This window comes from Oncorhynchus nerka, linkage group LG14 (assembly GCF_034236695.1).
Source record: "Oncorhynchus nerka isolate Pitt River linkage group LG14, Oner_Uvic_2.0, whole genome shotgun sequence".
NCBI lineage: Eukaryota > Metazoa > Chordata > Actinopteri > Salmoniformes > Salmonidae > Oncorhynchus > Oncorhynchus nerka.
In genome coordinates, this window is record NC_088409.1 from 20,103,585 (window position 1) to 20,238,254 (window position 134,670).

Sequence of the window (134,670 nt, forward strand, 5' to 3'; positions counted from 1 at the left end):
TTTTGGGGTCATGCTCAGGTTAAACATCAGAGTAGGCTAATAAATCCTTAGTTTTGGGGTCATGCTCAGGTTAAACAACAGAATAGGCTAATAAGTCCTTAGTTTTGAGGTCATGCTCAGGTTAAACAACAGAGTAGGCTAATAAATCCTTAGTTTTGGGGTCATGCTCAGGTTAAACAGAATAGGCTAATAAGTCCTTAGTTTTGGGGTCATGCTCAGGTTAAACAACAGAGTAGGCTAATAAGTCCTTAGTTTTGGGGTCATGCTCAGGTTAAACAACAGAATAGGCTAATAAGTCCTTAGTTTTGGGGTCATGCTCAGGTTAAACAACAGAGTAGGCTAATACGTCCTTAGTTTTGGGGTCATGCTCAGGTTTAACAACAGAGTAGGCTAATAAGTCCTTAGTTTTGGGGTCATGCTCAGGTTAAACAACAGAGTAGGCTAATACGTCCTTAGTTTTGGGGTCATGCTCAGGTTAAACAACAGAGTAGGCTAATAAGTCCTTAGTTTTGGGGTCATGCTCAGGTTAAACATCAGAGTAGGCTAATAAATCCTTAGTTTTGGGGTCATGCTCAGGTTAAACAACAGAATAGGCTAATAAGTCCTTAGTTTTGAGGTCATGCTCAGGTTAAACAACAGAGTAGGCTAATAAATCCTTAGTTTTGGGGTCATGCTCAGGTTAAACAGAATAGGCTAATAAGTCCTTAGTTTTGGGGTCATGCTCAGGTTAAACAACAGAGTAGGCTAATAAGTCCTTAGTTTTGGGGTCATGCTCAGGTTAAACAACAGAATAGGCTAATAAGTCCTTAGTTTTGGGGTCATGCTCAGGTTAAACAACAGAGTAGTATCTATATTGCTATATCCTATTCTTGAAGATCAAGAGAATGACATGAATTGGAATGACCGGAAATCTGCCCGACTTTGGGTTTTAATGTAAAGATACAGCCTAATCGACTTTGGGTTTTAATGTAAAGATACAGCCTAATCGACTTTGGGTTTTAATGTAAAGATACAGCCTAATCGACTTTGGGTTTTTTTAATCGACTTTGGGTTTTAATGTAAAGATACAGCCTAATCGACTTTGGGTTTTAATGTAAAGATACAGCCTAATCGACTTTGGGTTTTAATGTAAAGATACAGCCTAATCGACTTTGGGTTTTAATGTAAAGATACAGCCTAATCGACTTTGGGTTTTAATGTAAAGATACAGCCTAATCGACTTTGGGTTTTAATGTAAAGATACAGCCTAATCGACTTTGGGTTTTAATGTAAAGATACAGCCTAATCGACTTTGGGTTTTAATGTAAAGATTAATCGACTTTGGGTTTTAATGTAAAGATACAGCCTAATCGACTTTGGGTTTTAATGTAAAGATACAGCCTAATCGACTTTGGGTTTTAATGTAAAGATACAGCCTAATCGACTTTGGGTTTTAATGTAAAGATACAGCCTAATCGACTTTGGGTTTTAATGTAAAGATACAGCCTAATCGACTTTGGGTTTTAATGTAAAGATACAGCCTAATCGACTTTGGGTTTTAATGTAAAGATACAGCCTAATCGACTTTGGGTTTTAATGTAAAGATACAGCCTAATCGACTTTGGGTTTTAATGTAAAGATACAGCCTAATCGACTTTGGGTTTTAATGTAAAGATACAGCCTAATCGACTTTGGGTTTTAATGTAATCGACTTTGGGTTTTAATGTAAAGATACAGCCTAATCGACTTTGGGTTTTAATGTAAAGATACAGCCTAATCGACTTTGGGTTTTAATGTAAAGATACAGCCTAATCGACTTTGGGTTTTAATGTAAAGATACAGCCTAATCGACTTTGGGTTTTAATGTAAAGATACAGCGACTTTGGGTTTTAATGTAAAGATACAGCCTAATCGACTTTGGGTTTTAATGTAAAGATACAGCCTAATCGACTTTGGGTTTTAATGTAAAGATACAGCCTAATCGACTTTGGGTTTTAATGTAAAGATACAGCCTTCGACTTTGGGTTTTAATGTAAAGATACAGCCTAATCGACTTTGGGTTTTAATGTAAAGATACAGCCTAATCGACTTTGGGTTTTAATGTAAAGATACAGCCTAATCGACTTTGGGTTTTAATGTAAAGATACAGCCTAATCGACTTTGGGTTTTAATGTAAAGATACAGCCTAATCGACTTTGGGTTTTAATGTAAAGATACAGCCTAATCGTATGATTACCTGTATTAAAGTAGAAAGCAATGGTTTAGAAGAAGCCTACATAACCCATAAAGTAAAATGCAACATCCATTTTTTAATCTCCTTCTAATGCCTCTTAAGGGGAAAGTAACGTAAAATGAACTAAAAGTAATCAGATTACTTTACAGAGTTTGGGCAAACCAAAAGTTACGTTACGGATTAAAACCCTGTGTGTGTCACTCACAGTGCTGATCACAGTCGACGCGCGCAAACACCACCTGAGTGACATCAGGAAACTCCTCCCTCGCGATGTTCGATGCCTCCTCAAAGATAGGCTGGAGCATCTGGCTGAATCTACACCTGGGAGGAGAATGTGGGTATAATTTGCTTATCAAATGAGATTTTATATTGTTACCCTTTGGAGGAACTGTCATAGTGTAATTGCTTTGGCCACATTGCATTACTCTCCAGCCATGATGCCACTAAAGCATGTTGGAATTCTAATTCATCACACACACACACTCACGCACGCACTCACGCACTCACATATACAAACACGCAGTCACACAACTGATGTGGACACAAAGAAAATGTATGCAAACAGACAATTGAGTAGGAGAGGACAAATGTTCACAGGAGAACTAACACACTTACCAGTCTGCATAGAAATTAACCATCGCCACTCCAGCATTGTCTGTGAGGAAAAAAAACCCTGTTACACCCACTGTTTTACAACAACATCAAACACACAGGAATTAAAGTACATTTACACATACTCATAGGCAAGGGAGGTTCGTGGGTGAATCATTAGTGTTATTCATACAGTCAAACAGCCACCAAGCGTTGAGGAAGGAGACAACACAAGATAAGAGCATTACAGGGAGAGATGAGAGAGAGGCGAGAGGGAGGAAATGACACAGAGATGGAGAGAGAAAGAGGGATAGATGAGAACCACAGAGATGTCTCTATACCCTGTCACAGACAATGTCTTACTGAGGATGTCTTCAATGTTTCCTGTGTCTAGACTGGTAATTTCAGCCTGGCCTGGAGTGGAGAGACCAGTAACCTAGAGCCGGAGAAGAAAGGGTTAATGAGGGCGATGATATGGCTAGAACCTGTCCTCACACAGATGTGACATGAGCCCAGTCCAAAAACAACCAGTCAGTGTTTGCAGTGTTAACGGAAGAAGTTCTAAAGCTGCTGTCCTATTGTTTCCATGAATTATCTTGTTGTAGTTTCCAGACCAGGCAAACAGGTGAGAAACCATCTTTCTCTCTCTTTGGCTCCCTCTCTTCTTCTTATTTATTTATTCATCTCAGTTCTCTGATGGACGTTGACGCCACAGGTGATGTGGAACAGAGGACTCTGTTCTCAGGGTGAAAGTCAAACTTCCCCATGGACTAGAGCGACCAGGACAGTGTCATACACTGGACACGGAGGCAGAGAAAGAAGTAGAAGTGAGACATGACATTGCATAATATTTTCAGGTTCATATACAGTCCATGAACTAAGCAGACCAGACCCAGCTGCTATCGCATTTGTGTCTATGGGATAGCCACCCTTTAAGCAGACTGGAACTTGGAAAATGTTTTCCAATGGTAAACGGCCTCAGTAAGACATCTTCATTAATCCACCATCTTTGACGGAGAGTGGTGTTACTGGAGATGCTCTACTACGCCGAGTCTCACATTCCCTGGAAGATAAAACGTATTTCTCTGTATCTCAGCAAGCATTTCCGAGTCCTATGACAGCCAATTTTCTGCTACCACCATAACAATAACTTCACACAAAAACAGCAACAAGAGCCAGTCACTAGACTGATAGTTGAGCTTAGGACAGAAGACAGGGCTGTGGCTAGGATATAGACTGGGGCTAAGTTAAGCATGGCCTGGACATTCCCATGTATTAATACTAAGGGAACCCCTCTAAACCAGTGTCTCAGTAGCATCCTGTCAATGAGGACATTCAGATAACTAAGCTTTATCTAACATCAGTCGTTTGACTCATCTAAATCAGCAGGGTGTGTGTGGTGGAAGACACACCCTCTAAAAGGTGTGTATTCTAAGACGAGAGACACAGACACTGTCACAGTGCCCTATGTAGTTATTGGGACAGTGCTTGTAAGTAAGCAATTCACGGTAAGGTCTACACTGGTTGTATTCGGCACATGTCCCTACATTCAGTAATGGTCAGTCATTTTTGTAAGTAGTTGTGGTCAGTACTTGTGTGGTTTTTATCAATAGTTTAGGTAAGTAGTAGGGAGGTTCATTAGTTGTGGTGATTCTTTTTTTGGTCGTGGTCAGTAGTTAGTCAGCAGTTGTGGTCAATAGTGATCAGTAGTTTTGGTCAGTTGTTTTGATAAGTAGATGTGTGGTTCAGTAGTTTTGGTCAGTCGTTTTGTGGTTTTGGTCAGTTTAGTTGGTGCGGTTAGTAGTTGTGATCAGTAGTGGTCAATAGTTTTGGTCAGTAGTTGTGATCTGTAGTTGTGTCGTCAGTAGTTGCGGTCAGCAGTTGTTTGGTTGTGGTCAGTAGTTTTGGTCAGTATCTTTTGTGGTATCAGTTTTGGTCAGAAGTGTTCAGTAGTTGTGTGGTTGTAATCAGTAGTTACATTTACATTTACATTTAAGTCATTTAGCAGACGCTCTTATCCAGAGCGACTTACAAATTGGTGCATTCACCTTATGACATCCAGTGGAACAGTAGTGCATCTAAATCTTTTAAGGGGGAGGGGGGGTGAGAGGGATTACTTTATCCTATCCTAGGTATTCCTTAAAGAGGTGGGGTTTCAGGTGTCTCCGGAAGGTGGTGATTGACTCCGCTGTCCTGGCGTTGTGAGGGAGTTTGTTCCACCATTGGGGGGCCAGAGCAGCGAACAGTTTTGACTGGGCTGAGCAGGAACTGTACTTCCTCAGTGGTAGGGAGGCGAGCAGGCCAGAGGTGGATGAACGCAGTGCCCTTGTTTGGGTGTAGGGCCTGATCAGAGCCTGGAGGTACTGAGGTGCCGTTCCCCTCACAGCTCCGTAGGCAAGCACCATGGTCTTGTAGCGGATGCGAGCTTCAACTGGAAGCCAGTGGAGGGAGCGGAGGAGCGGGGTGACATGAGAGGCCAACTAGGGGTCAACTAGTTGTGTGGTTGTAATCAGTAGTCGTGTGGTCCATAGCTTTGTGGTGAGTAATGGTGTGGTTTTGGTCAGTAGTTGTGTTGTTGTGGGGTTCAGTAGTTGTAGTCGGTAGTTTTGGTCAGTAGTTGTTAGTAGTTTTGGTAAGTAGTTGTATGATTGTGGCCTGTAGTTGTGGTCAGTAGTAGTGATCAGTAGTTGTGTGGTTAAGTGCTTGTAAGTAAGAATTTCATGGTAAGGTCTACGGCGGTTGTATTCGGCGCATGTCACTACGTTATATCAGCATCGAACATGTCACCCTCCCTAGGAGAGGGGGTGACCTCGACTATTTATTGTTAAAACGAGAGGTTGCCTGGATCTTTAATTTAAAGACCCTTGCTCCTCTCGGTTTCAACGTAGACTTTGACCTGAAGCCATTCTTGTGATTTTGCTATTGTAAATGTTTTGTAGGCCTAGGTAGGTAAATTGTATCTATAATGGAATGCTATCCATTCATGTTTTTGGTATGTTATTTTTATATATGAGAATTAACCAATGATATCAGGCCACACCCAGCCATGATTACAGACACCTGTGTGTGTCCTTTGACACTAAATAAACCAGTCACCCCACAGTGTTTGTGATTATACCCTGATGAAGACAGTTTGTCTGTCAAAACGTTGAATATTAGGTTATTAAATGATTGCATCTGAGCTCCTAGAGTATGCAGCTCTAATGACATTTTTTAAGTATTCGCCGCATGTGACAAATAACATTTTATTTGACCTTTGGTCCCCTAAAATGGGGGGACCATGAATAGAAAGTGCTGTAATTTCTCAACGGTTCACCCAATATGAATGAAAATACCCTCAAATATAATACCCTCATATCAAACTTTTGGAGTGTAAAGCCAAAAGAAGAAGAAATGTTTCACTTTCCCAATAATTACAGAGGGCACTGTATATGTATGTACAGAATGCATTTAAGGTGACAGTCAGTGTTAACAGGAGAAGCTGTCTTTACTGTGGTTTGTAATATAGCACTTTAGAGAGAAGGCTGAGTGGTGGCAGATGTGGTTGTATGTACAAAATGTACACACACTATTTCTGGGGTCAACTAATACAGGACTAGTGGTATTACGTATAGTGAGGTCATCTCACAGCAGCCTGGCTGTGTCACTTGTCTGTGTGTCTGCTGAGCGACAACAGCTTCAGTTTAACAATAGATATTTCAGTAATTAAATGTTGCCACTGTCTCTGGTTTAACTATGTGACGGTGACGAGACAGGCCTATTCCCTAAATAATGTATGAATACAGACATATTTGTACATACTTTCTAGCCATCTTCCAGTTTCTGGATTAGAAGCCATTATAAAAGCCACGAATCGTGCTGATTAACAAGTATATGACTTAGTTCAAATCCCTTACTGACAGTAAAGAAAGTTTACACTGTAATAGGCCGATATCTTGAGCAGCAGAACAGAGCTTGATCAGTTCCGGGTTGTCAGCCAATAGGAATGAGCCACAACAGAGGAATTCACCAACCGGCTCCATCATTCCGCAACACGATTGTGGCTAAATTCACTAACTTGTGGTACCGTCCCACGACCTGGTTAGCTAGCTACATATGTTAGCAAGCAAGACAACTACAACATTAGCTGTTGGCTAGTTAGCTAGGTAAGTTAAACAAACAGCAAATATAGCCAAGTCTGATAGTTAACGTTAGCTCACACAATACGTGGATTTAAGATTCACCATGCATCTAGAATAAGATACTGATTTGGACTTGCACAGTCGTTAGCTATCTAGCTAACATAACAGGGCAGAGTAAGGCGAGTGATCACAGAAAAGGAGGGTCATGACTCATGTCTCTACATGGCTAACTAACAGTTAGCTAAGCTTAGCTAGCCAGCTATCTGATCTCAATTAACCTGGTTTGCCGACTAGCTATTTTAGCCAGCTAACGTTAGCTAGGTACAGTAATGTAAAGACTATATTCATGTTCAATACATTTTATTTTGTGATTGACAAAAGTAGCTATCACTTTGAAAAACGAATGCCCATAATTCTAATATTGGCTAACTGTTTGTGAAGCCAGACTGGCCGCACTTCAAATACGAGGACGTGTAAGTTAGCTGTCGAAGTTCCTTACCAGCAGTATCGTGAAGAAGCCGACATCGAGAGAGGATACTATTGGTGGTAGTTTCATTGTAGAGTTGGTTGAGGTTATGGTGTTGTTCGGTCTTCCCTGTCTCCCGATACAACTCTGCTGCTGAGGCAGGAAACGGATGGGTGACCACGGTAACGTGAGCGATCTTTCCGGGTTTAAACGTTGTGGTTTATGGGAGTGGTAGTTTTATAATTTTCTTTAGCAATGATTCCCAATAAGGCTTAAAACTACAAGTATGGCGTATTTCTTTGGAGGTTAGAAGAATTGGAAATGGGAGTTGTATTTTTCAAAATATTTTGCGACCCAGATGTTTGTGGTCTGACGGAACACTTTCTGGGACAAAACTTCTAGCGTTAAAAAGTGAGAGATTCAGGAAGATACTGATCAGAGGAGCAAATAACTATTAAAAATATATACATTCATTGTCCTAATGTTGACAGTTGCTAAATGCATTTTTTCTCTCAATTATTCCATGATTTCTAACATAGTAAGTAAGGTAAGTTGCATCATCGTTAACGTTAGTTATGCAGGCTACCCTGCTAGCTAACTATCAAACTCAATGCACCGATAGTCATTTCTTATTGACCTGTTAATGACATGCTGATTTTGCCCTGTGCATGTGACCAATAAACTCATCTAATCCAAATCTAATATTTTCGCCTGCATAAAGCCATGGCAGCTACACAGATTCAGGCAGGATATCAACTGCATTGTCGTCTGTTATTGACTCCAGCTGTTTCAGTTGTTTTGTGTTTTTTTACCAAATCTTTACCGAGGCTAAAACATGAATATTTTTTTTTCTAACAACTGCTAAATTACTGAAATAATACAGTATGTTGTGTTACTTATTACCCAGTTATTACTTAACACTTCACAAGTTACTACAGTAGTAGAAAAAATATTACAGTCAGATAGTTTTGGGACAGAACAACGGTAGACTGTGTATCCAGTAGACAGACTCCCGATGTTCTGTCCTAAAACTAACAGTCAGAGTGCAGCGTCCAACATACCACAGTCGCCTGTAGTTACTGCTCTTTAACTGCAATTTCAAAACTGACAATTTTTTTTGTAAGGGGTGTAACAGCATACAGGTAGCAGCTTGATACAAAAATGTAAATCTCAGAGTAGCGTGTTTGGATGGGAAGTGGACATACAAGAGACTTGTGGGATAGAAAGACAGGGACTGTCTCTGAGCAGTTGTGATGTAGCAGAGAGTGTCTATCTATCTATATATCTATCTTCTCTCTATCACCTTGTCTCTCTTTGTCTCTGTCCATTTCTCCCTCTGCTCTTCCTGCTCTAACCAAGTCTATCATAGAGCACAGTAGTTGGCATAGAGCGGGCAGGGTGTCTGTGTATGTTGGCAGCGTTGCTGTGAGCAGGTGGGCAGGTCTCAGTGTGAGAGATCCTCTCTCTCTCTCTCTGTAGGATCCAGGATCAGGGCAGGCAGGGGACCTGGACGTGCAGCCAAGCCCACCAAGGATGCACTGAGCTGGGGAACATCTGTTGAGGCCTCCCCCTAGCACTGCCATGGTAAGAGTCCAAAACACACACCCATACACTCACACTCACAAACCAGCGCATACACATCTTTCTCTCAATGATTCATTCTTATGTGACCATAGTGTTATCCTTCTCACTACTGTCTAAGGGGTCATGTATAACCATGTTTTTCATTGCCTGTGTGTGTGTGTGTGTGACACTGACTGTGTGCGGTGTGTGTGTTTATTTCATAATTGTTAAGTAGATTAAATGTTGAATTGAATCCCAGCATTAATATTTGATGTGGTAAAGCTGTCCATAGGGGGTTCCCACTTCCCATTGTGTCAGCAGCTCATAGATGGAGACAGGTGTGTGTGTGTGTGTGTGTGTGTGTGTGTGTGTGTGTGTGTGTGTGTGTGTGTGTGTGTGTGTGCTTACTGTAATAGCTGAACTATTAATCATGTTTTATAAGCAGATATTCTCATGTCTATACTGGGGTTTAATAGCAGGAACCGGGTTACGGAGATTTCCCACCCATACCCACTCCCATTTCCCGGGATAAAAAACTGTGGGAAACCGGTAAATTCTAATACATTATTTCTATGAACAGCATTATGTGAAATGGAACTGTTAAATTATATGTAGTATCTAAATCTGGCTTATCTACGGCCTTCTGTGCTCTCCTATCTGCATGATCAATAATTAACGCAGCCCTGTGTGGAGCACAGTTCACAATGAAGGCATGTATCATCTCATCAGCTGTAACTTATTTTCTTGAGAGAGGGAAATTTGCTTCAACATAGCCTATGGTACAGTAATATTAGACCTAATACATCTGAATGATAGATTAATATGAATGTGTTGCTAATTTACACATCTCCATCTGGCTTTCGGGGTCACCTTATTGTATAGATAAACATATTTTTTTTGCAGCTGCAGAATTTTAAAACAGCTTATCACTCGAATATCTTTGCTTTAAATCAGTGCGGAAGCGAGCACTCTTTGTTAAAGTCTTTATCTCTTTCAATCAATTCCATTCAAATTGCATCCAAAATAGATCGTCCTCAAGATTCTTGTCCTCTGGCCTCTCTCCTTCTTAACTTTTGTGGAGTCCCAGGAAAAGCTAGAATAGCTTGTTGGCCATTTTTTCCAGCATTACTTATACTAAGAGACTATTTTAAGAGGGATGCAAGCTTGCTCTTGTTTGCTGAATGTTAAATAGAAGGAAGAGAATGCACGATGGTGATAGGCTAAAGCAGTTATTTATTCAGACCCATTACCATTCAATCCAAGTGAAAGCCGCCTGCCTCCTCCTCTACTATATTATTCAAACATGTCATTACAATGATGAAGATAAGGACAACAAAACCTATTTCATTTAACTGTTGACAAAATGTGGGGAAATATTATGAAAAGTTAATGCATCAGCCTACTAATTATACAAATCTAAAATAGGCCCTATTATTACTCAAAATGTAAATCAATTCTCTAGCCTATACATTTGTAGGCTGCATGTCCTGCACTAGCATTGCGTGTTCTTCATGGTTTGAAAGAGGTGTGTAATTTCAGTCCATTATACAATACAGTACATAAATACAGTCCACACTCAAAAATATTACTGGAGCTTGTTTCCTTTATTTCCCCAAGAGAGCATACATCTATGGGCTTTTCTGTTTTTCTGTAGAGTGTAATGTGCGGTATAGCCTATCATATGTATTGGATAAATGATGATCATTTGGGCTTTTTTGGACTTGGGTTCATAAAATGTTTTTAGTGTAGTGTAACATTTCTTTAATGTATGATCTTGTTCAGGTAGCATCTAGCTTGAATATTCATGTGGATCCAAGCTAATCCAGATACGGTATATTTAAGATGTCCTGCCCCCAGGCCCTGCTCCTTTTTACCCTGTGTGCTATAAGGAGCACATCGGACTCATTTTAATTGTTGGGCCATGGGGTGGGGGCTTTTTGATGAGTTGGTCCTGGAGGTGTTGGAAACTAATCTGATTGTTGTCAGACATGGCTGTATATAATTTGAGAATAGAATAGCACATCATTCTGTCCGATGGTTTTCTATGCTTTAGAATGACACTTCTGGTTTTGGCGGGAAATACCGGGTTGCCCAGGAGAAAGGTGATTTATTCTCGGGATGGAACATTTGTAAAATACTGGGATAATATTCAACCTTAGTCTATACCAACTCTCTGTATGCTCAGAGTCATCCCTGTCACATGCTGTTCTCTTCATTCCATCTCTCCATCTTTCTCAATCTATTTTTTCTCTCATTGATTTTTTGTTTGTTTTTCCAGCTGATTATGTCCCTGTGCTCTGATTCGCCAGCGGGCATGGCTCTCTGCGCTCTAATTGGACATTTAATTAGATCACAGTTTTAGCCAATTAGACTCTGAGGGTGGAGGAGGAGAGTAGAGAGGCCAGAGGGGAAAGGGAGATCGAGCTCTCTCTCTCTTTCGCTCTTTCTGTCTCTCTCGCTCGCTCTCTCTCTCTCTCTCTCTCTCTCTCTCTCTGTCTCTTCCCTCTCTCTCTCTCTCTGTCTCTCTCTCTTCTCTCTCTTTCTTTCTCTCGCTTCTCTCTCTCTCCAGGGGCTGTCTCATTAGTGATATAATGGGTGATTTTCACAGCAACCCTCCCCCTGTGTTACTGCCTGAGTGGTACCACCCACAGACCCAGTGCCAGGGCTTAGACCTCACTATTATTTAGAGTTTTAATGTCACATACACAAGTATAGTCAAAATGCCTTTCTCGCAAGTTCTAACCCCAACAATGCAGTATTCAATAACAATGTAATACAAAACTACCATATTTCACACACAGTCTGCTAATTCAGGCTTCACGTCTTGCTCTTGTTAAAAGTAGTGCACTACATGTGGAATAACCAGGGTGTGATATGAGACACAGCCGGGGTGTTATTGCTGTCGATGGCTCTGATTAATCTTCAATACAGCTGACAGCCTGCCAGTCAGTGAGACATCGACCTGCTCACAGACATGTAGATTAGTCACACAGACACACACCCCAAACACATAATCACACATAAACACACACAGAGTGTGAGGTTAGTGTCTTGTGGTGCAGAATGGTATTGACTCAGTGGAATGTTCTGGTATAATATCACTAGCTAATGAGGCAGAGATAAGCCTTTAGAAACACAAACAACAGATCAGATATCAGCAGAGGCTCCATAACATGCCAGTCAAAATCACACCTATTTATTTTTTGTACCATTATATATATATTTTTTAACAATAAAAAACATCCACATACAAATGACAGCATACAGATACACACAAACATCAAGGACATCACACCTGTCCAGACACACCTACTCACACCCCCATCTCCAGCGCCCGCATCGCTCGACTCCACATGGCCTGAAACTGCACCAATCACACCTATTTCTGCAAACTAAGTCTGTGTGATGATGATGGTGGAGGTGATGATGGTGGTGGTGTTTGATGAGTTCCTCAGAGGAGAGCAATGTGTTTTTATATAGTGTGATGTGAGCCAGTGTATCACCCCCCTCCAAACCTCTACACCCCCTCCTCCCCTCCCTCCAAACCTCTACACCCCCCCAAACCTCTACACCCCCCAAACCTCTATACCCCCTCCTTTTCCTCCCCCTCCAAACCTCTACACCCCCTCCCTCTCTGAGCTCTCAGGCTAGAAGCACAAACAACACCGACCCCCAATGGATACCAGCACTCAGAACACACACACACACACACACACACACACACACACATACATGTACATTCACTCTCAGGTGTAAGCCCTTAGAGACAACACAGTCAATATCAATGTCCCTAGACGGTCTCACACATACCACTCACCTATCTCCCTCCCACTTCTCCACCTCCTCACCCCTCAGGAGAGATAGAGTGAAACGACCCCCCCACACACACACACACACACACACACACTTTTTTTATGCACAGTCTCTCTGCCTCAGGATGTTTAATGTTGAGAATCCCCTTGAGAAGGCTCTCGAATCTGTGTGTGTGCGTGCACGCACCCGCGAGCATGCGCATCTGTGTAACCCCGTGCTGTGGTGTGTTAGCCACAGGCGCAACTCTCTGACCCCAGTAGTGGTCTGATTGACAGCTGTAGTCCCACCTAATTGCATTACCCTCCCTTGTGATTGGCTCCCGGCCCTGGGGGCTCATTTGTCAGGGTGCACCATGGGTACTATGTGTCACTCAGCTCTCTCTCCCTGCTGATTGGCTGTGTTGCGCCCCAAGGTCCGACCCCCAGCCAAGTGAGAGCAGCTTATTGGTCTCTGGGGAACCAGGAAGTGCCCCAGAGACTGTGCGAGGAGACAGGGAGTCCCTATTGGCTGATATTATCGCTCCTCCCGCCTCTTTACCTGTCTATCAAAACTACATAGAAGTCTCTCAGGCCTACCCTGCTACCAGATCTCACACACACACACACACACACACACACACACACACACACACACACACACACACACACACACACACACACACACACACACACAGGTGGGTGGGTGGGTGGGTCGGTCGGTCTTTAATATGGAGCTATTGAAACTGTATTTGAATTCAATATTTGTATTAAGACATTGAATTTCAATTAAATATCTTTGAATTTATAATGCTCAAATTGAATCATTGAATTAATAAATTGAACTTCATGATTTGAAACTGAATTGAATGAAGATTGCATTCAGTTTAAAACTGTAGGGTGGTTTTATTACAGTTTAATCCTCAGAATCTAATGTGCGCCAATGTGTGTGTGTGTGTGTCGCCAAAGTGTGTGTGTGTCGCCAAAAAGGAAAAACATCAAGAAAGGCTTTAGGCTCCGCCCCCCCATTGCTTACCCAGCATGCCTCAGCTCTGTCCTCCATCAAACCAGGCGCCAACACACACATGTACACACACACACACACACACACACACACACACACACACACACACACACACACACACATACTTTGATTCCGTGTCTCTGTTTGTATGTCTCAGCGGTTGCTATTCACTCTGTCCCAGCAGAGACCTGGTGTGTGTTCCCTGTCTCTCCTGAAGATGTGTGTGTTTTCTGTATGTGTGTTTTTGGAGGAGTGTGTGTGTGTGTGTACTCTGTCTAATGCTCCCGCAGTGTCTCTGAAAGGTTGTGCGGGGGTTTCTGTTGCATTGAAATCCTCCAATATAACACTGAATAAAGACTGGGCCTAAATAATGACGGTGTGAGTGAACCTGGTCGATGCATTCCACCGTGTGTTGTCTGCATGCTAATCTACAGGTTGACTCTTCAGTACCACTGATGAATGGCTGAATTAATAACTTCCACAATTCTGTACAGAACACCATGTTTTTCCTGTCATGCTTTGTTGGAACTCAACTTTTTCAGAAGTGTGTGTGTGTGTGTGTGTGTGTGTGTGTGTGGGCAGGGGGTGGAGGGGGGTAGTTAGCAGCAGTCACAGAAGGATATTACTCCTGTTAATAGAATGTTTTGTTTGAAGGTGCAGCCAGATGGCATCTGTACGACCACAGCATGTGTTACATATTAGCATTCATTAAGTATTTGTGTTGTGTTCGTATGCATTGTGCCAGTCTACTTTGTGTCTGTGTGTGTGTGTGTGTGTGTGTGTGTGTGTGTGTGTGTGTGTGTGTGTGTGTGTGTTTGATCCTTGGAAATTAGGAAATGATGGGAGTTTGTGGTGGATCCCAGTGAAGCCCCCATAAAAACTCTCTGTCACGGAAAATCACTTCCCACGATATGGCTCACACACACACACACACACACACACACACACACACACACACACACACACACACACACACACACACACACACACACACACACAGTACCTGCAGATACACATCATATCTCTCACACACACCCTCCACAGTAAGTAACCTCTATTACCCCCTGTGTCGGAGCAAGGCTACTTGGCAAAGCGTGAGAAAGCACTGTACATGATGGGTAATTGCCGTGCAGCACGCAGTGTCTGCATTTTACGAGGAGGGTGCAATGACGGGGTGAAGGGGGCATAGTACCCCCCCAACCTCTTCCTCTCACTAGCTTCCCAGGACCAGGGTTGGCAGGATGGAGCAAAAAGGTGTCCGGACAACTTCCTCAATGTTCACTTTGTAATGTAACAGATCTTTGACTGCATAGCTGCACTGTTACATTTCAAGCCAGCATTAATGATCCCCGCCTTGAATGGGCCTTCTCATGGTTAATGAATTGAGTTGGTTAGGGGCAGTAATAGATTTTGTACTTTGGGCCCCCTGGGCTAACAACACACACACACACACACACACACACATATATACACATACACACACAGGCGTTCTGCAGTATAGATGAGTTATGAAAAGACATGAGCAGAGAACCCCTCACTCCCTGTCGGGGATCCCCCCCCAGCTGCTTCCTGTCTGGTTAAGTGAGGGCAGGAAGAGATTTAACTCCCACTGCAGGGGCTCACACACACACACACACACACGCACACCCTACTATCAGCCTGTATAAACACATGCACAGCAAGTGTGTTTACCTGTATGGCCAGGTGTGTGTCTGGCTCTGACTGAACTATATGTGTTGTAGGCAGCTGACCCTTCACCTCCAAACACCGTCCCTCTGGGCTCCCAGGTACACGCAGCCGCCGTCAACGGAGACCGGAGTGTACTCCTCAGACTCATCACAGGTACTATACACACATACACACACACTTTCCCCTGATCCCTGACCTTTAACCCCTGACCCACTGTGTGTAGTGGATCCCTCCCTGCGTGACCGTGAGGACCAGTTTGGGCGTACCCCACTGATGTACTGTGTCCTGGCTGACCGTCTGGACTGTGCTGAGACACTGCTGAAGGCGGGAGCCTCTGTTAACAAGACTGACCATAGCCAACGTACTGCCCTGCACCTGGCAGCACAGAAGGTACACTACAACACTGAGTCAACCTGGAACCACTAAAGGAAACACTAGAACAGTAGTGGAACCATCAGAACATTGAGTTAACCTGTAGAACACTAAAGGAAACACTAGAACAGTAGTGGAAACATCAGAACACTGAGTCAACCTGGAACCACTAAAGGAAACACTAGAACAGCAGTGGAACCATCAGAACATTGAGTTAACCTGTAGAACACTAAAGGAAACACTAGAACAGCAGTGGAACCATCAGAACACTGAGTCAACCTGTAGAACACTAAAGGAAACACTAGAATAGTAGTGGAACCATCAGAACATTGAGTTAACCGGTAAAACACGAAAGGAAACACTAGCACAGTAGTGGAACCATCAGAACACTGAGTTAACCTGTAGAACACTAAAGGAAACACTAGAACAGCAGTGGAACCATCAGAACACTGAGTTAACCTGTAGAACATTCAAATAAACACTAGAACAGTAGTGCAACCATCAGAACATTGAGTTAACCTGGAACCACTAAAGGAAACACTAGAACAGTAGTGGAACCATCAGAACATTGAGTTAACCTGTAGAACACTAAAGGAAACACTAGAACAGTAGTGGAACCATCAGAACACCGAGTCAACCTGGAACCACTAAAGGGAACACTAGAACAGTAGTGGAACCATCAGAACATTGAGTCAACCTGGAACCACTAAAGGAAACACGAGAACAGTAGTGGAACCATCAGAACATTGAGTTAACCGGTAGAACACAAAAGGAAACACTAGAACAGCAGTGGAACAATCAGAACACTGAGTTAACCTGTAGAACATTCAAATGAACACTAGAACAGTAGTGGAACCATCAGAACATTGAGTTAACCTGGAAACACTAAAGGAAACACTAGAACAGTAGTGGAACTATCAGAACACTGAGTTAACCTGGAACCACTAAAGGAACCACTAGAACAATATTGGAACCATCAGAACATTGAGTTAACCTGTAGAACACTAAAGGAAACACTAGAACAGTAGTGGAACCATCAGAACACTGAGTTAACATGTAGAACACTAAAGGAAACACTAGAACAGTAGTCGAACCATCAGAACACTGATTTAACCTGTAGAACACTAAAGGAAACACTAGAACAGTAGTGGAACCATCAGAACACTGAGTTAACCTGTAGAACACTAAAGGAAACACTAGAACAGTAGTGGAACCATCAGAACACTGAGTTAACCTGTAGAACACTAATTGATCCTTTAGAATCCTGATTGCAGGGTATTCTAGAGCCTCTCTACACTGACTATACAAAACATTAAGAACACCTGCTCTTTCCATGACATAGACTGACCAGGTGAATCCAGGTGAAAGCTATGATCCCTTATTGATGTCACTTGTTAAATCCACTTCTGTCCGTGTAGATGAAGAGGAGTAGACAGGTTAAAGAAGGATTTTTAAGCATTGAGACAATTGAGACATAGATTGGGGCAACTCAATTTTAGGAAGGTGTTTGTAATGTTTGGTATACTCAGTGTATATCACATACTGGAGGCTTAGGTGAGAAGGTAGTGCCACCCAGTGGTGACAGACAGACACCCTCAGGGCGGCTGTTAAGACCTAGACAAGGGGATCGGCAACTTTGATGAGGGTGGGGGCCACAAAAAATCTGAGCGAAATGCTGTACTTTGTGAGCTAAACATTATAAACACCCCCGTCTTGACAGTGAAAACTTCAGAGTTCATTTCCTGCAATTCTACACATTTTGCCATGGCTTGGAGAAAATATTTTGCAGTTCTACAACTAATTCCATGCAATTCGACAAATTTTGCCCTGGGGCAGAGAGAAACATTTTCTGTTTTAAAGCTAATTTCCCCCGGTCAGTAATTCCACCATGATATCAGGTTTAGATAGCTGACCACAAGACTAACTTACCATATAAAATGTTTTAGCTGACTTGGCTAATTGAGTGACTATCAGTGACTGATAATAACAAGATAATAACTGCTGATGCACAACCAAGTTTCAAAATGTCACCTTGTGTATTCTACTATTCTAACTCTCAACATTATGTTGAGACCCCGACTGAGTTTCTAAAACAATATATCTAAATCTAGAAAATGAAATAAAAGACTGGGCTGTTTGAGCAGTAATATCTCTATAGAAAGTGTTTATTAACCTTGTGGGGGGGGGTTGCTGTCAGGGCAGGTGAGGAGTGGTGGCTGGAGGGGTGGAGGAGGGTGCTCACACACACTCTAACACACACACACTCCAATTCTAATGTGTGTGGGGTGATGGGAGGCCTTCTCTCTCTCTGACACCTGATCAATATCTAGCTGAGACAGGGAGAGACTTCTGGGATTACTGATCTAATTGGACTGAGAATAGGGAGGATAGACCATATGTACACACACGCGCACACACACACTCACACACACACCCATACACACACAGGCCTATATGGACACACATTTGCATGTGCACACACATATATACATACACACACACACTTTCTCAAAACTCACACATACTCTCACATGCATGCTCAGTCAGCAGATAGATCTGTCAAACGATGAGGCTGGAAGGATTAGATAGGAGAGAGTCTGAGAACCAACAGGAAAGAACAGAGAGAGAAGAGAGGAGAGAGTCTGAGAACCAATAGGAAAGAACAGAGAGGAGAAGAGAGAGGAGAGAGTCTGAGAACCAACAGGAAAGAACAGAGAGGAGAGAGTCTGAGAACCAACAGGAAATAACAGAGAGGAGAAGAGAGAGGAGAGAGTCTGAGAACCAACAGGAAAGAAGAGAGAGGAGAGAGTCTGAGAACCAATAGGAAAGAACAGAGAGGAGTAGAGAGAGTCTGAGAACCAACAGGAAAGAACAGAGAGGAGAAGAGACAGGAGAGAGTCTGAGAACCAACAGGAAAGAACAGAGAGAAGAGAGAGGAGAGAGTCTGAGAACCAATAGGAAAGAACAGAGAGGAGAAGAGAGAGGAGAGTGTCTGAGAACCAACAGGAAAGAACAAAGAGGAGAGAGTCTGAGAACCAACAGGAAATAACAGAGAGGAGAAGAGAGAGGAGAGAGTCTGAGAACCAACAGGAAAGAAGAGAGAGGAGAGAGTCTGAGAACCAATAGGAAAGAACAGAGAGGAGAGAGTCTGAGAACCAACAGGAAAGAACAGAGAGGAGAGAGTCTGAGAACCAACAGGAAAGAACAGAGAGGAGAAGAAGAGAGGAGAGAGTCTGAGAACCAAAGGAAAGAAGTGAGAGGAGAGAGTTTGAGAGTCTGAGAACCAAGGAGAAAGAAAGAGGAGGAGAACCAAGGAAAGAACAGAGAAGAGAGAGAGTCTGAGAACCAACAGGAAAGAAATGAACAGAGAGGAGAGAGTCTGAGAACCAATAGGAAAGAAAGGAGAAGAGAGAGAGGAGAGAGTCTGAGAACCAACAGGAAAGAACAGAGAGGAGAAGAACCAATAGGAAAGAAAGAGAAAGAGAGGAGGAGAGTCTGAGAACCAATAGGAGAACAGAAAGAACAGAGAGAGAGAAGAGAGTCTGAGAACCAACAGGAAAGAACAAAGAGGAGAGAGTCTGAGAACCCAACAAGAAAGAACAGAGGAAAGGGAGAGGAGAGAGTCTGAGAACCAATAGGAAAGAACAGAGAGGAGAGAGTCTGAGAACCAATAGGAAAGAACAGGAAGAAAAGAGAGGAGAGAGTCTGAGAACCAACAGGAAAGAACAGAGAGAGAGTCTGAGGAGGAGAGAGGAGAGAGTCTGAGAACCAATAGGAAAGAACAGAGGAGAAGAGAGAGGAGTCTGAGAACCAACAGGAAAGAACAGAGAGTGGAGAGAGTCTGAGAACCAACAGGAAAGAACCAAAGGAAAGAGTGAGAGGAGAGAGTTTGAGAACCAACAGGAAAGAACAGAGAGGAGAAGAGAAGAAAGAGGAGAGAGTCTGAGAACCAATAGGAAAGAACAGAGAAGAGTAGAGAGAGTCTGAGAACCAACAGGAAAGAACAGAGATGAGAAGAGAGAGGAGAGAGTCTGAGAACCAATAGGAAAGAAGAGAGAGGAGAGAGTCTGAGAACCAACAGGAAAGAAGTGAGAGGAGAGAGTCTGAGAACCAACAGGAAAGAACAGAGGAGGAGAGAGTCTGAGAACCAATAGGAAAGAACAGAGAAGAGAGAGGAGTCTGAGAACCAACAGGAAAGAACAGAGAGGAGTAGAGAGAGTCTGAGAACCAACAGGAAAGAACAGAGATGAGAAGAGAGAGGAGAGAGTCTGAGAACCAATAGGAAAGAACAGAGAGGAGAGAGTCTGAGAACCAACAGGAAAGAAGTGAGAGGAGAGAGTCTGAGAACCAATAGGAAAGAACAGAGAGGAGAAGAGAAGACAGAGGAGAGTCTGAGAACCAATGGGAAAGAACAGAGAGGAGAAGAGAGTGGAGAGAGTCTGAGAACCAACAGGAAAGAACAGAGAGGAGAAGAGAGAGTCTGAGAACAAATAGGAAAGAACAGAGAAGAGAGAGGAGAGAGTCTGAGAACCAACAGGAAAGAACAGAGATGAGAAGAGAGAGGAGAGAGTAAGAACCAATAGGAAAGAACAGAGAAGAGTAGAGAGAGTCTGAGAACCAACAGGAAAGAACAGAGATGAGAAGAGAGAGGAGAGAGTCTGAGAACCAATAGGAAAGAACAGAGAGGAGAAGAGAGAGGAGAGAGTCTGAGAACCAACAGGAAAGAAGTGAGAGGAGAGAGTCTGAGAACCAACAGGAAAGAACAGAGGAGGAGAGAGAGGAGAGAGTCTGAGAACCAATAGGAAAGAACAGAGAAGAGAGAGGAGTCTGAGAACCAACAGGAAAGAACAGAGAGGAGAGAGTCTGAGAACCAACAGGAAAGAAGTGAGAGGAGAGAGTTTGAGAACCAACAGGAAAGAACAGAGAGGAGAAGAGAAGAAAGAGGAGAGAGTCTGAGAACCAATAGGAAAGAACAGAGAAGAGTAGAGAGAGTCTGAGAACCAACAGGAAAGAACAGAGATGAGAAGAGAGAGGAGAGAGTCTGAGAACCAATAGGAAAGAAGAGAGAGGAGAGAGTCTGAGAACCAACAGGAAAGAAGTGAGAGGAGAGAGTCTGAGAACCAACAGGAAAGAACAGAGGAGGAGAGAGTCTGAGAACCAATAGGAAAGAACAGAAGAGAGAGGAGTCTGAGAACCAACAGGAAAGAACAGAGAGGGAGAGAGTCTGAGAACCAACAGGAAAGAACAGAGATGAGAAAGAGAGGAGAGAGTCTGAGAACCAATAGGAAAGAACAGAGAGGAGAGAGTCTGAGAACCAACAGGAAAGAAGTGAGAGGAGAGAGTCTGAGAACCAATAGGAAAGAACAGAGAGGAGAAGAGAAGACAGAGGAGAGTCTGAGAACCAATGGGAAAGAACAGAGAGGAGAAGAGAGTGGAGAGAGTCTGAGAACCAACAGGAAAGAACAGAGAGGAGAAGAGAGAGTCTGAGAACAAATAGGAAAGAACAGAGAAGAGAGAGGAGAGAGTCTGAGAACCAACAGGAAAGAACAGAGATGAGAAGAGAGAGGAGAGAGTAAGAACCAATAGGAAAGAACAGAGAGGAGAGAGTCTGAGAACCAACAGGAAAGAACAGAGAGGAGAGAGTCTGAGATCCAACAGGAAAGAACAGAGAGGAGAAGAGAGAGGAGAGAGCCTGAGAACCAACAGGAAAGAACAGAGAGGAGAGAGTCTGAGAACCAATAGGAAAGAACAGAGAGGAGAGAGTCTGAGAACCCAGGAAAGAACAGAAAGAAGTCTGAGAACCAACAGGAAAGAACAGAGAGGAGTAGAGAGAGTCTGAGAACCAACAGGAAAGAACAGAGGAGAGAATGAGAACCAATAGGAAAGAACAGAGAGGAGAAGAGAGGAGAGAGTCTGAGAACCAACAGGAAAGAACAGAGAGGAGAGAGTCGGAGATCCAACAGGAAAGAACAGAGAGGAGAAGAGAGAGGAGAGAGTCTGAGAACCAACAGGAAAGAACAGAGAGGAGCAGAGAGAGGAGAGAGCCTGAGAACCAACAGGAAAGAACAGAGAGGAGAAGAGAGAGGAGAGAGTCTGAGAACCAATAGGAAAGAACAGAGAGGAGGAGAGAGTCTGAGAACCAACAGGAAATAACAGAGAGGAGAGAGTCTGAGAACCAATAGGAAAGAACAGAGAGGAGAAAAGAGATGAGAGAGTCTGAGAATCAATAGGAAAGAACAGAGAGGAGAAGAGAGAGGAGAGAGTCTGAGAACCAACAGGAAAGAACAGAGAGGAGAGAGTCTGAGAACCAACAGGAAAGAACAGAGAGGAGAAGAGAGAGGAGAGAGCCTGAGAACCAACAGGAAAGAACAGAGAGGAGAGAGTCTGAGAACCAACAGGAAAGAACAGAGAGGAGAAGAGAGAGGAGAGAGTCTGAGAACCAATAGGAAAGAACAGAGATGAGAAGAGAGAGGAGAGAGTCTGAGAACCAACAGGAAAGAACAGAGAGGAGAGAGTCTGAGAACCAATAGGAAAGAACAGAGAGGAGAGAGTCTGAGAACCAACAGGAAAGAACAGAGAGGAGAGAGTCTGAGAACCAATAGGAAAGAACAGAGAGGAGAAGAGAGAGGAGAGAGTCTGAGAACCAATAGGAAAGAACAGAGAGGAGAGAGTCTGAGAACCAACAGGAAAGAACAGAGAGGAGAGAGTCTGAGAACCAACAGGAAAGAACAGAGAGGAGAAGAGAGAGGAGAGAGCCTGAGAACCAACAGGAAAGAACAGAGAGGAGAGAGTCTGAGAACCAACAGGAAAGAACAGAGAGGAGGAGAGAGAGGAGAGAGTCTGAGAACCAATAGGAAAGAACAGAGATGAGAAGAGAGAGGAGAGAGTCTGAGAACCAACAGGAAAGAACAGAGAGGAGAGAGTCTGAGAACCAATAGGAAAGAACAGAGAGGAGAGAGTCTGAGAACCAACAGGAAAGAACAGAGAGGAGAGAGTCTGAGAACCAATAGGAAAGAACAGAGAGGAGAAGAGAGAGGAGAGAGTCTGAGAACCAATAGGAAAGAACAGAGAGGAGAGAGTCTGAGAACCAACAGGAAATAACAGAGAGGAGAGAGTCTGAGAACCAATAGGAAAGAACAGAGAGGAGAGAGTCTGAGAACCAACAGACAGGAAAGAACAGAGAGGAGAGAGTCTGAGAACCAACAGGAAAGAACAGAGAAGAGAGAGGAGAGAGTCTGAGAACCAATAGGAAAGGACAGAGAAGAGAGAGGAGAGAGTCTGAGAACCAACAGGAAAGAACAGAGAGGAGAAGAGAGAGGAGAGAGTCTGAGAACCAATAGGAAAGAACAGAGATGAGAAGAGAGAGGAGAGAGTCTGAGAACCAACAGGAAAGAACAGAGAGGAGAGCCTGAGAACCAATAGGAAAGAACAGAGAGGAGAGAGTCTGAGAACCAACAGGAAAGAACAGAGAGGAGAGAGTCTGAGAACCAATAGGAAAGAACAGAGAGGAGAGAGTCTGAGAACCAATAGGAAAGAACAGAGAGGAGAGAGTCTGAGAACCAACAGGAAAGAACAGAGAGGAGAGAGTCTGAGAACCAATAGGAAAGAACAGAGAGGAGAGAGTCTGAGAACCAACAGGAAAGAACAGAGAGGAGAGAGTCTGAGAACCAATAGGAAAGAACAGAGAGGAGAGAGTCTGAGAACCAACAGACAGGAAAGAACAGAGAGGAGAGAGTCTGAGAACCAACAGGAAAGAACAGAGAGGAGGAGAGAGAGGAGAGAGTCTGAGAACCAATAGGAAAGAACAGAGAAGAGAGAGGAGAGAGTCTGAGAACCAATAGGAAAGGACAGAGAAGAGAGAGGAGATAGTCTGAGAACCAATAGGAAAGAACAGAGAGGAGAAGAGAAAGGAGAGAGTCTGAGAACCAACATTAAAGAACAGAGAGGAGGAGAGAGTCTGAGAACCAATAGGAAAGGACAGAGATGGATGATGATGGAATTGGATAAGACCCCATAGAGAGAGTGTGTGTGTGTGTGTGCTCCAGGGGAACGTGCGGTTTCTGAAGCTGCTCCTGTCGCGTCGTGCTGATTGGCTGCAGAAGGATCTAGAGGAGGTAACACCCCTCCACCTGGCGACCCGTCACCCCTCCCCCAAACCCCTGGCCTTGCTGCTCAAACACATAGGACCTGGAGAGGTGGATACACAGGACAAGAACAAGGTACCACACACACTGTTCACAAAGTTGGGTAATAGTTCTATCAAACATACTTGTTATGGAACTGTCCCGGCTCTTTGATTTGATTGACTGAATTAGAGTTCACGTTGGGTTCTGAGCAATCCAGAGACACACACACACATGACAATTGGCTGCTTTGTCCTGACTCATCAAGGCAGACAGTTGTGCCAAATACATTTTACACGCACGCACACACACACAGGCCCCCTCTGTCTGTAGCGATGATGTCTATCTGTCTGTTAGTTCTGTAATAATCCAATATGCATCATCAGCATGTCAGATGACACTGGTTTCAGTATGTCCCAGAATAGATCTCTAACAACAGCCATAGAGGAGGTGATATCTCTGTTATAGCATACTGTCACTGTTACTGTCACTGTCACTTACAGTCATTGTCACTGTTACAGTCATTATTACTGTCACTGTTACAGTCATTGTTACTGTCACTGTCACTATTACAGTCATTGGTACTGTTACTGTCACTTTTACATTCATTGTTCCTGTCACTGTCACTGTTACAGTCATTGTTACTGTCACTGTTAGTCACTGTTACTGTTACTGTTACTGTCACTTACAGTCATTATTACTGTCACTGTCACTGTTACAGTCATTAATACTGTCACTGTTACTGTCATTGTTACTATCACTGTTACTGTCACTGTCACTACTGTTACTTACAATCATTATTACTGTCACTGTCACTGTTACAGTCATTATTACTGTCACTGTTACTGTCATTGTTACTGTCACTGTCACTGTTAGTCATTATTACTGTCACTATTACAGTCATTGTTTACTGTCACTGTTACAGTCATTGTTACTGTCACTGTTACAGTCATTGTTACTGTCATTGTTACTGTTATTGTCACTGTTACTGTCATGTTAAATCCTAAGGCTTTGTGTGTTTCTGTAGAATATGTTCTAGGGCTTTTTGATTTAGTTCACAGTTATTTCTAGAGCAAATAACCTGGAGGTTAGAGCCTGGAGGTTAGAGCCTGGAGGTTAGAGCCTGGAGGTTAGAGCCTGGAGGTTAGAGCCTGGAGGTTAGAGCCTGGAGGTTAGAGCGTTGGGCCAGTAACCGAAAGGTTACTTAACCCCAATTGCTCCACGGGTGAGAGACAATGGTGAACCTGGCTGTGACCCCAGGGGGAGTTTGGATATGCAAGAAACACATTTCCATTACACATTAACAGGTCAAATATAAGCACCCGCAAATTATGATTACAATAGTGTCTGTCACCCCCCTACCCCCACCCCCACCCCCCTACCCCCACCCCTACCCCCACCCCCTACCCCCACCCCCTCTCCCCTGCAGCAGACTGCGCTCCACTGGTCAGCGTTCTATAACAGGCCAGAGCACGTCAGACTGCTCATCAAACACGACTCCAACATCGGCATCCCAGACAGTGAGGGCAAGATCCCCCTACACTGGGCTGCACACAGCCAGGAGCACACCGCTATACACACCGTCCGCTGCATACTGGTACACACACACACACACACAGTATCTATCCAGTGAGAATGTCATCCTTACACACACCATCCTCTGCTAACTGATGTAAATGAGGTGTGTGTGTGTGCGTAGGAGGCGGCTCCTACCGAGTCTCTGTTGAACTGGCAGGACTATGAGGGGCGCACGCCTTTGCACTTTGCGGTTGCCGACGGCAACGAGGCAGTGGTGGAGGTGCTGACATCGTATGAAGGCTGCAGCGTCACGGCGTACGACAACCTGTTCAGAACCCCGCTGCACTGGGCTGCACTGCTGGGTAAGAGACTGTGTTTACAATGTGGATCCTGTCATCAGAATGTGGTTCCATCACTGGTCCAGATACTGTACCGGAGGGGGGGGGGGGAAACCCGAGCTGAACCTGGATATGTTGATGTGTGTTTCAGGACATGCCAAGATAGTGCACTTGTTGTTGGAGAGGAACACGTCAGGCACCATCCCCTCAGACAGCCATGGGGCCACACCTCTACACTATGGAGCTCAGAGCAACTACGCTGTACGTAGACACACACACATGCAAACACGCGCACGTTTTCACCTTATATCAGGGACTCATGTGTGTGCGTGTGTGTGCGTACGTGCACGTGTGTGTGTGCGTGCGTAGGAGACGGTGGGTGTGTTTCTGTCCCACCCCTCTGTGAAAGACGAGCCAGATCTGGAGGGCCGAACAGCGTTCATGTGGGCTGCTGGCAAAGGAAGCGATGATGTCATACGCACCATGCTGACACTCATGCCTCACATTGACATCAACATAGCCGACAAGTACGGAGGCACTGGTGAGGAACTCTGGGATGTGTTTAATACGCAGGGATTGTTTCAGTCAGCAGTAGACCAAGAGCTGCTGTGACTGGTCAGGCTGGTAGAGGACACCTCCCCCTTCATCCCCTACCCCCCTCACCGCCTTCACCACAGTTTCCCAGATCTTAATGTCCTGGTACTGTCACCATCAGAGCTACTCAGAGAGATAAACAGACGCGCAGGATGACACACACACACACTCACACTCACACACTGATGCTAGCCTCTGTCATCCTGCGCGTGTAGGAATGTTGAGGCACTGGAGGTGACGCAGGTGGCAGGACAGCGGCTGTCTGATGTCACAGGGGATTCCCCAGAGTGGCATAGATGTCAGGGGATTCCCCGAAAGCAGTGGAGCGGGAGAGACAAGTGGGGAGAGAGACATGTCAACACAACGCACGCGCACACACATACACACACCATCCCCAAGCTGTAGACATGCTATCCTTTGTCCCCTGCTCTGCCCTGTGGGCTGATTGGAGCACTAATCACCATGGTGATGTCCCTGCTTCCTGCCCTGCAGGGACAATTTATGTGGGCATATGCTAATGAGTTGGTAAAATATGCAAATGATCTGGTGTACTATGCTAATGAGGTTGAGTGTGATGGGGAGCAGAGTGGGTTGATCAGAGTCACTGGAGTAGATAGATGGGCCAGGGTGTAAATATTAACTGACATGAAATAACAACACAGTACAGGGTCAAAGTGCAACAAAGGACTTTTCATTTGACAAACTGGTTCTGAAAACTCGAGTAGGTGAGGCTGCTGAAGTGTGTGGAGACTGAAAATCTCAACTAAATGTGTGTGTGTTGCAGCGCTGCACGCGGCCTCTCTGTCAGGTCATGTGAGTACAGTGAGGTTGCTGTTGGAGAGAGGAGTCATAGTGGACAGTCTAGACGTGATGAAACACACGCCTCTGTTCAGAGCCTGTGAGATGGGACACCGCCACATCATCCTCACACTTATCAAAGGTACACAGCAAAGATGGTGGATAAATGAAGATTTTGCTTTACTCAGGTCGTTGACCTTTGGAAAAAAGGAGCGAGTGAGATGTCTCACTTCCTCTTCCATCTCTGGTACGCAGTAAACTAGTTTGTGTGGTGGTGATTATTGTAGACTTGGTATCCTAGTCCTTCAATACATTATGGTCTGATAGCAGTGAAGAGTTTGTGTTCATACACGCATCCTTAAAAACATCCCCAAATATACACATTCCCCTCACATCCCCAAATATACACATTCCCCTCACATCCCCAAATATACACATCCCCCCTCACATCCCCAAATATACACATTTCCCCTCACATCCCCAAATATACACATTCCCCTCACATCCCCAAATATACACATTCCCCTCACATCCCCAAATATACACATTCCCCCTCACATCCCCAAATATACACATTTCCCCTCACATCCCCAAATATATACACATTCCCCTCACATCCCCAAATATACACATTCCCCCTCACATTCCCAAATATACACATTCCCCTCACATCCCCAAATATACACATTTCCCTCACATCCCCAAATATACACATTCCCCTCACATCCCCAAATATACACATTCCCCTCACATTCCCAAATATACACATTCCCCTCACATTCCCAAATATACACATTCCCCTCACATCCCCAAATATATACACATTCCCCCCATTCCCCTCACATTCCCAAAATACACATTCCCCAAAAATATACACATTCCCCTCACATCCCCAAATATACACATTCCCCCTCACATTCCCAAATATACACATTCCCCCTCACATCCCCAAATATACACATTTCCCCTCACATCCCCAAATATACACATTCCCCTCACATCCCCAAATATACACATTCATCCCCAAATATCACATTCCCCAAATATACACATTTCACATCCCCTCACATCCCCAAATATACACATTCCCCCTCACATCCCCAAATATACACATTCCCCTCACATCACATCCCAAATATACACATTCCCCCTCACATCCCCAAATATACACATTCCCCTCACATTCCCAAATATACACATCACATCCCCAAATATACACATCACATCCCCAAATATACACATTCCCCTCACATCCCCAAATATACACATTCCCCTCACATCCCCAAATATACACATTATCCCCAAATATACACATTCCCCCTCCATCCCCAAATATACACATTCCCCTCACATCCCCAAATATCACACATTACCCCCTCACATTCCCAAATATACACATTCCCCTCACATCCCCAAATATACACATTCCCCTCACATCCCCAAATATACACATTCCCCTCACATCCCCAAATATACACATTCCCCTCACATCCCCAAATATACACATTCCCCCTCACATTCCCAAATATACACATTCCCCCTCACATCCCCAAATATACACATTCCCCTCCATCCCCAAATATACACATTCCCAAATATACACATTCCCCTCACATCCCCAAATATACACATTCCCCTCACATCCCCAAATATACACATTCCCCTCACATCCCCAAATATACACATTACCCCTCACATCCCCAAATATACACATTCCCCTCACATCCCCAAATATACACATTCCCCTCACATCCCCAAATATACACATTACCCCTCACATCCCCAAATATACACATTACCCCTCACATCCCCAAATATACACATTACCCTCACATCCCCAAATATACACATTCCCCTCACATCCCCAAATATACACATTCCCCCTCACATCCCCAAATATACACATTACCCCTCACATCCCCAAATATACACATTACCCCTCACATCCCCAAATATACACATTCCCCCTCACATGAACATTATGCGCATGAAGCATGGTGTGTGTCATTTCACTTTTGTGTATAGTCAATCATAATTGAGCACAGAGGTACGTAACGATTATATACATACAAATTGGGCCAAGTTAAAACCTAGGCAACAGTCATCTTTTTTTGATGTCTATAATCGTTTATGACCGTATGTACCTCTGTGATTAATTATGATTAACTATGTGCAGAGTGAATAGAATTTGTTCCACACCTACCATGCGTCATGTGCATGTGAGGTGAAATGTGTATATTTGGGGATGTGAACACTCAGTTTGTTTGACCTGACGAAGATCCGGTTCGGATCAAAACGTTGTCAATAAAGCTGTGAATTGGGAGGTTGATTCAATAATATCTGCCATTTAGCAGACGCTTTTATCCAAAGCAACTTATAGCCATTTTGTATGTGGTGCTATGCTCTATCTACTGAGTCATACAGGACTACACTAGTGTACCATGCTCTACCTACTGAGTCATACAGGACTACACTAGTGTACCATGCTCTACCTACTGAGTCATACAGGACTACACTAGTGTACCATGCTCTATCTACTGAGTCATACAGGACTACACTAGTGTACCATGCTCTATCTACTGAGTCATACAGGACTACACTAGTGTACCATGCTCTATCTACTGAGTCATACAGGACTACACTAGTGTACCATGCTCTATCTACTGAGTCATACAGGACTACACTAGTGTACCATGCTCTATCTACTGAGTCATACAGGACTACACTAGTGTACCATGCTCTACCTACTGAGTCATACAGGACTACACTAGTGTACCATGCTCTACCTACTGAGTCATACAGGACTACACTAGTGTACCATGCTCTACCTACTGAGTCATACAGGACTACACTAGTGTACCATGCTCTACCTACTGAGTCATACAGGACTACAGTAGTGTACCATGCTCTATCTACTGAGTCATACAGGACTACACTAGTGTACCATGCTCTATCTACTGAGTCATACAGGACTACACTAGTGTACCATGCTCTATCTACTGAGTCATACAGGACTACACTAGTGTACCATGCTCTATCTACTGAGTCATACAGGACTACACTAGTGTACCATGCTCTACCTACTGAGTCATACAGGACTACACTAGTGTAGTTATACTGAGGACTACACTAGTGTACCATGCTCTACCTACTGAGTCATACAGGACTACACTAGTGTACCATGCTCTATCTACTGAGTCATAGTGTACCAGGACTACAGGACACTAGTGTACCATGCTCTATCTACTGAGTCATACAGGACTACACTAGTGTACCATGCTCTACCTACTGAGTCACCAGGATACACTCCATCTACTGAGTCATACAGGACTACACTAGTGTACCATGCTCTATCTACTAAGTCATACAGGACTACACTAGTGTACCATGCTCTACCTACTGAGTCATACAGGACTACACTAGTGTACCATGCTCTATCTACTGAGTCATACCGGACTACACTAGTGTACCATGCTCTATCTACTGAGTCATACAGGACTACACTAGTGTACCATGCTCTATCTACTGAGTCATACAGGACTACACTAGTGTACCATGCTCTATCTACTGAGTCATACAGGACTACACTAGTGTACCATGCTCTATCTACTGAGTCATACAGGACTACACTAGTGTACCATGCTCTATCTACTGAGTCATACAGGACTACACTAGTGTACCATGCTCTATCTACTGAGTCATACAGGACTACACTAGTGTGCCATGCTCTATCTACTGAGTCATACAGGACTACACTAGTGTACCATGCTCTATCTACTGAGTCATACAGGACTACACTAGTGTACCATGCTCTATCTACTGAGTCAGGACTACACAGGACTATCTACTGAGTCATACAGGACTACACCAGTGTACCATGCTCTATCTACTGAGTCATACAGGACTACACTAGTGTACCATGCTCTATCTACTGAGTCATACAGGACTACACTAGTGTACCATGCTCTATCTACTGAGTCATACAGGACTACACTAGTGTACCATGCTCTATCTACTGAGTCATACAGGACTACACTAGTGTACCATGCTCTATCTACTGAGTCATACAGGACTACATTAGTGTACCATGCTCTACCTACTGAGTCATACAGGACTACACTAGTGTACCATGCTCTATATACTGAGTCATACAGGACTACACTAGTGTACCATGCTCTATCTACTGAGTCATACAGGACTACATTAGTGTACCATACTCTACCTACTGAGTCATACAGGACTACACTAGTGTACCATGCTCTATATACTGAGTCATACAGGACTACACTAGTGTACCATGCTCTATCTACTGAGTCATACAGGACTACACTAGTGTACCATGCTCTACCTACTGAGTCATACAGGACTACACTAGTGTTGGTACACTGCTCTTGTAATGCAGGATTTGGGTGGGCTTACTATGGTGAAGAATGCCTCATGGATTTTCATTGTGTAGGCTCTGCTCGTGTCCACCTGGTGGATCTAGATGGACACACTGCTCTGCACTGGGCGGCTCTGGGGGGGAACGCTGAAGTCTGCCAGGTCTGTCTTTTCACCTTTATACACTTTTATTATCGCTGAACACTTCCTTCATTTGTCTTCATTTCCTTTCCTTATAGACTGTGTTAAGGATGTGTTGTTCAGGTCATTGAGCCGGTTGGCTGGTACTGTAACCTCAGTGTGATGGTCATGGTAGTTGCTGATGGAGAATGGGATCAGTCCTAACGTCCAGGACCAGGCAGGCAGGACTCCTCTCCAGTGTGCTGCTTATGGAGGGTACATCACCTGTATGGCTGTACTACTCATGGAGAACAACTACGCACACACACACCGACCCTAATATACAGGACAAATACACACACAGACATACAGGTACACACACACACACACACTCACCGACATACAGTACATACACACACACACACACACACACACACACACACACACACTCACCAACATACAGTACGCACACACACACACAATCAAACACAGACATCCACAGTAGCTCTCCATACTGTGTGTCTGCAGGGCAGAAACACACAGACTGGTCCTGTCCACAGGGCAGGACAGCTCTCCACTGGTGCTGTGTCTGCAGGGCAGGACAGCTCCACTGGTCCTGTCCTACTGTGTGCTCTCCACTGGTCCTGCAGTGTCTGCAGGGCAGGACAGCTCTCCACTGGTCCTGTGCAGGGCAGGACAGCCTCCACTGGTCCTGTCCTACTGTGTGTCTGACAGCTCTCCACTGGTCCTGCAGGTCTGCAGGGCAGGACAGCTCTCCACTGGTCCTGTCCTATTGTGTGTGTCTGCAGGGCAGGACAGCTCTCCACTGGTCCTGTCCTATTGTGTGTGTCTGCAGGGCAGGACAGCTCTCCACTGGTCCTGTCCTACCGTGTGTGTCTGCAGGGCAGGACAGCTCTCCACTGGTCCTGTCCTACTGTGTGTTTCTGCAGGGCAGGACAGCTCTCCACTGGTCCTGTCCTACCGTGTGTGTCTGCAGGGCAGGACAGCTCTCCACTGGTCCTGTCCTATTGTGTGTGTCTGCAGGGCAGGACAGCTCTCCACTGGTCCTGTCCTACCGTGTGTGTCTGCAGGGCAGGACAGCTCTCCACTGGTCCTGTCCTACCGTGTGTGTCTGCAGGGCAGGACAGCTCTCCACTGGTCCTGTCCTACCGTGTGTGTCTGCAGGGCAGGACAGCTCTCCACTGGTCCTGTCCTAGCTCTTGTGTGTGTCTGCAGGGCAGGACAGCTCTCCACTGGTCCTGTCCTACTGTGTGTGTCTGCAGGGCAGGACAGCTCTCCACTGGTCCTGTCCTCCACTGGTCCTGTCCATGTGTGTCTGCAGGGCAGGACAGCTCTCCACTGGTCCTGTCCTATTGTGTGTGTCTGCAGGGCAGGACAGCTCTCCACTGGTCCTGTCCACTGGTCACTGGTCCCCTACCGTGTGTGTCTGCAGGGCAGGACAGCTCTCCACTGGTCCTGTCCTGTGTGTGTCTGCAGGGCAGGACAGCTCTCCACTGGTCCTGTCCTACTGTGTGTGTCTGCAGGGCAGGACAGCTCTCCACTGGTCCTGTCCTACTGTGTGTGCAGGGCAGGACAGCTCTCCACTGGTCCTGTCTGCAGGGCAGGACAGCTCTCCACTGGTCCTGTCCTACTGCTCTCCACTGGTCCTGTCTGCAGGGCAGGACAGCTCTCCACTGGTCCTGTCCTACTGTGTGTGTCTGCAGGGCAGGACAGCTCTCCACTGGTCCTGTCCTACTGTGTGTGTCTGCAGGGCAGGACAGCTCTCCACTGGTCCTGTCCTACTGTGTGTGTCTGCAGGGCAGGACAGCTCTCCACTGGTCCTGTCCTACTGTGTGTGTCTGCAGGGCAGGACAGCTCTCCACTGGTCCTGTCCTACTGTGTGTCTGCAGGGCAGGACAGCTCCTCCCACTGGTCCACTGGTCCTCCTACTGTGTGTGTCTGCAGGGCAGGACAGCTCTCCACTGGTCCTGTAACAATGGGTATCTGGATGCTGTGAAGCTGCTGCTGAACTCTAATGCCTTCCCCAACCACATGGAACACAACGAGGAGAGGTGAGGAGGAGGTGGATGAGGAGGAAGTGCCTCGTCTATAGTTTGGAAGGACATCAGCTCCTAAAACAGCAGCAAGTATCGATTGAGATTCAAAAAGTAGCTGTTGGTATTGTCTTACTAAGGCAATTTAGTTTTTGTGCTGTCTCTCTACCTAGTGGCCTACTAAATTATATTTTTACTTGTATTTTCCTACTGGCACTGACCGATAACTACAGGTAACTAGCAAGATAAAGGAAACCCCAACATATCACGTCTTAATAGGGCACTGGGCACGAGCCAGAACAGCTTCAATGCACCTTGGCATAGATTCTAAGTGTCTGGAACTCTTGTAGGGATGCGACATCATTCTTCCACCAGAAATTCCATCATTTTATGTATTGTTGATGGTGGTGGAAAACGCTGTCTCATTCACTGTTCCAGAATCAACTGGGTTGAGATCTGGTGACTGAGACGGACATGACATGTGGTTGACATCTTTTCATACTCCTCAAACCATTCAGTAACCAATCGTGCCCTGTGGATGGGGGCATTGTCATCCTATGGAGGCATAGACATGGTAGCCAAAATAATGTCCTGCACAGCATTTTTATACATGACCCTAAACATGATGGGATGTTAATTGCCTAATTAACTCAGGAACCACACCTGTGTGGAAGCACCTGTTTTCAATATACTTTGTATCCCTCATTTCCTCAAGTGTTTCCTTTATTTTGGCAGTTACCTGTTACCTGCTATGTTAAGATGAATGCACTAATGTAAGTCGCTCTGCATAAGAGCGTCTGCTAAATTACTAAAATATCAATGTAAAATTACATGTTGTAATTTTCCGAATGAATTTTGTGAATCTATTCTCTCTGTGTGTTGTTTTTCACAAAGCAAGTTCATTAGGTTAAAGATACACTATGCAGAAATCACTCCGCCATTTCCTGGTTACTAAAATTCTAATTCTAATATCAGTTTATGTGACAAAACAAGCAAATATAGCGTAGAGAATCATTGTACCATCTAAACCACTGTGAAATATATCTTCTATAACCAATAATGTTGTATTTTCAGCTGTTTGAAGCTGGTGTACAGAAACAAAAAACGTGTGTGTGTGTGTGTGTGTGTGTGTGTGTAGGTACACCCCCCTGGACTACACCCTCCTAGGGGAACACAGTGAGGTGACTCAGTACATGTTGGAGCATGGAGCTCTGTCTATAGCGGCCATCCAGGACATCGCTGCTGCTTCCATCCAGGCCCTGTATAAAGGATACACCGTCCGCAAGGCCTTCACCGAGAGGAAACAACTACTGATGAGACACGAACAGCTACGCAAGGACGCAGCCAAGTACCATACACACACACACACACACACACATGCACACACATAGAAACAAGCATTGTGATCCATCCCCTGTCTGCTCAGTACTCTCTGTCAACAACTCTATCATAGTCAACCAGATCATGCCATACACACACACACACACATTCTCTCTCTCTCCCCCTCTCTCTCTCTCTCTCTCTCCTCTCTTTCTCTCCATCTCTCCCTGTCGTATTCCCCCAACCCATATAGAAACAGTCACACTCTCTCCATATCCATCTTTCCACCTGTCATCCCTGCACACATATACATCTTCTCCCTGTCTCTCTCTCTCTCTCTCTCTCTATCTCTCTCTCTCTCTCTCTCTCTCTCTCGCTCACACATCCCTCTCTTATAATTCTACACTGTTTGTAATAAACAGCCTGTAAATGGTCTCTGTGTGCTTGGAACTCCTATTAGGCTTGGATTACTGAAAGGATTCTCCTGTTGTTCTTTGTAACGTCAGGACTAGTTTGTGATGTTGGTCAGGGCTGGTCCAGCGGTAGGGTTTAGATAAGGCTTTGAGATAAGGTCGTAACTAGGGTTAGGGTGTATGTGTGTGAGACGTGTGTAATATGTGTCATGATGTCACTCAGGAAACGCGAGGAGGAGCAGCGGAGGCGGGAGGCCAGAACAGAGAAACAGAGGATGTTATTGGCCCGCGCTGAGCAGGAGCAGCTGTCATTGGCTGAGACTATGAAGGAACTGTCAGTGTATGAGAGAGAGGCAGGGGGCGGGGCTAATACAGCCTCCAAAGCAGAACAGACCAATAGCAAAGAGGAGACATGGAAACATAGAGGTACACACACACAGGAGGCTGCGGGGAGGATGACGAGAGTTAATGGAATGTTATCAAACATGTGTTTGATGAATTTGATTCCATTCCATTCATTCTGTTCCAGATATTACTATGAGCCCCAATTAAGGTGACGCCAAACTAGTTTTCATTGGGAAGGCAGATAAAGCCTTTTTGATCAAAATCATTCACTTTTGCATGTGAATCCTACTCATTACTGTTCCGTTGAGAAGGGCGCTCCTGCCTCACTGATTCTGCTCGTTCTCGTCACGGGTCATAGACCGGTGCCCTGCGGCTCGGCTTAATCAGATCTGCTCAATGAAAAACAGGTGAAATTATGAATCTTCATTATCTCCTACCATATTTCACAAGTTGACTGCAGATATTTACTTAAAAAGCAGCTAGAAATATTAAAATGTATTAAAAAAAGAAGTAGTTTAAACAGTATTGAAAAACTATCCCGTGGCTACGGTATATATACCTAACACACATATACACACACACATATTCACCCACTCTCTCAGTCTCTTACTTCCCTCTCTTTCTCAGCACATAGAAGCAGACCCTCCAGGAGAGGGAAGGAGGCGCAGCCAGCCAAAGGCCCTGACCCCGTGGTGACCCCTCACCCCTCAGTGACCTCTGACCCCATGCCCCCTGCCCAAGGGTCTAGGGTCAGGGAGCGTCTCTCTCCTGCAGGCTGCAGCCGACCCCCCAGCCCAAAACACAGACCCCCCACCACACCCAGGACCAAGAGACTAACCTCTGCAAACACACACACTCCCTCCAACACACACACTCCTTCCAAAACACACACTACCTCCAACACACACACTCCTTCCAACACACACACTCCTTCCAAGACACACACTCCCTCCAACACACACACTCCTTCCAACACACACACTCCCTCTAACACACATACTCCTTCCAAAACACACACTACCTCCAACACACACACTCCTTCCAACACACACACTCCTTCCCACACACACACTCCATCCAACACAGACACGTCTACTCGCCCCACCATGGATCAAGAAGCCCCCAGCACCAGGGAACGCACCCCTAGAAGCAAGAGAGACACACACACCAACACACACAACCCCAGACACAGAACACGCCCTGCCACAGACCATACCACCTACTCCTACAAGAACCACGCTAAAGCCTCCACACAGTCACACCGCCCCAGCAGCAAGCCCAGGGAGGGGGACAGAGACCAGGCTGCCTGCACTATCCAACGAGCCTGGAGGAGGTAAGGTTGAAGCCCGACCAGGGATGGTCTGCTTTTCATTCTTCCCATTCCCTCTCCAAGCTGAGCCAGTACTGGGAGTACTGCAATGGAATAGAGCCTGTGGCCCCTTTACCAAAGCAGAGGTGCTCAGGTAGTTTCTCTCTGGCCCAATACCAAGGTTGGCTCTGAGATGGCTTCCCAAACAGCCTGGAGGAAGTGTGTGTATGGTTGAAAGGGGGAGGGGTATACTGTGCTCCACAGTAGCGTTCTCTCTTACCAAGAGAGTGTGGCAGTGCCATGTGGTGCCCACATGTGTCTTCCCTCCACACACACACACACCAACTAACACACAGTGTCTCCCCCTCACGCTCTCTGTGGTCTGGCTGCCTGCCCTCCTACCATCAACACCTCCATGACGGGGGAGAGTGGGGGGAGGTGGGGGAGACAGGGGGTATAATCTGGAGCCCTCTCAGTGTTTTAACGAGAGGCTAAAAGTTCAGGCGTGCCATTCTAATAGCTACCAGCAGCCTCTCATTCAGGATCTACTACCCCACATCGGAAAGCCCTCTGTTCCCAGCCGCCAGTAGATGTGTGTGCGTGCGGATGCGTGTACTGATTTAATTGTAGTATACAAGTAATAGGCTTTTTCTACTAAGCTCTTGAAGTATGCCATGGCCGGGTTCAGTTCCCCTAGAGGAAGTGTTATGTATTGATGCTGAAGAGTAGTGGACCCAGAATTGAGCCTTGTGGAACCCCTGAGGTTGGACACTGAATTATTATTTCTCACCCCTCTTAAACCAGCTTTTCCAGGGATGCCTGTAACATTTTTCAGTGAACTGAATAATGTCCAAATGTCATGTGCTGTGTAATATACGAACCGAATAGGTTGGACAAATGAAGGCCTCTATAATGTACCGTGTCCTGGGTGTGTTTGTGTGTAGGTTCCATGTGCGAGGCAGATTGAGGGAGGCTTTTGGTGCTGGGAAAAGAGTGGAGCCACCTGAGGTCGCCTCCCTCCTGATCCAGCTGCTCTGGGATAGGCCGGCTTTCCCTGGTCACACCCCTATTAGGACCAAGCCTGAGGCCACAGTTCCACCCACCAAGACAGCAGCCAAGAGCTCAGTGCTGCAAAGCATCTATGGTAAAGCCCGGCGTTCTGTCCAGAATGTTTGATTCTGTCTTTAATTTGTTTCAACTCTGAACTGTTAACATTTAGAAATAAACCAATTCTTAACAGCGCCTAGTCGCCTACTGTGAATGGGTGCATTACTGCCGAGCTACAACTTCAAACTCCAACATATCTGTATGGAAATAGTATAGGGAGGTGTATAGTCCACTGAATATATTAATATCTGAATAGAATTAGTATAGGGAGGTGTCTAGTCCACTGAATATATTAATATCTGAATAGAATTAGTATAGGGAGGTGTCTAGTCCACTGAATATATTAATATCTGTATAGAATTAGTATAGGGAGGTGTCTAGTCCACTGAATATATTAATATCTGTATAGAATTAGTATAGGGAGGTGTATAGTCCACTGAATATATTAATATCTGTATAGAATTAGTATAGGGAGGTGTATAGTCCACTGAATATATTAATATCTGTATAGAAATAGTATAGGGAGGTGTATAGTCCACTGAATATATTAATATCTGAATAGAATTAGTATAGGGAGGTGTATAGTCTGAATATATTAATATCTGTATAGAATTAGTATAGGGAGGTGTATAGTCCACTGAATATATTAATATCTGTCTATCCACTGAATATATTAATATCTGTATAGGAGAGGTGTATAGTCCACTGAATATATTAATATCTGAATACTGAATATATTAATATCTGTATAGAATTAGTATAGGAGGTGTATAGTCCACTGAATATATTAATATCTGAATAGAATTAGTATAGGGAGGTGTATAGTCCACTGAATATATTAATATCTGTATAGAATTCCACTGAATATATTAATATCTGAATAGAATTAGAGGGAGGTGTATAGTCCACTGAATATATTAATATAGGTGTCTAGTCCACTGAATATATTAATATCTGAATAGAATTAGTATAGGGAGGTGTCTAGTCCACTGAATATATTAATATCTGAATAGAATTAGTATAGGGAGGTGTATAGTCCACTGAATATATTAATATCTGAATAGAATTAGTATAGGGAGGTGTATAGTCCACTGAATATATTAATATCTGAATAGAATATATTAATAATTAGTATAGGGAGGTGTATAGTCCACTGAATATATTTAAGAATATATTAGTATAGGGAGGTGTCTAGTCCACTGAATATATTAATATCTGTATCTGAATAGAATTAGTATATAGAATATATTAATAACTGGAATTAGGTGTCTAGTCCACTGAATATATTAATATCTGAATAGAATTAGTATAGGGAGGTGTATAGTCCACTGAATATATTAATATCTGAATAGAATTAGTATATTAGTCCACTGAATATATTAATATCTGAATAGAATTAGAATATATAATAGTATAGGAGGTGTCTAGTCCACTGAATATATTAATATCTGAATAGAATTAGTATAGGGAGGTGTCTAGTCCACTGAATATATTAATATCTGAATAGAATTAGTATAGGGAGGTGTATAGTCCACTGAATATATTAGCAGGCTTCCATCTGAATAGAATTAGTATAGGGAGGTGTATAGACTGAATATATTACAGCTTTTCTCGATGAAGGAAAATATTTGTTTCCTGAGGTGATGGTATGATGCTGTTTGGTTTGGAATGTGATGTTATGTTCAAACAGAATTAGAGTAGCATCAATGCAGAGAGTTAGCAATAACTATTTACCTTATAATGTTAATATACACGTGCAATCACACATAGTTGTATAATCATATAGAGATGTGTGTGCGTTGTGTGTTGTAATAACTTCTGGTATGAGTTCAGCCCGTAGACACACCTGACCTTCAGCACACATGACCAGGTGATGATGGGAGACTGGGCAGAAACCTACTAGTGCCAACACACAGACATACACATCGTCACACACACACAAACATACACACCGATACAGCCAGATAGACTCCCTACCTTTTCTGGCCTGACGTGGTAGCCCGCCCCCTTTCACACATACACACACTGACAGTCCTGTCGGCTGCTGCTGTGAAAAGTTCAGAGCTGTCAGGGGGAATGTCAGACGACTGCGTAGAGCTGTCTGCTGAACACACACACACACTCACGAAACCCATTGTCTCTCTGTCAGACATACAAACCCGTCAACCACATTCACCTGTGTGTGTGTACAGAGGTATCGCAGAACGTTGGTGTTTTTCCTATTTCTTTTGTTCAGTTTCACTCTTCTTACAGGTTGACATTTCCAAGTCGTTACTTCATTCCTTTCACCCTGCATTGTTTGGTGGTACAGGTGTAGTGTTGACAAAAATTGTCATCACTTGAAGGCCCCAGCGGGATTTGAACTCGCGACCCCTGGTTTACGAGACCAGTGCTCTAACCACTGAGCTATGGAGCCTTGCTTTTTACAGTTCAACCAGGAGGAGAAAAGGATTTAAATGATACTCCCTTTCGAGAACAAAGATAGCCACACACCCAACCTGACAGGCAGGTTACCAGTCAGACTCCTAAAACAAAGGACTCTCCCTGATCTCACTTATACAGCTTACCTCAGTTTAGCAGTTACAGTTAGATGCATGAATGAAACCCAAATGAGACGGATTGCAAATGCCCTATTTTACCTTGGTCTTTCCAGAAGGATTGTGTGTGTAGCGATTCACCATTCAAGCTAGCAGTCTTGGCCAATTTGTATATTTCAGATTTACAATGTTGCTATTTTCTTGTCTTACAGTAGGCTCTCCAGATGTTTCTGTGTATAATGACTGTGTGTGTGTGTGTGTGTGTGTGTATGTATATATGTATGGAGATGATGTGTGTTTATTGTCTTGTAGGAGGTTCTGTGGCCCGAAGGGGGCGCTCTCTCGGGGGTTCTCAGTCTCAGATACTACTGGACCTGTCACTACGCACACACAGCCAATGTGAGTACTATCTCAGACACACATACACACACACACGGGTGTATTACACACACAGATCACTGGATCACTAGTCACTTTAATAATGCCACTTTAATAATGTTTACATATCTTGCATTACTCATCTTATATGTACACTACTGTTCAAAAGTTTGGGGTCACTTAGAAATGTCCTTGTTTTTGAAAGAAAAGCTCAGCTTCATTGAATAGTACCCACAAAACATCAGTCTCAACATCAACAGTAAAGAGGCGACTCCAGGATGGTGGCCTTCTGGGCAGAGTTGCAAAGAAAAAGACGTATCTCAGACTGGCCAATAAAAAGAAAAGATTAAGATGGTCAAAAGAACACAGACAATGAACTCTGCCTAGAAGGCCTCCTGAAGTCGCCTCTTCACTGTTGACGTTGAGACTGGTGTTTTGCAGGTACTATTTAATGAAGCTGCCAGTTGAGGACTTGTGAGGCATCTGTTTCTCAAACTAGACACTCTAATGTACTTGTCCTCTTGCTCAGTTGTGCATCGGGGCCTCCCACTCGTTCTATTCTGGTTAGAGCCAGTTTGCGCTGTTCTGTGAAGGGAGTAGTAGACAGCGATGTACCAGATCTTCAGTTTATTGGCAATTTCTCACATGGAATAGCCTTCATTTCTCAGAACAAGAATAGAATGACGAGTTTCAGAAGAAAGTTATTTGTTTCTGGCCATTTTGAGCCTGTAATCAAACCCACAAATGCTGATGCTCCAGATACTCAACTAATCTAAAGAAGGCCAGTTTTATTGCTTCTTTAATCAGAACAACAGTTTTCAGCTGTGCTAACATTATTGCAAAATGGTTTTCTAATGATCAATTAGCCTTTTAAAATGATAAACTTGGATTAGCTAACACAGCATGCCATTAGAACACAGGAGTTATGGTTGCTGATAATGGGCCTCTGTACGCCTATGTAGATATTCCATAACAAATCAGCCTTTTCCAGCTACAATAGTCATTTACAACATTAACAATGTCTACACAGTATTTCTGATAAATTTGATGTTATTTTAATGGACAAAAAAAATGTTTTTCTTTCAAAAACAAGGACATTTCTAAGTGACCCCAAACTTTTGAATGGTAGTGTATATATTGTGTTTTATACCATCTATTGCATCTTGCCTATGCCGCTCTGTCATTGCTCATCCATATATTTATATGTACAGTGGGGAGAACAAGTATTTGATACACTCCCGATTTTGCAGGTTTTCCTACTTACAAAGCATGTAGAGGTCTGTCATTTTTATCATAGGTACACTTCAACTGTGAGAGACGGAATCTAAAACAAAAATCCAGAATATCATATTGTATGGTTTTTAAGTAATTAATTAGCATTTTATTGCATGACATAAGTATTTGATCACCTACTAACCAGTAAGAATTCCGGCTCTCACAGACCTGTTCGTTTTTTCTTTAAGAAGCCCTCCTGTTCTCCACTCATTACCTGTATTAACTGCACCTGTTTGAACTCGTTACCTGTATAAAAGACACCTGTCCACACACTCAATCAAACAGACTCCAACCTCTCCATAATGGCAAAGACCAGAGAGCTGTGTAAGGACAGCAGGGATACAATTGTAGACCTGCACAAGGCTGGGATGGGCTACAGGACAATAGGCAAGCAGCTTGGTGAGAAGGCAACAACTGTTGGCTCAATTATTAGAAAATGGAAGAAGTTCAAGATGACGGTCAATCACCCTCGGTCTGGGGCTCCATGCAGGATCTCACCTTGTGGGGCATCAATGATCATGAGGAAGGTGAGGGATCAGCCCAGAACTACACGGCAGGACCTGGTCAATGACCTGAAGAGAGCTGGGACCACAGTCTCAAAGAAAACCATTAGTAACACACTACGCCGTCATGGATTAAAATCCTGCAGCGCACGCAAGGTCCCCCTGCCAGCGCATGTCCAGGTCCGTCTGAAGTATGCCAATGACTGGGAGGACTGGGAGAAAGTCATGTGGTCTAATGCAACAAAAATATAGTTTTTTGGTCTAAACTCCACTCGCCGTGTTTGGAGGAAGAAGAAGGATGAGTACAACCCCAAGAACACCATCCCAACCGTGAAGCATGGAGGTGGAAACATCATTCTTTGGGGATGCTTTTCTGCAAAGGGGACAGGACGACTGCACCGTATTGAGGGGAGGATGGATGGGGCCATGTATCGCGAGATCTTGGCCAATAACCTCCTTCCCTCAGTAAGAGCATTGAAGATGTGTAAGGTCCTGGGTGTCGTGAGGGTGAAATCAGGCACAGGAAAGCAGAGTTCAATAAAGTGCTTCTTTAATGCACACACGGAGAACTATGGTCCCCCCACTTACGGGTGCTCAAACCAAATGCCCCAGACACAGGGAAACGAGAACAGTCTAGCACTAAATACACAAACATGTACATCTAATGTAAACACCAGGGTTACAATAATCAATCCCGCACAAAGAACCAGGCGGGCCGGCTGACTAATAAAGCCTCACTAATCAGTGGCACAGAATCAGTGGCAGCTAGTAGGCCGGCGACGACGACCGCCGAGCGCCACCCGAACGGGAAGGGGAGCCACCTTCGGTCGGAGTTGTGACAAGATGGATCGTGGCTGGGTCTTCCAGCATGACAACGACCCGAAACACACAGCAAGGTCAACTAAGGAGTGGCTCCGTAAAAAGCATCTCAAGGTCCTGGAGTGGCATAGCCAGTCTCCAGACCTGAACCCAATAGAAAATCTTTGTAGGGAGCTGAAAGTCCGTATTGCCCAGCAACAGCCCCGAAAGCTGAAGGATCTGGAGAAGGTCTGTATGGAGGAGTGGGCCAAAATCCCTGCTGCAGTGTGTGCAAACCTGGTCAAGAACTACAGGAAATGTATGATCTCTGTAATTGCAAACAAAGGTTTCTGTACCAAATATTAAGTTCTGCTTTTCTGATGTATCAAATACTTATGTCATGCAATAAAATGCAAATTAATTACTTAAAAATCATACAATGTGATTTTCTGTATTCCTTCTCTCACAGTAGTGTACCTACGATACAAATTATAGAACTCTACATACTTTGTAAGTAGAAAAACCTGCAAAATCGGCAGTGTATCAAATACTTGTTCTCCCCACTGTATATATTCTTATTCCATCCCTTTACTTAGATTTGTGTGTATTAGGTAGTTGTTGTGGAATTGTTAGATTACATGTTAGTTATTGCTGCACTGTTGGAACTAGAAACACAAGCATTTCGCTACACTCACATTAACATCTGCTAACCATGTGTATGTGACCAATACAATTTGATTTGATTAATTTGATTATGGGAATAGAGTGATGGGGATGAACTGTACAAAATGTGTTTCCTCTGTTAGCATGTGTTTCCTCCTGTGTGTGTGTGTGTGATGCAGTGAGCAGTGTGGAGTGTGTGCACCTGTGTGATGCAGTGGGGCAGGCCAGGCAGTACTCCTACCACCTCAGACCCCACAGCGCTGGACAGGGCCGGGGGAAACACTGACGACTACACACACACACCCTGCATGTGTACTTCGTGGCTCAGTTGGTAGAGCTTGGTGCTTCTAATGCTAGAGTACTGGGTTCGATTCCCAGGACCAGCCATATGTAAAATGTGTGACTGAGTTGCTTTGGATATAAGCATCTGCTAAATGGCATAGTTGTCTTGAAATGATTTACCCAACTGCCTTATCATGGTGGAGTTATTGGCCAGATTGTAAACAGAGCATCTATATACTGACAAGAGGGGGGGGGGCAATGGTGTAACTATATGAATATGTTTCTGCAGAGGTGGGAACTCTTGAGGGCAGGTTTGCATGTGAACAATGCTGATATAACGGACTTCTCAGAGATGCCGCATGTGTTCACTTATCAGTACAGTTGTAATAACCTAAATATTACAAAATGTATATTAAGTCAAATAATCAGGCCAAGAACTCCTCCATGGTTAATACTGGGCACAGAGAGTACAATCTGAGAGGAAGAGGCTATGCAAGAAAATACAGCATGACGCTCATTGACCACCATATAAAACATCCCCAATTGGTCTGTCTTGCATAGCCTCTTCCTCTCAGATTGTACTCTCTGTGCCCAGTATTAACCATGGAGGAGTTATTGGCCTGATTGTTTATACTACTGGACACAGGAAGAGAGGACAAAGTTATGAGACCTCACAGTCATGACCTCACAGGGCGGAGTTAAGTCAACCGACATGGTATGTGTGCAAAATCATTTCAACCATACAGAAAATGAACACACACACACACAGAGATAACCTTTCCTCCCATGTGGAGAATGAGGCAGTCTGTCAACAGCCGGTCATACAGCCAGCCCACCTGCAGACGCTGACACACACGCCTGCTTGCAGACACACACGCTTCCCGTCAGCCATAACACTTGTACTAGGTTGTAGTCAACTCTACCTCAGTATCTACCTGAGCAGGTTCCCACAGGCATGCATGCCCCTCCCACTTTCCCCCCTCAGCCATAATAGTAGGTACACAGATGTACACAAGGTCATTTAGGTCCAGAGGGTACACGTGTACCTGTGCTTTCTCTGTAGGACTCTGTGGAGGGGGGTATATTTATGCATTTTATACACACTCCGTTACTCTTTAATTGTGTATTATACATCACTTCCTGCCTTAAAGAGATAGTTGACTTAAAGTTAGCCAGATGTTTGTGGCACCTCATCAAGATGAACTGTCACTTAAGATAGAAACTGTGTTTTAGTGTTGATGCTGTTCACTCTGATGCACTACTGTTGAGACACTATCAGATGCCAAGGCTTTACATTTATGAATGAATACCAACCTCAATGTTAATGTCCATGTTGTTTTTCTACTCTTTTAGAAAATTTCTCAAATAAATACATTGACAAGTTTGAGTGACTCTAGCTTTATTTTCTCTTTTTGTAATAAAAACAGTAATCAGTTGAGAAATCCTTTAATTCGGTCTTGGAGATGCAGTGTGTGCAGGTGTTAGTTCCAACCCAGCACTGATTCAGGTGATTAGTTAAAGAAGTATGTTAGTGCTGCACTGTAACTAAAGCCTGTACATCCTTTTATCTCTCCAGGACTAGTGGTGGCCACAATATTTAGCAATATGAAGAAGACAGTTGGTTTTGGGCCAGGAATAAGAGCTGAATGAGGAGGACAGAGAGACCGATGGGGAAGACAGGATGTCGGGTTAGACCAGGGGTGTCAAACTCATTCCACGGACGACCGAGTTCTGCAGGTTTTCCTTTTTCCTTTCAATTAAGACAATCAGGTGAGGGAGTTCCTTACTCATTAGTGACCTTAAGTCATCCATCAAGTACAAGGGTGGAGCGAAAGCCCTCAGACACTATGACCTCCGTGGAATAAGTTTGACATGTGGGTTAGACAGTGGACAGAGAACAGTAAGACGGGCCTGTGGTTGGTTTGGGGCCTAGGTCAGTAGATGTCTCGGAGCCCCAGGTTTCCCGATGAGTCGCCATGGTTACGCTGTAGCAGTACAGCAGGTCAGTCATCCACTGCTCCTTGGCCTCACCTCGACGGTACCTCTAATGTGTTGTAGTAGAGTTGCATTAGCCAGCATGTGGTTGAGTAGTTGACTGTGTGTGTTTACCGTGAGGTCCTGTATAATGTGTTGTAGTAGAGTTGCATTAGCCAGCATGTGGTTGAGTAGTTGACTGTGTGTGTTTACCGTGAGGTCCTGTATAATGTGTTGTAGTAGAGTTGCATTAGCCAGCATGTGGTTGAGTAGTTGACTGTGTGTGTTTACCTGTATAATGTGTTGTAGTGAGGTCCTGTATAATGTGTTGTAAGTAGAGTTGCATTAGCCAGCATGTGGTTGAGTAGTTGACTGTGTGTGTTTACCGTGAGGTCCTGTATAATGTGTTGTAGTAGAGTTGCATTAGCCAGCATGTGGTTGAGTAGTTGACTGTGTGTGTTTACCGTGAGGTCCTGTATAATGTGTTGTAGTAGAGTTGCATTAGCCAGCATGTGGTTGAGTAGTTGACTGTGTGTGTTTACCGTGAGGTCCAGTATAATGTGTAGTAGAGTTGAATTAGCCAGCATGTGGTTGAGTAGTTGACTGTGTGTGTTTACCGTGAGGTGTATAATGTTGTAGTAGAGTTGCATTAGCCAGCAGCATGTTGGTTTGTGAGGTCCTGTATAATGTGTTGTAGTAGACATTAGCCAGCATGTGGTTGTAGTTGACCGTGAGGTCCTGTATAATGTGTTGTAGTAGAGTTGCATTAGCCAGCATGTGGTTGAGTAGTTGACTGTGTGTGTTTACCGTGAGGTCCAGTATAATGTGTAGTAGAGTTGAATTAGCCAGCATGTGGTTGAGTAGTTGACTGTGTGTGTTTACCGTGAGGTCCTGTATAATGTGTTGTAGTAGAGTTGCATTAGCCAGCATGTGGTTGAGTAGTTGACTGTGTGTGTTTACCGTGAGGTCCTGTATAATGTGTTGTAGTAGAGTTGCATTAGCCAGCATGTGGTTGTAGTTGACTGTGTGTGTTTGTGAGGTGTATAAGTAGTAGAGTTGCATTAGCCAGCATGTGGTTGAGTAGTTGACTGTGTGTGTTTACCTGTATAATGTGTTGTAGTGAGGTCCTGTATAATGTGTTGTAGTAGAGTTGCATTAGCCAGCATGTGGTTGAGTATGACTGTGTGTGTTTTGAGGTCCTGTATAATGTGTTGTAGTAGAGTTGCATTAGCCAGCATGTGGTTGAGTAGTTGACTGTGTGTGTTTACCGTGAGGTCCTGTATAATGTGTTGTAGTAGAGTTGCATTAGCCAGCATGTGGTTGAGTAGTTGACTGTGTGTGTTTACCGTGAGGTCCTGTATAATGTGTTGTAGTAGAGTTGCATTAGCCAGCATGTGGTTGAGTAGTTGACTGTGTGTGTTTACCGTGAGGTCCTGTATAATGTGTTGTAGTAGAGTTGCATTAGCCAGCATGTGGTTGAGTAGTTGACTGTGTGTGTTTACCGTGAGGTCCTGTATAATGTGTTGTAGTAGAGTTGCATTAGCCAGCATGTGGTTGAGTTGCATTAGCCAGCATGTGGTTGAGTTGTGTGTGTTTACCGTGAGGTCCTGTATAATGTGTTGTAGTAGAGTTGCATTAGCCAGCATGTGGTTGAGTAGTTGACTGTGTGTGTTTACCGTGAGGTCCTGTATAATGTGTTGTAGTAGAGTTGCATTAGCCAGCATGTGGTTGAGTAGTTGACTGTGTGTGTTTACCGTGAGGTCATGTGGTTGAGTAGTTGACTGTGTGTGTTTACCGTGAGGTCATTGTATAATGTGTTGTAGTAGAGTTGCATTAGCCAGCATGTGGTTGAGTAGTTGACTGTGTGTGTTTTACCGTTGTAGTGAGGTCCTGTATAATGTGTTGTAGTAGAGTTGCATTAGCCAGCATGTGGTTGAGTAGTTGACTGTGTGTGTTTACCGTGAGGTCCTGTATAATGTGTTGTAGTAGAGTTGCATTAGCCAGCATGTGGTTGAGTAGTTGACTGTGTGTGTTTACCGTGAGGTCCTGTATAATGTGTTGTAGTAGAGTTGTAGAGTTGCATTAGCCAGCATGTGGTTGACCGTGAGTCCTGTATAATGTGTTGTAGTAGAGTGCATTAGCCAGCATGTGGTTGAGTAGTTGAGGTCCTGTATAATGTGTTGTAGTAGAGTTGCATTAGCCAGCATGTGGTTGAGTAGTTGACTGTGTGTGTTTACCGTGAGGTCCTGTATAATGTGTTGTAGTAGAGTTGCATTAGCCAGCATGTGGTTGAGTAGTTGACTGTGTGTGTTTACCGTGAGGTCCTGTATAATGTGTTGTAGTAGGTCCTGTATAAGAGCATTAGCCAGCATGTGGTTGAGTAGTTGACTGTGTGTGCCTGTATAATGTGTTGTAGTAGAGTTGCATTAGCCAGCATGTGGTTGAGTAGTTGACTGTGTGTGTTTACCGTGAGGTCCTGTATAATGTGTTGTAGTAGAGTTGCATTAGCCAGCATGTGGTTGAGTAGTTGACTGTGTGTGTTTACCGTGAGGTCCTGTATAATGTGTTGTAGTAGAGTTGCATTAGCCAGCATGTGGTTGAGTAGTTGACTGTGTGTGTTTAGGTCCTGTATAATGTGTTGTAGTAGAGGTAGCCAGCATGTGGTTGAGTAGTTGACTGTAGGTAATGTGTTGTAGTAGAGTTGCATTAGCCAGCATGTGGTACACACAACATGACTGCACAGAGAGGTCACACACAGGCTACCTCTTGTGGTTGTTCTCTGAGGCGGTGTCCTGCTGTAGGGTCAGTAGCAGAGACAGTAGGCTGAGGCAGCAGCGGGACAGGAACCTCAGCAGAGGTTCACTGGGGAGGAAGGACAGGTCCAACAGTCTGGCCACCGCTCTCAACAACCCTGCTGCCATACTGTCTGGTACCACAGACAGACCAGTCTGGGAGGGAGAGACACAGTTACACACACACACACACACACACACGCACAGAGATGAGTTCACACAAGTACACCATCTCACCAGGTTCTTGCAGATGCCGTTCTGCAGCACGTCAAAGCACTGTGAACGAGACCCCAGTGTCTCCAAGCAGTGGCACACTTCCTGTGGGTGGGACATAGACAGTGGTTAAGATCACTTCCTGCTGTTTTAAAGGTCATATTTCACAACATTAATATCATTCATATTGGAGTGTCTCCTGAGTGGCGCAGCAGTCTAAGGCACTGCATCTCAGTAGGCTGGACACATGACATTTTTAACAATGTTTTTTTCTAATAAAAACTAGTTCAATGCATCCGCGGTGGAGCCCAGTTTCATAATATTACCATATATCCCAGCTGCCTGCCGTAGTTTTGAAGTGTTCACGAAAAAAATCAGACCTTATTTTAGGGCATTTTTCACCCTGCCAGCTCCTATTAATTCTATTGAACACTGTGGCACAAACTCGCCTTCCGAACGTTCTAATCCCAGTTTATTGTACTATGTCACAATGCCTGCTTTACTATTGTTGGCAATGGAGACCTGCACAAGTTGTTAATAGTTCAAATGTAAACAACTAAAAATGACTCGTGGAACTCTGAGGTCGTCCCATTGTTTCCTATAGGGAAATATAGGTATGCCTGTCTATTTTGCCAAATATCTCGCAATGTGTATATTTAGATTTTTTAAAATTGGACACCATTTTAAATCATGAGAATCTCTTCTTTGTAATTATGTAAGGCTGGGCAGTGTATCTCGTAGTCATTAAACGCTATCCCCGAAATACTTTTTGCCCTTGGAACGCCAAGCTCCCCCCATTGTTTTTTTTTTGTTTGTTTTTTTGTTGTTGAATTTTTACCCCTTTTTCTCCCCAATTTCGTGGTGTCCAATTGTTGTAGTAGCTGCTATCTTGTCTCCTCGCTACAACTCCCGTACGGGCTCGGGAGAGACGAAGGTTGAAAGTCATGCGTCCTCCGATACACAACCCAACCAAGCCGCACTGCTTCTTAACACAGCGCGGAGGAAACACCGTGCACCTGGCAACCTTGGTTAGCGTGCACTGCGCCCGGCCCGCCACAGGAGTTGCTGGTGCACGATGAGACAAGGACAACCCTACCGACCAAGCCCTCCCTAACCCGGACGACGCTAGGCCAATTGTGCGTCGCCCCATGGACCTCCCGGTCGCGGCCGGTTACGACAGAGCCTGGGCGCGAACCCAGAGTCTCTGATGGCCAGCTGGCGCTGCAGTACAGCGCCCTTAACCTGCGCCACCCGGGAGGCCCCCATTGTTTTCCTATGGAGAAGCATGCTGGTATATTTCGCCAAATATCTTGTGTATATTTAGATTTTCTTCCAATTCGGACACCATTTTAATCATGAGAATCATCTCTCTCGAATCAGTTGTCCGAAGAACAGATTTTAGTGGTAAAATAAATAAAACATTTTTTAGTGCCATTTAGTCGAAATGGAATTCTAAGCATCACTTTAGTCCAAACAGCCTCTGTGAACGTTCCATTCTATTCATTTGCTATGGGCTCGCGCAAGTGTTCCAGCTTAGCCATTCATTTGCTATGGGCTCGCGCAAGTGTTCCAGCTTAGCCATTCATTTGCTATGGGCTCGCGCAAGTGTTCCAGCTTAGCCAACGTTCTTTGACCATTTTCAGCCTTGGGCGAATTTTGACTCGTTCTATTGTCCAGCCTAATCTCAGTACAAGAGGCGTCACTACAGTCCCTGGTTCGAATCCAGGCTGTATCACATCCGGCCGTGATTTGGAGTCCCATAGGGCGGCGAACAATTGGCCCAGCGTCGTCCGGGTTTGACCCTCCTTTGTAAATAAGAATTTGTTCTTAACATTTCCACTCCTCCACATCCACCAGATACCTCACATCTCCTCCACATCCACCAGATATCTCTCCTCTCCTTCACATCCACATCCACCAGTTACCTCTCCTCTCCTTCACATCCACATCCACCAGATACCTCCCCCTCCTCCACATCCACCAGATACCTCTCCTCTCCTCCACATCCACCAGTTACCTCTCCTCTCCTCCACATCCACCAGATACCTCTCCCTCCTCCACATCCACCAGATACCTCTCCTCTCCTCCACATCCACCAGTTACCTCTCCCTCCTTCACATCCACATCCACCAGATACCTCTCCCTCCTCCACATCCACCAGTTACCTCTCCTCTCCTCCACATCCACCAGATACCTCTCCTCTCCTCCACATCCACCAGATACCTCTCCTCTCCTCCACATCCACCAGATACCTCTCCTCTCCTCCACATCCACCAGATACCTCTCCTCTCCTCCACATCCACCAGTTACCTCTCCTCTCCTCCACATCCACCAGATACCTCTCCTCTCCTCCACATCCACCAGATACCCCTCCCCTCCTTCACATCCACCAGATACCTCTCCTCTCCTCCACATCCACCAGATACCTCTCCTCTCCTCCACATCCACCAGATACCCCTCCTCTCCTTCACATCCACCAGATACCTCTCCTCTCCTCCACATCCACCAGATACCTCTCCTCTCCTCCACATCCACCAGATACCTCCTCTCCTTCACATCCACCAGATACCTCTCCTCTCCTCCACATCCACCAGTTACCTCTCCTCTCCTCCACATCCACCAGATACCTCTCCTCTCCTCCACATCCACCAGATACCTCTCCTCTCCTCCACATCCACCAGTTACCTCTCCTCTCCTCCACATCCACCAGTTACCTCTCCTCTCCTCCACATCCACCAGATACCTCTCCTCTCCTCCACATCCACCAGATACCTCTCCTCTCCTCCACATCCACCAGATACCTCTCCTCTCCTCCAAATCCACCAGATACCTCTCCTCTCCTCCAAATCCACCAGATACCTCTCCTCTCCTCCACATCCACCAGATACCTCTCCTCTCCTTCACATCCACCAGATACCTCTCCTCTCCTCCACATCCACCAGATACCTCTCCTCTCCTCCAAATCCACCAGATACCTCACCTCTCCTCCAAATCCACCAGATACCTCACCTCCTCCACATCCACCAGTTACCTCTCCTCTCCTCCACATCCACCAGATACCTCTCCTCTCCTCCACATCCACCAGATACCTCTCCTCTCCTCCACATCCACCAGATACCTCTCCTCTCCTCCACATCCACCAGATACCCCTCATCCACATCCACCAGATACCCTCTCCACATCCACCAGATACCCCTCCTCCTTCACATCCACCAGATACCTCTCCTCTCCTCCACATCCACCAGATACCTCTCCTCTCCTCCACATCCACCAGATACCCCTCCTCCTTCACATCCACCAGATACCTCTCCTCTCCTCCACATCCACCAGATACCTCTCCTCTCCTCCACATCCACCAGATACCCCTCCCTCCTTCACATCCACCAGATACCTCTCCTCTCCTCCACATCCACCAGTTACCTCTCCTCTCCTCCACATCCACCAGATACCTCTCCTCTCCTCCACATCCACCAGATACCTCTCCTCTCCTCCACATCCACCAGATACCTCTCCTCTCCTCCACATCCACCAGATACCTCTCTCTCCTCCACATCCACCAGTTACCTCTCCTCTCCTCCACATCCACCAGATACCTCTCCTCTCCTCCACATCCACCAGATACCTCTCCTCTCCTCTCCTCCACATCCACCAGTTACCTCTCCTCTCCTCCACATCCACCAGATACCTCTCCTCTCCTCCACATCCACCAGTTACCTCTCCTCTCCTCCACATCCACCAGATACCTCTCCTCTCCTCCACATCCACCAGATACCTCTCCTCTCCTCCACATCCACCAGATACCTCTCCTCTCCTCCAAATCCACCAGATACCTCTCCTCTCCTCCAAATCCACCAGATACCTCTCCTCTCCTCCACATCCACCAGATACCTCTCCTCTCCTTCACATCCACCAGATACCTCTCCTCTCCTCCACATCCACCAGATACCTCTCCTCTCCTCCAAATCCACCAGATACCTCACCTCTCCTCCACATCCACCAGTTACCTCTCCTCTCCTCCACATCCACCAGATACCTCTCCTCTCCTCCACATCCACCAGATACCTCTCCTCTCCTCCACATCCACCAGATACCTCTCCTCTCCTCCACATCCACCAGATACCCCTCATCCACATCCACCAGATACCCCTCATCCACATCCACCAGATACCCCTCCCTCCTCCACATCCACCAGATACCCCTCCCCTCCTCCACATCCACCAGTTACCTCTCTCTCCTTCACATCCACATCCACCAGATACCTCTCCTCTCCTTCACATCCACCAGATACCCCTCCCCTCCTCCACATCCACCAGATACCCCTCCTCCTCCACATCCACCAGTTACCTCTCCTTCACATCCACATCCACCAGATACCTCTCCTCTCCTTCACATCCACCAGATACCTCTCCTCTCCTCCACATCCACCAGATACCTCTCCTCTCCTCCACATCCACCAGATACCTCTCCTCCACATCCACCAGATACCTCTCCTCTCCTCCACATCCACCAGATACCTCTCCTCTCCTCCACATCCACCAGTTACCTCTCCTCTCCTCCACATCCACCAGATACCTCTCCTCTCCTCCACATCCACCAGATACCTCTCCTCTCCTCTCCTCCACATCCACCAGATACCTCTCCTCTCCTCCACATCCACCAGTTACCTCTCCTCTCCTCCACATCCACCAGATACCTCTCCTCTCCTCCACATCCACCAGTTACCTCTCTCCTCTCCTCCACATCCACCAGATACCTCTCCTCTCCTCCACATCCACCAGTTACCTCTCCTCTCCTCCACATCCACCAGATACCTCTCATCTCCTCCACATCCACCAGTTACCTCTCCTCTCCTCCAAATCCACCAGATACCTCTCCTCTCCTCCACATCCACCAGATACCTCTCCTCTCCTTCACATCCACCAGATACCTCTCCTCTCCTCCACATCCACCAGATACCTCTCCTCTCCTCCAAATCCACCAGATACCTCACCTCTCCTCCACATCCACCAGTTACCTCTCCTCTCCTCCACATCCACCAGATACCTCTCCTCTCCTCCACATCCACCAGATACCTCTCCTCTCCTCCACATCCACCAGATACCTCTCCTCTCCTCCACATCCACCAGATACCCCTCATCCACATCCACCAGATACCCCTCATCCACATCCACCAGATACCCCTCCCCTCCTCCACATCCACCAGATACCCCTCCCCTCCTCCACATCCACCAGTTACCTCTCCTCTCCTTCACATCCACATCCACCAGATACCTCTCCTCTCCTTCACATCCACCAGATACCCCTCCCCTCCTCCACATCCACCAGATACCCCTCCCTCCTCCACATCCACCAGTTACCTCTCCTTCACATCCACCAGATACCTCTCCTCTCCTTCACATCCACCAGATACCTCTCCTCTCCTCCACATCCACCAGATACCTCTCCTCTCCTCCACATCCACCAGATACCTCTCCTCTCCTCCACATCCACCAGATACCTCTCCTCTCCTCCACATCCACCAGATACCTCTCCTCTCCTTCACATCCACCAGATACCCCTCCCCTCCTCCACATCCACCAGATATCTCTCCTCTCCTTCACATCCACATCCACCAGTTACCTCTCTCTCTCCTTCACATCCACATCCACCAGATACCTCCTCCTCTCCTCCACATCCACCAGATACCTCTCCTCTCCTCCACATCCACCAGATACCTCTCCTCTCCTCCACATCCACCAGATACCTCTCCTCTCCTCCACATCCACCAGTTACCTCTCCTCTCCTCCACATCCACCAGATACCTCTCCTCTCCTCCACATCCACCAGTTACCTCTCCTCTCCTCCACATCCACCAGATACCTCTCATCTCCTCCACATCCACCAGTTACCTCTCCTCTCCTCCAAATCCACCAGATACCTCTCCTCTCCTCCACATCCACCAGATACCTCTCCTCTCCTTCACATCCACCAGATACCTCTCCTCTCCTCCACATCCACCAGATACCTCTCCTCTCCTCCAAATCCACCAGATACCTCACCTCTCCTCCACATCCACCAGTTACCTCTCCTCTCCTCCACATCCACCAGATACCTCTCCTCTCCTCCACATCCACCAGATACCTCCTCTCCTCCACATCCACCAGATACCCTCCTCTCCTCCACATCCACCAGATACCCCTCATCCACATCCACCAGATACCCCTCATCCACATCCACCAGATACCCCTCCCCTCCTCCACATCCACCAGATACCCTCCCCTCCTCCACATCCACCAGTTCTCCTCCTCCTCTCCTTCACATCCACATCCACCAGATACCTCTCCTCTCCTTCACATCCACCAGATACCCCTCCCTCCTCCACATCCACCAGATACCCCTCCTCCTCCACATCCACCAGTTACCTCTCCTTCACATCCACCAGATACCTCTCCTCTCCTTCACATCCACCAGATACCTCTCCTCTCCTCCACATCCACCAGATACTCTCCTCTCCTCCACATCCACCAGATACCTCTCCCTCTCCTCCACATCCACCAGATACCTCTCCTCTCCTCCACATCCACCAGATACCTCTCCTCTCCTTCACATCCACCAGATACCCCTCCCCTCCTCCACATCCACCAGATATCTCTCCTCTCCTTCACATCCACATCCACCAGTTACCTCTCCTCTCCTTCACATCCACATCCACCAGATACCTCCCCTCTCCTCCACATCCACCAGATACCTCTCCTCTCCTCCACATCCACCAGATACCTCTCCTCTCCTCCACATCCACCAGATACCTCTCCTCTCCTCTACATCCACATCCACCAGATACCTCCCCTCTCCTCCACATCCACCAGATACCTCTCCTCTCCTCCACATCCACCAGATACCTCTCCTCTCCTCTACATCCACCAGATACCTCTCCTCTCCTCTACATCCACCAGTTACCTCTCCTCTCCTCCACATCCACCAGATACCTCTCCTCTCCTCCACATCCACCAGTTACCTCTCCTCTCCTCCACATCCACATCCACCAGATACCTCTCCTCTCACTCCACATCCACCAGATACCTCTCCTCCACATCCACCAGATACCCTCATCCACATCCACCAGATACCCCTCATCCACATCCACCAGATACCCCTCCCCTCCTCCACATCCACCAGATACCCCTCCCTCCTCCACATCCACCAGTTACCTCTCCTCTCCTTCACATCCACATCCACCAGATACCTCTCCTCTCCTTCACATCCACATCCACCAGATACCTCTCCTCTCCTCCACATCCACCAGATACTCTCCTCTCCTCCACATCCACCAGATACCTCTCCTCTCCACATCCACCAGATACCTCTCCTCTCCTCCACATCCACCAGATACCCCTCCCCTCCTCCACATCCACCAGATACCTCTCCTCTCCTCCACATCCACCAGATACCTCTCCTCTCCTCCACATCCACCAGATACCCCTCCTCTCCTCCACCAGATACCTCTCCTCCACATCCACCAGATACCTCACCTCTCCTTCACATCCACCAGTTACCTCTCCTCTCCTCCACATCCACCAGATACCTCCTCTCCTCCACATCCACCAGATACCTCTCCTCTCCTCCACATCCACCAGATACCTCTCCTCTCCTCCACATCCACCAGATACCTCTCCTCTCCTCCACATCCACCAGATACCTCTCCTCTCCTTCACATCCACCAGATACCTCTCCTCCACATCCACCAGATACCTCTCCTCTCCTCCACATCCACCAGATACCTCTCCTCTCCTCCAAATCCACCAGTTACCTCACCTCTCCTCCACATCCACCAGTTACTCTCCCTCCTCCAAATCCACCAGATACCTCTCCTCTCCTCCACATCCACCAGATACCTCTCCCTCTCCTCCACATCCACCAGATACCTCTCCTCTCCTCCAAATCCACCAGATACCTCACCTCTCCTCCACATCCACCAGTTACCTCTCCTCTCCTCCACATCCACCAGATACCTCTCCTCTCCTCCACATCCACCAGATACCTCTCCTCTCCTCCACATCCACCAGATACCTCTCCTCTCCTCCACATCCACCAGATACCTCTCCTCTACATCCACCAGATACCTCTCCTCTCCTCCACATCCACCAGATACCCCTCCTCTCCTCCACCAGATACCTCTCCTCCACATCCACCAGATACCTCACCTCTCCTTCACATCCACCAGTTACCTCTCCTCTCCTCCACATCCACCAGATACCTCTCCTCTCCTCCACATCCACCAGATACCTCTCCTCTCCTCCACATCCACCAGATACCTCTCCTCTCCTCCACATCCACCAGATACCTCTCCTCTCCTCCACATCCACCAGATACCTCTCCTCTCCTCCACATCCACCAGATACCTCACCTCTCCTCTCCTCCACATCCACCAGATACCTCTCCTCCACATCCACCAGATACCTCTCCTCCACATCCACCAGATACCTCTCCTCTCCTCCACATCCACCAGATACCTCTCCTCTCCTCCAAATCCACCAGATACCCCTCCTCTCCTCCAAATCCACCAGATACCCCTCCTCTCCTCCACATCCACCAGATACCTCTCCTCTCCTCCACATCCACCAGATACCTCTCCTCTCCTCCAAATCCACCAGATACCTCTCCTCTCCTCCAAATCCACCAGATACCTCACCTCTCCTCCACATCCACCAGTTACCTCTCCTCTCCTCCACATCCACCAGATACCTCTCCTCTCCTCCACATCCACCAGATACCTCTCCTCTCCTCCACATCCACCAGATACCTCTCCTCTCCTCCACATCCACCAGATACCTCTCCTCCACATCCACCAGATACCCCTCATCCACATCCACCAGATACCCCTCATCCACATCCACCAGATACCCCTCCCCTCCTCCACATCCACCAGATACCCCTCCCCTCCTCCACATCCACCAGTTACCTCTCCTCTCCTTCACATCCACATCCACCAGATACCTCTCCTCTCCTTCACATCCACATCCACCAGATACCTCTCCTCTCCTTCACATCCACCAGATACCTCTCCTCTCCTCCACATCCACCAGATACCTCTCCTCTCCTCCACCAGATACCTCTCCTCTCCTCCACATCCACCAGATACCTCTCCTCTCCTCCACATCCACCAGATACCCCTCCTCCTCCACATCCACCAGATACCTCTCCTCTCCTCCACATCCACCAGATACCTCTCCTCTCCTCCACATCCACCAGATACCCCTCCTCTCCTCCACCAGATACCTCTCCTCCACATCCACCAGATACCTCACCTCTCCTTCACATCCACCAGTTACCTCTCCTCTCCTCCACATCCACCAGATACCTCCTCTCCTCCACATCCACCAGATACCTCTCCTCTCCTCCACATCCACCAGATACCTCTCCTCTCCTCCACATCCACCAGATACCTCTCCTCTCCTCCACATCCACCAGATACCTCTCCTCTCCTTCACATCCACATCCACCAGATACCTCTCCTCTCCTTCACATCCACCAGATACCTCTCCTCTCCTCCACATCCACCAGATACCTCTCCTCTCCTCCACATCCACCAGATACCTCTCCTCTCCTCCACATCCACCAGATACCTCTCCTCTCCTCCACATCCACCAGATACCCCTCCCTCCTCCACATCCACCAGATACCCTCCTCTCCTCCACATCCACCAGATACCTCTCCTCTCCTCCACATCCACCAGATACCCCTCCTCTCCTCCACCAGATACCTCTCCTCCACATCCACCAGATACCTCACCTCTCCTTCACATCCACCAGTTACCTCTCCTCTCCTCCACATCCACCAGATACCTCTCCACATCCTCCTCCACATCCACCAGATACCTCTCCTCTCCTCCACATCCACCAGATACCTCTCCTCTCCTCCACATCCACCAGATACCTCTCCTCTCCTCCACATCCACCAGATACCTCTCCTCTCCTTCACATCCACCAGATACCTCTCCTCCACATCCACCAGATACCTCTCCTCTCCTCCACATCCACCAGATACCTCTCCTCTCCTCCAAATCCACCAGATACCTCTCCTCTCCTCCACATCCACCAGATACCTCTCCTCTCCTCCACATCCACCAGATACCTCTCCTCTCCTCCAAATCCACCAGATACCTCTCACCTCTCCTCCACATCCACCAGTTACCTCTCCTCTCCTCCACATCCACCAGATACCTCTCCTCTCCTCCACATCCACCAGATACCTCTCCTCTCCTCCACATCCACCAGATACCTCTCCTCTCCTCCACATCCACCAGATACCCCTCATCCACATCCACCAGATACCCCTCATCCACATCCACCAGATACCCCTCATCCACATCCACCAGATACCCCTCATCCACATCCACATCCACCAGTTACCTCTCCTCTCCTTCACATCCACCAGATACCTCTCCTCTCCTTCACATCCACATCCACCAGATACCTCTCCTCTCCTTCACATCCACCAGATACCTCTCCTCTCCTCCTCCACCAGATACCTCTCCTCTCCTCCACATCCACCAGATACCTCTCCTCTCCTCCACATCCACCAGATACCTCTCCTCTCCTCCACATCCACCAGATACCCCTCCCCTCCTCCACATCCACCAGATACCTCTCCTCTCCTCCACATCCACCAGATACCTCTCCTCTCCTCCACATCCACCAGATACCCCTCCTCTCCTCCACATCCACCAGATACCTCACCTCTCCTTCACATCCACCAGTTACCTCTCCTCTCCTCCACATCCACCAGATACCTCCTCTCCTCCACATCCACCAGATACCTCTCCTCTCCTCCACATCCACCAGATACCTCTCCTCTCCTCCACATCCACCAGATACCTCTCCTCTCCTCCACATCCACCAGATACCTCTCCTCTCCTTCACATCCACCAGATACCTCTCCTCCACATCCACCAGATACCTCTCCTCTCCTCCACATCCACCAGATACCTCTCCTCTCCTCCAAATCCACCAGTTACCTCACCTCTCCTCCACATCCACCAGTTACCTCTCCTCTCCTCCAAATCCACCAGATACCTCTCCTCTCCTCCACATCCACCAGATACCTCTCCTCTCCTCCACATCCACCAGATACCTCTCCTCTCCTCCAAATCCACCAGATACCTCACCTCTCCTCCACATCCACCAGTTACCTCTCCTCTCCTCCCATCCACCAGATCCTCTCCTCCACATCCACCAGATACCTCTCCTCTCCTCCACATCCACCAGATACCTCTCCTCTCCTCCACATCCACCAGATACTCCCTCCTCCACATCCACCAGATACCTCTCCACATCCACCAGATACCCCTCATCCACATCCACCAGATACCCCTCATCCACATCCACCAGATACCCCATCCACATCCACATCCACCAGTTACCTCTCCTCTCCTTCACATCCACATCCACCAGATACCTCTCCTCTCCTTCCACATCCACCAGATACCTCTCCTCTCCTCCACATCCACCAGATACCTCTCCTCTCCTCCACATCCACCAGATACCTCTCCTCTCCTCCACATCCACCAGATACCTCTCCTCTCCTCCACATCCACCAGATACCCCTCATCCACATCCACCAGATACCCCTCATCCACATCCACCAGATACCCTCTCCACATCCACATCCACCAGATACCCCTCCTCTCCATCCACATCCACCAGATACCTCTCCTCCTCACATTCACCAGATACCTCTCCTCTCTTCACATCCACCAGATACCTCTCTCTCCTCCACATCCACCAGATACCTCTCCTCTCCTCCACATCCACCAGATACCTCTCCTCTCCTCCACATCCACCAGATACCTCTCCTCTCCTCCACATCCACCAGATACCCCTCCCCTCCTCCACATCCACCAGATACCTCTCCTCTCCTCCACATCCACCAGATACCTCTCCTCTCCTCCACATCCACCAGATACCCCTCCTCTCCTCCACCAGATACCTCTCCTCCACATCCACCAGATACCTCACTCTCTCCTTCACATCCACCAGTTACCTCTCCTCTCCTCCACATCCACCAGATACCTCCTCTCCTCCACATCCACCAGATACCTCTCCTCTCCTCCACATCCACCAGATACCTCTCCTCTCCTCCACATCCACCAGATACTCTCCTCTCCTCCACATCCACCAGTTACCTCTCCTCTCCTCTCCTCCACATCCACCAGATACCTCTCCTCCACATCCACCAGATACCTCTCCTCTTCTCCAAATCCACCAGATACCTCTCCTCTCCTCCACATCCACCAGATACCTCTCCTCTCCTCCACATCCACCAGATACCTCTCCTCTCCTTCACATCCACTAGATACCTCTCCTCTCCTCCACATCCACCAGATACCTCTCCTCTCCTCCACATCCACCAGATACCTCACCTCTCCTCCACATCCACCAGATACCTCTCCTCCACATCCACCAGATACCTCTCCTCCACATCCACCAGTTACCTCTCCTCTCCTTCACATCCACCAGATACCTCTCCTCTCCTTCACTAGATACCTCTCCTCTCCTCCACATCCACCAGATACCTCACCTCTCCTCCACATCCACCAGATACCTCTCCTCTCCTCCACATCCACCAGATACCTCTCCTCTCCTCCACATCCACCAGATACCTCTCCTCTCCTCCACATCCACCAGATACCTCTCCTCTCCTCCACATCCACCAGATACCTCTCCTCTCCTCCACATCCACCAGATACCCCTCCTCCCTCACATCCACCAGATACCTCCTCTCCTCTCCTCCACATCCACCAGATACCTCTCCTCTCCTCCACATCCACCAGATACCTCTCCTCTCCTCCACATCCACCAGATACCCCTCCCTCCTCCACATACACCAGATACCTCTCCTCTCCTCCACATCCACCAGATACCTCTCCTCTCCTCCACATCCACAAGATACCTCTCCTCTCCTCCACATCCACCAGATACCCCTCCCTCCTTCACATCCACCAGATACCTCTCCTCTCCTCTCCTCCACATCCACCAGATACCTCTCCTCTCCTCCACATCCACCAGATACCTCTCCTCTCCTCTCCTCCACATCCACCAGATACTCTCCTCCACATCCACCAGATACCTCTCCTCCACATCCACCAGATACCTCTCCTCTCCTCCACATCCACCATATACTCTCTCCTCTCCTCCACATCCACCAGATACCTCTCCTCCACATCCACCAGATACCTCTCCTCCTCTCCTCCACATCCACCAGATACCTCTCCTCTCCTTCACATCCACCAGATACCTCCCCTCCACATCCACCAGATACCTCTCCTCCACATCCACCAGATACCTCTCCTCTCCTCCACATCCACCAGATACCTCTCCTCTCCTCCACATCCACCAGATACCTCTCCTCTCCTCTCCTCCACATCCACCAGATACCTCTCCTCTCCTCCAAATCCACCAGATACCTCTCCTCTCCTCCACATCCACCAGATATCTCTCCTCTCCTCCACATCCACCAGATACCTCTCCTCTCCTCCACATCCACCAGATACCTCTCCTTCACACTCCCCCTTTTCCTAGAAATGAAAGGGTTAAGCGAGACTCGGTAATGGGAGCTGACGTGGCAGATCTGACAATCTTTTTAAACATTGTTTTATGAGCCCAAACAATCAGGAAGTGTCTGTGTGTAAGGAGGGCGAAATCCAATAGTAGTAATGGCATTATGGAGGGATGGAATTAGAGGACAAATGAAGGAGAGGTACACGTCACTCTTCTCTAATTAACATCACCCACAACCATTCATCAGACAAACCACATTACACCACACGTGCAAATGTCTACTTAGTTATTTCTATATCTAACAGATGGCCTTTCTCCACACATCCAAGAGATACATAACAGGTTGGGGCCAACAAGTACATTACAATATGTCACTGCTCTCACACACACACACACACACACACACTGTAGAGAGCGACAGAGGGGTACAGGTGAGACGAGAGGGCATCACACACACAGTAGAGAGCGACAGAGGGGTACAGGTGAGACGAGAGGGCATCACACACACTGTAGAGAGCGACAGAGGGTACAGGTGAGACGAGAGGGCATCACACACACTGTAGAGAGCGACAGAGGGTACAGGTGAGAGAGAGGGCATCACACACACTGTAGAGAGCGACAGGGGGGTACAGGTGAGAGAGAGGGTATCACACACACTGTAGAGAGCGACAGAGGGGTACAGGTGAGACGAGAGGGCATCACACACACTGTAGAGAGCGACAGAGGGGTACAGGTGAGACGAGATGGTATCACACACACTGTAGAGAGCGACAGAGGGGTACAGGTGAGACGAGAGGGTATCACACACACTGTAGAGAGCGACAGAGGGGTACAGGTGAGACGAGAGGGTATCACACACACTGTAGAGAGCGACAGAGGGGTACAGGTGAGAGAGAGGGTATCACACACACTGTAGAGAGCGACAGAGGGGTACAGGTGAGAGAGAGGGCATCACACACACTGTAGAGAGCGACAGAGGGGTACAGGTGAGAGAGAGGGCATCACACACACTGTAGAGAGCGACAGAGGGGTACAGGTGAGAGAGAGGGCATAACACACACTGTAGAGAGCGACAGAGGGGTACAGGTGAGAGAGAGGGTATCACACACACTGTAGAGAGCGACAGAGGGGTACAGGTGAGACGAGAGGGCATCACACACACTGTAGAGAGCGACAGAGGGGTACAGGTGAGAGAGAGGGCATAACACACACTGTAGAGAGCGACAGAGGGGTACAGGTGAGACGAGAGGGTATCACACACACTGTAGAGAGCGACAGAGGGGTACAGGTGAGACGAGAGGGCATCACACACACTGTAGAGAGCGACAGAGGGGTACAGGTGAGACGAGAGGGCATCACACACACTGTAGAGAGCGACAGAGGGGTATAGGTGAGAGAGAGGGTATCACACACACTGTAGAGAGCGACAGAGGGGTACAGGTGAGACGAGAGGGCATCACACACACAGTAGAGAGCGACAGAGGGGTACAGGTGAGACGAGAGGGCATCACACACACTGTAGAGAGCGACAGAGGGGTACAGGTGAGAGAGAGGGCATCACACACACTGTAGAGAGCGACAGAGGGGTACAGGTGAGACGAGAGGGCATCACACACACTGTAGAGAGCGACAGAGGGGTACAGGTGAGACGAGAGGGCATCACACACACTGTAGAGAGCGACAGAGGGGTACAGGTGAGACGAGAGGGCATCACACACACTGTAGAGAGCGACAGAGGGGTACAGGTGAGAGAGAGGGCATCACACACACTGTAGAGAGCGACAGAGGGGTACAGGTGAGACGAGAGGGCATCGAGAGGGCATCACACACACTGTAGAGAGCGACAGAGGGGTACAGGTGAGAGAGAGGGCATCACACACACTGTAGAGAGCGACAGAGGGGTACAGGTGAGATGAGGGCATCACACACACTGTAGAGAGCGACAGAGGGGTACAGGTGAGACGAGAGGGCATCACACACACTGTAGAGAGCGACAGAGGGGTACAGGTGAGACGAGATGGTATCACACACACTGTAGAGAGCGACAGAGGGGTACAGGTGAGACGAGAGGGTATCACACACACTGTAGAGAGCGACAGAGGGGTACAGGTGAGAGAGAGGGTATCACACACACTGTAGAGAGCGACAGAGGGGTACAGGTGAGAGAGAGGGCATCACACACACACACTGTGAGAGAGAGGGCATCACACACACTGTAGAGAGCGACAGAGGGGTACAGGTGAGAGAGAGGGCATAACACACACTGTAGAGAGCGACAGAGGGGTACAGGTGAGAGAGAGGGTAGAGAGAGGGCATCACACACACTGTAGAGAGCGACAGAGGGGTACAGGTGAGACGAGAGGGCATCACACACACTGTAGAGAGCGACAGAGGGGTACAGGTGAGAGAGAGGGCATAACACACACTGTAGAGAGCGACAGAGGGGTACAGGTGAGACGAGAGGGTATCACACACACTGTAGAGAGCGACAGAGGGGTACAGGTGAGACGAGAGGGCATCACACACACTGTAGAGAGCGACAGAGGGGTACAGGTGAGACGAGAGGGCATCACACACACTGTAGAGAGCGACAGAGGGGTACAGGTGAGAGAGAGGGCATCACACACACTGTAGAGAGCGACAGAGGGGTACAGGTGAGACGAGAGGGCATCACACACACTGTAGAGAGCGACAGAGGGGGGTACAGGTGAGGGACAGGTGAGAGGGCATCACACACACTGTAGAGAGCGACAGAGGGGTACAGGTGAGACGAGAGGGCATCACACACACTGTAGAGAGCGACAGAGGGGTACAGGTGAGACGAGAGGGCATCACACACACTGTAGAGAGCGACAGAGGGGTACAGGTGAGAGAGAGGGCATCACACACACTGTAGAGAGCGACAGAGGGGTACAGGTGAGACGAGAGGGCATCACACACACTGTAGAGAGCGACAGAGGGGTACAGGTGAGAGAGAGGGCATCACACACACTGTGGAGAGCGACAGAGGGGTACAGGTGAGACGAGAGGGCATCACACACACTGTAGAGCGCGACAGAGGGTACAGGTGAGACGAGAGGGTATCACACACACTGTAGAGAGCGACAGAGGGGTACAGGTGAGACGAGAGGGCATCACACACACTGTAGAGAGCGACAGAGGGGTACAGGTGAGAGAGAGGGTATCACACACACTGTAGAGAGCGACAGAGGGGTACAGGTGAGACGAGATGGTATCACACACACTGTAGAGAGCGACAGAGGGGTACAGGTGAGACGAGAGGGCATCACACACACTGTAGAGAGCGACAGAGGGGTACAGGTGAGACGAGATGGTATCACACACACTGTAGAGAGCGACAGAGGGGTACAGGTGAGACGAGATGGTATCACACACACTGTAGAGAGCGACAGAGGGGTACAGGTGAGACGAGAGGGGGTGAGACGAGAGGGCATCACACACACTGTAGAGAGCGACAGAGGGGTACAGGTGAGACGAGAGGGCATCACACACACTGTAGAGAGCGACAGAGGGGTACAGGTGAGACGAGAGGGCATCACACACACTGTAGAGAGCGACAGAGGGGTACAGGTGAGACGAGAGGGCATCACACACACTGTAGAGAGCAGAGGGGTACAGGTGAGAGAGGGTCACACACACAGGTGAGACGAGAGGGCATCACACACACTGTAGAGAGCGACAGAGGGGTACAGGTGAGATGAGGGCATCACACACACTGTAGAGAGCGACAGAGGGGTACAGGTGAGATGAGGGCATCACACACACTGTAGAGAGCGACAGAGGGTACAGGTGAGACGAGAGGGCATCACACACACTGTAGAGAGCGACAGAGGGGTACAGGTGAGAGAGAGGGCATCACACACACTGTAGAGAGCGACAGAGGGGTACAGGTGAGACGAGAGGGCATCACACACACTGTAGAGAGCGACAGAGGGGTACAGGTGAGACGAGAGGGCATCACACACACTGTAGAGAGCGACAGAGGGGTACAGGTGAGACGAGAGGGCATCACACACACTGTAGAGAGCGACAGAGGGGTACAGGTGAGACGAGATGGTATCACACACACTGTAGAGAGCGACAGAGGGGTACAGGTGAGACGAGAGGGTATCACACACACTGTAGAGAGCGACAGAGGGGTACAGGTGAGACGAGAGGGCATCACACACACTGTAGAGAGCGACAGAGGGGTACAGGTGAGACGAGAGGGCATCACACACACTGTAGAGAGCGACAGAGGGGTACAGGTGAGACGAGAGGGCATCACACACACTGTAGAGAGCGACAGAGGGGTACAGGTGAGACGAGAGGGCATCACACACACTGTAGAGAGCGACAGAGGGGTACAGGTGAGACGAGAGGGCATCACACACACTGTAGAGAGCAGGTGACAGAGGGGTACAGGTGAGACGAGAGGGTATCACACACACTGTAGAGAGCGACAGAGGGGTACAGGTGAGACGAGAGGGCATCACACACACTGTAGAGAGCGACAGACAGAGGGGTACAGGTGAGACGAGAGGGCATCACACACACTGTAGAGCGCGACAGAGGGGTACAGGTGAGACGAGAGGGCATCACACACACTGTAGAGAGCGACAGAGGGGTACAGGTGAGAGAGAGGGCATCACACACACTGTAGAGAGCGACAGAGGGGTACAGGTGAGACGAGAGGGCATCACACACACTGTAGAGAGCGACAGAGGGGTACAGGTGAGACGAGAGGGCATCACACACACTGTAGAGAGCGACAGAGGGGTACAGGTGAGACGAGAGGGCATCACACACACTGTAGAGAGCGACAGAGGGGTACAGGTGAGACGAGAGGGCATCACACACACTGTAGAGAGCGACAGAGGGTACAGGTGAGACGAGAGGGCATCACACACACTGTAGAGAGCGACAGAGGGGTACAGGTGAGATGAGGGCATCACACACACTGTAGAGAGCGACAGAGGGGTACAGGTGAGATGAGGGCATCACACACACTGTAGAGAGCGACAGAGGGGTACAGGTGAGACGAGAGGGCATCACACACACTGTAGAGAGCGACAGAGGGTACAGGTGAGACGAGAGTGCATCACACAAACTTTCAGAGGTGAGAAACAATGTTAAACTTTTCCTCATTAACTTCAAATCAAAAGCCAATTTGTCATTACGTTCTATTGAAATGAGGTGTGTTCAATGTGTTAGAATGTGTGTGTGAACCAGCCCCCAGACCTGTGTGCACCTGTTGGCATTCTCTCCTCCATTAAAAACAATCCTGTCTCATTAGTGGAATCAGAGCAGACATGGTCCGTCCTCTAATCCTGTCCCCCCTGCCCCCCCAACCCTCAGTCTGATTGACTCAGACATGAGATGACCAGGATCTCAGGGTCTAATTGAAGAGCTGAATTAGTGATTATAGCCCCCCTCCACACACACCTCTTGCTTCGGGGCACATTTCCTTTAACAGTAATTTCCGAGCACAAATGTCACACTCCCGTCATGCCACAGGCTCTCATTAGCATTTCTACATTTCCACAGTGCCCGATAACCACGCAGACACAGCCTGCGCAACGCGATAAAGGTTCCCCTCTCGGCCAGCGTGGCCAGATAAAGCATCCCCTCTGAGCCCTGTGTGTGACACCAGGGGGAACTAAATAACTGACACAGTGTCCAGAACACCTCTCACAGGTACACTACACTGGCAGAAGTGCTCAGTCTCCATCTCGGTCGCTGTCTTTCTCTTTTCACATTTTACACTCCATCTAGACCTCTCATTCACCGTCTCTGTCACAACAGTCACTTATAAAGCCCTGCTAGGTGTTCTGAGTGAGGTGTGTCCTGACCTCCACCACGTCCCAGTGGTGTGTGAATTGCTCCAGGGGGGTGGGGTAGAGGCTGAGGGGGGAGAGGGGGGAGGGAGGGAGCACGCTCTCATCCCCAGCCTCCTGCAGGGTGGCCAGCTCATCAGACGAAAACCCTGAAAGAGAGAAAGATTGGTAAGTTTTCTTGGAGTGACCAGATACCAGTGAGACAAGAAATGTGAGGGCGGAGCCTGACCTGTGAGGGTGGAGAACAGGAAGCTGATGTAGTCAACATCACGCAGGGTCGCGTCCTGAGACCCTACTGACCAGCCACTCAAAGAGGACCTGAAATGCACACAGGTTACAATGGAGTGAGAGAGGACGGTCTGGAGTGTTGGTGAAGTGAGAGAGGACGCTGGAGTGTTGGTGAAGTGAGAGAGGACGGTCTGGAGTGTTGGTGAAGTGAGAGAGGACTGTCTGGAGTGTTGGTGAAGTGAGAGAGGACGGTCTGGAGTGTTGGTGAAGTGAGAGAGGACGGTCTGGAGTGTTGGTGAAGTGAGAGAGGACGGTCTGGAGTGTTGGTGAAGTGAGAGAGGACGGTCTGGAGTGTTGGTGAAGTGAGAGAGGACGGTCTGGAGTGTTGGTGAAGTGAGAGCCCATAACTAAAGCCCTCTTACAGGATGGACGATTGTGCCAGGTTGTTTTCTGACGAACCACATTAAAACAGAATCAAGTTTCCCCCGAGTCGAGAGAGAGAGAGAGAGAGACTGTGCGCAGGGTGGGGTTCGGAGGACGAAGAGGAAGGGGGGTCAGAGATGAATACATGGTGTGTTCTGTAACATTAGAGACACGTGACTGGACAGTTCTGCCACATTCCACCCAAACATTAGTCTCTATACACACACACTGACGAAACCCCTAGTCTCTATACACACACACTGCCCCAACCCCTAGTCTCTACACACACACACAGCCCCAACCCCTAGTCTCTACACACACACACTGCCCCAACCCCTAGTCTCTACACACACACTGCCCCAACCCCTAGTCTCTACACACACACACTGCCGAAACCCCTAGTCTCTACACACACACACTGCCCCAACCCCTAGTCTCTACACACACACACTGCCCCAACCCCTAGTCTCTACACACACACACACACTGCCCCAACCCCTAGTCTCTACACACACACACACACACACACTGCCCCAACCCCTAGTCTCTACACACACACACACACTGCCCCAACCCCTAGTCTCTACACACACACACACACACCCACACTGCCCCAACCCCTAGTCTCTACACACACACACTGCCCCAACCCCTAGTCTCTACACACACACACACACTGCCCCAACCCCTAGTCTCTACACACACACACTGCCCAAACCCCTAGTCTCTACACACACACTGCCCAAACCCCTAGTCTCTACACACACACACACACACACACACACACAGCCTCAACCCCTAGTCTCTACACACACACACTGCCCCAACCCCTAGTCTCTACACACACACACACACTGCCCCAACCCCTAGTCTCTACACACACACACACACACACCACCAACCCCTAGTCTCTGCCCCAACCCCTAGTCTCTACACACACACACACACTGCCCCAACCCCTAGTCTCTACACACACACACACACTGCCCCAACCCCTAGTCTCTACACACACACACACACTGCCCCAACCCCTAGTCTCTACACACACACACTGCCCAAACCCCTAGTCTCTACACACACACACTGCCCAAACCCCTAGTCTCTACACACCCACACACACTGCCCAAACCCCTAGTCTCTACACACACACACACACACTGCCCCAACCCCTAGTCTCTACACACACACACTGCCCCAACCCCTAGTCTCTACACACACACACTGCCCCAACCCCTAGTGTCTACACACACACACACACACACACATACACTGCCCAAACCCCTAGTCTCTACACACACACACAGCCCAAACCCCTAGTCTCTACACACACACACTGCCCAAACCCCTAGTCTCTACACACACACACACACACACACACACACACACACACACACACACACACACTCAACCCCTAGTCTCTACACACACACTGCCCCAACCCCTAGTCTCTACACACACACACACACTGCCCAAACCCCTAGTCTCTACACACACACACTGCCCCAACCCCTAGTGTCTACACACACACACACACACACACACATACACTGCCCAAACCCCTAGTCTCTACACACACACACAGCCCAAACCCCTAGTCTCTACACACACACACAGCCTAAACCCCTAGTCTCTACACACACACACTGCCCCAACCCCTAGTCTCTACACACACACACACACACTGCCCCAACCCCTAGTCTCTACACACACACACACACTGCCCCAACCCCTAGTCTCTACACACACACTGCCCCAACCCCTAGTCTCTACACACACACTGCCCCAACCCCTAGTCTCTACACACACACACACAGCCCCAACCCCTAGTCTCTACACACACACACAGCCCCAACCCCTAGTCTCTACACACACACACACAGCCCCTAGTCTCTACACACACACACACAGCCCCTAGTCTCTACACACACACACACACACAGCCCCAACCCCTAGTCTCTACACACACACACAGCCCCAACCCCTAGTCTCTACACACACACACACACACACACACACACAGCCCCAACCCCTAGTCTCTACACACACACACACAGCCCCAACCCCTAGTCTCTACACACACACTGCCCCAACCCCTAGTCTCTACACACACACACACACTGCCCCAACCCCTAGTCTCTACACACACACACACACTGCCCCAACCCCTAGTCTCTACACACACACACACACTGCCCCAACCCCTAGTCTCTACACACACACACACACTGCCCCAACCCCTAGTCTCTACACACACACACACTGCCCAAACCCCTAGTCTCTACACACACACACTGCCTAAACCCCTAGTCTCTACACACACACACTGCCCAAACCCCTAGTCTCTACACACACACACACACAGCCTCAACCCCTAGTCTCTACACACACACTGCCCCAACCCCTAGTCTCTACACACACACACTGCCCAAACCCCTAGTGTCTACACACACACACACTGCCCCAACCCCTAGTCTCTACACACACACACACTGCCCAAACCCCTAGTCTCTACACACACACACACTGCCCAAACCCCTAGTCTCTACACACACACACTGCCCAAACCCCTAGTCTCTACACACACACACTGCCCAAACCCCTAGTCTCTACACACACACACACTGCCCAAACCCCTAGTCTCTACACACACACACACTGCCCATACCCCTAGTCTCTACACACACACACACTGCCCATCCCCTAGTCTCTACACACACACACACTGCCCCAACCCCTAGTCTCTACACACACACTGCCCCAACCCCTAGTCTCTACACACACACACACACACTGCCCCAACCCCTAGTCTCTACACACACACACACACACTGCCCCAACCCCTAGTCTCTACACACACACAGCCCCAACCCCTAGTCTCTACACACACACACACAGCCCCAACCCCTAGTCTCTACACACACACAGCCCCAACCCCTAGTCTCTACACACACACACACAGCCCCAACCCCTAGTCTCTACACACACACACACACACACAGCCCCAACCCCTAGTCTCTACACACACACACACACACAGCCCCAACCCCTAGTCTCTACACACACACACAGCCCCAACCCCTAGTCTCTACACACACACACACACACAGCCCCAACCCCTAGTCTCTACACACACACACACACACACAGCCCCAACCCCTAGTCTCTACACACACACTGCCCCAACCCCTAGTCTCTACACACACACACTGCCCCAACCCCTAGTCTCTACACACACACACACTGCCCCAACCCCTAGTCTCTACACACACTGCCCAAACCCCTAGTCTCTACACACACTGCCCAAACCCCTAGTCTCTACACACACTGCCCAAACCCCTAGTCTCTACACACACACACTGCCCAAACCCCTAGTCTCTACACACACACACACACACAGCCTCAACCCCTAGTCTCTACACACACACTGCCCCAACCCCTAGTCTCTACACACACACTGCCCCAACCCCTAGTCTCACACACACACACACTGCCCAAACCCCTAGTCTCTACACACACACACACACTGCCCAAACCCCTAGTCTCTACACACACACACACACACACACACTGCCCAAACCCCTAGTCTCTACACACACACTGCCCCAACCCCTAGTCTCTACACACACACACTGCCCCAACCCCTAGTGTCTACACACACACACACACACACACACACTGCCCCAACCCCTAGTCTCTACACACACACTGCCCCAACTCCTAGTCTCTACACACACTGCCCCAACCCCTAGTCTCTACACACACACACACACACACACTGCCCCAACCCCTAGTCTCTACACACACACACTGCCCCAACCCCTAGTCTCTACACACACACTGCCCCAACCCCTAGTCTCTACACACACACACACTGCCCCAACCCAGAGTCTCTACACACACACACACACTGCCCCAACTCCTAGTCAGGTGTGTGTGTGTGTGTGTGTGTGTGTGTGTGTGTGTATAACACTAACCCAGAGAAACACTGGGTGTCTTACAAATACACACACACTTGCTGGCGATGAACACTGATGACATCATAGCGTTATGCAAGGCCGGATGCGTGTGAGAAATCATGACCAAACAGCAGAACATTGCTATGCTCACACACAACAGCACACTAAAGGACCAACACTGCCATCTAAAGGTCCAGTGAACTAGAAATTCCCATCAAGTGCCATCAGCATCAGGCCTTGTTATAAACCATGAGCTCATGACACTGATCTTGTGCCACAACCCTCCACGTGCCTTAATTGGTTGATTGTTTGATTCCATTAAGCTGGCGAACCATCGGTCTGCTGTCTCCCCTCTCTAACCAGGAATGACTGACGGCTCTCTCTCACTCTCACTTTTATGAATTGAAAATTCTATTCAGAACATTTTTAAGTGCAAGAGAAACGATGTCAAACCGTAAAGGCCACGTGATGTTGGTCTGCCCTGGAATCATCTAGATGTTTTGAGGATGAAACCTCAACGCTCAAACGTTGTTTAAGTTTAAACCACATGGCACATGACTCTCACATTTCTGTGACACAGGGACCATGTAAGAACATTGGGTTAGTGACAGAGTTTCTGACCTGTAGCTTTGGGAGGTTGCTGGGGTTACCTGATGTGTATGATGCGTATGAGGGAGGCAGCCAGGCCGGCAGAGACGCGTCCCGCAGTGCAGCAGCGACTCAGATTGGCCAACAGACCCTGTGACATCACAGGCAGGAAGTAGAGTAGCTGGACCAATCGCTGCTGAGATTCAGCCGGTAACAATACCACACTGCCCTCCTGTGGGTCTACACACACACACACACACACACACACAAACTCAACAACAGCGGTTCTCAACTGGTCGTCTTAGGACCCATATTGAACCAGGTTGTCAGTCTTGACCCAATATTCGCGTCGAGAAAAATAATAGTCAAAATACAATTTGGAAAACTATTTTTAATTCTATATTGATATTAAATGTAGCAATTATATGACAAGGGAACAACATTCCCACGTCTTTCATTCTCAATAATTACATTTTGCCCATATTCTTGATTAAAAATTTAAATAAACTCACTGGTTTGAGACCACAAAAAAAAAATGCTGCTAAAAGCTTTATATAAAAAAATAGTGTGATTGAAGAACACTTTTCCAGAGATTAAATTATTTAGAAATGTACATTTATTATCAACTCTATACACTTTCTACCTTGTTAAAGCCGTTAGAGTTCAAACTGTAGTATTTTTTCACCAGTTTGGCTGCTCTACACATCACCAACTACAGCTCATACACTACAGCAGAGGAGGGCAACTACAGCTCATACACTATAGCAGAGGAGGGCAACTACAGCTCATACACTATAGCAGAGGAGGGCAACTACAGCTCATACACTATAGCAGAGGAGGGCAACTACAGCTCATACACTATAGCAGAGGAGGGCAACTATAGGGCAACTACAGCTACACTATAGCAGAGGAGGGCAACTACAGCTCATACACTATAGCAGAGGAGGGCAACTACAGCTCATACACTATAGCAGAGGAGGGCAACTACAGCTCATACACTATAGCAGAGGAGGGCAACTACAGCTCATACACTATAGCAGAGGAGGGCAACTACAGCTCATACACTATAGCAGAGGAGGGCAACTACAGCTCATACACTATAGCAGAGGAGGGCAACTACAGCTCATACACTATAGCAGAGGAGGGCAACTACAGCTCATACACTATAGCAGAGGAGGGCAACTACAGCTCATACACTATAGCAGAGGGCAACTACAGCTCATACACTATAGCAGAGGAGGGCAACTACAGCTCATACACTATAGCAGAGGAGGGCTACAGCTCATACACTACAGCAGAGGAGGGCTCAGCTCATACACTATAGCAGAGGAGGGCAACTACAGCTCATACACTATAGCAGAGGAGGGGCACAGCTCATACACTATAGCAGAGCTCATACAGCTCATACACTATAGCAGAGGAGGGCAACTACAGCTCATACACTATAGCAGAGGAGGGCAACTACAGCTCATACACTATAGCAGAGGAGGGCAACTACAGCTCATACACTACAGCAGAGGAGGGCAACTACAGCTCATACACTATAGCAGAGGAGGGCAACTACAGCTCATACACTATAGCAGAGGAGGGAAACTACAGCTCATACACTATAGCAGAGGGAAACTGTGGTCCTGTAGAAACTTAGCTCCTGTCCAACACAACCCATCATTAGAGTCACCTGTAACCATCAAGCCCTTGATGAGCTGAATCTGGTGTGTTAGTGCTGGGCTGGAACAAAAGCTTGCACTCCTGTACCTATCCAGGACCATGGTGTTGTAAACACACACACAGTACCTAGCAACAAGAAGCCAATGGTGATGTAAAGAGTGAATGGACTATCCATCACCAGTTTATGGTCTAAGAAAGAAAATAATCAAACAGACAGAGATAAAGAGAGAGCGCTAAAGAGATAAAGGGAGAGAGATAAAGGGAGAGAGATAAAGGGAGAGAGATAAAGGGAGAGAGAGTAGTAATGATCAGATAGTCTGTATTATGTTATGTTGCCTGCTGACGCACATTGCTGATGTCACAGACCATTCAGACAAACAGAGTCTTGTGATGGTGAATCGCCCACTCCGTCTTCCCTAGGGCCTTTAATCATAACACAAACCCCCTCACCCTCCCCAGTTCTGTCTTCTCTGGGGCCTTTAATCATAACACAAACCCCCCACCCTCCCCAGTTCTGTCTTCCTTAGGGCCTTTAATCATAACACAAACCCCCTCACCCTCCCCAGTTCTGTCTTCTCTGGGGCCTTTAATCATAATACAAACCCCCTCACCCTCCCCAGTTCTGTCTTCTCTGGGGCCTTTAATCATAACACAAACCCCCTCACCCTCCCCAGTTCTGTCTTCTCTGGGGCCTTTAATCATAACACAAACCCCCTCACCCTCCCCAGTTCTGTCTTCCCTAGGGCCTTTAATCATAACACAAACCCCCTCACCAGATCTGTCTTCCCTAGGGCCTTTAATCATAACACAAACCCCCTCACCCTCCCCAGTTCTGTCTTCCTTAGGGCCTTTAATCATAACACAAACCCCCTCACCCTCCCCAGTTCTGTCTTCTCTGGGGCCTTTAATCATAACAAACCCCCTCACCAGTTCTGTCTTAGCTTATATTACAATATAGGTGCCCTCCACCACCCACAACCTCCACCCCTTTTAACTGATACACCTCCAACCTTTGTCTCTAACTTGTACATTCTCCCCTCTCTCTCCTGCTATGGAGTTCAGATGGACCTTTACTGCCCCCCAGTGGAGAAACATAGAAAACATCTCCAAAGGGTACATTGTCATTTAGGTATTTTCTAGCATGGCCATTTAGTGACTACCTGTTTAATACCGATCTGCCCGACTGTTATAAGTGGAGCTTCACATGTGTTTTTTGTTGTTGTATATACACCGTAGAGCCTGCATACAGGTGTGTGTGTGTGTGTATTCACCGTAGAGCCTGCATACAGGTGTGTGTGTATATACACCGTAGAGCCTGCATACAGGTGTGTGTGTGTGTATTCACCGTAGAGCCTGCATGCATGCGTGTGTAGGGAGTTCAGCAGGGCCTTGTTCCCGCGGGAGGCAGCAGCCTGGATGGAGAGCAGGAGCCTGTCTGAGAGGGCAGGGTTACGGTGGCCCAGCTGGGACAACTGGAGCGGTAGAGCAGCCAGCCACCGAGACAACACTCTACTCCTGAAGGGGGAGACCGAAGAGGAAGAAAGACATTTAGGAGCAGAGTAGTCTACCCTGCAGACTTGGTTATGCCTACATATATCTTTGGTTATTTGGTACAGTAAACACTAGAACGTGTGTGTGTTACCTGGCGATGTGTGTGTGGTTGTGTTCCTGTAGGTACAGTCTGCTGTAGAAGGAAAGTAGCAGTGTTCTGGTCTGCAGATTCAGGTTCATCTGCTGGTACTGAACATACACCGCCTGTAACAGATCCTCCGTCACCGCTACACACACCACCGGTTAGGACGCCAGACATGTGAAAACCATTTAAGATGAACTCATAACTGCACCCTTGACTGCCCACACAAACCCACACAGTCTTACCCATGCTGCGTTGTGTGATGACCATTCTCCAGACAGTCTCCAGGAGTGTATGTAGGTGTCTTTGGCTCAGCTTGGCCCCACTGGACAGAGTCTCTTGGACAAACCCTCTCAGAGGCATCAGCCACTCAGCATCGGGCTCCTGGGCTTGCCCCTCCCTCTGGCTGAGGGTAACCATGGAAACCATGACCTGGCAGAGCAGCACGTTCAGAGCCAAGGGTTCCACTGTCTGCCCTGGGATTGTAGTGGCCTGCTTACTCCTGAAACACCACACCCAAACACACACACTTTTAATTATGTCCCCCCCAGTAATTTTGTGCTGATATTATATATCATAATTAGTATTAGCTCAAACTGTTCAATGGTTAGAGCAAATCTTTGGGAAGAAAACAGAAACCACGGTTTGTCCTAACCGCTAATAGCTGAAATTGAACCGTGGTTCTACGACTAAGCAGAGCATTCAGTTGACTACAGACCAGATGTTTCCCCCCCCAGAGTTTTCACGACCCCATTTTCAAATCAGGCCACACATATGGGGTAGCGACCCCTAGTTTGGGAAACGCTGGAGTACCTACACATACATCATGGGCCCTAGCACCACCTCACCTCTTGGGGTCTGTCTTCCGCCTTTGTTTAGGGGTGTCCAGATTTCCATAGGGGAAGTTCTTCATGAAGTGCTGCTTAAAATCCCCCAGGTACTCACTGCGAAACCACACATCCTAAACACACAAACACCAGTGTTAATAGAACAAAGGTAACCACACATGTTACACAGAGAGAAGACCTGTGTGTGTGTGTGTGTGTGTGTGTTACCAGTGTATCCTGGTATTCTCTCTGTGGCGCCAGCTTGCGTAGCAGCTGTAGTATGGAGAGGACCTGGTACATCAGTGACATGGCGTCGGGGGTGAGGAGATGAGCACTGTCAGTCTTGCTCCGGTCGCTGGCACTAGCCTCTACCCAGACGTCTAGTAGAAGGGGCACCAGGGTGGAGGCAAAGCCCCGTACAGCCTCCCCTGTGCCCAGCCCCTCACTCACCCCAGCCCCAGGCTCAGTCTCCGGCCTACAAATACAGTGGAGGAAAGGGACAGATGATGAGCAGGACAGGAGAGTGAGTCAGCACAGTGTGTGTGTGTGTGTGTATATGCTTGTTAATGGTGTGTGTGTGTGTATATGCTTTTTAATGAAGTGTGTGTCTGTGATGTGCATACCTGAGTTTGAAGGTGGAATGCGGAGTGGGCATGGCTCCTGAATGTTCAAACACCTGAAATCCACCTTTTCTGTAGGTAAGCTCCTCCCAGTTGAGCTCCAAAGGTGCATTAGCTCCTCCTTGTCCATTCAAAACACTGAACATGTCACCTGAGACACATGCAACCCCCTCCTCCGCTCGCCTCTCCTCAACTACCGCCTGAAGAAAACGCCCCAGTCTGGAAAACACAATAACACAAAGGTCACGCCAGAAAAATACATGTACACACCAATAGGACACTGCTAACTCATTGCAAGTGTATGAATACCTGAGCAGCACTGTGAGTCTCCACTGCTGACCAGTCACGTTCCTGTTAGGGTTGACTGACAGGGCCCAGCTCCTCCCCTTCCCCTCCTGCCCCTTCCTTGCCCCGCCCCCGGTACTTCTGTGTGAGATCAGCTCCAGGAAGTTGGTGAGCAGCAGGGCGGGACGAGCGGCCAGCAGGGCAGGATAGTGGTCCAGCAAAACGTCGAGGACTTTCAGGGCATCCTCCTGGATACCCGTCTCGATGTGGGTCATGGCACAGGAGAGGTGGGCAGAGAGGAGAGGGAAGAATGGAGACGTCCGCTCTGCTGGCACACTCTGGGCTATAAACCTGGGCAGGGCACGGAGAGGGTAGAGGTTAGGGAGGTGCACTAGTAGCAGGAGAGTTTCTGGTTCAAATCTCATATTGGGTAGGAAGGTGCGACAGTAGAAGAACTGGCATTAAGGCATTTCTCCAAGGACTGTGCTGCTCTCAAGTGGTGTATGGTTTTGTGGGGGTTGGAGAACAAACACTGTGGACACTGTGTTAACAAACCTCGAAACGAGCTTCAATGCCATACAACACTCCTTCAGTTGCCTCCAACGGCTCTTAAACGCTAGTAAAACTAAATGCATGCTCTTCAACCGATCGCTGCCATTACCAGCCCACCCGACCAGCATCACTACTTACTCTGGACGGTTCTGACTTAGAATATGTGGACAACTACAAATACCTAGGTGTCTGGTTAGACTGTAAACTCCCTTTCCAGACTCATATTAAACATCTCCAATCCAAAATTAAATCTAGAATCGGCTTCCTATTTTGCAACAAAGCCTCCTTCACTCTCGCTGCCAAACATACCCTCGTAAAACTGACTATCCTACCGATCCTCAACAATATAATTTACAAAATAGCCTCCAACACTCTACACAGCAAACTGGATGCAGTCTATCACAGTGCCATCCGTTTTGTCACCAAAGCCCCATATATACTACCCACCACTGCGACCTGTATGCTCTCGTCAGCTGGCCATCGCTACATATTCATCGCCAGTCCCACTGGCTCCAGGTCATCTATAAGTCTTTGCTAGGTAAAGCTTTGCCTTAGCTCACTGGTCACCATAACACCCACCCGTAGCACGCACTCCAGCAGGTATATCTCACTGGTCACCCCCAAAGCCAATTCCTCCTTTGGCTGCCTTTCCTTCCAGTTCTCTGCTGCCAATAACTGGAACGAACTGCAAAAATCACTGAAGCTGAAGACTCATATCTCCCTCTAACTTTAAGCACCAGCTGTCAGAGCAGCTCGCAGATCACTGTACATAGCCCATCTGTATAAGTCCATCCAACTACCTCATCCCCATACTACTCCTTTGCACCCCAGTATATCTACTTGCACACTCATCTTCTGCATATCTATCACTCCAGTGTTTAATTGCTATATTGTAATTATTTCGCCACTATGGTCTATTTATTGCCTTATCTCCTTACTTTATTTGCACACACTGTATATAGATTTTTCTATTGTGTTATTGACTGTTCTTTTGTTTATCCTATGTGTAACTCTGTGTTGTTTTTTGTCACACTGCTTTGCTTTATTTTGGCCAGGTCGTAGTTGTAAATGCGAACTTGTTCTCAACTGGTCTACCTGGTTAAATAAAGGTGAAATATATATATTTTTAAAGACCTGAAGACAAATTCCCACTGTCATAACAAAATACTTTTCTAACCTGAGCAGGCGTGTGGCAGACATCCGTACATTCGGGTCCTTGTCTGTGAAGACGGCAGCAGCCTCGCTGAGCAGACTGGAGAGGTGTTGGTCTAACTCTGAGGGGTGAAGGGTCAGCAGCTCCCTCAGTCCCACAAGAGCTCCCTGTTTCACTGTACCACTGTAGTGATGCAGCTGGGACAACAGGTCCTAGAGGAGGGGAGGCACACAGCATAAGGTACAGTAGAGGAGTAAGTGTGTTTGTGTGTCTGTGTTACCTACCTTGATGTTGAGCTTCCGGTGTGTGGTGGGTGCATTAGCATCTTTCTTCAGCTGTTCAGTTAGGTTTATTCCCTTGGTGCGGAAGTTGATGTTGGTAGCGTTGTCAGCTTTAGGCTTGGTCTTCCCCACCTTCAGCTTGACCTTCTGGAAGTCATCCTGCCTCTTCTTCTTCTTGCACTTGGTCATCTCTGCAGGATAGGACTATCTGTGGAGAGAAACATGGGGAACATCTTAAATTGCAACCAATTCTCTAATATAGTTCACTACTTTTGTTCTGACCAGAGCCAAACAGGGTTGATATTGATGAAGTGGTTCACTATATGGGGAATATGGTGCCATTTGACACAATAACGAAGTGTGTGTTAGTGCTGGACCAGGAGGAGACCACAATCAGTGGGCAGCAGTGAGTTTGCAAGCCAGCAAGCTATCGGCTCGAACACAGAATCTATGAGCAGTAAACCCAGAATAATTGATTGCGTTATTGCGTAATAATAATACCCACGTGTGTTGACACTGTCAGAAATAATTGTGCAAGCAGTAGCCTTCCCACGCCGAATGTAGCTTTTGAAGACGGTCAATCAGCAAAACAAAGCTCGTGCTGTTTCTTTACAAACATGGGCCTTTCTCTTTGATACGACAACTAGCTAAGCTGTCTTCACATTTGCCTGCAACATTTTTTTTTCCTGTTCTCAATTTCACGTCTACATATAGCAGTGTTTTATTGCAACTTGTTTAAAGGATACATTTCAAATTTTAAAAAATTATGTCGTTCTTATCTTTTAATCTTTTTTTATTAATTTGAACTCAAATTTCCGAGTTCGAGTACACAGGCAAACGCATAGGCTCACAAAATCATGTACGTCATGGGTCTTTCTATAAAGAGATACACAATTGCGCGTGCGTCAATTTGCTAGTTGTTCTTATTGACACGCAAAATTCACCCCGCTCTGGTTTGCGTTAGCGAATCTTATTTTTTTCAGGTAGAGTATTTCATGTCACTCATACCACACCCTCCCTATTTATTCTACAGTAACCCTGGAGGACGTTGTCCGGGTAGTGTTACTATATTGTGGCTACAGCTAGCCAATCACCATCTTTTGCACGGTGCGTGGTCAAGTGGTTTTGCCCACAAGGCCAGCTGCTTTGTTTCTTAGTCGCCCTAAAAAAGATGTGGCCCATATAGCTAGATATTAAACGTTGTCTTTATTTGTTTGTGATGACCCTCAGAATGCAGCAAGGCTACAATCCAAGGCCATCTTATGGCGCCCCACCACAGAAGCGGTTCAGGAACGCTAATGGGGGGGCTAACAACAGGGTAAGTTCAGTCTCCCACGGTAATCATGCCAATTGCCCCCAGTTATGCCGTTTGCCCCCGGTTAGGATTATAGTTGTATTACTAGTCATTTACAACCCAGATGAGGTTAATGAATCCATCCCGAATAGTGTCTATTGTGATGAGGATTCCAAAACAGTGGTTTTGTGAGTACTGTGTACGTAGTCGTTGTATGGTCTTCTAACCGGTTTCATTCCTAAAGTTGTAGCAGTGCTCTGTGCAAAGGAAGTGGTATGGACGGACCCTTACCAGCCGCCCTTGGCTGGACAAAGACACTGGACACTGCTGGAGCAGCAGGGACTGATCAGTGCTCTCTGGTCTCCTGAGACTAAGTGTTTCTGTGGAGATGCAGCCTGCTACATTGCCCTTCAATCAGGGCTTGAGTTACCCATTGACTACTAGATTCTAAAGAGTATTGTGGGCAGCAGGAATTCCAGACAACCCTGTTACCAAGTGTAGAAGGGCTGCAACTAACGAGGGTAACAGGGCTGGGTGTTTTCTCTGGGCAGTCTCATGCCCTCCATCGCTGTCTTTCTAGTAAGTGGGCAGTCAGCCCCCATAACACTTATTTTCCTGCTGAGCTATTAGCACTAGGGCTCACTGGCAGCTTGGTTCTATGATGCCTTTGTGACAGATATATATTCTGATTGGAACACCTGACTAGAGTACTTGTACTTTCGTTTCAAGGTAAAGCGCATGTGTACGGTGCAGAGTCAGTAACAGCTCAGTTCCCTCATGTCACTGACCGGGTCATGGAGGAGAGGCTGAAAGGACATTTCTCTCTCTCTCCATAGAGACAGGAGTGCAGTACGGTTCTCCCATGTGTTTTTCTGCTGTGGTCCACCTGAAGCTTTTGCTTAAACCAAACCAATATTTCTGTGCTGTGGTCGACCTGAAGCGTTTGCTTAAACCAAACCAATGTTTCTATTCAGAACCCATTCTTAAGCTGCAATCCCTGTGGGGGGATTGCAGGGGATCCTGACCCACTGTTTGGGGAACAGTGCAGTGGGGTTTGCCCCTGTGCTGCCGCCTCCAGTCTCACTAATGCCTGTCTGTCTCTCTCTCCTTCGGCCTGATTATCCCAACTGACAGAGAAAGCAGCCTAACTTCTCTGCTGACATAGGTAAGTTCTGCCTCCACACAGCATCACTGCCGCTGATAGGAGGTTGGGAGCTGTGACTTCACATCCTCCTGCCTTTTTGCTGGTGGCTGATTGGGCAGGGGGCAAGTCCAAGCGTGGGCTCTGGCTGCGTCTGAGATTCACTGCCTCTTAGAGGTTGCTGTAAATGCCAGTGAACTTAGTCACTGCCCACAGGTTTAGGCTGTGTGGCTCACAAAGGCTTTTCCCTAGTGTTCATTTCAATGACTTTTTGGGGGGTCTGTCTTTGATACAATGTGCATAAATCTTTTTAGATGCATTAAAAGTAGTTTTATTTCATAAAACACTTTGGTCCATGATTTACAGTCTGAACAACTTTAGGAACCACAACGTGAAACCTGTCCTCTCAGAAGAATGTCTAACGAGGGAACTCATAGGTGTACAGGTGCTCTGCAGTCCTGTAGAGCTGTTGCCCCATATTGGTGCAAGTCAAATCAGTAAGGATCCTGTCTGGGTCAGATGTTGTGGGCCCAAATGACTGCCGTGCATCACCCAGTTGGGTGCTACACATTGGTGGTGGATGAGATGGGATACTCTATCCCAATGTAATTTAGGGCTATCAGCCCCCGGCACAAAAATGTGGCCTCATAGGCCTATGGTAGTTCAGATGGGCAATGGATGCTGACAGCAGGATTTTCTTTCAGGGCCTTTGTGGCCCTCAAAGAGTAGGGAGTGTTTCAACTCACTGTCTGCCAATGGGGCTGGGACCTGCTGTGCCCATGCAAGAGTTTCACTGCTTTGATTGGACACAGGTATGGAGGAGTGCCTGATGGGAGTGAGAATCTTATATCCCAGCTCTGACCTGTGTCTAGGTGGGCAGAAGAACTGCAGCCCCCACGGTTTTCAGCAGGCCTCCATGCCCCAGATTAGCTTCTCTTCTGTGTAGTGGTCAGTACTATAACCCTGGCATGAAACAGACCCTGGTGTGTCTTCCAGGCAACCTTCTAATGAATCATGATCTTGTGAAGGTTGGGCTCGAATTGCACACAGCGAAACAAATTAAGTTATTTTTGGTTACCAGCAACTTTGATTACCAGCCAGAGCAGGAGATTCCAGTACTCCCAACCAATCTGTGTTTTTAGCAGAACCTAACTAGCACACAAATGGTAAGGATTCTTACCAGATGTTGTCGATGATGCACGGCTGGAAACAGGACCTGAGAGGCTCAGAAGAGCAGGGGTTGTGTTTCTAACTGTTGTTCAGTAAATGAAGGACCTCTAAACTCCACTACAAGTCTTTTGACTGGGGGGTTGTGTAAGGAATGCACAGTGACCTTTTTAAAGCTATACCTTCTTTTGAAGTGCTTCACTTCGTGAAGTATGAGGCTCTTCGGCTATTGGCTGTCTGCTGGTCAGTTGACTGGACGTGTGGACCCTTTGGTCTCACCTGTCCGTGGGTAGGATGGCGATCTCATTATGCAGTCTCTGCCATGTTTGTGCTTTGTTGACTTCTGTGCGTTTCCCAGTGTTCACCACCAAGGCAGGAAATGTACAGACCATCCCCTCCTTGACCAAACAGTTGAAGGCCATCACTGGTGAGACTGTCATTGGTGAGTACCTACTCATTGTACCATGGTAGTAGCCCTATGCCAAGGGTCCAAGAGATTTAAGTCAAGTCACTCCATTGCACTCTTTCACTAATATAGGCTTCATGGGGCTCAATGATTTGTTTTTCAAGTCTATGATTGGTTGTTGCGATGTTTCATTGCCCATGGTTGTTTGATAGAGCTGTCACTCATGTTCTGCAGGTCTTCAGTATGTGTGGGAGTACCGGAGCCCTAGTAAGTCAGTCCCACCCCATTACCAGTGTAAACTCTGCAAGAAGGTAAGCCGTCTGCAGACTGACATGCTGGCTCACATCAAGGGCTGGAAGCACTCCTTCAGATACATGGTGAGGCTGTGTGTGTGTCACTTAACTTTCACAGTATAAGTCCCTGTAAAAGGCTGTTGGATCTACAGGTCTGTGCTATGATGCTGTGTAACTGTATGGTCTCATCTGTTCTCCAGAAGCAAAATCATTCTGCCAAGATGCCCTTTAAGGAAGATGCTGCCACAAAGGACCATGAAGTGAGGAAGAAGGTGAAAGAAGCAGCAGCAGAGCTGGAGAGGGCAGAGGGCAGGGGACAGCTAAAGGTGAGAAGGGGGAGCAGAAAGTTATGGATGAGGAAAATAAAACACTGTGACCTCTCTGGTGATGTTGGTTATTGAATTGATTCTGTATGGTGTTTTCAGGTGATTCTGAAGGAGCCCAGTGAGGTCCAAGCGTTTGCAGGACTACGTACGTTTTTCTATGTTTATTCTCAAGTTTGTCTGAATCTCATTGTGCTCGGTCTGTTTTTAAATGTACTGTGGTTCTGACATATCTCCCTGTCATCACAGGTTCAGCAATCCCCAACATGGGGCCACCAGGAGGGATGGGAGGGCCAGGAGGAATGGGAGCTAGAGGACCAAAACCAGGTGAGTGTGTGGGGGAGAAGTGTAAGGTTGCCTCTGAGGTGATTAATCTCCCGTGGGCAGATTCTGAATGTAGACTGAGATAATCTTCAAGAACTGAATGGGATGCATGAGATCCGAGCAGCATTAGTTCCGGTTTTGTTTTTCATCACTGGTTATTTGGCCTTATTGGGTAAAGGCGGTGCTTAACCTGCTTCGCCTCCAGTGTGTCGGGGGGGGGGGGGGGTTGTTGAGAGTTTGTTTGCAATTTCAAACAAGTATAAATAATCACGCAACTCCAAATTACTTGAGATTTTACTTCCGGGTTAACAGAGATTGCTGAGGTGATAAGATCTTTATTGTGTGCTTGACTGGTCTATGTTGGGATGCAGTGTTGTGTAGTAGTCCAAATGCATTCTTTTGTCTCCCTCTAGGTGGCAGGTTTGCAGAGCCTCTGTTCCCAGGGAGTTCCCTCTCCAAGGCGGCGGCCTCAACTACCCCGTGGGTGGTATGGGGGGCTACTCTGACCCCCTGCCTCGCTCCACGGCTTTCCAGAAAAGGGACATGAGCTTCCGAGGCTACCCTGACAATACGGGGGGGCAGAGGCTAGGGGGTTCAGCCGATGGCTTTGGGCTGGGAGGGGGAAGGGATGGAAGCTTTGGCCAGGAGGGGTTGTTGGGGGAGAGTCCGGAAAGCCGCTACCCTGATGAGTTCAGAGGGGGACAGATGGGAAGTGGATCAGGCCAAGGGTTGATGGGAGCTGTACCTGAAACCAGCAGCCTTCCGACCACGCTACTCAAATACCTGGTGAGTGGAACTGTGTGTGAAACTATGCTTTCTCGTGTTATTTAAACATGCTGTGTGTGTGAGGGTCTGTTTCCTGTGTGTAGGACAATTTCCAGATCGAGAACGAGGGTGATGCTCAGATTGTGCTGAAGGTGACACAGAAGCTGACAGATGTCCTAATGGACTACAGACTTAGGAGTGTTTCCTCGGTATGCAGCACACACACACACACACACTGTTCTCTGTCAGCTGCAATACCAGTGCAACAAGCAGCTCTCAGGTGCTTCCTGCAACAGGAACTGGTGACGTGAGGATAAACGTCACTTGATTCAGTCCTTTAACCCATTTCCTGTCTGTTCAGTCTGTGAGTTATTGCTGTTCATTATGGCAGTGCTCTAGAACCTTCTGTGTTCTGACAGCACACGTCCTTACTGTGGCTAAACCTGTTCCTTGTGTACTCCCATACAGTCGTAAGGTAGATGGTGTGATTCAGGAAACCAAAGAATTCCTCAGTAGTTTGTCCCCTTTGATGTTCTCCTCGATTCAGTGTATGTGTGTTTGTCTACAGCAGGGTCCTAGTATGAAGAGCGGTTTGTCGCTGGGCTCCATGAGCTACTCCGATTCTCCCAGAATGTCTAGCAGTAGTGACCGCTTCTCAGGTGGCTTCTCTGGGAACCTCTCTGGTACGCACGGCCCCAGTTGACAAATGAAATACACACGTCCAGCCTTTTAATGGCTGTAGTTTGGTTCAGAAATAACCTACAGTACATCAGTCACCTATTTTATCTCCTCTGCAGGCCCTTCCAGATACTGATGGTCCATCCAGGTACTACAACTAACTGATCCATCCCCACGTAACCCATCCTCCGTCTCACCCCCAAGATATACCCTGAGTCCATGGGGTCTGCAGCTGTCTGTCTAGCCACTGAACATTTTTATTTTATATAATTTTCCTTCAAAGTAGAAACTGATACAATTGTGTACTTATTAGTGCAGACTTTGTTTTTACCTAACTTCTTTTGACATGCATAGGTTGGACTAAAGTTTGACTTTTAGTTTTAACCATTGTCTGTATTCATGTGATTTTGGCATTTATTTTACTGTGGTTTCTTGGACAAATCTTGTCTGTTTAGAAATGAAGTGTTTGATAGAAAACAAGTGTAATGTTTAAGGAAACAGATGTTTGGCGGTAAATGGGTTACTGATGTACTGACTGCTGTTTTGAGTTGAGCTTGTCATCGCTGTTTTTCTCCACACCTGGCTTCACTTGTGGGATCGTCTGAGACCAGCCACCCTGACAGCTGATGAAACTGAGTAGTTGTGTCTGTATTAAAGCCCTTTTGTGGGGAATCCCAGAATGTGTGGTGCATTTGGAAAGTATTCAGACCCTGACTTTTTCCACATTTTTCTTACGTTACAGCTGTATTCTAAAATGTATTAATCTACACACACTACCCAGTAAGTAAAAACAGGTTTTTGGAAATGTTTGTAAATGAATTAAACTGAAATATATTTGCTTAAGTATTCAGACCCTTTACTCAGTAATTTGTTGACGCACCATTGCCAGCAATTACAGCCTCGAGTTGTCTTTAGTATGTCAGATTGGACAGGGAGCATCACTGCATAGCTATTTTCAGGTCTCTCCAGAGACGTTTGCTTGGATTCAAGTCCGGGCTCTGGCTGGGACACTCCAGGACATGGAGACTTGTTCTGAAGCCACTCCTGGGTTGTCTTGACTGTGTGCTTAGGGTTGTTGTCCTGTTGAAATTGAACCTTTGCCCCAGTCAGGTCCTGAGCACTCTGGAGCAGGTTTTCATCAAGGCTCTCTACTTTGCTCTGTTCGTCTTTCGCATGGTCCTGACGAGTCTCCCTGCCATTGTAAAACATCCCCACAGCATGATGCTGCCACCATACTTCACCGTAGGGATGGTGCCAGGTTTTCACCAGATGTGACGCTTGGCATTCAGGCCAAAGAGTTAAACCTTGGTTTCATCAGACCAGGTGCATTTTAGCAAACACCAAGTGGGCTGTCTTGTGCCTTTACTGAGGAGTTGCTTCCATCTGGCCTCTACCATAAAGGCCTGATTGGTGGAGTGCTGCCGAGATGGTTGTCCGTCTGGAAGTTTCTCCACAGGGGAACTCTGGCGCTCTGTCAGTGACCATCAACCTGATGGTCACTGACAGAGCGCCAGTGACCAGTCACCTCCCTGGCCCAGGCCCCGACTGCTGCCAGCTCGAAGTCTTGGTGGTTCCAAACGTCTTGTTCTGACATGTACTGTCAACTGTGGGACATATAGACTGGTATGCCTTTCCAAATCATCTCTAATCAATTTAATTTACCACAGGTGGACTCCAAACAAGTTGCAGAAACATCAAGGATGATCAATGGAAACAGGATGCACCAGAGCTCAATTTTGGTATGTTTTCTTATTTGTAATTTGCAAACATTTCTAAAAAAACAGTTTTCGCTTTGGCCATATCGGTTATTGTGTGTAGATTGAGGGGCAAAATGTATTTAATCCATTTTAGAGTACTTTCCAAATGCCCAGTATGGAGGATGTTGTTCCTTCACTGTAAAACTAGAACTGCATCACCCAGGGGATTCCATGAGTTGTATTTTATCTGATCCAACAAAATAGGGAACTGAAAATAAACTCTGTGGTGTCATCTATGCTTCTCCAGTTGTGTGAGAAATGTTGCTGGCTCTCAAGTTGACCTTAAATCTACCATAAACGGAGTGAATTGACATACTAGCATAATTGAAAACAGTTTAAGAGTTAATCAAAATCAGGTCACTTTGGTAACAGAATCGGGTCACGTTTAATTAGTGCCAAAAATAAACAAATATTGGTTTCATAAAGTAATTTTTGGAATGAAAATTCCAATAAAAGAAATAAGGAATGTAGGAAGAGAAATTAAATGCTGTCCTGTTGCCTGATATGCTGTTGCTGGTTTTCAAACATGGTCAATGTTGCAGTTTGAAATGCATTTAAATCAACATGTAGGTGTAGAATGATTTGCCGCCATTGGTATTATAGAAATATTAAAGGGTCTCTATACCATGGGAGGTCTTGAAATTAAAGTTGGAATCATTCAAGAACAATGGATATTGACTCATATCCAGTTTAGACTTGTCCAAATGTAACTGTTGACTGACTGGAGGGTATGGGGTTAACACTTCTCAAAGCCACTATGACTCAAGGATGCTCATTCCAGTGCCAGTTTTAGGGACAATCTCAGATGACACCCTATCCCCCATAGAGTCCACTACTTCCAACCAGATCCCCATGTGGCTCTGGTCAACAGTTGTCCAGTAATTCTCAGTTGGTATAGCATGGCGCTTGCAACGCTAAGGTTTGGGTTTTAATTCCCACGGGGGACCAGTAGAAAAAAAGTATGCACTCACTACTGTAAGTCGCTCTATAAGAGCGTCTGCTAAATGACAAATGTAAATATGAGGAGTAGGTCGTCTTTCCTTACGCATTCCTTGTCAAAATGTCCTCCATCTGCTGGAAGCTGATACAGGTGAGCAGCACTCTGGTCCCCAGATATGTCTTGCCATGTCGTTTCTGGGCCTGTGTGGCAAAATCCTCAGTTTTAAACTGAGCCACAGCCTCACCGATGCCATTGCCATCTTGATCACGCAGAATGTAGATAAACTGTTCAGTCAGAGGAAGTTCGCAGGGGGAAAAAATGATTCCCACTTTCATCACGTATGACTGGCGGTTTCGTACGTAAACACACGTCTGTGCTGTGGGAAACGGTCTCACCCTGGGTCTCTCAATCTGATGTTTCTCCTCGCTTCGCTCTGACACTGCTGGTGTTGTCTTGGGGTTGCCATGGTGTCTCCAGTTGACAACATGGCTTGCATCTTCTCCTTGGTGACAGATGAGATGTCTATGGCTTGGGAACCAACATGGCAGCCGTTGAGGTTCAAAGCATAAACGTAGTCTTCCGTTTGGTCGAATATTACAAACGCTGTATCTGTCCTCTCTCTATCCTTATATAGTAAGTGTAATATTTTGCTGTTGGCGATGTTTGGACAGCCAAACAATTATTTTATCTCATTCTTCGTTATTGTTTTGAATAGATTTTTTGGCCATAATATAGTACTCCATGCTCGGGGACTCACAGGATCTGGGCCTCTTCGCTGACTGTGACCTGTCCTCAGAGCGCCTCTTGGCCCAGATCCTGTGTGTTTCTCTGTCAGGCTCATACAAGATTGGTCTTTGGGTTCTGTATGAGGGCCTTGCCCTTTCCTGGTGCTGCATTTCCTTGGATTCTAATGAGGGTCCATCTCTGGATTGTATACGAGGGTATTTCTTGGGGGTTGTACAAGGTTCTATCTCTCTGAGTTGTGGGCCTATACAAGGGGTTTTCCAAGGGGTCATATGAAGGGTTCTGACACTGCTGGATGGCATAGCTCCACATCTCCTCAGAGGCCCCACAGACCTTCACGCTGATGTGGCCCAGTTGCTGGTGGTTGAAGCTTAGAGCATCACATGCGTCCTGGGCCCAAACTTTACAAGGCAGCCCTGTCTCACGCCCAGCTTCACATTAGCTGTAACATCCTGGACCAACAGGCCTTTGAAGAAGTGGCAGATCTCCTGGCTGGTGACAGTTTTTGGCAGGCCAAAGAGCTTGACGTAGCCTGGTCTTGGCCTGTAAGCCTCTTCTGGTCTCCTTAGCTGGTTTGGGGGGGCAGGGTAGCCTAGTGGTTAGAGCGTTGGACTAGTAACAGGCACAGCTGTGTTTTTAGTCCTGAGCACAGGACCGACAGTTGCACTAGCGACAGCGCTGAGCACAGGACCAGGTGCTGCTGTCGCTTTGTTGTGCTCTCCTGGCTGATTAGACTGCAGTCCTTGGATAACAGCAACAAGGCCGAACAGTAGGGCTGTGGCAGGGTTGGGCAAGGGCGCTGCCGGTGGAAGGAGCTTCTCCCTCTGTAGTTTGGACTCCATTTTTCATTGCAGTTCTGCAATGCTACTAATATGTAGGGTCACCGCAGACTTTCTAAGAAGAGTTCCAGAGCGCCTCATTGAGTGATAGCCATCTTTATTTTATTTTACTAGGCAAGTCAGTTAAGAACAAATTCTTATTTTCAAACGACAGATTTGTACCTTGTCAGCTCGGGGATTCGAACTTGCAACCTTTCGGTTACTAGTCCAACGCTCTAACCAATAGGCTACCCTGCTGCCCCAAATCTCCCTCTGTAGTGAACACAATGAACGCTTCACCAAGGTATCCTTCTATAATACACTGCTCAAAAAAATCAAGGGAAAACTAAAATAACACATCCTAGATCTGAATGAATGAAATATTCTTATTACATAGTTGAATGTGCTGACAACAGAATCACACAAATTATCAATGGAAATCAAATTTAACAACCCATGGAGGTCTGGATTTGGAGTCACATTCAAAATTAAAGTGGAAAACCACACTACAGGCTGATCCAACTTTGATGTAATGTCCTTAAAACAAGTCAAAATGAGGCTCAGTAGTGTGTGTGGCCTCCATGTGCCTGTATGACCTCCCTACAACACCTGGGCATGCTCCTGATGAGGTGGCGGATGGTCTCCTGAGGGATCTCCTCCCAGACCTGGACTAAAGCATCCGCCAACTCCTGGACAGTCTGTGGTGCAACGTGACGTTGGTGGATGGAGCGAGACATGATGTCCCAGATGTGCTCAATTGGATTCAGGTCTGGGGAACGGGCGGGCCAGTCCATAGCATCAATGCCTTCCTCTTGCAGGAACTGCTGACACACTCCAGCCACATGAGGTCTAGCATTGACTTGCATTAGGAGGAACCCAGGGCCAACCGCACCAGCATATGGTCTCACAAGGGGTCTGAGGATCTCATCTCTGTACCTAATGGCAGTCAGGCTACCTCTGGCGAGCACATGGAGGGCTGTGCGGGCCCCCAAAGAAATGCCACCACACACCATGACTGACCCACCGCCAAACCGGTCATGCTGGAGGATGTTGCAGGCAGCAGAACGTTCTCCACGGCGTCTCCAGACTCTGTCACGTCATTCACATGGGCTCAGTGTGAACCTGCTTTCATCTGTGAAGAGCACAGGGCGCCAGTGGCAAATTTGCCATTCTTGGTGTTCTCTGGCACATGCCAAACATCCTGCACGGTGTTGGACTGTAAGCACAACCGCCACCTGTGGACGTCGGGCACTCATACCACCCTCATGGAGTCTGTTTCTGACCGTTTGAGCAGACACATGCACATTTGTGGCCTGCTGGAGGTCATTTTGCAGGGCTCTGGCAGTGCTCCTCCTGCTCAAAGGCGGAGGTAGCGGTCCTGCCCCTGGGTTGTTGGCCTCCTCCACGTCTCCTGATGTACTGGCCTGTCTCCTGGTAGCGACTCCATGCTCTGGACACTACGCTGACAGACACAGCAAACCTTCTTGCCACAGCTCACATTGATGTTCCATCCTGGATGAGCTGCACTACCTGAGCCACTTGTGTGGGTTGTAGTCTCATGCTACCACTAGAGTGAAATCACCGCCAGCATTCAAAAGTGACCAAAACATCAGCCAGGAAGCATAGGAACTGAGAAGTGGTCTGTGGTCACCACCTGCAGAACCACTCCTTTATTGGGGGTGACTTGCTAATTGCCTATAATTTCCACCTGTTGTCTATTCCATTTGCACAACAGCATGTGAAATGTATTGTCAATCAGTGTTGCTTCCTAAGTGGACAGTATGATTTCACAGAAGTGTGATTGACTTGGGAGTTACATTGTGCTGTTTAGGTGTTCCCTTTATTTTTTTGAGCAGTGTATATACACACACCACCTTCTGGGATGTAGAAGTTGGTAAAGAATCTTCGTATGTCTTCAGCCCCGGCCTCAATATTCAGACCCTGCAACCGAAGTACATGGTCATATTTAACTTTTATCTGGCAAACAGAGGTCTGGAAACGGATACAAAAAAGTGTCTTTAACATGAAGCATAAATAGTTATTTAATACATTAATAACAGCAACAAAAGGATAAACATTTAAATGGGCACATCTTTTACTTATATTAAGAACATCCAAATTCCAGATTTTCCAGAGAAATTAAACACGTTAAGTAACCAACAACACAACTGATGAACGCTGACACGCTGTACATTATTATGATGACCACCTGGTTGGCAAGCTAGTTAGCCCCGAGGCACCGTGGCTGTGAAATGAGACATTTAAGAATATTTGAAACAGCTCAACTCCTCAAATTACTTACCAGGTGAAAACCATAACAACTCTGCCTCCTCTGTATTTTAACCTTTTATATCGTAATTGTGTGTGATGCTGATAGGTCGAAATATTGTCCCTTTAAGAGCCCGACAACACATTAACTGTGCACGAGCTGCCACATGTGCGCATTTTATGGGGAAGTAGGGAGGCGCAAGAAAAGTGGCGCGAGCACACGCCCCAAAAGACAGAAAGGGTTGTGGGTAAAATAACAGGAAGTCAGTTTCTCTACCATGGCAACGGGGATGCTACTTGTGTGCGGATTGGCACTATTTCTAACAATAAAATCAAACCTACTTCACTCCCAGCAGTTTACGATTTCGTTTCAGCGTCCTTCAGACTGCAGCGTGGAACAGTTCTACGACATCTCCAGTCAGTCCTGTGTGAAATGCGGACCGAACCAGAGTACGAGTGCAACTGGTGCGTTATCAATGGTGTTGTTGGGTGTACTGTGACTAACGGGCTACCTAATTAGCAGTAGGCTAATCCACTCCAGTCTGGGTTTGTTGTAGAGTCAATCGCTTTGTTTAAAACGTTACGTGTACGAATAGAACAGGCTCAACCTTCTTTGCTAAATAGTACTTAACTACAGCAGTAGCGAATCATAAGGGAGGAATGTATTGCAGTAAACCACCTGGTTAGCTAGCTGGTTAGAATTGGATAATAATGCAGCTAATATATTGTAAACTGGCCTGCTAGTTGCATTGTCCTATATGTAGACTATGTTAGCTGGTTCATCAGTCAATAAGATTGCTGCAAGTATTGTTTGCTGAGAGAAATGGCACTGATGGTTTACAACGTAACCTACAGCTGTGTCCACTGTTATAATGTCTTGTGTTAACCAATTACCCTCTCCTCCTTTCATCAGGTCTGTCTTGTGAATGTGTGACTGGGTTCAGAGTTCTCGCCACCAACGGAGCTTCCATCACCTGTCAGCAGTGTCCACTAGAAAAAACGGTATGTTCTTATTCCGTACTACTAGACAGTAGATGATCACACCATATAATACAGTGCTATTTCAATTGACTTATCATTCACCGACCAGTTTAAAGGTCTCAGTCAATACAGATTGTCCTGGGAAGTGTGCTGAACACAGGAGCTTGGTGGCACCGTAGTTGGGGAAGACAGCTCATGGTAATGGCTGGAGAGGAATAAGGGGAATGGTATCAAACACATGGTTACATCATTGCTACGTTCCAGACATTATTATGAGCTGTTCTCCCCTCAGCAGCCCACACTGGTGCTGAACTGCATGTGTTGTTCTGCCTGTCTCCTGTAGGCAGTAACAGAGGATGGCTATGGGTGTATCCTCTGTCCGGGCAGTCTGACTGAGCAGGGAACCTGTCAGTGCCCGTCTGGGAGTATACTGGGTGAGTAAAACTGGGAGTATACTGGGTGAGTAAAACTGGGAGTGTACTGGGTGAGTAAAACTGGGAGTGTACTGGGTGAGTAAAACTGGGAGTGTACTGGGTGAGTAAAACTGGGAGTGTACTGGGTGAGTAAAACTGGGAGTGTACTGGGTGAGTAAAACTGGGAGTGTACTGGGTGAGTAAAACTGGGAGTATACTGGGTGAGTAAAACTGGGAGTACATTTACATTACATTTAAGTCATTTAGCAGACGCTCTTATCCAGAGCGACTTACAAATTGGTGCGTTCACCTTAAGACATCCAGTGGAACAGCCACTTTACAATAGTGCATCTAAATATTTTAAGGGGGGGGGGTGAGAAGGATTACTTTATCCTATCCTAGGTATTCCTTAAAGAGGTGGGGTTTCAGGTGTCTCCGGAAGGTGGTGATTGACTCCGCTGTCCTGGCGTCGTGAGGGAGTTTGTTCCACCATTGGGGGGCCAGAGCAGCGAACAGTTTTGACTGGGCTGCGCGGGAACTGTACTTCCTCAGTGGTAGGGAGGCGAGCAGGCCAGAGGTGGATGAACGCAGTGCCCTTGTTTGGGTGTAGGGCAAAGTAAAACTGGGAGTATACTGGGTGAGTAAAACTGGGAGTATACTGGGTGAGTAAAACTGGGAGTATACTGGGTGAGACAGCAGCTGGAGGAACCACGTCTACAGGGGATGTGATGGTGTTTATGGTGCGCCGCTGTGTGATGCTAATGTTGTATTGTTGTAGTGGAGCGGGATGTCCAGGGGAACCCTCTGGAAGAGGCCAGGTGTGAGGTGTGTAACGGAGCTGAACCTGCCCTCTCAGCCCCTAACAGCTACAGAGACAGGTACCAGACACAGCCAAGTCTTCCTGCAGAACAACTGATATTTCTGCTCTAAACTCTCAGATGGCATGACTTGTTAAGATTCTGCTGACTGAACCGTTTACCGTCTGTCTGTCTGACTGTCTCTGTCTGTCTCTGCTCTAAACTCTCAGATGGCATGACTTGTTAAGAATCTGCTGATTGAACTGTCTCTGGCTGTCTCTGTCTGACTGCTCTCTTGTCTCTGTCTGACTCTGCCTGTCTCTGTCTGTCTGTCTCTGTCTGACTCTGCGCTCTTGTCTCTGTCAGGTGTCAGAGATGCCAGGCTTCCCTCATCAACACCTCTCAGTCCTGTATGTGTGGTTCCAACATCCTGGTGAGCCCACCCTCTATAATACGCGTGTGTGTCATGTATGGGTTTAAAATGAAATACAAGTCTAGAGCATCCGTGAATCATATGTCGTGTTTCTTTACAGGCTGGAGGTATGTGTTTCCCTCCCAACAACCTCCCTACAGTTGTGAACCCTAATGTCAACTATGCCGAGCTGGTAAGTCAACACAACAGGGCCCAGTTTTTCAAATGTTATCTATCTGGATTTTGTCTATTGGATAAGATTAAATGCATAGAAATAGAACGAATAATTTACTTGAATGGGGTATTCCATTGTATTCATTCTATTTCTCTGTTTTATTCCTATCCGATAGGAAAAATCCAGGTAGATACTGTAATTTTTGAAAAACTGGGCCCAGAGCATCAGTGAGCCTGCTGTAGTTATGTGACTGTGGAGTTATAGTAACACTGTTTGGTATGTTCCCCCTGTAGTCCCTTCCTGTGCAATCAGCATGGTTCTCCACAAACCTCTACTCTTCAGCAGCTGCCTGCTTGGTAAAATATACAGCCTCTCAAATACCTGTTCACCTTTCTGTCCCTGGACGATCTATGTGCACTTGTCCGTGTGTGTGGTGTGTCCTGCAGGTGTTCTCTGACCTGATCGTGTTGGTATGTGTGCATTGTACAGGTGTATACTAACCTGACAGCATGCCAGGCATTGGGGAACATGTGTGTGATGAACATGCACTCCTTCAGCAGCGTGGCCAACGATGCCTGTGGTCTCTACAACACCATCTTCAGAGCTACCGCAGCCCTGGGATCTACACAGGACATATCCTACTGGTAACCTCTAACCCCTTTCCTGACCCCTAACCTATAACCCCTAAAACATCTTCTGAAGATCTACTCTTGCTCTGGAGTTTCTAACCACTGTTTTCAACCAATAATGTCAAATCTGGAGTAGATAAGTCAATGGAACTGTCCATTCCTGCCCCTGTGACTTTAGGAGAGCCAATCTCCCATGGCTTTACTACGGGGACCAGCCGGGTCTGGCCAACCGCGTGCTGCAGACAGAGCCACTTCCCACTGGATTCAGCTTCAAGGGACGCAACAGGGTCCGTAACACGCACATTGACCCAACACTATTACCATAACACCTATGATGATCACTCCGATTCTATGTGCGTTGTCTCTCTTTCTCAGAATACAGACATCAACCTAGTGGCTGCTGTCTACAACGCCAGAGGAGACTTCCTCCAATGGGAGAAAGTGGGAGGAAACAACCTGCAGGTAAAACAGGAAGTTCATCTTGAGCCTGACTAGTGAAGGCTAGTCTTGCATTGCCACACTTTGCAGTCTCATAATGACTTCCATTCATATTGACCTTCAAGCTGAGCTGTCTACTGTAGTAATATTTGTAACAACCTGAGGTTGGGAGCAGAGCCCTTAGTGACACACAAGTCTAGCCTAAAGGTGCTCTTCTTTCCATCACACTGCTGGTTCCAGTGTTGAGACGCCAGTGTTTCATGATACAGCTCAGTCATAGATCAGTCGTTATCATTATTAGTTTTGACTTGAGGAAAGTGACTATCTCCTCTCCCAGCTCTGTCCAGACACCGCCAGGAGACAGGAGGCAGCTTACACCTTTGGCACGGCCTACCAGGAGACTGTGAGTTTCTACCTCTATCCAGTGCTTGACTTGAACTGAAATGGGTTCCGGTACTCATTTTGGATGCCACTACTGTTTATACAGTATTTAGGTGCAGAAGCTCCACAATACTTTTGAGATAATATTCTATAAGAGGAACAGGAACTCGAGCAGTAGAACATTTGAGGTGCCGGGACTCAGATCTGGTGAACTCCTGCCCAAGTCAAGCCCTGTCTCTATCTCATCAACATGTGCTGTGGTGTTTTCTCATGGTGACAGTTGTTTTGCGTTCTCACTTAGCGCCAATTCTATTACGTCTGTGTGTGTAGTGTGTTCTCTCCATAGCAGACCTGTTGCGTGTTTATGCTGAGCCTTTATTCTACGATGTGTTTGTGGATCTGAGCCGAGGAGAGGACAGGAGACTGCTCCCTCTTCCCACACGCAACCTCAACCAAGAATACAACAGGAAGTTCATCAACCAAGGTGAATGTGGGAGGGGGTACATTTGTTTTAAATCCTTTCTCCCTCAACAAGTATCTTGAATAACTGGTGTGTGTAGGTAACTTGAACGACTGGTACCTATCGAGACGTGTGTTACTGGTGGACACTCTGAGTGGGAGAGAGAAGAGCCTCGGCTCTCTGCCAAAAGTCATACGCATCGCAAGCAGCATCAGGATAGGGTGAGTTGCACACACAAACACACCTCCATGTAGGACTACACGCATTCATCAATGTTAGCAGGGTGTGAAAACATGTGTGTGTAATTATGACATAGGTTTCAGCTGGTGCCAGGGACTCAGAAGGGACAGGTGTTCCCTCCTCTCCTCTCTGTGACCTACTCAGACGTCCTCATCACTGCCCCAAACACACAGACTGTCTCTGTGAGTAACACATCACACACACACACACACACACACACACACACACACACATCCCTGATCCCACTGTAACTTCTGTGTGTTCTAGGTGTTGTTTGCTGTGGACTATGAGATGGACCAGACTGAGGCTCACATGAAGACTGATGTGAGTAACCAGGGGGCAGAGAACGAGAAGGGTAATGCTGTTGCGATTGCATGTATAGTGAAGACCATAATGATTTGTGTGTGTGTGTGTAGATCGCCCTAGGTGTGTTGGGTGGCGTTTCTGTTCTGTATTCCCTGGTGAAGACAGCCAGCTGGAAGAGGAGGATTGGCTCTCCTCTCATTGACATGGAGGTACCTGACCTTTAACCTGTAACCCCGACTTCTAACCAAATCAAATGTATTCATAAAGCCCTTCGTACATCAGCTGATATCTCAAAGTGCTGTACAGAAATCCAGCCTAAAACCCCAAACAGCAAGCAATGCAGGTGTAGAAACATGTTGGCTAGGAAAAACTCCCTAGAAAGGCCAAAACCTAGGAAGAAACCAAGCTATGAGGAGTGGCCAGTCATCTTCTGGCTGTGCCGGGTGGATATTATAACAGAACATGGCCAAGATGTTCATAAATGACCAGCATGGTCAAATAATAATAATCACAGTAGTTGTCGAGGGTGCAGCAAGTCAGCACCTCAGGAGTAAATGTCAGTTGGCTTTTCATAGCCGATCATTAAGAGTATCTCTAACACTCCTGCTGTCTCTAGAGAGTTGAAAACAGCAGGTCTGGGACAGGTAGCATGTCCAGTGAACAGGTCAGGGTTCCAAAGCCACAGGTAGAACAGTTGAAACTGGAGCAACAGCACGGCCAGTTGGACTGGGGACAGCAAGGAGTCATCATGCCAGGTAGTCCTGAGGCATGGTCCTAGGGCTTAGGTCCTCCGAGAGAGAGAAAGAAAGAGAGAATTAAATTCACACAGGACAACGTATAAGACAGGAGAAGTAATCCAGATATAACAAACTGACCCTAGCCCCCCGACACATAAACTACTGCAGCATAAATACTGGAGGCTGAGACAGGAGGGGTCAGGAGACAATGTGGCCCCATCCGATGATAGGGCCAAACAGGAAGGATATAACCCCACCCAATTTGCCAAAGGACAGCCCCCACACCACTAGAGGATATCTTCAACCACCAACTTACCATCCTGAGACAAGCCCGATTATAGCCCACACAGATCTCCGCCACGGCACAACCCAGGGGGGGCGCCAACCCAGACAGGAAGATCACATCAGTGACTCAACCTCAGCCTCTGTAAAAGGGTTAGAGGCAGAGAATCCCAGTGGAGAGAGGGGAACCGGCCAGGCAGAGACGGCAAGGGCAGTTCGTTGCTCCAGAGACTTTCCGTTCACCTTCACACTCCTGGGCCAGACTACACTCAATCATATGACCCACTGAAGAGATGAGTCTACAGTAAAGACTTAAAAGTTGACACCGAGTCTGCGTCTCTCACATGGGTAGGCAGACCATTCCATAAAAATTGAGCTCTATAGGAGAAAGCCCTGCCTCCAGCTGTTTGCTTAGAAATTCTAGGGACAATTAGGAGGCCTGCTTCTTGTGACCGTAGCGTACGTGTAGGTCTGTACGGCAGGACCAAATCAGAGAGATTGGTAGGAGCAAGCCCATGTAATGCTTTGTAGGTTAGCAGTAAAACCTTGAAATCAGCCCTTGCCTTAACAGGAAGCCAGTGTAGGGAGGCTAGCACTGGAGTAATATGATCAAATTATTTGCTTCTAGTCAGGATTCTAGCAGCCGTATTTAGCACTAACTGAAGTTTAATTAGTGCTTTATCCAGGTAGCCAGAAAGTAGAGCATTGCAGTAGTCTAACCTAGAAGTAACAAAAACATGGATTAATTTTTCTGCATCATTTTTGGACAGAAAGTTTCTGATTTTTGCAATGTTACGTAGATGGAAAAAAGCTGTCCTTGAAACAGTCTTGATAGGTTCGTCAAAAGAGATCAGGGTCCAGAGTAACGCCGAGGGCCTTCACAGTTTTATTTGAGACGACTGTACAACCATTAAGATTAATTGTCCGATTCAACAGAAGATCTCTTTGTTTCTTGGGACCTAGAACAAGCATCTCTGTTTTGTCTGAGTTTAAAAGTAGAAAGTAACCATTAACTTTAAACACCCAAATGCATTTATTTAAATGTAGAATTCGATTGCATGTTTGTCATATATTTTCCCTGACCTCTCTCTCTCTGCCTCTCCTTCTCTATTTTTCTCTGTCTCTCACCCCTCTTTTTCTTGCTCTCAGACCGTATTGAAGTTCCTGTTGTTTTACGCTGGTGATCTGGCTAACGTCTTCTTCTTCATCACCGTGGGAACAGGCCTGTACTGGCTCATCTTCTATAAGGTAGACAGAGACACCCGCAGACAGACACACACCACACCACAGCCCACCACACACACACACTAACAGACCTTTCCCTCTCTTGTACACCTTTACCTCTGACCTGTCTCTGGTCTTTACTCCTGTTTATACGGATTCTGATTTTATTCAAGGTTTTTCTCTTCTTTCTTCTCCTGGGCTGCACACTCAGACGGTGGAGGCAAGTCTTTCTCTTCTCCCCCCCTCCTCTTTTCCTCTCCCCCTCCCACACAAGAACATTAAAAACATTCAAACGTGTGTGTGTGTGTGTGTGTGTGTGTGTGTCTAGGCCCAGCATTTTGTGTCAGTGCTGCTACCGTTACCAGGTCTGCAGGAGGAGAGGTTTGTGGCGTATGTGGGCTGTGCCTTTGCTCTCAAGGTGAGGCCATCCCACCCTGTTGACAGCTTGTGTTTGTATGCTTCTATTTGTCTAAAATTGTGGTATTTGAAGTCGGGGGAGCGACCCCTAGTGTGGGCGCGGGGGAATTGCAGTGGGGTCACCACATTTTAAAAAAGTATTATGTTTTGTTTTAAATGGGCGTGGGGATTACAGTACATATTATTTGAAAAATTAAATGTGATTTAGTAAATTATTTATATTGGTTCTCCTAATTTTGTAAGAGATAAAAATGAATTGAATGTTATTTGTTGATGTAAAATGTCAATTTACAGATTTCTAAGGTTGTGTAAGTATATAAATTGGTTCAAACCACCTAAAACCAACTAAGGCATAGATGATGGTAATAAGAGCTACAGCAGGTTCTCACCACTGGTGGGATAACATGCTGTAACGTCCTCAAACGTGCAGAAACATCTAGTTCCAAAATTCTAATACTTTTTTGTTTTGTGTGCCAACGCTAAGACTACCGCTTTGTGGCACACCTATAGGAAAACTGTCAGGAAAATAGGGCTGGTGTTAATATAGGTGAATCTGTTGAAACTTGCACTTCAACTCCTATGTCTATCAGTGTTAGGATGCCAAGGATCTTATCTATTATTTAATGAAACAAATCATCTATTTTTCTGACAGTTTTTCCCAAGGTGGCGGCATAGGTGCCAATGGCATAATAGAAGATATGAAGGCCTCATCAATCCACACCTAGGAAGACCACATGACTTAACACACATGCACACACCCAAACCCACACACAGATTCTGACCCAACGTTCAGAAAAACAACATTAACATAAACATGCACGGTCAAAGATTAACCCTTGGGTTTTACGGGGAAAACACTTCAGCTGAGAAGTCACTTGTTCTGTTCTCTTCCCTGAAGCACATGCAGATTTGGATAGTGAGAGGTTTTGCTGAGGAAGTGATTTCCCACTTTCCTGTGGTAACCTTGTGTTGGAGCCTCCTAATCCTAATAATACATTTGGGGGGGAAAAGGAACATATTTGCCTTTTTCATCCTATTTATCGAATAGCGGTGGAATTATTGGCCGATATCGATATATTGGTCATTATATTTGGGGTGGGGTCACGAGAAATTCTGCCGATAGAAATGGGATCCCTGCTGAAAAAGTCTGAATACCACTGGTCTGAATTGTCTTCCTGTCCTCCAGACTGTGCAGTTTCTCCATAAGCTGATCCAGCAGTTGTCAGTGGATATCTTCTTCATAGACTGGGAGAGACCGCGCGGCAAAGCCAACAAGACCATCCAGGGTACGTAGTCAAAAAACGCCTTTTCCCCTTTTCTCTGAAAGTTGTTTTACCCCTTTGTCTCTGAATTAGACGTGACCATGATTTGGGTTGTTGTCAGGCAATGGCAACGGTGAGGCGAATCACAGCCCTTCTCCTGTCAGCATCTGGAGGACCTACTTTGTGGCCAACGAGTGGAATGAGATTCAAACCATACGCAAGATCAGCCCCACCTTCCAGATCATGGCTGTGCTTTTCCTACTGGAGGTACACACACATCTTCCTTCCCTCTCTATGTCTCTCTCTGCCTCCTTGTCTGTCCCTTTGTGTCTGTCGCTCTCTGCCCCTCTGTCTCCTTGTCTGTCCCTCTGTGTGTCTCTGTCTGTCCCTCTGTCTCCTTGTCTGTGTCTCTGTCTCTCTCTGTCCCTCTGTGCCTCTCTCTGTGACTCTCTCTTTCCCATCAGAGAAATGGCAGCACTCTCCCCTGATACATTTAAAATCACTTTCTTAACGCTCTCTCTGTTGCTCTCTCTTTCTCTCTCCCTGTGTGTCTAGGTGGTTGGCTTCTCTAGTCTGGCCCTTAGGGACCCCTGGTCAGATCTCCAGCGCCCCCCTCAGTCCTACTCCCCTCCCTACAGCCTGACGCTGCGCTATGGCCTGGCCGCCACACTCTGGCTCTGCATTGGACTGCTGCAGGTAGGTACACCCCTATGAACTGCAGACGTTGGTCGGACCTGTTACCAGAGTGGGTCTCTGGACAGGCTTTCTCACTCTGTGTGTCTTTCACTTTATCTCTGCAGATCATTTTCTTCACTGCTTTCCATGAGCGTTTTGTGGAGGATAAGATCCGTCAGTTTGTGGACCTATGCTCTATCAGCAACGTGAGTATCACTCTCACCAGCATAGTGTCTCAGCTGCCGTGCACATTTTGTAAAAGTGAGATGGGCTGATGAACTGCTGCTGTTTTAATGCTATCAGTCATTTAAACAACGTTTTTCTTCTGTCTTAGATTTCGGTGCTGCTGCTGTCCCACAGGTGTTTTGGTTACTACATCCATGGGCGCTCCGTCCACGGCCACGCTGACACCAACATGGAGGAGATGAACATCAACCTCAAGAGAGAGGCCGTATGTACACAGACAGACAGACAGACAGACAGACAGACAGACAGACAGACAGACAGACAGACAGAGTTTGTGTGTGTGTATTTCGTTCCGATATAAAAAGCTATTCAACCCTTTCTCCCTCTCTCTCTCTGTAGGAGTCTCTGTGTGGTCAGAGAGGTCTCCTTCCCAACACAGACACTCAGACCTTCCAGATCTCCATCACCAGCCGCCTACGCCTGCAGTACGACCGCATCCTGGAGCCCCTCAGCAGGGTGGGGCTGTGTGTGTCTGTGTGTTGTTTGAGATCATCATAATCAACAGGAAAGATATTCATGTCTGTTCTATGCCATGTGTTTCTATCAAATCCAATTTTATTTGTCACATACACATGGTTAGCAGATGTTAGTGCGAGTGTAGCGAAATGCTTACGTTGTACCACTTTTAACGTGCCTCTGTCTGAAGCTTTTAAAAATGTAGTTTTGATATTATTTCAGGTTACAACACATTTCATGATCTACAATTTCAGATTACTTTGTAGAGTTCAATGGGTCAGGTACACTCAAGGGCATGGAAATATTTACCTTGTTCAAAGGTATATCTGTGTTTGTCTCTAACAGAGAAATGGACCATCGCGGTTGGTGGACGCAGCCTCGGGACACCCCTTTGACCAGAGCACCAAAGCCTACCACACAATGAACCGTTTCCTAGGATCTGTCATAGACCATGTAAGATATCAACATACCACACAATGAACCGTTTCCTAGGATCTGTCATAGACCATGTAAGATAAGATAAACATACCACACAATGAACCGTTTCCTAGGATCTGTCATAGACCATGTAAGATATCAACATACCACACAATGAACCGTTTCCTAGGATCTGTCATAGACCATGTAAGATAAGATAAACATACCACACAATGAACTGTTTCCTAGGATCTGTCAAAGACCATGTAAGATATAAACATACCACACAATGAACCGTTTCCTAGGATCTGTCATAGACCATGTAAGATAAGATAAACATACCACACAATGAACTGTTTCCTAGGATCTGTCAAAGACCATGTAAGATAAACATACCACACAATGAACCGTTTCCTAGGATCTGTCATAGACCATGTATGATAAGATAAACATACCACACAATGAACCGTTTCCTAGGATCTGTCATAGACCATGTAAGATAAGATAAACATACCACACAATGAACCGTTTCCTAGGATCTGTCATAGACCATGTAAGATAAGATAAACATACCACACAATGAACCGTTTCCTAGGATCTGTCATAGACCATGTAAGATAAGATAAACATACCACACAATGAACCGTTTCCTAGGATCTGTCATAGACCATGTAAGATAAGATAAACATACCACAATGAACAATGAACCATGTAAGATATAAACATTTCCTAGGATCTGTCATAGACCATGTAAGATATCAACATACCACACAATGAACCGTTTCCTAGGATCTGTCATAGACCATGTAAGATATCAACATACCACACAATGAACCGTTTCCTAGGATCTGTCATAGACCATGTAAGATATCAACATACCACACAATGAACCGTTTCCTAGGATCTGTCATAGACCATGTAAGATAAGATAAACATACCACACAATGAACCGTTTCCTAGGATCTGTCATAGACCATGTAAGATATCAACATACCACACAATGAACAGTTTCCTAGGATCTGTCATAGACCATGTAAGATATAAACACACAACACACCATGAGTCACTTCCTGGGATCTGTTCTAAATATTTTCTCACACACCTTTTCCTGATGTTATGTTGTATTCTCTGTAGGCCCATCGGGACATGGAATACGTTGTGAGAGACAAACTGTTTTTTGAGAGAGTCATAGGGATGGAGTTCATGGAGCCTATGGACAAGAGCATCTTCTACAACGGTTATGCTGCAACCTTCCCTCCATCTTGTGCCAACATCACTTCTTTTTCAATCTTGGTTCCAATAGTTTATATGTGTATATACAGTACCAGGCAAAAGTTTGGACACACCTACTCATTCAAGGGTTTTTCTTTATTTTTACATTGTAGAATAATAGTGAAGACATCAAAACTATGAAATAACACGTTGAATCATGTACTAACCAACAAAAAAAGTGTTAAATCAAAATATATCTGAGATTCTACAAAGTAGCCACCTTGATGACAGCTTTGTACACTCTTGACATTCTCTCAACCAGCTTCATGAGGTAGTCACCTGGAATGCATTTCAATTAACAAGTGTGCCTTGCTAATTTGTGGAATTTCTTTCCTTCTTAATGCGTTTGAGTAAGTCATTTTTGTTGTGACAAGGTAGGGGTGGTATACAGAAGATAGCCCTATTTGGTAAAAGACCAAGTCCATATTATGGCAAGAACAGCTCAAATAAACAAAGAGAAATGACAGTCCATTATTACTTTTAAGCATGAAAGTCAGTCAATCCGGAAATTGTTGCAAAAACCATTAAGCTCGATGATGAAACTGGCTCTCACGAGGACCACCTCAGGAAAGGAAGACCCAGAGTTACCTCTGCTGCAGAGGATAAGTTAATTAGTTACTAGCCTCAGAAATTGCAGCCCAAATAAATGCTTCAGAGTTTTAGTAACAGACACATCTCAACATCAACTGTTCAGAGGAGACTGTGTGATGCAGGCCTTCATGGACGAATTGCTGCAAAGAAACCACTACTAAAGGACACCAATAATAAGAAGAGACTTGCTTGGGCCAAGAAACACGAGCAATGGACATTAGACTGGTGGAAATATTTCCTTTGGTCTGATGAGTCCAAATTTGAGATTTTTGGTTCCAATCGCTGTGTCTTTGTGAGACACAGAGTAGGTGAACAGATGATGTGTGGTTCCCACTGTGAAGCACACCGGTCTTTTCTCTCTGCTTATTTCAGCTGTTCTTGTCATAATATGGACTTTGTCTTTTACCAAATAAGGCTATCTTCTGTATACCACCTCTACCTTGTCACAACACAACTGATTGGCTCAAATGCATTAAGGAGGAAATAAATTCCACAAATACATTTTTAACAAGGCACACCTGTTAATTGAAATACAATCCAGGTGACTACCTCATGAAGCTGGTTGAGAGAATGTCAAGAGTGTGCAAAGTTGTCATCAAGGGAAAGGGTGGCTACTTTGAAGAATCTCAAATATAAAATATATTTTGATTTAACACTTTTTAGGTTACTTCATGATTCCATATGTGTTATTTCATAGTTTTAATGTCTTCACTATTATTCTATAATATAGAAAAATGTAAAAAATAAAGTAAAACCCTTGAATGAGTAGGTGTGTCAACTTTTGACTGGTACTGTATATATCTCAAAACATGGCAGATACAACAGTAATATGCGGTCTATGTTACTACATTACACACACTGTGTGGGCTGCAGATAAATGGCAGTGTGGTCTGTGAACAAGCCTGGGCACCTGTATGACCTCTGAAATATGTCTTTATTCAACAGATGAGTCCCATTCGTTCAGTGACGTGCTGTTCTATGGGAACGAAGCCACTCTGTTGATCTTTGACACGCTCTTCTTCTGTGTGGTCGACCTGGGAGCACAGAGCTTCATACTGGCAGGCGTACTCACATACGTACAGCAAATGGTCGGTATTGGGTGTACTTGTCTTTGTTTGTGTTAGTTGTATAACAGCAAAAAATAACATTTTATTTATTTTCTATTCTAGATCTTTCGGTTAATCCGTAACGGTATTGGGCGGAGAAACCTGGCCAACAAAACATTGGTGGACAAGAGATTCCTGATCTAGTTTCTGCTGTCAGAATGGTGAAAGTATAGACCAGGCAATTCCAGTTCTCGGGGGCCTGATTGGTGTCAAAGTTTTGCCCCAGCTAACACACCTGACTCCAATAATCAACTAATCATGATCTTCAATTTAGAATTCAATTTGAATAATCAGAGCTGTGTTTGCTAGAGATGGAGAAAAGTGTGACAAGGGTATTCAACTCTTACCCTACGAGGTCTGGAGCTAGTTTTCTGTTCTACCTGATCATTAATTACACACACCTGGTGTCCCAGCTCTAAATCTGAAGAAAAGCCGTGGAACTGGTCCAGAGTTGAGCCTGAGTGGTATAGACTATAGTATGCCATGCCTTGTTAGCATGTAACAGCCTTGGTAGCTGTGTGACTAGCGTGGTTTAATTGTGTTTACAGCTTTGGCAGGCTCTTTTTTTTTTTTTTACAAATGCTTTTCTACTTGTTTACACAGTATTTTGTACATGTTCTTCACAGGGTTGATGATGTACATTTTGTAATTCAGTTTCTCTGTGATATGTTTTTACAAATTAAAACAATGGGTCTGATTTTATATTGTCTCTTCATTCACTTCCTGTTATTGGCCCTGTAGATAGAGAGAGAAGATGGAGGGAGGTGAAGGTAGATGAGAGAAGGATTGTGGTACTTAAAACCATCCACACATTAGCTATTGGCTGCTGTAGTGGCATCATCATTTACTAACCTAACTTGCCAGCAACCATCTCTTCTGCTGAAGTGTGATGACCTTATTATGGTGCTATAAAACTAGATAACAGAGTAGGCCCAGCTCTGCTCCAGGGCCAGTAGGAGCTGCAGCCAGCAGGTTCCGTTCACCTGTTCCTTTACTACACTGGGTGTTATTTTGCAAATAGTTAATGATGAATAGAGATCTTGACATCATTTTGGTGCTTGAAAGTCTGTCACACACCCCCAGCAGCGTGCAAAGGGTTAACAAGCCAGTCAGATCTGTCAGAGAGGTGAGCCAATCAGCGTTTAGTATGTTGTGAGCTGGAGAGAGATGCAGGAGGGTGGGTAGCGTAGCAAAACGAAATAGTAAACTCTGAGAATAAGGTCGGTGGCAAGATAAATGTGTTTGGCATGTTACTTTTGTGCAGTATGTGTTAATGTAATGATAACTAACTTATGTTATATGTTGTGAGCTTTGTTACCGTGACCGTAATGTACAAGGACTGAAGGAGGAGTGGTGTTTTAAACTGGTTTCCGGTGACGCATAGCTAGATCATCGCTAGCCAACGTTACTACCCAGCAGTAGAGTAGACTTTTTCGGCCCATCAAATTAATACGTAACAATGTGCTGGCTTTAATTATGCTTGTATTTGGGATTATTCGCTATTGGGAACTACGTAGATATTGATCTCGATTTAATCTAAGTACAAAGAAAACTGACTCTGAACTGTACTGTAATCAATATGACAAATCTGTAGCAGTCAGGCCTAGCCAGGGATGGGCCGTGGTCACGGGTTATAGACTGGAGGTTTGAGCGGTATTTCAACTAGTACCGGGTGGTTCCGTGTAGTTCAGCCGTGCCTGGGTCTCTTTCGACCGACCAGAGCAGCTGCACGCATTGCCCCTTCGCTACAAATAGATAGATTAAAGCGTCAATCAGAAAGCGAAATCCCGGCCACTGTTTAGGTAAAAAGCTGAGGGATAGGACTGGAGAAATGTATCTACTCTCAAATTCATAGACAGAGCTATGGATGCAAGGACTGACCATCCATTATATCAAAATAATAGTTTTAACCATGTTTTGAGGCTTTATAATGTGTGTTTACATTTACGTTGTTTACAAACATTGAAGGTAAACAAGCTTTTATTTTGGGTTCTGATGGAGTGTGACAGTTGAACTAAGATCGAGGCTTTTCTAAATTATATTCTTCAAGAATCGATGGGCCCATATCATTAATTTAGCAACTGCTGATTGCCCCTTTTAATTATAGTGTAATTATTGTATTTGTTCATGTTTTATTAGGATCCCCATTAGCTGTTACAATAACAGTAGTTCCTCTCCCTGGGGTCCTAATCTAGGAGGCGGAAAGGGCAGAGAGAGGGATAGCCTATGCCGTTAGAGAGAATCTAGTTCAGTAGGACAAGATTGGGTTTTCAGGAGTGAGCAAATGTCAGACCCGCTTCACAGGACTATATATAGTCTGTCAGAAAACTAGTGGTGGCTGACCCCTGTAGAGGGGCAAGGTTCTTTCATGGAGCAACAAAGCCTGGAAGACGACTAGCCGTGGCCGACCCCTGTAGCACACTGGGTCTCAAATCTGTCCTTGGGACCTCAAGCCATTCCATGTATTTGATCTACTCCAGAACTAGCACACCTGATTCAACTTTTCAACTAATCATCAAGCCTTTGTGTAGGTGAATCAGGTGAGCTAGTTTAGAGCTAGATCTAAATTGTGAAAAGTCTGGGGAGAGGTTTGAGAACCACTGCTGTAGAGGTGCAAGGCTCTTTTATGGTGCAACATAGCTTGGAAACCTAGTGCCAGTCTGTCACACTAGTCCGCTAGTACTGGAATGCAGTGTTCCATTGTTGGAGTGCAACCTGCCTCAAAGCATAATAAAGCCTCTGCCAAGAGGCTCAGACCTTTATTGCACAGGAGGTTTCCTTGTAGCAAAGTCACTGGTTCCAGCTCCCTTATTCACCACACAATCAAAATAAATACAGTTGGAAGATGGAACTGCTTGTTTTGATCCGTTATGTTATTTGCATGTCACTTTTGTTTGTATTGGTCTGTAATGGTACCTTTGTCGAGAGCTCTGTTACTACGTGTCAGTCATTTATGTACACTGACTGAATGAGAGGTGTGTACACAATCAAAATGCCATAGTCAGCTGTGGTTGTGACTGAATTATACAGATGACACAAGCTGCATTTTTGCCCATAGCTCACAGTTCCTGGTGTCTACCGTAGGTGTAGGAGTGTTGGTGGTGCTCTGAGAGAGAGTGTGTGTGTGTGGCGGTGCTCTGAGAGTGTGTGTGCCCAGAGCGAGCCACCATGCCCGTGACATCACAGCTATTCCGAGGCTTCCCTCGAGCGAAGCTCTGGGGTTCCTCTCTGTTCCCATGCCAACGCCAGCTCCCCTGCTGCCCCACCTCCCACCGGCCCACCTCGTCGCAGCCCCACCCCATATGGCCGACAGCCATGCCCGTGCGTGGCTATAGGAGGAGCCCTGACCTCCACAGCTACAATCTCACCCCCCCACAGGTCAACTCAATCCTCAAGGCCAACGAGTACAGCTTCAAGGTAGGGGCGGTCGATACACACAACGAGTACAGCTTCAAGGTATGGGCGGTCGATACACACAACGAGTACAGCTTCAAGTTAGGGGCGGTCGATACACACATTTACACACAACAAGTACAGCTTCAAGGTAGGGGCGGTCGATGCACACATTTACACACAATGAGTACAGCTTCAAGGTAGGGGCGGTCGATGCACACATTTACACACAATGAGTACAGCTTCACGATTGCGCTAAGACCATAAGAATATGATTGTGTGCTTTGGTTCTAGGTTCCAGAGTTTGATGGTAAGAATGTGTCGTCGGTGATGGGGTTCGACAGTAACCAGCTGCCTGCCAACGCACCCATCGAGGACCGGCGCAGCGCTGCCACCTGTCTGCAGACGCGGGGGATGCTGCTGGGAGTGTTCGACGGCCATGCGGGCTGTGCCTGTGCACAGGTAAAGTTTCTGCTTTCATTGTGTATAATCTGCGAGTTAGTTTTAATGTGCAGTAAAACATCTACCTGTCTATTTTTCAGGCGCTGAGTGAGAGGTTGTTCTACTACGTAGCCATGTCCTTGATGCCCCATGAGACCCTGTGTGAGCTGGAGGCTGCAGTAGAGGCAGGCAGGCCCCTCAGCCCCATCCTGCAGTGGCACAAACACCCCAACGACTACTTCACCAGGGAGGCACAGACTATGTACTTCAACAGCCTCAGAACCTACTGGCAGGAACTCATAGACCTCAGCAGGTACACACACACACACACACACACACACACACACACACACACACACACACACACACAGGAACTCATAGACCTCAGCAGGTACACACACACACACACACACAGAGCAAGTCATAGACCTCAACAGGCATGGGGTAATAAGGATGCATCAGTAATGTTATTAAACATGGGTCATTATTCAGTGTTGGAGTTGATTGTATGTGATTGTGTTCCCAGTCCAGGGGAGAGCCTAGGGCCCAGAGAGGCGTTGCTGAGTGCCTTTAAGAGACTGGACAGTGACCTGTCTCTGGAGGCTCAGGTGAGAGACTGTGTTCTATCCTCTTGACTTCTATCCTCTGTCCATCGATGTCTCTGTGTTACCATAGTATCCAGCCCTGGGTAGAAATGTATAGTGCTGATCCCTATGTTGTGTTGTCCAGGTGGGAGACGCCAATTCCTTCCTCCACTACTGGGTTCTAAGAGTGGCCTTCTCTGGAGCGACTGCCTGCGTAGCTCACATTGATGGGTCCGACCTGTACGTACTCTAGTCCACAGCCACGGATCTCTCTCTGTTGGCTCCCATAAGTACTGCCTGGTCTCCATCTGCCTGCTCTGACTGAGTTTCTGAATCCTCTGACTGTGGTTGTGTAGGTATGTAGCGAACACGGGCGACGGCCGGGCGGTGCTGGGGGTCCAGGAGGAGGACGGCTCGTTCAGCGCTCACACGCTCTCCAACGACCACAACGCCCAGAATGAGAACGAGGTGGCCCGCATCCAGGGGGAGCACCCCCCCTCTGAGAAGAAGACTGTCGTGCGACAGGTCAGTACCGTTACACATACAGAGAGAACAGTGGCACAGCAGGTCAGTACCGTTACACATACAGAGAGAACAGTGGCACAGCAGGTCAGTACCGTTACACATCCAGAGAGAATGGTGGCACAGCAGGTCAGTACCGTTACACATCCAGAAAGAACAGTGGCACAGCAGGTCAGTACCGTTACACATACAGAGAGAACAGTGGCACAGCAGGTCAGTACCGTTACACATACAGAGAGAATGGTGGCACAGCAGGTCAGTACCGTTACACATACAGAGAGAACAGTGGCACAGCAGGTCAGTACCGTTACACATCCAGAGAGAATGGTGGCACAGCAGGTCAGTACCGTTACACATACAGAGAGAACAGTGGCACAGCAGGTCAGTACTGTTACACATACAGAGAGAACAGTGGCACAGCAGGTCAGTACCGTTACACATACAGAGAGAACAGTGGCACAGCAGGTCAGTACCTTTACACATACAGAGAGAACAGTGGCACAGCAGGTCAGTACCAGAGAACAGTGGCACAGCAGGTCAGTACCGTTACACATCCAGAGAGAATGGTGGCACAGCAGGTCAGTACTGTTACACATACAGAGAGAATGGTGGCACAGCAGGTCAGTACCGTTACACATACAGAGAGAATGGTGGCACAGCAGGTCAGTACCATTACACATACAGAGAGAAAATGGTGGCACAGCAGGTCAGTACCGTTACACATACAGAGAGAACGGTGGCACAGCAGGTCAGTGCCGTTACACATACAGAGAGAACAGTGGCACAGCAGGTCAGTACCGTTACACATACAGAGAGAACGGTGGCACAGCAGGTCAGTACCGTTACACATACAGAGAGAACAGTGGCACAGCAGGTCAGTACCGTTAGGTCACACACATCCAGAGAGAATGGTGGCACAGCAGGTCAGTACCGTTACACATCCAGAGAGAATGGTGGCACAGCAGGTCAGTACCGTTACACATACAGAGAGAACGGTGGCACAGCAGGTCAGTACCGTTACACATACAGAGAGAACAGTGGCACAGCAGGTCAGTACCGTTACACATACAGAGAGAACGGTGGCACAGCAGGTCAGTACCGTTACACATACAGAGAGAACAGTGGCACAGCAGGTCAGTACCGTTACACATCCAGAGAGAATGGTGGCACAGCAGGTCAGTACCGTTACACATCCAGAGAGAATGGTGGCACAGCAGGTCAGTACCGTTACACATCCAGAGAGAATGGTGGCACAGCAGGTCAGTACCGTTACACATACAGAGAGAACGGTGGCACAGCAGGTCAGTACCGTTACACATACAGAGAGAACGGTGGCACAGCAGGTCAGTACCGTTACACATTCAGAGAGAATGGTGGCACAGCAGGTCAGTACCGTTACACATACAGAGAGAATGGTGGCACAGCAGGTCAGTACCGTTACACATACAGAGAGAATGGTGGCACAGCAGGTCAGTACCGTTACACATACAGAGAGAACGGTGGCACAACAGGTCAGTACCGTTACACATACAGAGAGAACGGTGGCACAGCAGGTCAGTACCGTTACACATACAGAGAGAATGGTGGCACAGCAGGTCAGTACCGTTACACATCCAGAAAGAACAGTGGCACAGCAGGTCAGTACCGTTACACATACAGAGAGAATGGTGGCACAGCAGGTCAGTACCGTTACACATCCAGAGAGAACGGTGGCACAGCAGGTCAGTACCGTTACACATACAGAGAGAACGGTGGCACAGCAGGTCAGTACCGTTACACATCCAGAGAGAATGGTGGCACAGCAGGTCAGTACCGTTACACATACAGAGAGAATGGAAGTCAGAACAGTGGCACAGCAGGTCAGTACCGTTACACATACAGAGAGAACAGTGGCACAGCAGGTCAGTACCGTTACACATACAGAGAGAACAGTGGCACAGCAGGTCAGTACCGCACAGCAGGTCAGTACCGTTACACATTCAGAGAGAACAGTGGCACAGCAGGTCAGTACCGTTACACATCCAGAGAGAATGGTGGCACAGCAGGTCAGTACCGTTACACATCCAGAGAGAATGGTGGCACAGCAGGTGAGTACCGTTACACATACAGAAAGAATGGTGGCACAGCAGGTCAGTACCGTTACACATACAGAGAGAATGGTGGCACAGCAGGTCAGTACCGTTACACATACAGAGAGAACGGTGGCACAGCAGGTCAGTACCGTTACACATACAGAGAGAATGGTGGCACAGCAGGTCAGTACCGTTACACATCCAGAAAGAACAGTGGCATAGCAGGTCAGTACCATTACACATACAGAGAGAACAGTGGCACAGCAGGTCAGTACCGCACAGCAGGTCAGTACTGTTACACATACAGAGAGAATGGTGGCACAGCAGGTCAGTACTGTTACACATCCAGAGAGAATGGTGGCACAGCAGGTCAGTACCGTTACACATACAGAGAGAACAGTGGCACAGCAGGTCAGTACCGTTACACATACAGAGAGAACAGTGGCACAGCAGGTCAGTACCGTTACACATACAGAGAGAACAGTGGCACAGCAGGTCAGTACCTTTACACATACAGAGAGAACAGTGGCACAGCAGGTCAGTACCGCACAGCAGGTCAGTACCGTTACACATACAGAGAGAATGGTGGCACAGCAGGTCAGTACTGTTACACATACAGAGAGAATGGTGGCACAGCAGGTCAGTACCGTTACACATACAGAGAGAATGGTGGCACAGCAGGTCAGTACCATTACACATACAGAGAGAAAATGGTGGCACAGCAGGTCAGTACCGTTACACATACAGAGAGAACGGTGGCACAGCAGGTCAGTGCCGTTACACATACAGAGAGAACAGTGGCACAGCAGGTCAGTACCGTTACACATACAGAGAGAACGGTGGCACAGCAGGTCAGTACCGTTACACATACAGAGAGAACAGTGGCACAGCAGGTCAGTACCGTTACACATCCAGAGAGAACAGTGGCACAGCAGGTCAGTACCGCACAGCAGGTCAGTACACACATTCAGAGAGAACAGTGGCACAGCAGGTCAGTACCGTTACACATCCAGAGAGAATGGTGGCACAGCAGGTCAGTACCGTTACACATCCAGAGAGAATGGTGGCACAGCAGGTCAGTACCGTTACACATACAGAGAGAACGGTGGCACAGCAGGGCAGTACCGTTACACATACAGAGAGAATGGTGGCACAGCAGGTCAGTACCGTTACACATTCAGAGAGAATGGTGGCACAGCAGGTGAGTACCGTTACACATACAGAAAGAATGGTGGCACAGCAGGTCAGTACCGTTACACATACAGAGAGAATGGTGGCACAGCAGGTCAGTACCGTTACACATACAGAGAGAAAGGTGGCACAGCAGGTCAATACCGTTACACATACAGAGAGAACAGTGGCACAGCAGGTCAGTACCGTTACACATACAGAGAGAACGGTGGCACAGCAGGTCAGTACCGTTACACATACAGAGAGAATGGTGGCACAGCAGGTCAGTACCGTTACACATCCAGAAAGAACAGTGGCACAGCAGGTCAGTACCGTTACACATACAGAGAGAATGGTGGCACAGCAGGTCAGTACCGTTACACATCCAGAGAGAACGGTGGCACAGCAGGTCAGTACCGTTACACATACAGAGAGAACGGTGGCACAGCAGGTCAGTACCGTTACACATCCAGAGAGAATGGTGGCACAGCAGGTCAGTACCGTTACACATACAGAGAGAACAGTGGCACAGCAGGTCAGTACCGTTACACATACAGAGAGAACAGTGGCACAGCAGGTCAGTACCTTTACACATACAGAGAGAACAGTGGCACAGCAGGTCAGTACCGCACAGCAGGTCAGTACCGTTACACATACAGAGAGAATGGTGGCACAGCAGGTCAGTACTGTTACACATACAGAGAGAATGGTGGCACAGCAGGTCAGTACCGTTACACATACAGAGAGAATGGTGGCACAGCAGGTCAGTACCATTACACATACAGAGAGAAAATGGTGGCACAGCAGGTCAGTACCGTTACACATACAGAGAGAACGGTGGCACAGCAGGTCAGTGCCGTTACACATACAGAGAGAACAGTGGCACAGCAGGTCAGTACCGTTACACATACAGAGAGAACGGTGGCACAGCAGGTCAGTACCGTTACACATACAGAGAGAACAGTGGCACAGCAGGTCAGTACCGTTACACATCCAGAGAGAACAGTGGCACAGCAGGTCAGTACCGCACAGCAGGTCAGTACCGTTACACATTCAGAGAGAACAGTGGCACAGCAGGTCAGTACCGTTACACATCCAGAGAGAATGGTGGCACAGCAGGTCAGTACCGTTACACATCCAGAGAGAATGGTGGCACAGCAGGTCAGTACCGTTACACATACAGAGAGAACGGTGGCACAGCAGGGCAGTACCGTTACACATACAGAGAGAATGGTGGCACAGCAGGTCAGTACCGTTACACATACAGAGAGAACGGTGGCACAGCAGGTCAGTACCGTTACACATACAGAGAGAATGGTGGCACAGCAGGTCAGTACCGTTACACATCCAGAAAGAACAGTGGCACAGCAGGTCAGTACCGTTACACATCCAGAGAGAACAGTGGCACAGCAGGTCAGTACCGTTACACATACAGAGAGAACAGTGGCACAGCAGGTCAGTACCGTTACACACAGAGAAAACGGTGGCACAGCAGGTCAGTACCGTTACACATCCAGAGAGAACAGTGGCATAGCAGGTCAGTACCATTACACATACAGAGAGAACAGTGGCACAGCAGGTCAGTACAGAGAGAACGGTGGCACAGCAGGTCAGTACTGTTACATACAGAGAGAATGGTGGCACAGCAGGTCAGTGCTGTTACACATACAGAGAGAATGGTGGCACAGCAGGTCAGTACCGTTACACATACAGAGAGAACAGTGGCACAGCAGGTCAGTACCGTTACACATCCAGAGAGAACAGTGGCACAGCAGGTCAGTACCGCACAGCAGGTCAGTACCGTTACACATACAGAGAGAACAGTGGCACAGCAGGTCAGTACCGTTACACATCCAGAGAGAATGGTGGCACAGCAGGTCAGTACCGTTACACATCCAGAGAGAATGGTGGCACAGCAGGTCAGTACCGTTACACATACAGAGAGAACGGTGGCACAGCAGGGCAGTACCGTTACACATACAGAGAGAATGGTGGCACAGCAGGTCAGTACCGTTACACATTCAGAGAGAATGGTGGCACAGCAGGTGAGTACCGTTACACATACAGAAAGAATGGTGGCACAGCAGGTCAGTACCGTTACACATACAGAGAGAATGGTGGCACAGCAGGTCAGTACCGTTACACATACAGAGAGAATGGTGGCACAGCAGGTCAGTACCGTTACACATACAGAGAGAACAGTGGCACAGCAGGTCAGTACCGTTACACATCCAGAGAGAATGGTGGCACAGCAGGTCAGTACCGTTACACATCCAGAAAGAACAGTGGCACAGCAGGTCAGTACCGTTACACATACAGAGAGAACAGTGGCACAGCAGGTCAGTACCGTTACACATACAGAGAGAACGGTGGCACAGCAGGGCAGTACCGTTACACATACAGAGAGAATGGTGGCACAGCAGGTCAGTACCGTTACACATCCAGAAAGAACAGTGGCACAGCAGGTCAGTACCGTTACACATACAGAGAGAATGGTGGCACAGCAGGTCAGTACCGCACAGCAGGTCAGTACCGTTACACATACAGAGAGAATGGTGGCACAGCAGGTCAGTACCGTTACACATCCAGAGAGAATGGTGGCACAGCAGGTCAGTACCGTTACACATACAGAGAGAACAGTGGCACAGCAGGTCAGTACCGTTACACATCCAGAGAGAACAGTGGCACAGCAGGTCAGTACCGTTACACATCCAGAGAGAACGGTGGCACAGCAGGTCAGTACCGTTACACATACAGAGAGAACAGTGGCACAGCAGGTCAGTACCGTTACACATACAGAGAGAACAGTGGCACAGCAGGTCAGTTAAACATAAAGTAAAAACCAACATATATCCTCCTTCTCTCCCTCTGCCAGGACCGGTTGTTGGGCCTGCTGATGCCGTTCCGTGCGTTTGGAGATGTGAAGTTCAAGTGGAGCATTGACTTGCAGCGAGGTGTGTTGGAGTCAGGACCAGACCAGCTCCATGACAACGAACACACCAAGTTCATCCCCCCCAATTACCACACCCCTCCCTACCTCACGGCCGAGCCTGAGATCACACACCACCGCCTCCGACCTCAGGACCGCTTCCTGGTGAGAGACAAAGGATTGGTCAATTGACTGATTGACCAATTCATGATTTCATTGATTGATTGATTGATAGGGCTTTGTTGTCTTTTCTTGAACAGAAACTTGCATTGTGCTCCATTAAAACATACCTATATCTGAAGTTCTGTAGTTAGAAGTTTCCTTTTGTTAACTATAGGTCTTTGTCCCTCCTCCCGCAGGTGCTGGGTACAGACGGGCTGTGGGAGACGCTCCATCGACAGGAGGTGGTCCGGATCGTAGGGGAGTATCTAACGGGGGTCCACCAGCGCCAGCCCCTCACCGTGGGGGGTTACCATGTCACCCTGGGACAGATGCAGGGGCTGCTGGCTGAGAGGAAGGCCCGTGCCTCCTTAGCGTTCCAGGACCAGAACGCTGCCACCCACCTGATTCGCCACGCGGTGGGCAACAATGAGTTTGGAGCAGTGGACCACGAGACGCTGTCCAAGATGCTGTCTCTGCCTGAGGAACTGGCCCGCATGTACCGCGACGACATCACCATCATCATCACACAGTTCAACCCCCACGTGGTTGGACACCAGCGCCAAGGGGGGGAGTCCTGAGCCAGCTCAGCCTATCAGAGGGGAACGTGGACATGAACAGGAAGTTTACTTTCTAGGAGGAAAAACAGGTCCAGTGAGGACTGGGTCTTGCTACAGACACATGGTTAAGCTCTAATCTTTATTTTACCAAACGCACACAAAACATACTGTTAATGGACTAGCCCTGCAGAGGGAGGACTGCCTACCTTCGGACTCCTTATTTTAGGACTGTTATTGAAGAGGTGTGTGTACAGTATGTGCACATGTGAGCACACAGTCCTGGTCATGTGGATTGTTGAAATGCTTGCTGATACTGATCACAAGTTGGCTCTTTTCTGAGTCTTGTGGCCTGGTGTGTGTATGAAGCTTTTTAAAGGATATTTGATCAACCTCCCTGCAGCATTCTGCTTCTCTGCTCTGTCACAGTCTCTGCCCATAGGAAACTTTAATTTGTGCCTAAAGAGTTGCTGCTTTATAACTATGTTGTCTAAGCATTGAGGTAATGATATGGTGGCAGCCTTTGTGTTTGTTCAATCTGGCCTGTCTACTCCTCTACAAACATCCCTCCCTCTTTCATATCACAGATTCTGTGCTGTGCAGTTGCAGCATCTGTCTTGCTCTAGAGCTGCAACTGGCCTCCATCCTGGCTCTACCGCATGGCTCTTCTGTTACATAGTAGGGCTCTGTCTGTCTGTGTTCTGTCATTGGATGGATCAGTGTCCTTTATACTTGTTACAGACGGACAGCCAAGAGCTCCCAGGCACACTTCTTGTTATCTTGAATAATGTTTATTTAAAATGTTTTTAATCTGATTTCAAACATTGACTATTTTGTCAACCTTAGAGAGGAATAACTGCCTGTGTCTATAAAGCAGATGTTATTGCTCTGAGACAGACGGCGTCACTAAGATAGGAACCAGTAGAGCTACGTAGTGTGCAGGCTTTAGATCCAGCACTAACACCTCTATCACAACTACTCACCCACAGGAATCAGGTTTGTTATGCGCTGAGTGTGTCTGAGAGATTCTACAGCAGACTGAAGGAGTGGTGGTATTCTGTAGAGGAGAGAGAGAGGGGTGTGTGATCAGACGTTTATTGTTTTAGGGTTGCAGAGTATACATGTTTCAAAGGAACATAGTGGTTGAACCTCTCGTGTTTTTTGACAATTATACTCTCATACGGGGGGATATGGTATACTAACGTCATCATGCTTACATGGTGGGTATTCTATCAAACATGTTTTTAAAAAGTTAACTTTTTAGTTTTTAACAGTGAATCATTGCTAGCCTGGTGTCAGGTCTCTGTCTGAGGTAACCATGGAATTAGGAATGGAACTGTAACCATCTCCTGTCATGTTCATGTCAAACCTCCAGGAGTGACTAAAACAGAGACAGACTTAGTCTCTGTTGGCAGGACACTAACCATGGTGTGGTTCTAGGCTTGTATAGGTCAGATGAAGGGTGTGCATCATATGAGGTTGTATATCTCATGGTGGTGTATATTTAGGAGAGGAGAGAATGTAAAGCTGAAGGTGGCTCTGTCTGGATGCTGGCTGAATACTTGAAGGTTATTTATGCAACTTTTAATATGTCACAGTTATTTATCCACAATTATATGAGATGTGACAGGTATGTATGTACAGTGTCTTTACCTGTTTGGGCTTGAGACTAAAGTTTTTTTGTATTTGGAAACTTAATAAAACACTGACTACACACAATGGCTACTACACATGTTTGATTTAGTTCTGCCTGTCTGCACATATTGCTGCCTGGTTGTGCTGTTCTGCAGTGCCTCTGTCTTTAACTCTCTCCTGCCACACCCCTGGAATGTGGTCAGACCGGACTGTGTGCCCGCGGTGCTCTCAGAAGGTCAAGGCAGACTGAGTCCATTCCAGAGGTCAGCCAGCGAGGTGTCAAGTTGCACTGGTGTGTATTTGTGTGTGTTCAGGTCATGGTAATTTCTCTGACAGATTCTCCTAGTCACACGCGGCAACAGTGACCAAGGTAGTACAGAGTACTGCTCACCCTCTCGCTCCGCACTCTCCCCAACCACAACCCCCTATTGCTTTGTAGCTCTGGAGTAGGCTTAATCTGTGTCCCTGTCTGCCTGAAACGGAGTTATCTTCTAGTTTGTGTAGTTGGATCAGTAATCAGTGGTGCTTTTTTTTGGCTACTTGGATAGCAAAGTCCATGTAATGTAACCAGTCTGGTTCATATTATGTTCACACTGCACTCATTCTGCGGAGTAGTCAGTCAGTAACTCAGACATGTCCATTGTCAGTCACTAGATGGCGTTAGTAGTTAGAGAACCTTATTGGAAGATCCCTTACACAGAAATATGACTGAGACGTCCGCATGGACACGTGTTTAATTTATTTGATTTAGTGACCTCTAGGCAGGATTGTTATTCTCCTAGGTTTTTCTGTCCTTAGTTACCAATCTATGCGTTTGGGTGTATAGACTTGTTTTGATAGTGGGAATTTGTGTATTTAGTTTGTGTGTGTTACATGTTTATGTTGGTGTTATTAGACTGTGTTACATGTTTATGTTGGTGTTATTGGACTGTGTTACATGTTTATGCTGGTGTTATTGGACTGTGTTACATGTTTATGCTGGTGTTATTGGACTGTGTTACATGTTTATGTTGGTGTTATTGGACTGTGGTGTTACATGTTTATGCTGGTGTTATTGGACTGTGTTACATGTGTATGTTGGTGTTATTGGACTGTGGTGTTACATGTTTATGTTGGTGTTATTGAACTGTGGTGTTACATGTTTATGCTGGTGTTATTGGACTGTGTTACATGTTTATGCTGGTGTTATTGGACTGTGTTACATGTTTATGCTGGTGTTATTGGACTGTGTTACATGTTTATGCTGGTGTTATTGGACTGTGTTACATGTTTATGTTGGTGTTATTGGACTGTGTTACATGTTTATGCTGGTGTTATTGGACTGTGTTACATGTTTATGTTGGTGTTATTGGACTGTGTTACACTGTGTTATTTTTATGCTGGTGTTATTGGACTGTGTTACATGTTTATGTTGGTGTTATTGGACTGTGTTACATGTTTATGTTGGTGTTATTGGACTGTGTTACATGTTTATGTTGGTGTTATTGGACTGTGTTACATGTTTATGTTGGTGTTATTGGACTGTGTTACATGTTTATGTTGGTGTTCTTGGACTGTGGTGTTACATGTTTATGTTGGTGTTATTGGACTGTGTTACATGTTTATGTTGGTGTTATTGGACTGTGTTACATGTTTATGTTGGTGTTATTGGACTGTGTTACATGTTTATGTTGGTGTTATTGGACTGTGGTGTTACATGTTTATGTTGGTGTTATTGGACTGTGGTGTTACATGTTTATGTTGGTGTTATTGGACTGTGTTACATGTTTATGCTGGTGTTATTGGACTGTGTTACATGTTTATGCTGGTGTTATTGGACTGTGTTACATGTTTATGTTGGTGTTATTGGACTGTGTTACATGTTTATGTTGGTGTTATTGGACTGTGGTGTTACATGTTTATGCTGGTGTTATTGGACTGTGTTACATGTTTATGCTGGTGTTCTTGGACTGTGGTGTTATGTGTTAAGGACATGGATAATATACATCTTGCTGGTTGTTCTATGCATCGTCATGAACGGACGGCTGATTCGGGTAAGACGAAGGTCATAGCGGTGTGTCTCTTTGTTAACAACAGCCGGTGCACAATCTGTAATGTTAAGGAAGTCTCGAGTTCCTCATGATAAACTATAGCCCATACTATTTACCAAGAGAGTTTTCATCTATATTTTTTGCTGCTGCCTATTTACCACCACAAACCGATGCTGGCACTAAGACTGCAATCAACGGGCTCTATAGGGCCATAACAAAACAATAAAATGCACATCCAAAGGTGGCGTTTCTCATGGCCGGGGATTTTAACACAGGAATACTGAAATCCTTTTTGACCTCATTTTTACCAGCATGTCAGCTGTGCAACTAGAGGCGACAAAACTCTATATCACTTTTACGCCAAAACGCATTCAAGCCCCCCCTTGCCCTCCATTTGGCAAATCAGACCATAACCTCCTGCTTCCTGCTTACAAGCAAAAACTCAAACAGAAAGTACCAATGACACCCTCAGTACAGAAGTGTTACTACGAAGCAGATGTTAAGCTACAGGACTGTTTTTCTAGCACAGACTGGACTGTGTTTTGGGATTCATATGATAACATTGAGGAGTTTACCACATCAGTCACCAGCTTCATTATAATTGCATCGACAACGTCGTCTCCACAGTGATCGTACGCACATACCCCAACCAGATGCCATGGTTTACAGACAACATCCGCACTGAGCTAAAGGCTAGAGATGCCGCTTTCAAGGAGAAATCCCGCCATGACATCAGACGAGCCATCAAACAGACAAAGCATCAATACAGGACTAATATCGAATCCTGCTACGCCGGCTCTGACACTTGACGGATGTGGCAAGGCTGGCAAACTATCAATGATTATAAAAGGAAACCAAGCCGCGTGTTGCCCAGCGTCGCAAGTCTACCAGACATGCTAAATGCCTTTTATGCTCCCTTCGAGGCAAGGAACACTGAACCATGCATGAGAGCACCAGCTGTTCCGGACAACTGCACCAGTCCCTTCTGCAGCAAAGCACCCCCATAACATGATGCTGCCACCCCGTGCTTCACTGTTGGGATGATGTTCTTTGGCTTGCAAGCCTCCCCCTTTTTCCGCCAAACATAACGATGGTCATTATGGCCAAACAGTTCTATTTTTGTTTCATCAGACCAGAGGACATTTCTCCAAAAAGTACGATCTTTGTCCCCATGTGCAGTAGCAAACTGTAGTCTGGCTTTTTTATGGTGGTTTTGGAGCAGTGGTTTCTTCCTTGCTGAGCGACCTTTCAGGTTATGTCGATATAGGACTCGTTTTACTGTGGATATAGATACTTTTGTACCGGTTTCCTCCAGCATCTTCACAAGGTCCTTTGCTGTTGTTCTGGTCTTGATTTGCACATTTGCACACCAAAGTACGTTCTTCTCTAGGAGACAGAACGCGTCTCCTTCCTGAGCGGTATGACGGCTGCGTGGTCCCATGGTGTTTATACTTGCGTACTATTGTTTGTACAGATGAACGTGGTACCTTCAGGCGTTTGGAAAATGCTCCCAAGGATGAACTAGACTTGTGGAGGTCTACAATTTGTTTCTGAGGTCTAGGCTGATTTATTTAGATTTTTCCATGATGTCAACCAGAGAAGCACTGAGTTTGAAGGTAGGCATTGAAAAACATCCACAGGTACACCTCCAATTAACTCAGGCTAATTGACATCATTTCTCAGAATCTTCTAAAGCCATGACAAAGTTTTCTGGAATTTTCCAAGCTGTTTAAAGGCACAGTCAACTTAGTGTATGTAAACTTCTGACCCACTGGAATTGTGATACAGTGAAATAATCTGTTAGCAATTGTTGGAAAAATTACTTGTCATGCACAAAGTAGACGTCCTAACCGACTTGCCAAAACTATAGTTTGTTAACAAGAAATGTGTAGAGTGGTTGAAAAACGAGTATTAATGACTCCAACCTAAGTGTATGTAAACTTACCACTTCAACTCTATCTACTCCTGCACATCAACTCTGTACTGGTAATCCCTATATAGAGCCATGTTCTTCATTTATTCCTTGTGTCACTTTCTATTAAAAAGAAAGTAATTTAACTGCATTGTTAGAAAAGGAACCGTAAGTAAGCATTTCACTGTTAGTCTACACCTGTTGCATGTGTCAAATACAATTTAATGTGATGTTTATTTATTGAGTTGATAGGAATCAACACCCATTCAGAGCTTCAGTCATCACACGAGTCTGGCATTTAGTGACTTTGTCCCCAGGTAAATAACAATGGCATCAACAGTAGATCAGACATAGAGAGGTGGCTGGTGGACAAGAATAGGCCCAGTAGTAGAAGGTTGTGTTGACCCCTGTGTTACTGCTCCAGAACTTCCCTGCTGGGATCCAATGTGATTCTGGATTGTGGCCCTGCAGTGTGAGTGTGTGAGAAGGACTGAGTCACAGAAACAGATGCTCCACTCTGGAACGCTCACGCATCACCACTTCCTGTCAGGAGTGGAGGAGTGGGTGTTGCTACGGGAACACTTGAAGGAGATCGCTCCACCATCACTCACTAACGCACAACTGGGAGGCTATTTACTGATCACAGATCAGAGTTTACCTTAAGGTTTGTGTCTACACAGCCCAGACTCCACGCTCTGACACCTCTTCGTGCGTAACTAATAGTAAACATCATCTTGTTTCCGTGTGCATGAGCCTTTCTCTCATGAGACCTGCGTTATCCTGCTATCTCCCTGTGGAACAGTGATGGTGACGGGGTGGAGGAGGCTCTTCCTGTTATGTCACATCCTTGTCCCCTGGCTCACCCCTCTGCACACACACACTGCTATCTCCCTGTGGAACAGCGATGGTGACGGGGTGGAGGAGGCTCTTCCTGTTATGTCACATCCTTGTCCCCTGGCTCACCCCTCTGCACACACACACACTGCTATCTCCCTGTGGAACAGCGATGGTGACGGGGTGGAGGAGTCTCTTCCTGTTATGTCACATCCTTGTCCCCTGGCACACCCCTCTGCACACACACACTGCTATCTCCCTGTGGAACAGCGATGGTGACGGGGTGGAGGAGGCTCTTCCTGTTATGTCACATCCTTGTCCCCTGGCTCACCCCTCTGCACACACACACTGCTTGTCACTTGTGTCCGTAATGTCTTTACAGGAATTCCTCTGGCTGTGTCACAGTTACATGAGGACATCTTGCAGGTCTGGACCCTGTTAGCTACGTGTTGTGTTTTTGTTCTGAAAAACTAAACTCTTGTGAAACATATACAAAACAAACATGTAGACTCTATTGTCAATGTTAAAAGGCCTTCATTTCCTCGCAAAACAGTATTTTGTGTCTTGCTGAACAGCGTGTTGATGGTGTTACATTAGATTTTTAAAGTTGAATAGGAATTTGTAACACACACAAACTGGCAAACAAAAACACACACATGCACACAGTTAAAGGACACCCCTGTAAGGACCGTTCTGGTGATATGTGTTGCATGGGCGGAGAGATCAGAGGTCAGTTGATGGTCATGAGAAGCTGTGACACAAACACACACACACTGACCTGTATACATTTGTGTTTTGTAACAGTAACGACATCCTATCACTTCATCTCTTCTGTCTCGCATCTCTCTGGTGGGTGTGTTAGGGTCTGTTGTTGTGGAATGCGTTACCAGGTTACGAGAGCAGAGTGGATCCAGGGGTAAACAACAAAAGTTGCCTGATGCTTAGATGCATTTTATGAGCTCTGAAACCTAAACTCCACTCTGTCTCCACACACACACTAGGCCCGTTTATACCTGCATCGTTCTAACTTGCGTTTTTTGTCCTGATCTTGTCCACATTCTGATTGTGCTCACATTTTTAGACAGTCAAAAGGCATATTGTGATCTGATTGTGATCAGATCATCCTGCCCACCTCCAGAGGTAGTCAGGCACACATTGTGTCTGGATATCTTACAAGTGTAGAAGGATCTGGACAAAGAAACCATTTAAATCAGAATTATTTCAACCTCTAAAATCATTGACATGTGCCCCCATTAACTGATTACATCAGTATGTGTCTTTACAATAAATAAATATTATTTGGAAGAATAGCTGTGAAATAATTTGCAGAGAGATAATTCGCTTTCATTCTTCCAGTACCATTAAGACAACTCTTCAGTTCTTCCCTATCCCCTCTCTCTTTCTCTCTTTATTTCTCTCTCTCCCTGAGACGGGTCATCATCATTCAGCTCAGTAGCATTGAGGACAGAATGACAGGTAGACACAAAAACCTACATAAACTAATGTATTCATTCTCAGGTGTTATACCACTTAAATACCACCTATAATGAGTGTTCCTCATCAGAAGCCTTTTCACAGAGGTATAAAAAGCTGCTGCTGTACAATCAACATGGCAGACTTCTCTGCAGTTATGACCAGAGTAGAGAAGTTTTAATGGTTATTACAGTTACCTCATCACTCACTGTTACGCACGCCTCTATGAAGAGGGAACGCAACACCCTGCTACAACTAAACTCTCCGTGAGGTGAAAGAGGTATGGACTGTAAGTGCGAGTAAGGATGACAACAGGCAGAATGTGGTACCGTTTACAAGGACTTTATTCCTTTACACGGTAATATGGGGAAAAGGGGCTGGACGGAACCAAAGCAAAGAAAGTAAATCTCAAAGCCCCCTCTCCTATCTTACCTGCCTAACCACTTTTACCTAATTTAGCACCACCTGGTGCACTAACCAAAATACAGGGGGTGGTCCACCCAGGTCTTACCTATTGTGCCTAGACAATGAATATACTACGGGTATATGTATGCCCGCGGGCCTCTTGCCTAAGCACTCCCTAGGTGCCTTCCCCTTCCCCCCTGGGAACAAATGAAACAGGAGAACAAATCATTTCTCAAACAAACGACATCAAATAAGCTCTATCTGAGCAACAAACTCCCAGAACATACCAAGTGCTACCAACAACTAACATAGTAAATTATCCACAGTCATCAGCCTCCTCTCTCAGCAATGATTCTCTATCACATTCAATCTCTCTGCAATGACCTCCCAGCAATGATCCCCAGCAATGAACCTCCTGAACAGAACATTGGCTTTTATATAGCTTCAGAATGAATGTGTAACTGGAGACAGCTGCGTCTTGACGAGGGGGCGGGGTCAGCTCTCCAATTAGCCATGGAGTCGACCAATCAGCTGCTTGAGGGATTTCAGGAAGCCATTTCCTGAAATAAACACATGCAAATACACAAACTACAACATAAACTGGGGAACGTAACACTCACCTTTCAGAAACATACACAAGCACGCACCTACATTCCTCTCTCAGACCAAAGCACACACACATGCACATAATATTACATTCCTCTCTCAGCCCAAAGCACACACACATACACATAATATTACATTCCTCTCTCAGCCCAAAGCACACACACATGCACATAATATTACATTCCTCTCTCAGCCCAAAGCACACACACATGCACATAATATTACATTCCTCTCTCAGCCCAAAGCACACACACATACACATAATATTCCATTCCTCTCTCAGACCAAAGCACACACACATGCACATAATATTACATTCCTCTCTCAGCCCAAAGCACACCATTTTACTCAAAAGCAGTAGGTCCAGATAGCCTTTATTCAGACAGACATTTTCCCCACTCCTCTCTCCATTACTGTGTTGCACACACCAAGGTTATAATAGTAAACGAAAACTGAAATGAAAATTGAATAAAAACAAAAATTGGAAAAACAATTGAGTAAACTGAAAAACGAAAACTATACTGGAACTATTATCTTTGACTGCAAAACAAACTAAAATATAATTAAAACCATCATGAATTGTGTTCAGTTGTTGTTTTTTTCCTTCTAAACTTTGGATAAAAATCTAATGTGGTTTTAAAGCTTTTTTCTCTAATGGGGTTTTCGAACTTCTGAATCTGGAGGGTAAATGCTGCCAGTAGATGGCGATGTTTCAAATAGGCCTAGCTGGTGCATCGCTGCATCGCTAGCTAACGGAAGAAATCTGAGGGCGAGCAGGAAGCATGAGCGAGAACAATGGCAGCAGCAAACACAACACCAGCAGTGGTTGGTTGCAAAACACAAAGCCCTGTATGGGATTATTTGGAGTACATTGCTGGAGAGGACAAAAGCAAATGTATTGTAGTGTCAGAAGCTAATAATCCTTTATTGGCTTTATATATCACTTTTCTACCAACTGAGGTACTCCAATGGCTTTACATTGTAGAGGGGGGGGTGATTAGGTGGTCATGATGGGAATGGGACCAGGTTGATGATGACATCAGGGTTAACACCCTTACTCTTATGATAGGTAATGGGCTTTTTAATGACCACAGAGAGTCAGGACATCCGTTTATTAACATCCCATCCAAAAGACAGCACTCTACACAGGGCAATGTCCCCTTCACTGCCCTGGGGATCAGGGTGCAGGGTAGTATGCAGGGTGTGGAACGCAGCAGTGGTATGCAGGGTGGTATGCAGCAGTGGGATGCAGGGTGGTATGCAGCAGTGGGATGCAGGGTGGTATGCAGCAGTGGGATGCAGGGTGGTATGCAGCAGTGGGATGCAGGGTGGTATGCTGGCTGGCAGCAGTGGGATGCAGGGTGGTATGCAGCAGTGGGATGCAGGGTGGTATGCAGCAGTGGGATACAGGGTGGTATGCTGGCTGGCAGCAGTGGGATGCAGGGTGGTATGCAGCAGTGGGATGCAGGGTGGTATGCAGCAGTGGGATGCAGGGTGGTATGCTGGCTGGCAGCAGTGGGATGCAGGGTGGTATGCTGGCTGGCAGCAGTGGGATGCAGGGTGGTATGCTGGCTGGCAGCAGTGGGATGCAGGGTGGTATGCTGGCTGGCAGCAGTGGGATGCAGGATGGTATGCTGGCTGGCAGCAGTGGGATGCAGGGTGGTATGCTGCTGGCTGGCACCCTGCATCCCACTACCACCCTGCATCCCACTACCACCCTGCATCCCACAACCTCAAAGTTCATCTGTACAGCACCCACAAAGAATTTCAGGATAAAGACGGGGAGATAGCTATTGTTTTAATTTTGTAATTCGCTGAGGATTCGACTCCCGGTATCATGTGAACACGTATAAGACGTGGATAATATGTAGAATAGCCGACAATGAGCTTTAAAACGACAAATGATTCTCTCTACCAACAAGAAGGGTGTGATCGGTTTGAACAGTTTGGTGTGGAATGGATTGTGATGTGGGGGTTTGTGAATACGCCGATAAATGAAAATATCCATCAGGACTTTTGCCACCTAGGAAATGTGTGTGAGCGGACCATCTCAAATAGTACTGGAGAACCCTGCTATAGTCCTACAACACATACATGGCCCCTAGCATAAGGACACTTGAGGCTACTTTCTGTCCCTTCACACAAAAAATACAACTGAAACTGAAACTACAACTGAAACTATAACTACAACTGACACTGAAAGCAAAACTGAAACTGAAACTGAAACTACAACTGAATAATATAAAAACAAAATATGTTTTTTATCGTACTGAAACAGAATAAAAACTAGTAAATCAAGTCTAAAACCGAATGGAAACTAAACTGAATTTATTTTTTTAATTGAAAAACAAATAGAAATAAAATTGAATAGAAAATCACAAAACTATAATAACCTTGGTACACACAGACATTCACCAGGCACTCATTTACACTGGGCTTGTCAAACAGTTAACACTAAGGGTTAAACTGAGGGATGTTTAGGTGTTGGAACTGTCTCCAACATCGGTTGTTTTTCCATGGTCATTTCTACTCTTTACTGTAGGCAGTCTTTCTCCCATTCTAAAGTGGTGGAACCGTCCTAATTTAACCCTCGGCTAGCTAGCATCTTCACTAATATCAGGCCTCGTCAAAAAAACATAATGGAGTAGCAGTATAAAGACAGTATCAACCACAAACAACAGTCAGAGGCAAACGGTGAACTAAAGTCTCTGAGCAACAGTCTACACAATTCCAGCAAGCAGCTTGAAATGGAGTGTTTGAACCATCACACACAGTGCACAGCCAGTCAAGACACACTAGCTGAGAATGGACAGTCTAAATTCTAAATACAGACCAAATTCACTATAATAAGTTATTGAGCTGCATGAGCGCGTGATTATGACGAAACCAGGTAGTATTTATAACATGCATACAACCAATCAAAGCAGATCTGTTCTTCAGAAATATAACAATTAAACAAACACATGCTATCTCATATGTTTCTAGAGAATGGCGTCCGTTTCTCCCAGCAAGGCTTTCTTCTGGTTGTCCTTCTTTATACGATGGAAAGCGATGATCAGGACCAGGGCTAGGGAGGAAGTGACATCACCCGTCAATAACAGTCAAAACATATTATCGGAAACCCAGAACTAAAATCCTGCATAATTGCGTTAGATACTCGATTAGTCTGTTAATGAGAGATTAGTCAAAAAGAACAAGAAAAACTATCAACAACAATACAACGTTTTATGCTACAGTTAGGTCTTCGTTCCTCGATTGTACCACTCTGCCCTCCTCCCTTAAAGTGCAGTGCATAGCAACAACACCAGTGAACAACAGCGCCTGTTACTCACCGATGAATCCGACAGTTCCAGCCAGGATTCCGATGGTGGTGGGCATTCCTAACACCCCTGCATGAACGCCCGGCTCGGTGAAACAGTATCCCAACTCTGTGCAGTTACACACTCGCACTGTAGGGAGAACACACACATCAGAGACAAATACACATTGGTAAAAGACACCCACTCACAGCTACATGGTCTTGTGTGTGATGGGTGCTATCACACACAGCTGGCTGTAACCACTCACCCTCAAACTTCTGTGTGATGCCCATGCCAGCGTTGTCTTTGATGTTGATGGGGATTAGGAAGGTTTTGTCCTCGCTGGGAGATTTCTTCAGGGTCAGTTTAGCAGACGTACCTACAGGAAACCAAGTGAAGAGACACAATCCCACATCAGCACGGGAGCACATTAATAGACAGGATCTCTAGGAGATGTAGTCTTGTCTAACAAATGTGTACCGTCCACAGCGCTTAGGTCCCAGTTGGGGGACTTCTTGCCCTGGGCCAGGCTGAATGTGAAAGGTGCTCCGAAGGGGTCTGCGTCCGCGTCCAGGGCCGTCAGGACTATAGGCTGGGGCTTCTTCACACAGATGAAGGCCTGGTTCTCTGTCAGCTTGGGGACATTGTCATTCACATCCAGCAGCCTCACAGACACCTTGCGCTCTGAGGACAGCTCTGGATTGGCTGGGGGTGGAGAGATATTATTCATTATGGATATTCTCTAACCTGGACTCAAACTGGCAGTGTGTGGGTCAAAAAAGTATCCGAAATATACAAATGTGTGTTCGTCACCTTTCTCGAAGGCGACAACAGTAAAGTGGAAGGCCTCCACCGTCTCTCTGTCCAGCACAGCTTTATTCTTGATCTTTATCTCTCCAGTAGCAGGATCAATCTCCAACCAACCCTTAGTGTCTCCCTCCATCTTGAACCTACAATACACACACAGTTAGAGCACAAAATATACACTATCAGAGCCATAACACACACACAACATCAGTCCCTCTCATAATGTGATTACAGTATCTCTTTTCCCTCTGGGTCCTTGGCGTCTATTTTGAGCAGCGTAGCTCCCTCCTTGGTGTCCTCTGGCACCGTGACATCCAGAATGTCCATGTCAAACACTGGAGCCTCATCAACGTCACTGATCGCCACCGAGACCACGGCGGACGACTCAGCGCCGTACTCGAGACCGCTCACCAGCGGCTCTGGGTTACGAGCATCAATCTGTAGCTTATAGGAGGAAGCAGTCTCATAGTTCAGAGGCTGGAGAAAGAGGGGGGAAGGAGGGAGAGAGGGGAGGGAGGAAGAGAGAAAGGGGACGAAGGGAGATCGAGGGGGAGGAAGGGGAGAGAGGGGGAGGAAGTGAGAGAGAGGGGAGAGGAAGGGAGGGGGAGGAAGGGAGAGAGGGGGGATGAAGGGAGCGAGAGGGGGAGGAAGGGAGGGGGAGGAAGGGAGAGAGAGGGGGAGGAAGGGAGGGGGAGAAGGGAGGGGGAGGAAGGGAGAGAGGGGGATGAAGGGAGCGAGAGGGGGAGGAAGGAGAGAGAGGGGAGGAAGTGAGAGAGAGGGGAGAGGAAGGGAGGGGGAGGAAGGGAGAGTGGGGAGAGGAAGGGAGGGTGGAGGAAGGGAAAGAGAGGGTGAGGGGAAGGGGGAGGGAGAGAGAGGTCTGTGAGCATTCTGGAGCAAAATGGAAGCGTTTTTGTGAGTTTGTTTCAGCCTGCTGGTGGACGTTTCCTTTAATAATCAATACAACCATAGATCTAGGATCAGCTTATCATCTTTATCATCACCTTTCGTAGGTGTTTTCCAGTATGAAGTTACCTTAGCAACAACAAGCCTGCCCTCCCCATTGTCGTCTGTCTCCATGGCGAAAACTCCATCTTCGTTGCCAGCGGTTATGTGGTACTCGATGCGGGAGCTTCCTGTTCCAGGGTCGTCAGCGTCTGTGGCTTTCACTGTCAGGAGCGTGTGGCCTAAAGCTGTGTCTTCAGACAGGATGTGACTACCATACTACAGAGAGACAGAGAGAGAGGGAGAGAGACAGCGAGAGACAGAGAGAGACAGAGGGACAGAGAGAGAAACAGAGAGACAGGGAGAGAGAGAGAGACAGAGAGAGACAGCGAGAGACAGAGAGAGACAGAGGGAGAAACAGAGAGACAGAGAGAGACAGGGAGAGAGAGAGAGAGAGAGAGAGAGAGAGAGAGAGAGAGACAGAGAGAGAGAGACAGAGAGAGAGAGACAAAGAGAGGGACAGAGAGAGAGAGAGAGGGAGGGAGACAGCGAGAGACAGAGAGAGACAGAGGGACAGAGAGAGAAACAGAGAGACAGGGAGAGAGAGAGAGAGAGGGAGTGATGAAGTGAGGGAGAGAGACAAAGAGAGAGAGAGAGAGTATTAAAGGTCACAGGTCAACAACCCATACCAACTAAAGCATCTATGAAACTCAGGTGTGTGTCTCAGGTATGTCTCACGTCATTCATCTCGAAGATGGGCAGCTCATTGTTGATGTCGATAACCTTGATGAGGACCTTACATTCTGTGCTGAAACCTGA

At 46.9% G+C, this 134,670-nt stretch overlaps 6 protein-coding genes, 1 long non-coding RNA gene, 1 other non-coding gene and 1 pseudogene across 13 annotated transcripts in view; 3 read left to right on the forward strand and 6 right to left on the reverse strand.

The window, feature by feature from the left end:
* LOC115126746 (endoplasmic reticulum resident protein 44-like) overlaps positions 1-7,573 on the reverse strand; it is a 19,327-nt gene extending 11,754 nt beyond the window's left edge. Inside the window, exons 1-4 of the mRNA XM_065027715.1 lie at positions 7,424-7,573; positions 3,167-3,239; positions 2,828-2,867; positions 2,418-2,533 (exon numbers count right to left, since the gene is read on the reverse strand). Of these exons, the coding sequence (XP_064883787.1) occupies positions 2,418-2,533; positions 2,828-2,867; positions 3,167-3,239; positions 7,424-7,480 (286 nt within the window). The 5' untranslated portion in view covers positions 7,481-7,573. The remainder of the gene's footprint in view (positions 1-2,417; positions 2,534-2,827; positions 2,868-3,166; positions 3,240-7,423) is intronic.
* A 173-nt stretch (positions 7,574-7,746) lies between these two features.
* LOC115126885 (inversin) lies at positions 7,747-46,065 on the forward strand. Its single transcript, XM_065027719.1, is given in 21 exon segments — positions 7,747-7,937; positions 8,870-8,974; positions 15,508-15,607; positions 15,678-15,844; positions 23,872-24,045; positions 25,379-25,546; positions 25,649-25,829; positions 25,957-26,066; positions 26,175-26,346; positions 27,184-27,339; positions 31,654-31,739; positions 31,894-32,013; positions 32,015-32,069; positions 32,452-32,902; positions 33,668-33,769; positions 34,890-35,099; positions 35,708-35,910; positions 36,457-37,162; positions 38,083-38,282; positions 41,095-41,181; positions 44,579-46,065. Coding segments are annotated over 20 exon segments (3,558 nt in total). The 5' UTR covers positions 7,747-7,937; positions 8,870-8,971; the 3' UTR covers positions 44,686-46,065.
* trnat-cgu (transfer RNA threonine (anticodon CGU)) lies at positions 40,589-40,661 on the reverse strand. The gene has a single exon. It is a non-coding gene; the product is annotated as a tRNA-Thr (tRNA).
* A 3,337-nt stretch (positions 46,066-49,402) lies between the features above and the next one.
* On the reverse strand, positions 49,403-81,895 carry LOC115124321 (testis-expressed protein 10 homolog). Its single transcript, XM_065027714.1, has 15 exons — positions 81,752-81,895; positions 81,250-81,454; positions 80,990-81,177; positions 79,285-79,611; positions 78,979-79,194; positions 78,584-78,830; positions 78,377-78,489; positions 77,774-78,030; positions 77,538-77,673; positions 77,241-77,410; positions 74,290-74,467; positions 69,262-69,350; positions 69,048-69,181; positions 49,685-49,765; positions 49,403-49,603 (listed from the first exon to the last, which is right to left on the reverse strand). The coding sequence occupies exons 2-15, from the start codon at positions 81,433-81,435 to the stop codon at positions 49,415-49,417; spliced, it is 2,511 nt and encodes an 836-aa protein (XP_064883786.1). The 5' UTR covers positions 81,436-81,454; positions 81,752-81,895; the 3' UTR covers positions 49,403-49,414.
* Positions 81,896-86,761: 4,866 nt separating this feature from the next.
* Positions 86,762-108,783, forward strand: LOC115124318 (meckelin). 2 transcript variants are annotated; one of them, XM_065027712.1, is made up of 32 exons: positions 86,762-86,980; positions 87,064-87,168; positions 87,528-87,642; positions 87,757-89,376; positions 94,539-94,629; positions 95,078-95,166; positions 95,489-95,579; positions 96,337-96,436; positions 96,722-96,788; positions 96,889-96,960; positions 97,236-97,298; positions 97,432-97,586; positions 97,750-97,858; positions 97,947-98,033; positions 98,347-98,412; positions 98,721-98,874; positions 98,951-99,071; positions 99,167-99,272; positions 99,358-99,414; positions 99,507-99,605; positions 101,565-101,663; positions 101,968-102,057; positions 103,243-103,342; positions 103,440-103,585; positions 103,874-104,014; positions 104,119-104,199; positions 104,328-104,444; positions 104,579-104,695; positions 105,041-105,148; positions 106,247-106,349; positions 107,921-108,063; positions 108,145-108,783. In XM_065027712.1, the coding sequence occupies exons 4-32, from the start codon at positions 89,263-89,265 to the stop codon at positions 108,223-108,225; spliced, it is 2,967 nt and encodes a 988-aa protein (XP_064883784.1). In that variant the 5' UTR covers positions 86,762-86,980; positions 87,064-87,168; positions 87,528-87,642; positions 87,757-89,262; the 3' UTR covers positions 108,226-108,783. The 2 variants fall into 2 exon arrangements, with proteins under 2 accessions (XP_064883784.1, XP_064883785.1); XM_065027713.1 differs by lacking the exons at positions 86,762-86,980; positions 87,064-87,168; positions 87,528-87,642; ... (2 more) ...; positions 95,078-95,166; positions 95,489-95,579 and adding an exon at positions 95,981-96,195.
* On the reverse strand, positions 87,921-91,674 carry LOC135574913 (RNA-binding protein 12B-like; annotated as a pseudogene).
* LOC115124320 (uncharacterized) lies at positions 93,710-94,352 on the reverse strand. Its single transcript, XR_010465737.1, has 2 exons — positions 94,199-94,352; positions 93,710-93,837 (listed from the first exon to the last, which is right to left on the reverse strand). It is a non-coding gene; the product is annotated as an uncharacterized LOC115124320 (long non-coding RNA).
* A 432-nt stretch (positions 108,784-109,215) lies between the features above and the next one.
* On the forward strand, positions 109,216-121,627 carry LOC115126557 (pyruvate dehydrogenase [acetyl-transferring]-phosphatase 1, mitochondrial-like). 5 transcript variants are annotated; one of them, XM_065027721.1, is made up of 9 exons: positions 109,216-109,301; positions 111,166-111,537; positions 111,769-111,936; positions 112,017-112,228; positions 112,442-112,523; positions 112,645-112,739; positions 112,856-113,024; positions 119,139-119,357; positions 119,552-121,627. In XM_065027721.1, the coding sequence occupies exons 2-9, from the start codon at positions 111,250-111,252 to the stop codon at positions 119,930-119,932; spliced, it is 1,614 nt and encodes a 537-aa protein (XP_064883793.1). In that variant the 5' UTR covers positions 109,216-109,301; positions 111,166-111,249; the 3' UTR covers positions 119,933-121,627. The 5 variants fall into 5 exon arrangements, with proteins under 5 accessions (XP_064883793.1, XP_064883795.1, XP_064883794.1 ...); XM_065027723.1 differs by having other exon boundaries at positions 111,166-111,498; XM_065027722.1 differs by having other exon boundaries at positions 109,231-109,301; positions 111,140-111,537.
* Positions 121,628-129,160: 7,533 nt separating this feature from the next.
* The window catches only part of LOC135575172 (cadherin-17-like), an 80,412-nt gene continuing 74,902 nt past the window's right edge, over positions 129,161-134,670 (reverse strand). Inside the window, exons 12-19 of the mRNA XM_065027725.1 lie at positions 134,590-134,666; positions 133,942-134,130; positions 133,142-133,386; positions 132,916-133,052; positions 132,583-132,807; positions 132,371-132,481; positions 132,136-132,252; positions 129,161-131,870 (exon numbers count right to left, since the gene is read on the reverse strand). Of these exons, the coding sequence (XP_064883797.1) occupies positions 131,785-131,870; positions 132,136-132,252; positions 132,371-132,481; positions 132,583-132,807; positions 132,916-133,052; positions 133,142-133,386; positions 133,942-134,130; positions 134,590-134,666 (1,187 nt within the window). The 3' untranslated portion in view covers positions 129,161-131,784. The remainder of the gene's footprint in view (positions 131,871-132,135; positions 132,253-132,370; positions 132,482-132,582; positions 132,808-132,915; positions 133,053-133,141; positions 133,387-133,941; positions 134,131-134,589; positions 134,667-134,670) is intronic.

Coding starts and splice junctions, on each gene's coding strand:
- LOC115124321 (XM_065027714.1), bottom strand. CDS start 81,435: ATGACCAAGTGCAAGAAGAAGAAGAGGCAGGATGACTTCCAGAAGGTC. Junction 49,766..69,047: donor ACCACTGGGACGTGGTGGAG/GTCAGGACACAC, acceptor TCCCACCCACAG/GAAGTGTGCCACTGCTTGGA. Junction 49,604..49,684: donor ACGGCATCTGCAAGAACCTG/GTGAGATGGTGT, acceptor TCTCCCTCCCAG/ACTGGTCTGTCTGTGGTACC.
- LOC115124318 (XM_065027712.1), top strand. CDS start 89,263: ATGCCTTTCCAAATCATCTCTAATCAATTTAATTTACCACAGGTGGAC. Junction 96,437..96,721: donor CCTAACAGCTACAGAGACAG/GTACCAGACACA, acceptor TGTCTCTGTCAG/GTGTCAGAGATGCCAGGCTT. Junction 97,859..97,946: donor GCTTCAAGGGACGCAACAGG/GTCCGTAACACG, acceptor TCTCTTTCTCAG/AATACAGACATCAACCTAGT.
- LOC115126557 (XM_065027721.1), top strand. CDS start 111,250: ATGCCCGTGACATCACAGCTATTCCGAGGCTTCCCTCGAGCGAAGCTC. Junction 113,025..119,138: donor AGAAGACTGTCGTGCGACAG/GTCAGTACCGTT, acceptor TCCCTCTGCCAG/GACCGGTTGTTGGGCCTGCT. Junction 119,358..119,551: donor GACCTCAGGACCGCTTCCTG/GTGAGAGACAAA, acceptor CTCCTCCCGCAG/GTGCTGGGTACAGACGGGCT.